This window comes from Drosophila miranda, assembly GCF_003369915.1.
Source record: "Drosophila miranda strain MSH22 chromosome Y unlocalized genomic scaffold, D.miranda_PacBio2.1 Contig_Y1_pilon, whole genome shotgun sequence".
Taxonomy (NCBI): domain Eukaryota; kingdom Metazoa; phylum Arthropoda; class Insecta; order Diptera; family Drosophilidae; genus Drosophila; species Drosophila miranda.
The window spans coordinates 42,652,664-42,795,432 of NW_022881603.1; the positions used below are offsets into that span (position 1 = coordinate 42,652,664).

Here is a 142,769-nt window from a genome sequence, read left to right on the forward strand (position 1 = left end):
GAACGAAAATCTGTTGCATCCACAATATTGCACATTCGAGAAAACTAAAAACGCAGAATCATAGATAATGACCATATCTATCAGATTTCTGAATCTGGATCAGATCAGATCATTTTTATAGCCAATAGGAACAAATCAATTTGCAGTGGCTACGCAGCGCCCGACGTCACGCTCAGACTGATTTTCTGTCTCTCTCGCACGCAGTCTTTGTCGTGTCGTTTAATATTAGCGGCGTCTGCCGGAGGAGAGCCATACTGACTTAGTATCGGGTATAACCGTAGAGTTGCGGTCTCCGCAGCAACTCACAACGTTCCCCCTCGTTATACCCGATACTCAAAATGAGTATTGGGGTATATTAGATTTGTGCTAAAAGTGGATGTGTGTAACGTCCAGAAGGAATCGTTTCCGACCCCATAATATATATATATTCTTGATCAGCATCAATAGCCGAGTCGATTGAGCCCTGTCTGTCTGTCCGTCCGTCCGTCTGTCCGTCTGTCCGTCCCCTTCAGCGCCTAGTGCTCAAAGACTATAAGACCTAGAGCAACGATGTTTTGGATCCAGACTTCTGTGATATGTCACTGCTACAAAAATATTTCAAAACTTCGCTCCGCCCACTTCCGCCCCACAAAGGACGAAAATCTGTGGCATCCACAATTTTAAAGATATGAGAAAACCAAAAACGTAGAATTGTAGAGAATGACCATATCTTTAAGACTGCGGAATCTGAATTGGATCGTATTATTATTATAGCCAGCATCAAGAAAACAATTTCATTTTTTCTCGCCCTGTCTCTCTCTAACACACACGTAGCATAGGCGGCTTTGCTTAGAGTAAAACATTAGCGCCTAGATCTCAAAGACTATAAAAGCTAGAGAAACCAAATTTGGTATCCACACTCCTAATATATCGGACCGAGACGAGTTTGTTTCAAAATTTCGCCACACCCCCTTCCGCCCCCGCAAAGGACGAAAATCTGGGGATATTCAAAAATCTCAGAGACTATTAAGGGTAGAGTAACCAAATTTGGTATCCGCACTCCTGTTAGATCTTACTATAAAACGTGTATCTCAAAATTTCGCCCCACCCCCTTCCGCCCACACAAAGGACGAAAATCTGTTGCATCCACAATATTGCACATTCGAGAAAACTAAAAACGCAGAATCATAGATAATGATCATATCTATCAGATTGCTGAATCTGAATCAGATCAGATAATTTTTATAGCCAATAGGAACAAATCAATTTGCAGTGGCTACGCAGCGCCCGACGTCACGCTCAGACTGATTTTCTGTCTCTCTCGCACGCACTCTTTGTCGTGTCGTTTAATATTAGCGGCGTCTGCCGGAGGAGAGCCATACTGACTTAGTATCGGGTATAACCGTAGAGTTGCGGTGTCCGCAGCAACTCACAACGTTCCCCCTCGTTATACCCGATACTCAAAATGAGTATTGGGGTATATTAGATTTGTGGTAAAAGTGGATGTGTGTAACGTCCAGAAGGAATCGTTTCCGACCCCATAAAGTATATATATTCTTGATCAGCATCAATAGCCGAGTCGATTGAGCCCTGTCTGTCTGTCCGTCTGTCCGTCCCCTTCAGCGCCTAGTGCTCAAAGACTATAAGAGCTAGAGCAACGATGTTTTGGACCCAGACTTCTGTGATACGTCACTGCTACAAAAATATTTCAGAACTTCTCCCCGCCCACTTCCGCCCCCACAAAGGACGAAAATCTGTGGCATCCGCAATTTTAAAGATATGAGAAAACCAAAAACGTAGAATTGTAGAGAACGACCATATCTTTAAGACTGCGGAATCTGAATTGGATCGTATTATTATTATAGCCAGCATCAAGAAAACAATTTCATTTTTTCTCGCCCTGTCTCTCTCTAACACACACGTAGCATAGGCGGCTTTGCTTAGAGTAAAACATTAGCGCCTAGATCTCAGAGACTTCAAAAGCTAGAGCAACAAAATTTGGTATCCACACTCCTAATATATCGGACCGAGACGAGTTTGTTTCAAAATTTCGCCACACCCCTTCCGCCCCCGCAAAGGACGAAAATCTGGGGATATTCAAAAATCTCAGAGACTATTGAGGCTAGAGTAACCAAATTTGGTATCCGCACTCCTGTTAGATCTTACTATAAAACGTGTATCTCAAAATTTCACCCCACCCCCTTCCGCCCACACAAAGAACGAAAATCTGTTGCATCCACAATTTTGTACATTCGAGAAAACTAAAAACGCAGAATCATAGATAATGACCATATCTATCAGATTGCTGAATCTGGATTAGATCAGATCATTTTTATAGCCAATAGGAACAAATCAATTTGCAGTGGCTACGCAGCGCCCGACGTCACGCTCAGACTGATATTCTGTCTCTCTCGCACGCACTCTTTGTCGTGTCGTTTAATATTAGCGGCGTCTGCCGGAGGAGAGCCATACTGACTTAGTATCGGGTATAACTGTAGAGTTGCGGTGTCCGCAGCAACTCACAACGTTCCCACTCGTTATACCCGATACTCAAAATGAGTATTGGGGTATATTAGATTTGTGGTAAAAGTGGATGTGTGTAACGTCCAAAAGGAATCGTTTCCGACCCCATAAAGTATGTATATTCTTGATCAGCATCAATAGCCAAGTCGATTGAGCCATGTCTGTCTGTCCGTCTGTCCGTCCGTCCGTCTGTCCGTCTGTCCGTCCCCTTCAGCGCCTAGTGCTCAAAGACTATAAGAGCTAGAGCAACGATGTTTTGGATCCAGACTTCTGTGATATGTCACTGCTACAAAAATATTTCAAAATTTCGCCACACCCCCTTCCGACCCGGCAAGGGACCAAAATCTGGGGATATTCAAAAATCTCAGAGACTATTGAGGCTAGAGTAACCAAATTTGGTATCCGCACTCCTGTTAGATCTTACTATAAAACGTGTATTTAAAAATTTCACCCCACCCCCTTCCGCCCACACAAAGAACGAAAATCTGTTGCATCCACAATATTGTACATTCGAAAAAACTAAAAACGCAGAATCATAGATAATGATCATATCTATCAGATTGCTGAATCTGAATCAGATCAGATCATTTTTATAGCCAATAGGAACAAATCAATTTGCAGTGGCTACGCAGCGCCCGACGTCACGCTCAGACTGATTTTCTGTCTCTCTCGCACGCACTCTTTGTCGTGTCGTTTAATATTAGCGGCGTCTGCCGGAGGAGAGCCATACTGACTTAGTATCGGGTATAACCGTAGAGTTGCGGTGTCCGCAGCAACTCACAACGTTCCCCCTCGTTTTTATACCCGATACTCAAAATGAGTATTGGGGTATATTAGATTTGTGGTAAAAGTGGATGTGTGTAACGTCCAGAAGGAATCGTTTCCGACCCCATAAAGTATATATATTCTTGATCAGCATCAATAGCCGAGTCGATTGAGCCCTGTCTGTCTGTCCGTCTGTCCGTTCCCTTCAGCGCCTAGTGCTCAAAGATTATAAAAGCTAGAGCAACGATGTTTTGGACCCAGACTTCTGTGATATGTCACTCCTACAAAAATATTTCAAAACTTCGCACCGCCCACTTCCGCCCCCACAAAGAACGAAAATCTGTGGCATCCACAATTTTAATGATATGAGAAAACCAAAAACGTAGAATTGTAGAGAATGACCATATCTTTAAGACTGCGGAATCTGAATTGGATCGTATTATTATTATAGCCAGCATCAAGAAAACAATTTCATTTTTTCTCGCCCTGTCTCTCTCTAACACACACGTAGCATAGGCGGCTTTGCTTAGAGTAAAACATTAAAGCCTAGATCTCAGAGACTATAAAAGCTAGAGCAACCAAATTTGGTATCCACACTCCTGTTAGAGCTTACTATAAAACGTGTATCTCAAAATTTCGCCCCACCCCCTTCCGCCCACACAAAGAACGAAAATCTGTTGCATCCACAATATTGCACATTCGGGAAAACTAAAAACGCAGAATCATAGATAATGACCATATCTATCAGATTGCTAAATCTGGATCAGATCAGATCATTTTTATAGCCAATAGGAACAAATCAATTTGCAGTGGCTACGCAGCGCCCGACGTCACGCTCAGACTGATTTTCTGTCTCTCTCGCACGCACTCTTTGTCGTGTCGTTTAATATTAGCGGCGTCTGCCGGAGGAGAGCCATACTGACTTAGTATCGGGTATAACCGTAGAGTTGCGGTGTCCGCAGCAACTCACAACGTTCCCCCTCGTTTTTATACCCGATACTCAAAATGAGTATTGGGGTATATTAGATTTGTGGTAAAAGTGGATGTGTGTAACGTCCAGAAGGAATCGTTTCCGACCCCATAAAGTATATATATTCTTGATCAGCATCAATAGCCGAGTCGATTGAGCACTGTCTGTCTGTCCGTCCGTCCGTCTGTCCGTCTGTCCGTCTCAGAGACTATTAAGGCTAGAGTAACCAAATTTGGTATCCGCACTCCTGTTAGATCTTACTATAAAACGTGTATCTCAAAATTTCGCCCCACCCCCTTCCGCCCACACAAAGAACGAAAATCTGTTGCATCCACAATATTGCACATTCGAGAAAACTAAAAACGCAGAATCATAGATAATGACCATATCTATCAGATTTCTGAATCTGGATCAGATCAGATTATTTTTATAGCCAATAGGAACAAATCAATTTGCAGTGGCTACGCAGCGCCCGACGTCACGCTCAGACTGATTTTCTGTCTCTCTCGCACGCAGTCTTTGTCGTGTCGCTTAATATTAGCGGCGTCTGCCGGAGGAGAGCCATACTGACTTAGTATCGGGTATAACTGTAGAGTTGCGGTGTCCGCAGCAACTCACAACGTTCCCCCTCGTTATACCCGATACTCAAAATGAGTATTGGGGTATATTAGATTTGTGCTAAAAGTGGATGTGTGTAACGTCCAGAAGGAATCGTTTCCGACCCCATAAAGTATATATATTCTTGATCAGCATCAATAGCCGAGTCGATTGAGCCCTGTCTGTCTGTCCGTCTGTCCGTTCCCTTCAGCGCCTAGTGCTCAAAAATTATAAGAGCTAGAGCAACGATGTTTTGGACCCAGACTTCTGTGATATGTCACTGCTACAAAAATATTTCAAAACTTCGCACCGCCCACTTTCGCCCCACAAAAAACGAAAATCTGTGGCATCCACAATTTTAAAGATATGAGAAAACCAAAAACGTAGAATTGTAGAGAATGACCATATCTTTAAGACTGCGGAATCTGAATTGGATCGTATTATTATTATAGCCAGCATCAAGAAAACAATTTCATTTTTTCTCGCCCTGTCTCTCTCTAACACACACGTAGCATAGGCGGCTTTGCTTAGAGTAAAATATTAGCGCCTAGATCTCAAAGACTATAAAAGCTAGAGAAACCAAATTTGGTATCCACACTCCTAATATATCGGACCGAGACGAGTTTGTTTCAAAATTTCGCCACACCCCCTTCCGCCCCCGCAAAGGACGAAAATCTGGGGATATTCAAAAATCTCAGAGACTATTAAGGGTAGAGTAACCAAATTTGGTATCCGCACTCCTGTTAGATCTTACTATAAAACGTGTATCTCAAAATTTCGCCCCACCCCCTTCCGCCCACAGAAATAACGAAAATCTGTTGCATCCACAATATTGCACATTCGAGAAAACTAAAAACGCAGAATCATAGATAATGACCATATCTATCAGATTGCTAAATCTGGATCAGATCAGATCATTTTTATAGCCATTAGGAACAAACCAATTTGCAGTGGCTACGCAGCGCCCGACGTCACGCTCAGACTGATTTTCTGTCTCTCTCGCACGCACTCTTTGTCGTGTCGTTTAATATTAGCGGCGTCTGCCGGAGGAGAGCCATACTGACTTAGTATCGGGTATAACCGTAGTGGACGGTTTTCTAAGGGTTAAACTATAAAGAGAGTGAGAGCGCTCTAACTGCGATTGCCCACTCGGAGAACGGCGTCGTTTCATGCTAGGGCGGCGTAACCTCGTTTCCGATCACCATGGAGAGTCTTCGTTAGCGTGTCGACGAAATCACAACGACAATTAGCAGTTGCAGCCGGCCGCGCTTAAACCCGTATTACCCATTACATAGATACATACTCTATACGCGATTAAGATTAAAGTTTAAGTTGATTGAAGTCCAAATGAATAAATCTCGAATTGTCTATATCGTGTAGTACATTATTAAACGCAAAGATTCCCCAGAGCATTTCTGCTCAACATTGAAATCTCGTATCGAGGATTTCACAACATTTTTGGTGGCCCATGGGGGGAACCGCGTTTAATTCGTACTATACGCATATGATTCTACCTCGTTCCGCGGTCAGTTAAATGTACAAATAAAATCATATTGTACCGGCTGCAACTGTAAACGGCAAACACAACGCAAACCAACGGTTTATCCAACAGCCGCTATCTCTCGCACGAAGCAGGGACAAAGAAGACCAGACGATAGCTCTGCGCCTGGACAGTAGCACACAACAACAACACAAGCCGACGGTTAGACAGCAGCCTCTCTCTCGTGCAAAGCAGAGACCAAGAGACCAACGAGCGTTCTGTTGCTTTGTTGTGCAGCAACAGAACGCTCGTTGGTCTCTTGGTCTCTGCTTTGCACGAGAGAGAGGCTGCTGTCTAACCGTCGGCTTGTGTTGTTGTTGTGTGCTACTGTCCAGGCGCAGAGCTATCGTCTGGTCTTCTTTGTCCCTGCTTCGTGCGAGAGATAGCGGCTGTTGGATAAACCGTTGGTTTGCGTTGTGTTTGCCGTTTACAGTTGCAGCCGGTACAATATGATTTTATTTGTACATTTAACTGACCGCGGAACGAGGTAGAATCATATGCGTATAGTACGAATTAAACGCGGTTCCCCCATGGGCCACCAAAAATGTTGTGAAATCCTCGATACGAGATTTCAATGTTGAGCAGAAATGCTCTGGGGAATCTTTGCGTTTAATAATGTACTACACGATATAGACAATTCGAGATTTATTCATTTGGACTTCAATCAACTTAAACTTTAATCTTAATCGCGTATAGAGTATGTATCTATGTAATGGGTAATACGGGTTTAAGCGCGGCCGGCTGCAACTGCTAATTGTCGTTGTGATTTCGTCGACACGCTAACGAAGACTCTCCATGGTGATCGGAAACGAGGTTACGCCGCCCTAGCATGAAACGACGCCGTTCTCCGAGTGGGCAATCGCAGTTAGAGCGCTCTCACTCTCTTTATAGTTTAACCCTTAGAAAACCGTCCACTACGGTTATACCCGATACTAAGTCAGTATGGCTCTCCTCCGGCAGACGCCGCTAATATTAAACGACACGACAAAGAGTGCGTGCGAGAGAGACAGAAAATCAGTCTGAGCGTGACGTCGGGCGCTGCGTAGCCACTGCAAATTGATTTGTTCCTAATGGCTATAAAAATGATCTGATCTGATCCAGATTTAGCAATCTGATAGATATGGTCATTATCTATGATTCTGCGTTTTTAGTTTTCTCGAATGTGCAATATTGTGGATGCAACAGATTTTCGTTATTTCTGTGGGCGGAAGGGGGTGGGGCGAAATTTTGAGATACACGTTTTATAGTAAGATCTAACAGGAGTGCGGATACCAAATTTGGTTACTCTACCCTTAATAGTCTCTGAGATTTTTGAATATCCCCAGATTTTCGTCCTTTGCGGGGGCGGAAGGGGGTGTGGCGAAATTTTGAAACAAACTCGTCTCGGTCCGATATATTAGGAGTGTGGATACCAAATTTGGTTTCTCTAGCTTTTATAGTCTGTGAGATCTAGGCGCTAATATTTTACTCTAAGCAAAGCCGCCTATGCTACGTGTGTGTTAGAGAGAGACAGGGCGAGAAAAAATGAAATTGTTTTCTTGATGCTGGCTATAATAATAATACGATCCTATTCAGATTCCGTAGTCTTAAAGATATGGTCATTCTCTACAATTCTACGTTTTTGGTTTTCTCATATCTTTAAAATTGTGGATGCCACAGATTTTCGTCCTTTGTGGGGGCGGAAGTGGGCGGGGAGAAGTTCTGAAATATTTTTGTAGCAGTGACGTATCACAGAAGTCTGGGTCCAAAACATCGTTACTCTAGCTCTTATAGTCTTTGAGCACTAGGGGCTGAAGGGGACGGACAGACGGACAGACAGACAGGGCTCAATCGACTCGGCTATTGATGCTGAATATATATACTTTATGGGGTCGGAAACGATTCCTTCTGGACGTTACACACATCCACTTTTACCACAAATCTAATATACCCCAATACTCATTTTGAGTATCGGGTATAAAAACGAGGGGGAACGTTTTGAGTTGCTGCAGACACCGCAACTCTACGGCTATACCCGATACTAAGTCAGTATGGCTCTCCTCCGGCAGACGCCGCTAATATTAAACGACACGACAAAGAGTGCGTGCGAGAGAGACAGAAAATCAGTCTGAGCGTGACGTCGGGCGCTGCGTAGCCACTGCAAATTGATTTGTTCCTATTGGCTATAAAAATGATCTGATCTGATTCAGATTCAGCAATCTGATAGATATGATCATTATCTATGATTCTGCGTTTTTAGTTTTTTCGAATGTACAATATTGTGGATGCAACAGATTTTCGTTCTTTGTGTGGGCGGAAGGGGGTGGGGCGAAATTTTGAGATACACGTTTTATAGTAAGATCTAACAGGAGTGCGGATACCAAATTTGGTTACTCTAGCCTTAATAGTCTCTGAGATTTTTGAATATCCCCAGATTTTCGTCCTTTGCGGGGGCGGAAGGGGGTGTGGCGAAATTTTGAAACAAACTTGTCTCGGTCCGATATATTAGGAGTGTGGATACCAAATTTGGTTTCTCTAGATTTTATATTCTTTGAGATCTAGGCGCTAATGTTTTACTCTAAGCAAAGCCGCCTATGCTACGTGTGTGTTAGAGAGAGACAGGGCGAGAAAAAATGAAATTGTTTTCTTGATGCTGGCTATAATAATAATACGATCCAATTCAGATTCCGCAGTCTTAAAGATATGGTCATTCTCTACAATTCTACGTTTTTGGTTTTCTCATATCTTTAAAATTGTGGATGCCACAGATTTTCGTTTTTTGTGGGGGCGAAAGTGGGCGGTGCGAAGTTTTGAAATATTTTTGTAGCAGTGACATATCACAGAAGTCTGGGTCCAAAACATCGTTGCTCTAGCTCTTATAATTTTTGAGCACTAGGCGCTGAAGGGAACGGACAGACGGACAGACAGACAGGGCTCAATCGACTCGGCTATTGATCCTGATCAAGAATATATATACTTTATGGGGTCGGAAACGATTCCTTCTGGACGTTACACACATCCACTTTTAGCACAAATCTAATATACCCCAATACTCATTTTGAGTATCGGGTATAACGAGGGGGAACGTTGTGAGTTGCTGCGGACACCGCAACTCTACAGTTATACCCGATACTAAGTCAGTATGGCTCTCCTCCGGCAGACGCCGCTAATATTAAGCGACACGACAAAGACTGCGTGCGAGAGAGACAGAAAATCAGTCTGAGCGTGACGTCGGGCGCTGCGTAGCCACTGCAAATTGATTTGTTCCTATTGGCTATAAAAATAATCTGATCTGATCCAGATTCAGAAATCTGATAGATATGGTCATTATCTATGATTCTGCGTTTTTAGTTTTCTCGAATGTGCAATATTGTGGATGCAACAGATTTTCGTTCTTTGTGTGGGCGGAAGGGGGTGGGGCGAAATTTTGAGATACACGTTTTATAGTAAGATCTAACAGGAGTGCGGATACCAAATTTGGTTACTCTAGCCTTAATAGTCTCTGAGACGGACAGACGGACAGACGGACGGACGGACAGACAGACAGGGCTCAATCGACTCGGCTATTGATGCTGATCAAGAATATATATACTTTATGGGGGCGGAAACGATTCCTTCTGGACGTTACACACATCCACTTTTACCACAAATCTAATATACCCCAATACTCATTTTGAGTATCGGGTATAAAAACGAGGGGGAACGTTGTGAGTTGCTGCGGACACCGCAACTCTACGGTTATACCCGATACTAAGTCAGTATGGCTCTCCTCCGGCAGACGCCGCTAATATTAAACGACACGACAAAGAGTGCGTGCGAGAGAGACAGAAAATCAGTCTGAGCGTGACGTCGGGCGCTGCGTAGCCACTGCAAATTGATTTGTTCCTATTGGCTATAAAAATGATCTGATCTGATCCAGATTTAGCAATCTGATAGATATGGCCATTATCTATGGTTCTGCGTTTTTAGTTTTCCCGAATGTGCAATATTGTGGATGCAACAGATTTTCGTTCTTTGTGTGGGCGGAAGGGGGTGGGGCGAAATTTTGAGATACACGTTTTATAGTAAGCTCTAACAGGAGTGTGGATACCAAATTTGGTTGCTCTAGCTTTTATAGTCTCTGAGATCTAGGCTTTAATGTTTTACTCTAAGCAAAGCCGCCTATGCTACGTGTGTGTTAGAGAGAGACAGGGCGAGAAAAAATGAAATTGTTTTCTTGATGCTGGCTATAATAATAATACGATCCAATTCAGATTCCGCAGTCTTAAAGATATGGTCATTCTCTACAATTCTACGTTTTTGGTTTTCTCATATCTTTAAAATTGTGGATGCCTCAGATTTTCGTTCTTTGTGGGGGAGGAAGTGGGCGGTGCGAAGTTTTGAAATATTTTTGTAGGAGTGACATATCACAGAAGTCTGGGTCCAAAACATCGTTGCTCTAGCTTTTATAATCTTTGAGCACTAGGCGCTGAAGGGAACGGACAGACGGACAGACAGACAGGGCTCAATCGACTCGGCTATTGATGCTGATCAAGAATATATATACTTTATGGGGTCGGAAACGATTCCTTCTGGACGTTACACCCATCCACTTTTACCACAAATCTAATATACCCCAATACTCATTTTGAGTATCGGGTATAAAAACGAGGGGGAACGTTGTGAGTTGCTGCGGACACCGCAACTCTACGGTTATACCCGATACTAAGTCAGTATGGCTCTCCTCCGGCAGACGCCGCTAATATTAAACGACACGACAAAGAGTGCGTGCGAGAGAGACAGAAAATCAGTCTGAGCGTGACGTCGGGCGCTGCGTAGCCACTGCAAATTGATTTGTTCCTATTGGCTATAAAAATGATCTGATCTGATTCAGATTCAGCAATCTGATAGATATGATCATTATCTATGATTCTGCGTTTTTAGTTTTTTCGAATGTACAATATTGTGGATGCAACAGATTTTCGTTCTTTGTGTGGGCGGAAGGGGGTGGGGTGAAATTTTTAAATACACGTTTTATAGTAAGATCTAACAGGAGTGCGGATACCAAATTTGGTTACTCTAGCCTCAATAGTCTCTGAGATTTTTGAATATCCCCAGATTTTGGTCCCTTGCCGGGTCGGAAGGGGGTGTGGCGAAATTTTGAAATATTTTTGTAGCAGTGACATATCACAGAAGTCTGGATCCAAAACATCGTTGCTCTAGCTCTTATAGTCTTTGAGCACTAGGCGCTGAAGGGGACGGACAGACGGACAGACGGACGGACGGACAGACGGACAGACAGACATGGCTCAATCGACTTGGCTATTGATGCTGATCAAGAATATACATACTTTATGGGGTCGGAAACGATTCCTTTTGGACGTTACACACATCCACTTTTACCACAAATCTAATATACCCCAATACTCATTTTGAGTATCGGGTATAACGAGTGGGAACGTTGTGAGTTGCTGCGGACACCGCAACTCTACAGTTATACCCGATACTAAGTCAGTATGGCTCTCCTCCGGCAGACGCCGCTAATATTAAACGACACGACAAAGAGTGCGTGCGAGAGAGACAGAATATCAGTCTGAGCGTGACGTCGGGCGCTGCGTAGCCACTGCAAATTGATTTGTTCCTATTGGCTATAAAAATGATCTGATCTAATCCAGATTCAGCAATCTGATATATATGGTCATTATCTATGATTCTGCGTTTTTAGTTTTCTCGAATGTACAATATTGTGGATGCAACAGATTTCCGTTCTTTGTGTGGGCGGAAGGGGGTGGCGCGAAATTTTGAGATACACGTTTTATAGTAAGATCTAACAGGAGTGCGGATACCAAATTTGGTTACTCTAGCCTCAATAGTCTCTGAGATTTTTGAATATCCCCAGATTTTCGTCCTTTGCGGGGGCGGAAGGGGGTGTGGCGAAATTTTGAAACAAACTCGTCTCGGTCCGATATATTAGGAGTGTGGATACCAAATTTTGTTGCTCTAGCTTTTGAAGTCTCTGAGATCTAGGCGCTAATGTTTTACTCTAAGCAAAGCCGCCTATGCTACGTGTGTGTTAGAGAGAGACAGGGCGAGAAAAAATGAAATTGTTTTCTTGATGCTGGCTATAATAATAATACGATCCAATTCAGATTCCGCAGTCTTAAAGATATGGTCGTTCTCTACAATTCTACGTTTTTGGTTTTCTCATATCTTTAAAATTGCGGATGCCACAGATTTTCGTCCTTTGTGGGGGCGGAAGTGGGCGGGGAGAAGTTCTGAAATATTTTTGTAGCAGTGACGTATCACAGAAGTCTGGGTCCAAAACATCGTTGCTCTAGCTCTTATAGTCTTTGAGCACTAGGCGCTGAAGGGGACAGACAGACGGACAGACACACAGGGCTCAATCGACTCGGCTATGGATGCTGATCAAGAATATATATACTTTATGGGGTCGGAAACGATTCCTTCTGGACGTTACACACATCCACTTTTACCACAAATCTAATATACCCCAATACTCATTTTGAGTATCGGTATAACGAGGGGGAACGTTGTGAGTTGCTGCGGACACCGCAACTCTACGGTTATACCCGATACTAAGTCAGTATGGCTCTCCTCCGGCAGACGCCGCTAATATTAAACGACACGACAAAGAGTGCGTGCGAGAGAGACAGAAAATCAGTCTGAGCGTGACGTCGGGCGCTGCGTAGCCACTGCAAATTGATTTGTTCCTATTGGCTATAAAAATTATCTGATCTGATTCAGATTCAGCAATCTGATATGATAATTGATCTATCTATCTATTGATTCTGTTCGTATTTTGAGTATAATTATCTGATGCTGAATTTTCAGATTCAGCAATCTGATAGATATGATTCATTATCTATGATTCTTGCGTTTTTAGTTTTTCTCGAATGTGCAATATTGTGGATGCAACAGATTTTTCGTCCTTTGTGTGGGCGGAAGGGGGTGGGGCGAAATTTTGAGATACACGTTTTATAGTAAGATCTAACAGGAGTGCGGATACCAAATTTGGTTACTCTACCCTTAATAGTCTCTGAGATTTTTGAATATCCCCAGATTTTCGTCCTTTGCGGGGGCGGAAGGGGGTGTGGCGAAATTTTGAAACAAACTCGTCTCGGTCCGATATATTAGGAGTGTGGATACCAAATTTGGTTTCTCTAGCTTTTATAGTCTTTGAGATCTAGGCGCTAATGTTTTACTCTAAGCAAAGCCGCCTATGCTACGTGTGTGTTAGAGAGAGACAGGGCGAGAAAAAATGAAATTGTTTTCTTGATGCTGGCTATAATAATAATACGATCCAATTCAGATTCCGCAGTCTTAAAGATATGGTCATTCTCTACAATTCTACGTTTTTGGTTTTCTCATATCTTTAAAATTGTGGATGCCACAGATTTTCGTCCTTTGTGGGGGCGGAAGTGGGCGGAGCGAAGTTTTGAAATATTTTTGTAGCAGTGACATATCACAGAAGTCTGGATCCAAAACATCGTTGCTCTAGGTCTTATAGTCTTTGAGCACTAGGCGCTGAAGGGGACGGACAGACGGACAGACGGACGGACGGACAGACAGACAGGGCTCAATCGACTCGGCTATTGATGCTGATCAAGAATATATATATATTATGGGGTCGGAAACGATTCCTTCTGGACGTTACACACATCCACTTTTAGCACAAATCTAATATACCCCAATACTCATTTTGAGTATCGGGTATAACGAGGGGGAACGTTGTGAGGTGCTGCGGACACCGCAACTCTACGGTTATACCCGATACTAAGTCAGTATGGCTCTCCTCCGGCAGACGCCGCTAATATTAAACGACACGACAAAGACTGCGTGCGAGAGAGACAGAAAATCAGTCTGAGCGTGACGTCGGGCGCTGCGTAGCCACTGCAAATTGATTTGTTCCTATTGGCTATAAAAATGATCTGATCTGATCCAGATTCAGAAATCTGATAGATATGGTCATTATCTATGATTCTGCGTTTTTAGTTTTCTCGAATGTGCAATATTGTGGATGCAACAGATTTTCGTTCTTTGTGTGGGCGGAAGGGGGTGGGGCGAAATTTTGAGATACACGTTTTATAGTAAGATCTAACAGGAGTGCGGATACCAAAATTTGGTTACTCTAGCCTTAATAGTCTCTGAGACGGACAGACGGACAGACGGACGGACGGACAGACAGACAGGGCTCAATCATCCTTTGCGTCCTTTGCGGTGGCGGAAGGGGGTGTGGCGAAATTTTGAAACAAACTCGTCTCGGTCCGATATATTAGGAGTGTGGATACCAAAGTGGGCGGGGCGAAGTTTTGAAATATTTTTGTAGCAGTGACATATCACAGAAGTCTGGGTCCAAAACATCGTTGCTCTAGCTCTTATAGTCTTTGAGCACTAGGCGCTGAAGGGGGACGGACAGACGGACAGACGGACAGACAGACAGGGCTCAATCGACTCGGCTATTGATGCTGATCAAGAATATATATACTTTATGGGGTCGGAAACGATTCCTTCTGGACGTTACACACATCCACTTTTACCACAAATCTAATATACCCCAATACTCATTTTGAGTATCGGGTATAAAAACGAGGGGGAACGTTGTGAGTTGCTGCGGACACCGCAACTCTACGGTTATACCCGATACTAAGTCAGTATGGCTCTCCTCCGGCAGACGCCGCTAATATTAAACGACACGACAAAGAGTGCGTGCGAGAGAGACAGAAAATCAGTCTGAGCGTGACGTCGGGCGCTGCGTAGCCACTGCAAATTGATTTGTTCCTATTGGCTATAAAAATGATCTGATCTGATCCAGATTCAGCAGTCTGATAGATATGGTCATTATCTATGATTCTGCGTTTTTAGTTTTCCCGAATGTGCAATATTGTGGATGCAACAGATTTTCGTTTTTTGTGTGGGCGGAAGAGGGTGGGGCGAAATTTTGAGATACATGTTTTATAGTAAGATCTAACAGGAGTGTGGATACCAAATTTGGTTGCTCTAGCTTTTATAGTCTCTGAGATCTAGGCTTTAATGTTTTACTCTAAGCAAAGCCCGCCTATGCTACGTGTGTGTTAGAGAGAGACAGGGCGAGAAAAAATGAAATTGTTTTCTTGATGCTGGCTATAATAATAATACGATCCAATTCAGATTCCGCAGTCTTAAAGATTTGGTCATTCTCTACAATTCTACGTTTTTGGTTTTCTCATATCTTTAAAATTGTGGATGCCACAGATTTTCGTTCTTTGTGGGGGCGGAAGTGGGCGGTGCGAAGTTTTGAAATATTTTTGTAGCAGTGACATATCACAGAAGTCTGGGTCCAAAACATCATTGCTCTAGCTTTTATAATCTTTGAGCACTAGGCGCTGAAGGGAACGGACAGACGGACAGACAGACAGGGCTCAATCGACTCGGCTATTGATGCTGATCAAGAATATATATACTTTATGGGGTCGGAAACGATTCCTTCTGGACGTTACACACATCCACTTTTACCAAAAATCTAATATACCCCAATACTCATTTTGAGTATCGGATATAAAAACGAGGGGGAACGTTGTGAGTTGCTGCGGACACCGCAACTCTACGGTTATACCCGATACTAAGTCAGTATGGCTCTCCTCCGGCAGACGCCGCTAATATTAAACGACACGACAAAGAGTGCGTGCGAGAGAGACAGAAAATCAGTCTGAGCGTGACGTCGGGCGCTGCGTAGCCACTGCAAATTGATTTGTTCCTATTGGCTATAAAAATGATCTGATCTGATTCAGATTCAGCAATCTGATAGATATGATCATTATCTATGATTCTGCGTTTTTAGTTTTTTCGAATCTACAATATTGTGAATGCAACAGATTTTCGTTCTTTGTGTGGGCGGAAGGGGGTGGGGTGAAATTTTTAAATACACGTTTTATAGTAAGATCTAACAGGAGTGCGGATACCAAATTTGGTTACTCTAGCCTCAATAGTCTCTGAGATTTTTGAATATCCTCAGATTTTGGTCCTTTGCGGGGGCGGAAGGGGGTGTGGCGAAATTTTGAAATATTTTTGTAGCAGTGACATATCACAGAAGTCTGGATCCAAAACATCGTTGCTCTAGCTCTTATAGTCTTTGAGCACTAGGCGCTGAAGGGACGACAGACGGACAGACGACGGACGGACAGACGGACAGACAGACATGGCTCAATCGACTTGGCTATTGATGCTGATCAAGAATATAATACTTTATGGGTCGGAAACGATTCCTTCTGACGTTACACACATCCACTTTTACCACAAATCTAATATACCCCAATACTCATTTTGAGTATCGGGTATAAAAACGAGGGGAACGTTGTGAGTTGCTGCGGACACCGCAACTCTACGTTATACCCGATACTAAGTCAGTATGGCTCTCCTCCGGCAGACGCCGCTAATATTAAACGACACGACAAAGAGTGCGTGCGAGAGAGACAGAAAATCAGTCTGAGCGTGACGTCGGGCGCTGCGTAGCCACTGCAAATTGATTTGTTCCTATTGGCTATAAAAATGATCTGATCTGATCCAGATTCAGCAATCTGATAGATATGGTCATTATCTATGATTCTGCGTTTTTAGTTTTCTCGAATGTGCAATATTGTGGATGCAACAGATTTTCGTTCTTTGTGTGGGCGGAAGGGGGTGGGGCGAAATTTTGAGATACACGTTTTATAGTAAGATCTAACAGGAGTGCGGATACCAAATTTGGTTACTCTAGCCTTAATAGTCTCTGAGATTTTTGAATATCCCCAGATTTTCGTCCTTTGCGGGGGCGGAAGGGGGTGTGGCGAAATTTTGAAACAAACTCGTCTCGGTCCGATATATTAGGAGTGTGGATACCAAATTTGGTTGCTCTAGCTTTTATAGTCTCTGAGATCTAGGCGCTAATGTTTTACTCTAAGCAAAGCCGCCTATGCTACGTGTGTGTTAGAGAGAGACAGGGCGAGAAAAAATGAAATTGTTTTCTTGATGCTGGCTATAATAATAATACGATCCAATTCAGATTCCGCAGTCTTAAAGATATGGTCGTTCTCTACAATTCTACGTTTTTGGTTTTCTCATATCTTTAAAATTGTGGATGCCACAGATTTTCGTCCTTTGTGGGGGCGGAAGTGGGCGGGCGAAGTTTTGAAATATTTTTGTAGCAGTGACATATCACAGAAGTCTGGGTCCAAAACATCGTTGCTCTAGCTCTTATAGTCTTTGAGCACTAGGCGCTGAAGGGGACGGACAGACGACAGACGGACAGACAGACAGGGCTCAATCGACTCGGCTATTGATGCTGATCAAGAATATATATACTTTATGGGGTCGGAAACGATTCCTTCTGGACGTTACACACATCCACTTTTACCACAAATCTAATATACCCCAATACTCATTTTGAGTATCGGGTATAAAAACGAGGGGGAACGTTGTGAGTTGCTGCGGACACCGCAACTCTACGGTTATACCCGATACTAAGTCAGTATGGCTCTCCTCCGGCAGACGCCGCTAATATTAAACGACACGACAAAGAGTGCGTGCGAGAGAGACAGAAAATCAGTCTGAGCGTGACGTCGGGCGCTGCGTAGCCACTGCAAATTGATTTGTTCCTATTGGCTATAGAAATGATCTGATCTGATCCAGATTCAGCAATCTTATAGATATGGTCATTATCTATGATTCTGCGTTTTTAGTTTTTTCGAATGTGCAATATTGTGGATGCAACAGATTTTCGTTCTTTGTGTGGGCGGAAGGGGGTGGGGCGAAATTTTGAGATACACGTTTTATAGTAAGATCTAACAGGAGTGCGGATACCAAATTTGGTTACTCTAGCCTTAATAGTCTCTGAGATTTTTGAATATCCCCAGATTTTCGTCCTTTGCGGGGCGGAAGGGGTGTGGCGAAATTTTGAAACAAACTCGTCTCGGTCCGATATATTAGGAGTGTGGATACCAAATTTGGTTGCTCTAGCTTTTATAGTCTTTGAGATCTAGGCGCTAATGTTTTACTCTAAGCAAAGCCGCCTATGCTACGTGTGTGTTAGAGAGAGACAGGCGAGAAAAAATGAAATTGTTTTCTTGATGCTGGCTATAATAATAATACGATCCAATTCAGATTCCGCAGTCTTAAAGATATGGTCATTCTCTACAATTCTACGTTTTTGGTTTTCTCATATCTTTACAATTGTGGATGCCACAGATTTTCGTTCTTTGTGGGGGCGGAAGTGGGCGGTGCGAAGTTTTGAAATATTTTTGTAGCAGTGACATATCACAGAAGTCTGGGTCCAAAACATCGTTGCTCTAGCTCTTATAGTCTTTGAGCACTAGGCGCTGAAGGGGACGGACAGACAGACAGACGGACAGACAGACAGGGCTCAATCGACTCGGCTATTGATGCTGATCAAGAATATATATACTTTATGGGGTCGGAAACGATTCCTTCTGGACGTTACACACATCCACTTTTACCACAAATCTAATATACCCCAATACTCATTTTGAGTATCGGGTATAAAAACGAGGGGGAACGTTGTGAGTTGCTGCGGACACCGCAACTCTACGGTTATACCCGATACTAAGTCAGTATGGCTCTCCTCCGGCAGACGCCGCTAATATTAAACGACACGACAAAGAGTGCGTGCGAGAGAGACAGAAAATCAGTCTGAGCGTGACGTCGGGCGCTGCGTAGCCACTGCAAATTGATTTGTTCCTATTGGCTATAAAAATGATCTGATCTGATCCAGATTCAGCAATCTGATAGATATGGTCATTATCTATGATTCTGCGTTTTTAGTTTTCTCGAATGTACAATATTGTGGATGCAACAGATTTTCGTTCTTTGTGTGGGCGGAAGGGGGCGGGGCGAAATTTTGAGATACACGTTTTATAGTAAGATCTAACAGGAGTGCGGATACCAAATTTGGTTACTCTAGCCTTAATAGTCTCTGAGATTTTTGAATATCCCAGATTTTCGTCCTTTGCGGGGCGGAAGGGGTGTGGCGAAATTTTGAAACAAACTCGTCTCGGTCCGATATATTAGGAGTGTGGATACCAAATTTGGTTGCTCTAGCTTTTATAGTCTTTGAGATCTAGGCGCTAATGTTTTACTCTAAGCAAAGCCGCCTATGCTACGTGTGTGTTAGAGAGAGACAGGGCGAGAAAAAATGAAATTGTTTTCTTGATGCTGGCTATAATAATAATACGATCCAATTCAGATTCCGCAGTCTTAAAGATATGGTCATTCTCTACAATTCTACGTTTTTGGTTTTCTCATATCTTTAAAATTGTGGATGCCACAGATTTTCGTTTTTGTGGGGGCGGAAGTGGGCGGTGCGAAGTTTTGAAATATTTTTGTAGCAGTGACATATCACAGAAGTCTGGGTCCAAAACATCGTTGTTCTAGCTCTTATAGTCTTTGAGCACTAGGCGCTGAAGGGGACGGACAGACGGACAGACGGACAGACAGACAGGGCTCAATCGACTCGGCTATTGATGCTGATCAAGAATATATATACTTTATGGGGTCGGAAACGATTCCTTCTGGACGTTACACACATCCACTTTTACCACAAATCTAATATACCCCAATACTCATTTTGAGTATCGGGTATAAAAACGAGGGGGAACGTTGTGAGTTGCTGCGGACACCGCAACTCTACGGTTATACCCGATACTAAGTCAGTATGGCTCTCCTCCGGCAGACGCCGCTAATATTAAACGACACGACAAAGAGTGCGTGCGAGAGAGACAGAAAATCAGTCTGAGCGTGACTTCGGGCGCTGCGTAGCCACTGCAAATTGAGTAGTTCCTATTGGCTATAAAAATGATCTGATCTGATCCAGATTCAGCAATCTGATAGATATGGTCATTATCTATGATTCTGCGTTTTTCGTTTTCTCGTATCCTCAATATTGTGGATGCAACAAATTTTCGTCCTTTGTGGGGGCGGCAGGGGGTAGGGCGAAATTTTGAGATAAATGTTTTAAAGTGAGATCTAACAGGAGTGCGGATACCAAATTTGGTTACTCTAGCCTTAATAGTCTCTGAGATTTTTGAATATCCCCAGATTTTCGTCCTTTGCGGGGGCGGAAGGGGGTGTGGCGAAAATTTGAAACGAACTCGTCTCGGTCCGATATATTAAGAGTGTGGATACCAAATTTGCTTACTCGAGTTTTTATAGTCTCTGAGATCTAGGCGCTAATGTTTTACTCTAAGCAAAGCCGGCTATGCGACGTGTGTGTTAGAGAGAGACAGGGCGAGAAAAAATGAAATTGTTTTCTTGGTTCTGGCTATAATAATTATACGATCTGGTTCATATTTTGAACTCTAGAAGATATAGTAATCTTCTACGATTCTGCGTTTTTAGTTTTCTCGTATCGTCGAAATTGTGGATGCCACAGATTTTCGCCATTTGTGGTGGCGGAAGTGGGCGGGGCAAAGTTTTGAATATTCTTGTAGCAGTGACATATCACAGAAGTCTGGATCCAAACATCGTTGCTCTCGCTCTTATAGTCTTTGAGCACTAGGCGCTGAAGGGGACGGACAGACGGACAGACGGACAGACAGACATGGCTCAATCGACTCGGCTATTGATGCTGATCAAGAATATATATACTTTATGGGGTCGGAAACGATTCCTTCTGGACGTTACACACATCCACTTTTACCACAAATCTAATATACCCCAATACTCATTTTGAGTATCGGTATAAAAACTATCTACTAAAACTTTATTTAACCAGGATCTAACTTGAATATAACTGCGAAAATTTATATACTAATAATAATAGTTAATAATAATAAAAACGAGGGGGAACGTTGTGAGTTGCTGCGGACACCGCAACTCTACGGTTATACCCGATACTAAGTCAGTATGGCTCTCCTCCGGCAGACGCCGCTAATATTAAACGACACGACAAAGAGTGCGTGCGAGAGAGACAGAAAATCAGTCTGAGCGTGACGGCGGGCGCTGCGTAGCCACTGCAAATTGATTTGTTCCTATTGGCTATAAAAATGATCTGATCTGATCCAGATTCAGCAATCTGATAGATATGGTCATTATCTATGATTCTGCGTTTTTAGTTTTCTCGAATGTGCAATATTGTGGATGCAACAGATTTTCGTCCTTTGTGTGGGCGGAAGGGGGTGGGGCGAAATTTTGAGATACACGTTTTATAGTAAGATCTAACAGGAGTGCGGATACCAAATTTGGTTACTCTAGCCTTAATAGTCTCTGAGATTTTTGAATATCCCCAGATTTTGTCCTTTGCGGGGCGGAAGGGGGTGTGGCGAAATTTTGAAACTAACTCGTCTCGGTCCGATATATTAGGAGTGTGGATACCAAATTTGGTTGCTCTAGCTTTTGTAGTCTCTGAGATCTAGGCGCTAATGTTTTACTCTAAGCAAAGCCGCTATGCTACGTGTGTGTTAGTGAGAGACAGGGCGAGAAAAAATGAAATTGTTTTCTTGATTCTGGCTATAATAATAATACGATCTATTCAGATTTCGCACGCTAGAAGATATGGTCATCTCTACAATTCTACGTTTTTAGTTTTCTCATATCTTCAAATTGTGGATGCCACAGGTTTTCGCCCTTTGTGGATGCGGAAATGGGCGGGGCAAAGTTTTAAAATATTCTTGTAGCAGTGACATATCACAGAAGTCTGGATCCAAAACATCGTTGCTCTAGCTCTTATAGTCTTTGAGCACTAGGCGCTGAAGGGGACGGACAGACGGACGACGGACGGACAGACGGACAGACAGACAGGGCTCAATCGACTCGGCTATTGATGCTGATCAAGAATATATATACTTTATGGGGTCGGAAACGATTCCTTCTGGACGTTACACACATCCACTTTTACCACAAATCTAATATACCCCAATACTCATTTTGAGTATCGGGTATAAAAACGAGGGGGAACGTTGTGAGTTGCTGCGGACACCGCAACTCTACGGTTATACCCGATACTAAGTCAGTATGGCTCTCCTCCGGCAGACGCCGCTAATATTAAACGACACGACAAAGAGTGCGTGCGAGAGAGACAGAAAATCAGTCTGAGCGTGACGTCGGGCGCTGCGTAGCCACTGCAAATTGATTTGTTCCTATTGGCTATAAAAATGATCTGATCTGATCCAGATTCAGCAATCTGATAGATATGGTCATTATCTATGATTCTGCGTTTTTAGTTTTCTCGAATGTGCAATATTGTGGATGCAACAGATTTTCGTTCTTTCTGTGGGGGGAAGGGGGTGGGGCGAAATTTTGAGATTCACGTTTTATAGTAAGATCTAACAGGAGTGCGGATAACAAATTTGGTTACTCTAGCCTTAATAGTCTCTGAGATTTTTGAATATCCCCAGATTTTCGTCCTTTGCGGGGGCGGAAGGGGGTGTGGCGAAATTTTGAAACAAACTCGTCTCGGTCCGATATATTAGGAGTGTGGATACCAAATTTGGTTGCTCTAGCTTTTATAGTCTCTGAGATCTAGGCGCTAATGTTTTACTCTAAGCAAAGCCGGCTATGCTACGTGTGTGTTAGAGAGAGACAGGGCGAGAAAAAATGAAATTGTTTTCTTGATGCTGGCTATAATAATAATACGATCCAATTCAGATTCCGCAGTCTTAAAGATATGGTCATTCTCTACAATTCTACGTTTTTGGTTTTCTCATATCTTTAAAATTGTGGATGCCACAGATTTTCGTCCTTTGTGGGGGCGGAAGTGGGCGGGGCGAAGTTTTGAAATATTTTTGTAGCAGTGACATATCACAGAAGTCTGGGTCCAAAACATCGTTGCTCTAGCTCTTATAGTCTTTGAGCACTAGGCGCTGAAGGGGACGGACAGACGGACAGACGGACAGACAGACAGGGCTCAATCGACTCGGCTATTGATGCTGATCAAGAATATATATACTTTATGGGGTCGGAAACGATTCCTTCTGGACGTTACACACATCCACTTTTACCACAAATCTAATATACCCCAATACTCATTTTGAGTATCGGGTATAAAAACGAGGGGAACGTTGTGAGTTGCTGCGGACACCGCAACTCTACGGTTATACCCGATACTAAGTCAGTATGGCTCTCCTCCAGCAGACGCCGCTAATATTAAACGACACGACAAAGAGTGCGTGCGAGAGAGACAGAAAATCAGTCTGAGCGTGACGTCGGGCGCTGCGTAGCCACTGCAAATTGATTTGTTCCTATTGGCTATAAAAATGATCTGATCTGATCCAGATTCAGCAATCTGATAGATATGGTCATTATCTATGATTCTGCGTTTTTAGTTTTCTCGAATGTGCAATATTGTGGATGCAACAGATTTTCGTTCTTTGTGTGGGCGGAAGGGGTGGGGCGAAATTTTGAGATACACGTTTTATAGTAAGATCTAACAGGAGTGCGGATACCAAATTTGGTTACTCTAGCCTTAATAGTCTCTGAGATTTTTGAATATCCCCAGATTTTCGTCCTTTGCGGGGGCGGAAGGGGTGTGGCGAAATTTTGAAACAAACTCGTCTCGGTCCGATATATTAGGAGTGTGGATACCAAATTTGGTTGCTCTAGCTTTTATAGTCTCTGAGATCTAGGCGCTAATGTTTTACTCTAAGCAAAGCCGCCTATGCTACGTGTGTGTTAGAGAGAGACAGGGCGAGAAAAAATGAAATTGTTTTCTTGATGCTGGCTATAATAATAATACGATCCAATTCAGATTCCGCAGTCTTAAAGATATGGTCATTCTCTACAATTCTACGTTTTTGGTTTTCTCATATCTTTAAAATTGTGGATGCCACAGATTTTCGTCCTTTGTGGGGGCGGAAGTGGGCGGGGCGAAGTTTTGAAATATTTTTGTAGCAGTGACATATCACAGAAGTCTGGGTCCAAAACATCGTTGCTCTAGCTCTTATAGTCTTTGAGCACTAGGCGCTGAAGGGGACGGACAGACGGACAGACGGACAGACAGACAGGGCTCAATCGACTCGGCTATTGATGCTGATCAAGAATATATATACTTTATGGGGTCGGAAACGATTCCTTCTGGACGTTACACACATCCACTTTTACCACAAATCTAATATACCCCAATACTCATTTTGAGTATCGGGTATAAAAACGAGGGGGAACGTTGTGAGTTGCTGCGGACACCGCAACTCTACGGTTATACCCGATACTAAGTCAGTATGGCTCTCCTCCGGCAGACGCCGCTAATATTAAACGACACGACAAAGAGTGCGTGCGAGAGAGACAGAAAATCAGTCTGAGCGTGACGTCGGGCGCTGCGTAGCCACTGCAAATTGATTTGTTCCTATTGGCTATAAAAATGATCTGATCTGATCCAGATTCAGAATCTGATAGATATGGTCATTATCTATGATTCTGCGTTTTTTTTTTCTCGATGTCAATATTGTGGATGCAACAGATTTTTTTTTTTTTTTTTTTTTTTTTTTTTTTTTTTTTTTTTTTTTTTTTTTTTTTTTTGCGGAAGGGGTGTGGCGAAATTTTGAAACAACTCGTCTCGGTCCGATATATTAGGAGTGTGGATACCAAATTTGGTTGCTCTAGCTTTTGTAGTCTCTGAGATCTAGGCGCTAATGTTTTACTCTAAGCAAAGCCGCTATGCTACGTGTGTGTTAGAGAGAGACAGGGCGAGAAAAAATGAAATTGTTTTCTTGATCTGGCTATAATAATAATACGATCCAATTCAGATTCCGCAGTCTTAAAGATATGGTCATTCTCTACAATTCTACGTTTTTGTTTTCTCATATCTTAAATTGTGGATGCCACAGATTTTCGTCTTTGTGGGGCGGAAGTGGGCGGGGCGAAGTTTGAAATATTTTTGTAGCAGTGACATATCACAGAAGTCTGGATCCAAAACATCGTTGCTCTAGCTCTTATAGTCTTTGAGCACTAGGCGCTGAAGGGGACGGACAGACGGACGGACAGACAGACAGGGCTCAATCGACTCGGCTATTGATGCTGATCAAGAATATATATACTTTATGGGGTCGGAAACGATTCCTTCTGGACGTTACACACATCCACTTTTACCACAAATCTAATATACCCCAATACTCATTTTGAGTATCGGGTATAAAAACGAGGGGGAACGTTGTGAGTTGCTGCGGACACCGCAACTCTACGGTTATACCCGATACTAAGTCAGTATGGCTCTCCTCCGGCAGACGCCGCTAATATTAAACGACACGACAAAGAGTGCGTGCGAGAGAGACAGAAAATCAGTCTGAGCGTGACGTCGGGCGCTGCGTAGCCACTGCAAATTGATTTGTTCCTATTGGCTATAAAAATGATCTGATCTGATCCAGATTCAGCAATCTGATAGATATGGTCATTATCTATGATTCTGCGTTTTTAGTTTTCTCGAATGTGCAATATTGTGGATGCAACAGATTTTCGTTCTTTGTGTGGGCGGAAGGGGGTGGGGCGAAATTTTGAGATACACGTTTTATAGTAAGATCTAACAGGAGTGCGGATACCAAATTTGGTTACTCTAGCCTTAATAGTCTCTGAGATTTTTGAATATCCCCAGATTTTCGTCCTTTGCGGGGGCGGAAGGGGGTGTGGCGAAATTTTGAAACAAACTCGTCTCGGTCCGATATATTAGGAGTGTGGATACCAAATTTGTTGCTCTAGCTTTTGTAGTCTCTGAGATCTAGGCGCTAATGTTTTACTCTAAGCAAAGCCGCCTATGCTACGTGTGTGTTAGAGAGAGACAGGGCGAGAAAAAATGAAATTGTTTTCTTGATGCTGGCTATAATAATAATACGATCCAATTCAGATTCCGCAGTCTTAAAGATATGGTCATTCTCTACAATTCTACGTTTTTGGTTTTCTCATATCTTTACAATTGTGGATGCCACAGATTTTCGTCCTTTGTGGGGCGGAAGTGGGCGGGGCGAAGTTTTGAAATATTTTTGTAGCAGTGACATATCACAGAAGTCTGGATCCAAAACATCGTTGCTCTAGCTCTTATAGTCTTTGAGCACTAGGCGCTGAAGGGGACGGACAGACGGACAGACGGACGGACGGACAGACGGACAGACGGACAGACAGACATGGATCAATCGACTTGGCTATTGATGCTGATCAAGAATATATATACTTTATGGGGTCGGAAACGATTCCTTTTGGACGTTACACACATCCACTTTTACCACAAATCTAATATACCCCAATACTCATTTTGAGTATCGGGTATAACGAGAGGGAACGTTGAGTTGCTGCGGACACCGCAACTCTACGTTATACCCGATACTAAGTCAGTATGGCTCTCCTCCGGCAGACGCCGCTAATATTAAACGACACGACAAAGAGTGCGTGCGAGAGAGACAGAAAATCAGTCTGAGCGTGACGTCGGGCGCTGCGTAGCCACTGCAAATTGATTTGTTCCTATTGGCTATAAAAATGATCTGATCTGATCCAGATTCAGCAATCTGATAGATATGGTCATTATCTATGATTCTGCGTTTTTAGTTTTCTCGAATGTACAATATTGTGGATGCAACAGATTTTCGTCTTTTGTGTGGGCGGAAGGGGGTGGGGTGAAATTTTGAGATACACGTTTTATAGTAAGATCTAACAGGAGTGCGGATACCAAATTTGGTTACTCTAGCCTTAATAGTCTCTGAGATTTTTGAATATCCCCAGATTTTGTCCTTTGCGGGGCGGAAGGGGTGTGGCGAAATTTTGAAACAAACTCGTCTCGGTCCGATATATTAGGAGTGTGAATACCAAATTTGGTTGCTCTAGCTTTTGTAGTCTCTGAGATCTAGGCGCTAATGTTTTACTCTAAGCAAAGCCGCCTATGCTACGTGTGTGTTAGAGAGAGACAGGGCGAGAAAAAATGAAATTGTTTTCTTGATGCTGGCTATAATAATAATACGATCCAATTCAGATTCCGCAGTCTTAAAGATATGGTCATTCTCTACAATTCTACGTTTTTGGTTTTCTCATATCTTAAAATTGTGGATGCCACAGGTTTTCGCCCTTTGTGGGGGCGGAAATGGGCGGGGCAAAGTTTTAAAATATTCTTGTAGCAGTGACATATCACAGAAGTCTGGATCCAAAACATCGTTGCTCTAGCTCTTATAGTCTTTGAGCACTAGGCGCTGAAGGGGACGGACAGACGGACGGACGGACAGACGGACAGACGGACAGACAGACATGGATCAATCGACTTGGCTATTGATGCTGATCAAGAATATATATACTTTATGGGGTCGGAAACGATTCCTTCTGGACGTTACACACATCCACTTTTACCACAAATCTAATATACCCCAATACTCATTTTGAGTATCGGGTATAAACGAGAGGGAACGTTGTGAGTTGCTGCGGACACCGCAACTCTACAGTTATACCCGATACTAAGTCAGTATGGCTCTCCTCCGGCAGACGCCGCTAATATTAAACGACACGACAAAGAGTGCGTGCGAGAGAGACAGAAAATCAGTCTGAGCGTGACGTCGGGCGCTGCGTAGCCACTGCAGATTGATTTGTTCCTATTGGCTATAAAAATTATCTGATCTGATCCAGATTCAGCAATCTGATAGATATGGTCATTATCTATGATTCTGCGTTTTTAGTTTTCTCGAATGTACAATATTGTGGATGCAACAGATTTTCGTCTTTTGTGTGGGCGGAAGGGAGTGGGGTGAAATTTTGAGATACACGTTTTATAGTAAGATCTAACAGGAGTGCGGATACCAAATTTGGTTACTCTAGCCTTAATAGTCTCTGAGATTTTTGAATATCCCCAGATTTTTGTCCTTTGCGGGGCGGAAGGGGGTGTGGCGAAATTTTGAAACAAACTCGTCTCGGTCCGATATATTAGGAGTGTGGATACCAAATTTGGTTGCTCTAGCTTTTGTAGTCTCTGAGATCTAGGCGCTAATGTTTTACTCTAAGCAAAGCCGCCTATGCTACGTGTGTGTTAGAGAGAGACAGGGCGAGAAAAAATGAAATTGTTTTCTTGATACTGGCTATAATAATAATACGATCCAATTCAGATTCCGCAGTCTTAAAGATATGGTCATTCTCTACAATTCTACGTTTTTGGTTTTCTCATATCTTTACAATTGTGGATGCCACAGATTTTCGTCTTTTGTGGGGGCGGAAGTGGGCGGGGCGAAGTTCTGAAATATTTTTGTAGCAGTGACATATCACAGAAGTCTTGGTCCAAAACATCGTTGCTCTAGCTCTTATAGTCTTTGAGCACTAGGCGCTGAAGGGGACGGACAGACGACGGACAGACAGACAGGGCTCAATCGACTCGGCTATTGATGCTGATCAAGAATATATATACTTTATGGGGTCGGAAACGATTCCTTCTGGACGTTACACACATCCACTTTTACCACAAATCTAATATACCCCAATACTCATTTTGAGTATCGGGTATAAAAACGAGGGGAACGTTGTGAGTTGCTGCGGACACCGCAACTCTACGGTTATACCCGATACTAAGTCAGTATGGCTCTCCTCCGGCAGACGCCGCTAATATTAAACGACACGACAAAGAGTGCGTGCGAGAGAGACAGAAAATCAGTCTGAGCGTGACGTCGGGCGCTGCGTAGCCACTGCAAATTGATTTGTTCCTATTGGCTATAAAAATGATCTGATCTGATCCAGATTCAGCAATCTGATAGATATGGTCATTATCTATGATTCTGCGTTTTTAGTTTTCTCGAATGTGCAATATTGTGGATGCAACAGATTTTCGTTCTTTGTGTGGGCGGAAGGGGGTGGGGCGAAATTTTGAGATACACGTTTTATAGTAAGATCTAACAGGAGTGCGGATACCAAATTTGGTTACTCTAGCCTTAATAGTCTCTGAGATTTTTGAATATCCCCAGATTTTCGTCCTTTGCGGGGCGGAAGGGGGTGTGGCGAAATTTTGAAACAAACTCGTCTCGGTCCGATATATTAGGAGTGTGGATACCAAATTTGTTGCTCTAGCTTTTGTAGTCTCTGAGATCTAGGCGCTAATGTTTTACTCTAAGCAAAGCCGCCTATGCTACGTGTGTGTTAGAGAGAGACAGGGCGAGAAAAAATGAAATTGTTTTCTTGATGCTGGCTATAATAATAATACGATCCAATTCAGATTCCGCAGTCTTAAAGATATGGTCATTCTTTACAATTCTACGTTTTTGGTTTTCTCATATCTTTACAATTGTGGATGCCACAGATTTTCGTCCTTTGTGGGGCGGAAGTGGGCGGGGCGAAGTTTTGAAATATTTTTGTAGCAGTGACATATCACAGAAGTCTGGTCACAAACATCGTTGCTCTAGCTCTTATAGTCTTTGAGCACTAGGCGCTGAAGGGACGGACAGACGGACGGACGGACAGACGGACAGACGGACAGACAGACATGGATCAATCGACTTGGCTATTGATGCTGATCAAGAATATATATACTTTATGGGGTCGGAAACGATTCCTTTTGGACGTTACACACATCCACTTTTACCACAAATCTAATATACCCCAATACTCATTTTGAGTATCGGGTATAACGAGAGGGAACGTTGAGTTGCTGCGGACACCGCAACTCTACAGTTATACCCGATACTAAGTCAGTATGGCTCTCCTCCGGCAGACGCCGCTAATATTAAACGACACGACAAAGAGTGCGTGCGAGAGAGACAGAAAATCAGTCTGAGCGTGACGTCGGGCGCTGCGTAGCCACTGCAAATTGATTTGTTCCTATTGGCTATAAAAATTATCTGATCTGATCCAGATTCAGCAATCTGATAGATATGGTCATTATCTATGATTCTGCGTTTTTAGTTTTCTCGAATGTACAATATTGTGGATGCAACAGATTTTCGTCTTTTGTGTGGGCGGAAGGGGGTGGGGTGAAATTTTGAGATACACGTTTTATAGTAAGATCTAACAGGAGTGCGGATACCAAATTTGGTTACTCTAGCCTTAATAGTCTCTGAGATTTTTGAATATCCCCAGATTTTCGTCCTTTGCGGGGGCGGAAGGGGTGTGGCGAAATTTTGAAACAAACTCGTCTCGGTCCGATATATTAGGAGTGTGAATACCAAATTTGGTTGCTCTAGCTTTTGTAGTCTCTGAGATCTAGGCGCTAATGTTTTACTCTAAGCAAAGCCGGCTATGCTACGTGTGTTTTAGAGAGAGACAGGGCGAGAAAAAATGAAATTGTTTTCTTGATGCTGGCTATAATAATAATACGATCCAATTCAGATTCCGCAGTCTTAAAGATATGGTCATTCTCTACAATTCTACGTTTTTAGTTTTCTCGTATCTTTAAATTGTGGATGCCACAGATTTTCGTCCTTTGTGGGGGCGGAAGTGGGCGGGGCGAAGTTTTGAAATATTTTTGTAGCAGTGACATATCACAGAAGTCTGGATCCAAAACATCGTTGCTCTAGCTCTTATAGTCTTTGAGCACTAGGCGCTGAAGGGGACGGACAGACGGACAGACGGACAGACAGACAGGGCTCAATCGACTCGGCTATTGATGCTGATCAAGAATATATATACTTTATGGGGTCGGAAACGATTCCTTCTGGACGTTACACACATCCACTTTTACCACAAATCTAATATACCCCAATACTCATTTTGAGTATCGGGTATAAAAACGAGGGGAACGTTGTGAGTTGCTGCGGACACCGCAACTCTACGGTTATACCCGATACTAAGTCAGTATGGCTCTCCTCCAGCAGACGCCGCTAATATTAAACGACACGACAAAGAGTGCGTGCGAGAGAGACAGAAAATCAGTCTGAGCGTGACGTCGGGCGCTGCGTAGCCACTGCAAATTGATTTGTTCCTATTGGCTATAAAAATGATCTGATCTGATCCAGATTCAGCAATCTGATAGATATGGTCATTATCTATGATTCTGCGTTTTTAGTTTTCTCGAATGTGCAATATTGTGGATGCAACAGACTTTCGTTCTTTGTGTGGGCGGAAGGGGGTGGGGCGAAATTTTGAGATACACGTTTTATAGTTAGATCTAACAGGAGTGCGGATACCAAATTTGGTTACTCTAGCCTTAATAGTCTCTGAGATTTTTGAATATCCCAGATTTTCGTCCTTTGCGGGGGCGGAAGGGGGTGTGGCGAAATTTTGAAACAAACTCGTCTCGGTCCGATATATTAGGAGTGTGGATACCAAATTTTGTTGCTCTAGCTTTTGTAGTCTCTGAGATCTAGGCGCTAATGTTTTACTCTAAGCAAAGCCGCCTATGCTACGTGTGTGTTAGAGAGAGACAGGGCGAGAAAAAATGAAATTGTTTTCTTGATGCTGGCTATAATAATAATACGATCCAATTCAGATTCCGCAGTCTTAAAGATATGGTCATTCTCTACAATTCTACGTTTTTGGTTTTCTCATATCTTTAAAATTGTGGATGCCACAGATTTTCGTCCTTTGTGGGGCGGAAGTGGGCGGGGCGAAGTTTTGAAATATTTTTGTAGCAGTGACATATCACAGAAGTCTGGGTCCAAAACATCGTTGCTCTAGCTCTTATAGGTTTTGAGCACTAGGCGCTGAAGGGGACGGACAGACGGACAGACAGACAGGGCTCAATCGACTCGGCTATTGATGCTGATCAAAAATATATATACTTTATGGGGTCGGAAACGATTCCTTCTGGACGTTACACACATCCACTTTTACCACAAATCTAATATACCCCAATACTCATTTTGAGTATCGGGTATAAAAACGAGGGGGAACGTTGTGAGTTGCTGCGGACACCGCAACTCTACGGTTATACCCGATACTAAGTCAGTATGGCTCTCCTCCGGCAGACGCCGCTAATATTAAACGACACGACAAAGAGTGCGTGCGAGAGAGACAGAAAATCAGTCTCAGCGTGACGTCGGGCGCTGCGTAGCCACTGCAAATTGATTTGTTCCTATTGGCTATAAAAATGATCTGATCTGATTCAGATTCAGCAATCTGATAGATATGATCATTATCTATGATTCTGCGTTTTTTAGTTTTCTCGAATGTGCTATATTGTGGATGCAACAGATTTTCGTTCTTTGTGTGGGCGGAAGGGGGTGGGGCGAAATTTTGAGATACACGTTTTATAGTAAGATCTAACAGGAGTGCGGATACCAAATTTGGTTACTCTAGCCTTAATAGTCTCTGAGATTTTTGAATATCCCCAGATTTTCGTCCTTTGCGGGGGCGGAAGGGGGTGTGGCGAAATTTTGAAACAAACTCGTCTCGGTCCGATATATTAGGAGTGTGGATACCAAATTTGGTTGCTCTAGCTTTTATAGTCTTTGAGATCTAGGCGCTAATGTTTTACTCTAAGCAAAGCCGCCTATGCTACGTGTGTGTTAGAGAGAGACAGGGCGAGAAAAAATGAAATTGTTTTCTTGATGCTGGCTATAATAATAATACGATCCAATTCAGATTCCGCAGTCTTAAAGATATGGTCATTCTCTACAATTCTACGTTTTTGGTTTTCTCATATCTTTAAAATTGTGGATGCCACAGATTTTCGTCCTTTGTGGGGGCGGAAGTGGGCGGAGCGAAGTTTTGAAATATTTTTGTAGCAGTGACATATCACAGAAGTCTGGGTCCAAAACATCGTTGCTCTAGCTCTTATAGTCTTTGAGCACTAGGCGCTGAAGGGGACGGACAGACGGACAGACGGACAGACAGACAGGGCTCAATCGACTCGGCTATTGATGCTGATCAAGAATATATATACTTTATGGGGTCGGAAACGATTCCTTCTGGACGTTACACACATCCACTTTTACCACAAATCTAATATACCCCAATACTCATTTTGAGTATCGGGTATAAAAACGAGGGGGAACGTTGTGAGTTGCAGCGGACACCGCAACTCTACAGTTATACCCGATACTAAGCCAGTATGGCTCTCCTCCGGCAGACGCCGCTAATATTAAACGACACGACAAAGAGTGCGTGCGAGAGAGACAGAAAATCAGTCTGAGCGTGACGTCGGGCGCTGCGTAGCCACTGCAAATTGATTTGTTCCTTTTGGCTATAAAAATGATCTGATCTGATCCAGATTCAGCAATCTGATAGATATGATCATTATCTATGATTCTGCAATTTTAGTTTTCTCGTATCCTCAATATTGTGGATGCAACAGATTTTCGTCCTTTGTGGTGGCGGAAGGGGGTAGGGCGAAATTTTGAGATAAACGTTTTAAAGTGAGTTCTAACAGGAGTGCGGATACCAAATTTGGTTACTCTAGCGTTAATTGTCTCTGAGATTTTTGAATATCCCCAGATTTTTGTCCTTTGCGGGGGCGGAAGGGGGTGTGGCGAAATTTTGAAACAAACTCGTCTCGGTCCGATATATTAGGAGTGTGGATACCAAATTTGGTTGCTCTAGCTTTTGTAGTCTCTGAGATCTAGGCGCTAATGTTTTACTCTAAGCAAAGCCGCCTATGCTACGTGTGTGTTAGAGAGAGACAGGGCGAGAAAAAATGAAATTGTTTTCTTGATACTGGCTATAATAATAATACGATCCAATTCAGATTCCGCAGTCTTAAAGATATGGTCATTCTTTACAATTCTACGTTTTTGGTTTTCTCATATCTTTAAAATTGTCGATGCCACAGATTTTCGTCTTTTGTGGGGGCGGAAGTGGGCGGGGCGAAGTTCTGAAATATTTTTGTAGCAGTGACATATCACAGAAGTCTTGGTCCAAAACATCGTTGCTCTAGCTCTTATAGTCTTTGAGCACTAGGCGCTGAAGGGGACGGACAGACGGACAGACAGACAGGGCTCAATCGACTCGGCTATTGATGCTGATCAAGAATATATATACCTTATGGGGTCGGAAACGATTCCTTCTGGACGTTACACACATCCACTTTTACCACAAATCTAATATACCCCAATACTCATTTTGAGTATCGGGTATAAAAACGAGGGGAACGTTGTGAGTTGCTGCGGACACCGCAACTCTACGGTTATACCCGATACTAAGTCAGTATGGCTCTCCTCCAGCAGGCGCCGCTAATATTAAACGACACGACAAAGAGTGCGTGCGAGAGAGACAGAAAATCAGTCTGAGCGTGACGTCGGGCGCTGCGTAGCCACTGCAAATTGATTTGTTCCTATTGGCTATAAAAATGATCTGATCTGATCCAGATTCAGCAATCTGATAGATATGGTCATTATCTATGATTCTGCGTTTTTAGTTTTCTCGAATGTGCAATATTGTGGATGCAACAGATTTTCGTTCTTTGTGTGGGCGGAAGGGGGTGGGGCGAAATTTTGAGATACACGTTTTATAGTTAGATCTAACAGGAGTGCGGATACCAAATTTGGTTACTCTAGCCTTAATAGTCTCTGAGATTTTTGAATATCCCCAGATTTTCGTCCTTTGCGGGGGCGGAAGGGGGTGTGGCGAAATTTTGAAACAAACTCGTCTCGGTCCGATATATAAGGAGTGTGGATACCAAATTTTGTTGCTCTAGCTTTTGTAGTCTCTGAGATCTAGGCGCTAATGTTTTACTCTAAGCAAAGCCGCCTATGCTACGTGTGTGTTAGAGAGAGACAGGGCGAGAAAAAATGAAATTGTTTTCTTGATACTGGCTATAATAATAATACGATCCAATTCAGATTCCGCAGTCTTAAAGATATGGTCATTCTTTACAATTCTACGTTTTTGGTTTTCTCATATCTTTAAAATTGTGGATGCCACAGATTTTCGTCTTTTGTGGGGGCGGAAGTGGGCGGGGCGAAGTTCTGAAATATTTTTGTAGCAGTGACATATCACAGAAGTCTTGGTCCAAAACATCGTTGCTCTAGCTCTTATAGTCTTTGAGCACTAGGCGCTGAAGGGGACGGACAGACGGACAGACAGACAGGGCTCAATCGACTCGGCTATTGATGCTGATCAAAAATATATATACTTTATGGGGTCGGAAACGATTCCTTCCGGACGTTACACACATCCACTTTTACCACAAATCTAATATACCCCAATACCCATTTTGAGTATCGGGTATAAAAACGAGGGGGAACGTTGTGAGTTGCTGCGGACACCGCAACTCTACGGTTATACCCGATACTAAGTCAGTATGGCTCTCCTCCGGCAGACGCCGCTAATATTAAACGACACGACAAAGAGTGCGTGCGAGAGAGACAGAAAATCAGTCTCAGCGAGACGTCGGGCGCTGCGTAGCCACTGCAAATTGATTTGTTCCTATTGGCTATAAAAATGATCTGATCTGATTCAGATTCAGCAATCTGATAGATATGATCATTATCTATGATTCTGCGTTTCTTAGTTTTCTCGAATGTGCTATATTGTGGATGCAACAGATTTTCGTTCTTTGTGTGGGCGGAAGGGGGTGGGGCGAAATTTTGAGATACACGTTTTATAGTAAGATCTAACAGGAGTGCGGATACCAAATTTGGTTACTCTAGCCTTAATAGTCTCTGAGATTTTTGAATATCCCCAGATTTTCGTCCTTTGCGGGGGCGGAAGGGGGTGTGGCGAAATTTTGAAACAAACTTGCCTCGGTCCGATATATTAGGAGTGTGGATACCAAATTTGGTTGCTCTAGCTTTTATAGTATTTGAGATCTAGGCGCTAATGTTTTACTCTAAGCAAAGCCGCCTATGCTACGTGTGTGTTAGAGAGAGACAGGGCGAGAAAAAATGAAATTGTTTTCTTGATGCTGGCTATAATAATAATACGATCCAATTCAGATTCCGCAGTCTTAAAGATATGGTCATTCTCTACAATTCTACGTTTTTGGTTTTCTCATATCTTTAAAATTGTGGATGCCACAGATTTTCGTCCTTTGTGGGGGCGGAAGTGGGCGGAGCGAAGTTTTGAAATATTTTTGTAGCAGTGACATATCACAGAAGTCTGGGTCCAAAACATCGTTGCTCTAGCTCTTATAGTCTTTGAGCACTAGGCGCTGAAGGGGACGGACAGACGGACAGACGGACAGACAGACATCGCTCAATCGACTCGGCTATTGATGCTGATCAAGAATATATATACTTTATGGGGTCGGAAACGATTCCTTCTGGACGTTACACACATCCACTTTTACCACAAATCTAATATACCCCAATACTCATTTTGAGTATCGGGTATAAAAACGAGGGGGAACGTTGTGAGTTGCTGCGGACACCGCAACTCTACGGTTATACCCGATACTAAGTCAGTATGGCTCTCCTCCGGCAGACGCCGCTAATATTAAACGACACGACAAAGACTGCGTGCGAGAGAGACAGAAAATCAGTCTGAGCGTGACGTCGGGCGCTGCGTAGCCACTGCAAATTGATTTGTTCCTATTGGCTATAAAAATGATCTGATCTGATCCAGATTCAGAAATCTGATAGATATGGTCATTATCTATGATTCTGCGTTTTTAGTTTTCTCGAATGTGCAATATTGTGGGTGCAACAGATTTTCGTTCTTTGTGTGGGCGGAAGGGGGTGGGGCGAAATTTTGAGATACACGTTTTATAGTAAGATCTAACAGGAGTGTGGATACCAAATTTGGTTACTCTAGCCTTAATAGTCTCTGAGACGGACAGACGGACAGACGGACGGACGGACAGACAGACAGGGCTCAATCGACTCGGCTATTGATGCTGATCAAGAATATATATACTTTATGGGGTCGGAAACGATTTCTTCTGGACGTTACACACATCCACTTTTACCACAAATCTAATATACCCCAATACTCATTTTGAGTATCGGGTATAAAAACGAGGGGGAACGTTGTGAGTTGCTGCGGACACCGCAACTCTACGGTTATACCCGATACTAAGTCAGTATGGCTCTCCTCCGGCAGACGCCGCTAATATTAAACGACACGACAAAGACTGCGTGCGAGAGAGACAGAAAATCAGTCTGAGCGTGACGTCGGGCGCTGCGTAGCCACTGCAAATTGATTTGTTCCTATTGGCTATAAAAATGATCTGATCTGATTCAGATTCAGCAATCTGATAGATATGGTCATTATCTATGATTTTGCGTTTTTAGTTTTCTCGAATGTGCAATATTGTGGATGCAACAGATTTTCGTTCTTTGTGTGAGCGGAAGGGGGTGGGGCGAAATTTTGAGATACACGTTTTATAGTAAGATCTAACAGGAGTGTGGATACCAAATTTGGTTGCTCTAGCTTTTATAGTCTCTGAGATCTAGGCGCTAATGTTTTACTCTAAGCAAAGCCGCCTATGCTACGTGTGTGTTAGAGAGAGACAGGGCGAGAAAAAATGAAATTGTTTTCTTGATGCTGGCTATAATAATAATACGATCCAATTCAGATTCCGCAGTCTTAAAGATATGGTCATTCTCTACAATTCTACGTTTTTGGTTTTCTCATATCTTTAAAATTGTGGATGCCACAGATTTTCGTCCTTTGTGGGGGCGGAAGTGGGCGGGGCGAAGTTTTGAAATATTTTTGTAGCAGTGACATATCACAGGAGTCTGGGTCCAAAACATCGTTGCTCTAGCTCTTATAGTCTTTGAGCACTAGGCGCTGAAGGGGACGGACAGACGGACAAACAGACAGGGCTCAATCGACTCGGCTATTGATGCTGATCAAGAATATATATACTTTATGGGGTCGGAAACGATTCCTTCTGGACGTTACACACATCCACTTTTACCACAAATCTAATATACCCCAATACTCATTTTGAGTATCGGGTATAAAAACGAGGCGGAACGTTGTGAGTTGCTGCGGACACCGCAACTCTTCGGTTATACCCGATACTAAGTCAGTATGGCTCTCCTCCGGCAGACGCCGCTAATATTAAACGACACGACAAAAAGTGCGTGCGAGAGAGACAGAAAATCAGTCTGAGCGTGACGTCGGGCGCTGCGTAGCCACTGCAAATTGATTTGTTCCTATTGGCTATAAAAATGATCTGATCTGATTCAGATTCAGCAATCTGATAGATATGGTCATTATCTATGATTCTGCGTTTTTAGTTTTCTCGAATGTGCAATATTGTGGATGCAACAGATTTTCGTTCTTTGTGTGGGCGGAAGGGGGTGGGGCGAAATTTTGAGATACACGTTTTATAGTAAGATCTAACAGGAGTGTGGATACCAAATTTGGTTGCTCTAGCTTTTATAGGCTCTGAGATCTAGGCGCTAATGTTTTACTCTAAGCAAAGCCGCCTATGCTACGTGTGTGTTAGAGAGAGACAGGGCGAGAAAAAATGAAATTGTTTTCTTGATGCTGGCTATAATAATAATACGATCCAATTCAGATTCCGCAGTCTTAAAGATATGGTCATTCTCTACAATTCTACGTTTTTGGTTTTCTCATATCTTTAAAATTGTGGATGCCACAGATTTTCGTCCTTTGTGGGGGCGGAAGTGGGCGGGGCGAAGTTTTGAAATATTTTTGTTGCAGTGACATATCACAGAAGTCTGGGTCCAAAACATCGTTGCTCTAGCTCTTATAGTCTTTGAGCACTAGGCGCTGAAGGGGACGGACAGACGGACAGACGGACAGACAGACAGGGCTCAATCGACTCGGCTATTGATGCTGATCAAGAATATATATACTTTATGGGGTCGGAAACGATTCCTTCTGGACGTTACACACATCCACTTTTACCACAAATCTAATATACCCCAATACTCATTTTGAGTATCGGGTATAAAAACGAGGGGGAACGTTGTGAGTTGCTGCGGACACCGCAACTCTACGGTTATACCCGATACTAAGTCAGTATGGCTCTCCTCCAGCAGGCGCCGCTAATATTAAACGACACGACAAAGAGTGCGTGCGAGAGAGACAGAAAATCAGTCTGAGCGTGACGTCGGGCGCTGCGTAGCCACTGCAAATTGATTTGTTCCTATTGGCTATAAAAATGATCTGATCTGATCCAGATTCAGCAATCTGATAGATATGATCATTATCTATGATTCTGCGTTTTTAGTTTTCTCGAATCTGCAATATTGTGGATGCAACAGATTTTCGTCCTTTGTGTGGGCGGAAGGAGGTGGGGCGAAATTTTGAGGTACACGTTTTATAGTAAGATCGAACAGGAGTGCGGTTACCAAATTTGGTTACTCTAGCCTTAATAGTCTCTGAGATTTTTGAATATTTCCAGATTTTCGTCCTTTGCGGGGGCGGAAAGGGGTGTGGCGAAATTTTGAAACAAACTCGTCTCGGTCCGATATATTAGGAGTGTGGATACCAAATTTGGTTGCTCTAGCTTTTGTAGTCTCTGAGATCTAGGCGCTAATGTTTTACTCTAAGCAAAGCGAGACAGGGCGAGAAAAAATGAAATTGTTTTCTTGATGCTGGCTATAATAATAATACGATCCAATTCAGATTCCGCAGTCTTAAAGATATGGTCATTCTCTACAATTCTACGTTTTTGGTTTTCTCATATCTTTGAAATTGTGGATGCCACAGATTTTCGTCCTTTGTGGGGGCGGAAGTGGGCGGGGCGAAGTTTTGAAATATTTTTGTAGAAGTGACATATCACAGAAGTCTGGATCCAAAACATCGTTGCTCTAGCTCTTATAGTCTTTGAGCACTAGGCGCTGAAGGGGACGGACAGACGGACGGACGGACGGACGGACAGACGGACAGACAGACATCGCTCAATCGACTCGGCTATTGATGCTGATCAAGAATATATATACTTTATGGGGTCGGAAACGATTCCTTCTGGACGTTACACACATCCACTTTTACCACAAATCTAATATACCCCAATACTCATTTTGAGTATCGGGAATAAAAACGAGGGGGAACGTTGTGAGTTGCAGCGGACACCGCAACTCTACAGTTATACCCGATACTAAGCCAGTATGGCTCTCCTCCGGCAGACGCCGCTAATATTAAACGACACGACAAAGAGTGCGTGCGAGAGAGACAGAAAATCAGTCTGAGCGTGACGTCGGGCGCTGCGTAGCCACTGCAAATTGATTTGTTCCTTTTGGCTATAAAAATGAGCTGATCTGATCCAGATTCAGCAATCTGATAGATATGATCATTATCTATGATTCTGCAATTTTAGTTTTCTCGTATCCTCAATATTGTGGATGCAACAGATTTTCGTCCTTTGTGGGGGCGGAAGGGGGTAGGGCGAAATTTTGAGATAAACGTTTTAAAGTGAGATCTAACAGGAGTGCGGATACCAAATTTGGTTACTCTAGCGTTAATTGTCTCTGAGATTTGTGAATATTCCCAGATTTTCGTCCATTGCGGCGGCGGAAGGGGGTGTGGCGAAATTTGGAAACAAACTCGTCTCGGTCCGATATATTAGGAGTATGGATACCAAATTTGGTTGCTCTACCTTTTATAGTCTTTGAGATCTAGGCGCTAATGTTTTACTCTAAGCAAAGCCGGCTATACTACGTGTGTGTTAGAGAGAGACAGGGCGAGAAAAAATGAAATTGTTTTCTTGATGCTGGCTCTAATAATAATACGATCCAATTCAGATTCTGTAGTCTAAAAGATATGGTCATTCTCTACAATTCTACGTTTTTGGTTTTCTCATATCTTTAAAATTGTGGATGCCACCGATTTTCGTCCTTTGTGGGGGCGGAAGTGGGCGGGGCGAAGTTTTGAAATATTTTTGTAGCAGTGACATATCACAGAAGTCTAGATCCAAAACATCGTTGCTCTAGCTCTTATGGTCTTTGAGCACTAGGCGCTGAAGGGGACGGACAGACGGTCAGACGGACGGACGGACAGACGGACAGACGGACGGACGGACAGACGGACAGACGGACGGACGGACAGACGGACGGACAGACATGGCTCAATCGACTCGGCTATTGATGCTGATCAAGAATATATATACTTTATGGGGTCGGAAACGATTCCTTCTGGACGTTACACACATCCACTTTTACCACAAATCTAATATACCCCAATACTCATTTTGAGTATCGGGTATAAAACGAGGGGGAACGTTGTGAGTTGCTGCGGACACCGCAACTCTACAGTTATACCCGATACTAAGTCAGTATGGCTCTCCTCCGGCAGACGCCGCTAATACTAAACGAGACGACAAGGAGTGCGTGCGAGAGAGACAGAAAATCAGTCTGAGCGTGACGTCGGGCGCTGCGTAGCCAGTGCAAATTGAATTGTTCCTTTTGGATATAAAAATGATCTGATCTAATCCAGATTCAGCAATCTGATAGATATGGTCATTATCTATGATTCTGCGTTTTTAGTTTTCTCAAATCTGCAATATTGTGGATGCAACAGATTTTCGTCCTTTGTGGTGGCGCAAGGGGGTGGGGCGAAATTCTGAGATATACGTTTTATAGTGAGATCTAACAGGAAAGCGGATACTAAATTTGGTTACTCTAGCGTTAATAGTCTCTGAGATTTGTGGATGCCCCAGATTTTCGTCCTTTGCGGGGGCGGAAGGGGGTGTGGCGAAATTTGGACACGAAACGGTCAAGGTCCGATATCACAGGAGTGTGGATAACAAATTTGGTTGCTCTGGCTCTTATAGGTTCTGAGATCCTTGAACTCATATTTTGCAATTGACAAAACCGACCATGAAACCTGTGTGTTAGAGAGAGACAGAGCGAGAAAGAATGAAATTGTTTTCTTGATTCTGGCTAAAATCATTATACGATCTGGTTCAGATTTTGCACTGTAGAAGATATGGTCATCCTCACCGATTCTGCGTTTTTGGTTTTATCGTATCTTTAAAAATGTGGATGCCACAGATTTTCGTCTTTTGTGGGGGCGGAAGTGGGCGCGGCGAAGTTTTGAAATATTTTTGTAGCAGTGACATATCACAGAAGTCTGGATCCAAAACATCGTTGCTCTAGCTCTTATAGTCTTTGAGCACTAGGCGCTGAAGGGGACGGACGGACGGACGGACAGACGGACAGACAGACAGGGCTGAATCGACTCGGCTATTGATGCTGATCAAGAATATATATACTTTATGGGGTCGGAAACGATTCCTTCTGGACGTTACACACATCCACTTTTACCACAAATCTAATATACCCCAATACTCATTTTGAGTATCGGGTATAAAAACATATATTTATGCTCCCGTTTCAAATTCAGCAAGATTTCTTCGTTTTCAAAACGAAAACATTTTCCTTGATGAAATGAAAAGTAAACGGTTTTTTATAAAACGAAGCGATTCTTAATTGTTTGCCTTCTGCCATGACCGAGGACGACCTCACATGCTCAAACTGCAGCGGAAAGCCTGCAGAATATGACAGATCCTCCAAAATCAAAATCACCAATCCGCCATTAACGTCTCTCCGCAAAACCTAGGTGCTAGAAAGGTGAGAAATGTCCCCTCGTTGGCCGTACAGCGTATCCTTCAACAGGCCGGCACTACTCGGCAGAGCCGGATTACAAGCCCACGGTTCTCCTACAGAAGCGCAGATGGATACGAACTCCATAGCTCAGGTTCTTATGGAACTGCAGAGGTTAGTAGCGGACCTCAAAACGGCAGCAACAGGTATCCTACAATCCCTCGACGAACTGCGTAACGCAGGTACACCCCTACCCTCACAATCTCTCTGAAAACCATAATGCTGTCGGGCCTGAGGATCGGATTCTGGAACGCCCGTAGCCTGGCTCACAACACTAATGGCTGGCTCTATTTGTTTAACTATACCCAGGGAAAAACTACACGCTCCACGGATACGAGTGTAACAGTGCTGACCACCCATCCAACAATTCCAGAGGAGGAGCAGCTGTATTCGTTCGGAAGGATATTTCCCACTACCAATTGTTCTGTGCAATTGGAGCACATTCAGCTTGCGGCGGTCATGGTTTCATTGCTGCAGCCTATTTGCCCCCATCGATTCCCTGATCAAGCACTGATTTCGACAATCTTCTGTCGTAACTGGGGTGGAGGAGACTTTAATGTGAAGCACAGGCTTTGGGGCAATCACAGATGGTTGGCGCTGCATGACGCTCTAACCAATGGCTCGACAAAAATTCTAGCGACAGGAAGTCCCACCTTCTAACCACCATTTCGGAGATCCATGCCCTCCTGCCAAGACTTCTCCATATATCGATCCATATATCTATTCCCAGCAACCAGCTAGCATCCGTGAAGAGCATGACCCCAGCTCCGACCACCTGCCTCTCGTTGCTACAAATTTTATGCGGAGATAATGTTTTTTATCCCCAATCGGCCGACTAATTATTTCGAATTAAATAAAACTCGGCGCAGAAATAAAATTACGATATGTTCTTTAATGCGTGACATCCAAATTGCAAGTGTGGCTTGCCTGCCCTTTACATTGCCGCTCCGATCGCTAAGCGCAGCTTCGCTCGGCCGACGTCGGTAGGCAGACGCAAAGCGGAGATAGCGAAGAGCGAGCTGGCAGAGAGCGTTTAGCAGGGCAAGCAAGCGCAAAGCTTTAACAAACAAATGAGTGACATAGACATAAGTAACAAACAAAATAAGCGGCTGAGGGCCAAGAATTAGGTGCTATTTGGCAAGCAGCTAATCGGCTGGGTTCTGCTCCGAACATTCACCCCCGTTGGAAGGCAAAGGCTTTCAACAGATCCATCCTGAAGGGGCAGAACCGCTATTTTTCCAACGGCCCTCTTGAAGATGCTTGCTTGGGCGCAGCTGGCGGCTACGCTGGGATGATCGTCGAACGATCATCGAATGTCTTGATCATCGGGAACCTCTGTAATTGCATAGAATGGCAGGAAATTTGGCAATGTAGAAACTGTTGAAAGTTGAATTTCATTTGGCGTGGATATGTAGGTTTTTAATATATGGAAAAGTTCGCGCTGCAGTTCCTGATTCTCCGATCGCAGTTTTTCCACTTGCACCTGGCACTCGAGCAGCTGCTTCCTGCATTGCTGCTCTAAGTTTTGGTACTCCAGCGTTGTGGGTCGAAAATCGTCAATAGAGATGCACGAGGAATTTTCAAAAGCGGTTAAAGCTGCACGCTTATTCTCCGAGCTATCAATGCTTCCTGATACTATCCAACCAAGTTTTGTCTCCTGCAATGTTGGCAATTGGGCTGATAGTCGAATCTGTCCGACGCACATTAAATCGAAGAACAAACCAGAACCTATCAACAGATCGATACGTTGGGGCTTGGAGAAATTAGGATCAGCTAGTTTTAGATTATTCGGCATTGGCCAATCCTTTTCGTCTACGCCGAAGTTAGGCTGCATTTCCGTAATTGAGTTGGTGACAATTGCAGCGAAGGAAGCTCGATAGCTTGCGTCCTGGGATTGTACAACTATATGTACAGACTTGCTGAAGGTAGAATGGAATCTCCGATTCCAGAGATGTGAACATAAGACGAGCGATGATCCAGCTGCAACTGATCAGCAAGTCTAGATGTTACAAAGTTTGCCTGTGATGCAGAATCCAAAATGGCACGACATGGGATAAGTGCTCCATAACGATCTGTTACATGGACGAGGGCAGTAGGTAGCAACACGTTCTGGCTAGGCTGAGATTTCTGGATCGAGGGGGGAGGGCTGGAACACCCGCTTGCTAGAAGCACAGTCGCGGCCTCTTGCTGGATCGATTCCTCGGCCGGTGAAGAGGAAGATGAAGCACCAGCTCCCGATGGAATGTGGAGTAGCGTGTGATGTTTGGCCTGGCAATGCCTGCAAAGTCCTGACCTGCACCGCTGCAATTCATGGCCTTTGTTGAGGCAGTTCAAACACAAGCGGCTCTTCTTTGCTTCTTTGTATCGTTCAAACGCAGAGAGATTCAGGAATGCCTGACATCTAGATATGTAATGCTCGGAGGAATTGCAATGGTTACATATGGGGTTAGGATGGTCGTTACTGGAGGTGATAAGGGTGACAGGTTTGTCTTCTCCCACCTGTTGACTAGGACTTGTTGCCATGGCTGATCCCGTATTCTCAAGCATCCGACATCTCGCTTCCAAAAATGAGGCAATGCTTGACCACCGAGGCAATCCTGACGTCGGCAAGTTCTCTTCCCATTTCTCCTTTGTTTTGTGGTCCAGTTTCGTGCCTATGATGAAGATCAGCAACCCATCCGAAATCTCCTGCGGGGTCTGAAGTGCACAAAGTGCACCAAGTGCGAATTGATTTTGTCGCTGAGCGCGCGCAAGCCGATAGCTGAGCCCTTCTCCACCCCTTGCAGCCCGAAAATAGCCTTGACGTGTGCCTGAAAATGTAACAGTTTATTATCGAATCGCAACATTAGCAAATTCAACGCCTTGTCGTAATTCTCCTCAGAAAGTTCCAAGGAACGAATCGTATCCAGCGCAGCACCATCTAGACATCCACGAAGATATTGGAATTTTTCGATGATTGGTATACGATGGTCTTTGTGCACCATTGTCGAGAACATCGAGTGGAATTCTGGCCAATCCATGTAGTTCCCCCCGAATCGCGGAAGCTGCAACTCGGGCATTCGAGAACGGCCTATACTATTATAGGCGAACAACGACGAATTCCCCTCGAGAGTATGCCGAGCCGTTGAATTGGCAACATTTACCGTGCGAGCAGCCATCAACTCCCGCGACAGCCTGGACCTAACCTTGACATAAACATTCGAAAAGTCCAGCCGGGCATCATGGGCTAACTGCAGGAAATCCAGCCTTTCAAGGCTCGTTTGAGCGGCATCGAAATCCGCATTCATTCGCTCGATCTGCTCTAAGCGAGCTTGAAGCTCTGCCTCATCTAACTCGGCAAGCTCTTCCTTGGACTCGGCCTTGTGCTTGTAGAAATCTACATCACTCGGCATTGCTGCGTTCGCGACATTGGTAGGCTCAGGTGCTGCCATGTTGAGGTTTTAAAAGAGTCACTCAGCACGACCGAAAAAGACACCCTGTATACGTATAAACGTGGGAACCGAAAGCAAAGGGATTACAGCTAATGCCTTTAGCTGTGCGGCTGTGCGAGCTGTCCGATTCCGCTTTGTACTCCGCTTGTGTGTATTAGTGAGTTCGCTGCACTGCCTACCGCACTGCACTGACCGAATTGTCGCGACAGAGAAATTAATAGCCAGCAATGCGTGTATGTATGTATGTATGTAAGTGTGTTTTAGCACCGAATTGTGCTTAACCGCCGAAAATTTGCTAGGGCTAACGAATGTCGATCGCGAATGATTATTAATTGACACTGCAACTCAGAGATCACGTCGGGGTCACCAAATTTTATGTGGAGATAATGTTTTTTATCCCCAATCGGCCGACTAATTATTTCGAATTAAATAAAACTCGGCGCAGAAATAAAATTACGATATGTTCTTTAATGCGTGACATCCAAATTGCAAGTGTGGCTTGCCTGCCCTTTACATTGCCGCTCCGATCGCTAAGCGCAGCTTCGCTCGGCCGACGTCGGTAGGCAGACGCAAAGCGGAGATAGCGAAGAGCGAGCTGGCAGAGAGCGTTTAGCAGGGCAAGCAAGCGCAAAGCTTTAACAAACAAATGAGTGACATAGACATGAGTGACAGTTTAACAAACAAAATAAGCGGCTGAGGGCCAAGAATTAGGTGCTATTTGGCAAGCAGCTAATCGGCTGGGTTCTGCTCCGAACAGACAACTTGTGCCCAAATAATCCTGTTGCCAAAGCCAGGAAAGCCACCGGGAGACCTAAACAGCCATAGACCTTGTCGATCTTTTACAAAATGTTTCAGGGCTGCATCCTACGAAGGATACTGAAGTCGCCGCAGATCCGAAGGCAACCAGGCAGACCCTCAAGGTGGCAACATTTGCTGTGGCTCTCGGGGGCTAGCTGTGTCTATGATGGCACAGACAATCTACAGCAATACTTCAAGCTGTTTAAAAACTGGGCCTGCCGATGGAATATCTCCATAAACCCTGATAACTTTTAGAATGGGCTCTAGCCCTGGTGTCTTACTGCTTGGGAAACTCGTGGAGCAGCGTAGGAATCACACATACCTCGGAGTTACACTGGATGCACGTTTTACTTTCGACAGTCACATCCGTAGCGTGAGGAGCAGAAATGGTCCAGAAAATGTTCTGGCTAGTGGTATATCCGTAACCGGGACATCGCCAAGGACCTTAACGAAGAGCCATATTTGTAAGCTTATAAGCAAACCTAATTTATTTGCGAGGCGTCTTGCGAAAACCAGATACCGGCGTAGGCTGGTCAGAATACACCCAGTCGACCTGCCCATCCTAGAAACCTGGACATATAATTGCACGCATTTTTTTTAATCATCGTAATTTTTCCTTTGCTTGCTGTATAAGTTGCTCTAACAGTAACTGCAAAAAACATAATTGTATCTGTGATAACATTTTATATTCAAATACAATATTCAAATTACCCAAAAAAACAACATAAACAACATAAATTTTACACCATAACTAGGGCAACTTAGCTTGTGCCTTCTTTACTTTTCGGACTCGTGCAAACAGCTGACGTAGTCCGATTCGGTTATTGGAAAGTTGACAAAAAATACATTTCTGTTCATAACAGCTCGGAACATACGCGGATGATCACGATATCTTTCACCTGAACTGCACTAGAATTTTTTCAGATTCATAATTTTCGTGGATTCAATAGACCAAGAATAGGTATCGGGATCGAGATATACTTACAACAAACTAATCATATGCATAAAATGAAATAGCTAGTCATATCAAATCGGATAACCAAATCGACGAATTTGACTTCCAAACTTGGACATTAAAATACTCTCCACGAGCATTATGAATCTTGGCGAATTTTAGCGCAATTCAGGTGAAAGATATAGTGGAGTTTTTTGTAAGTTAAAAAGATTGGATGGATCTACAAGAAGAATTCACAACCAGCACTATTTACCGCCTCAACTATTTCCCTCAAGGTGTTCACCTAATTAAATAAGGGGGGCTTAAGTGGGCTAAGCCGATTTGTCTTCAAGGTATATTGGTCAAAATAGGTGGATTTGCGTTTCAGAGCCGCTTTGCCTGTTGTCCATACCCTTTTTTATCTTCCATTATGTAGCAAATGTGTATTTCTGAGTGTCAGACGGGTGTATTTTATATTTTATCGACACTGACATCAAGCAAAGCAACCATTGTGAGGCTATCAAAATCTTCCAAGTGTTTTTGTGGACATCAAGGCAGCTGCTACGTTTTCGTAGGCAGTTTTTCCAACTGAACTGAACAGTGAATTTTTCCGTATCAAAACTTTAGTTTTATATCATTTCAATCGTTCTTTGTGCTTTAAGCTGCAACCATAAAGTGTAAAAATGCCATCAAGTATGAATAATAAACTGTAAGTAATGGTTCCAAGGTGCCATACAGAAGAAAGTGTGCAAAAATCGATTTTGTAGTGAAAAATGAAAGATAATGTAAAACAGTGCGCCACGACCCCTTTCCAATTAGTGGCATGTAGCTATGGTTGTAGTTGTTTGTTTTTACTATGTTTTGCGATATTTATTTTGTTTTCCAGTCATCTTTTCGTGGTCGCCTGCGTGGTTGCCACCCTGTTTACAGCGTCGGTCTTTGGGAGATCTATCTGATTTCCTGTTTATTTTTATACCCGATACTCAAAATGAGTATTGGGGTATATTAGATTTGTGGTAAAAGTGGATGTGTGTAACGTCCAGAAGGAATCGTTTCCGACCCCATAAAGTATATATATTCTTGATCAGCATCAATAGCCGAGTCGATTGAGCCATGTCTGTCTGTCCGTCCGTCCGTCTGTCCGTCCCTATTAGCGCCTAGTGATCAAAGACTATAAGAGCTAGAGCAACGATGTTTTGGATCCAGACTTCTGTGATATGTCACTGCTACAAGAATATTTCAAAACTTTGCCCCGCCCACTTCCGCCCCACAAAGGGCGAAAATCTGTGGCATCCACAATTTCGACGATACGAGAAAACTAAATCGCAGAAAACTAATCGCAGAATCATAGAAGATGACTATATCTTCTAGGGTGCAAAATCTGAACCAGATCGTATAATTATTATAGCCAGAATCAAGAAAACAATTTCATTCTTTCTCGCTCTGTCTCTCTCTAACACACAGGTTTCATGGTCGGTTTTGCCAATTGCAAAAGATGAGTTCAAGGATCTCAGAACCCATAAGAGCTAGAGCAACCAAATTTAGTATCCACACTCCTGTGATATCGGACCTTGACCGTTTTATGTCAAAATTTCGCCACACCCCCTTCCGCCCCCGTAAAGGACGAAAATCGGGGGCATCCACAAATCTCAGAGACTATTAACGCTAGAGTAACCAAATTTAGTATCCGCACTCCTGTTAGATCTCACTATAAAACGTATATCTCAAAATTTCGCCCCACCCCCTTCCGCCCCCACAAAGGACGAAAAACTGTTGCATCCATAATATTGAGAATACAAGAAAACTAAAAACGCAGAATCATAGATAATGATCATATCTATCAGATTGCTGAATCTGAATCAGATCACATCATTTTTATAGCCAAAAGGAACAAATCAATTTGCAGTGGCTACGCAGCGCCCGACGTCACGCTCAGACTGATTTTCTGTCTCTCTCGCACGCACTCTTTGTCGTGTCGTTTAATATTAGCGGCGTCTGCCGGAGGAGAGCCATACTGACTTAGTGTCGGGTATAACTGTAGAGTTGCGGTGTCCGCAGCAACTCACAACGTTCCCCCTCGTTTGGTTTATCTTGGTGTTCTGTTTTGGTTTTTTGTTTCAAAAAGCCGTTGGTTGTATTATTTATTGAGCCATCATTTTTAGCTTTTTTGACGCATTTTTTTTTCCTCCTCGTATAGCCCATATATAGATTTAAGTTCTTTTTTTAACTTTTTTATTTCTGCCAGAAGCCTGTTGCGTTTCTTTTTATAATAGTTATTTGACTTGGAATTTTTTTTACATTTTTCGCAATTAGATACTTCTTTTTCTGCATCAATTTCGGGCTCAATAAATTCAACAGAATTATTTTCCAGTTCAATTTCTAAGTTCAAAGTTGGAATAGCTTCGCTTTTCAACTTTTTTTTCCCTATATATGCGCTAGAAAAATGATCTTCGCATATAATCAATTTTTTTTCATAATTCTCCAGTGCAACACAACATTTTTAGCGCCAAATTTGACCAGAAAATTAAACATTTGTATACCAGGATTGGTACGCCTTGATTTTTGGCATGTCTTCACAATGCATTGCCGGCCGGACTTTGCATCACCTTTTCTTATTCCGCTCATATTTTTTTACAACTGATTGCAATGATTGCTAAACAAGAAGTGAAGAAGCGAGCCTGGCACGAACTCGAGCCAACCCAGAAATATGCTTGTAGCTGTGTACATGTGTGTATGTCCTAGGTCGGCACGGCCATAAACCGGTTTCGCCCGCAGCATATACGGCTTTTAGCTTCACACACAAGCGCACTGAAAGCATGTCAGTGTCTGCGTGCCGAAACCGTAGGGCAGCGTGGTCGCTGATGTCTTTGGCGCGGCACAGTGGGGACTCAGCCGAAATAGTCAAAAAATTGTATGAGTGCTTTAGATAAATTTAATGTACGCATCTAATAGAGGATTTTCCAATCGAATTTTCAAGATAGTTTTAGTTTAGGAGATATAAGCACTCAAAGTTTAACATTTTTTCAGTGTGCAAATATTTATTGAACTCCTATTCACTAACCAATTTAGCAAGCTGAGACGGCCAAAGGTCTCCGCTCCAAAGACATCGGCGACCACCGCTTCGACGGTGCTGAGGCTCGAGTCTCTGGTGAAGGCATTGCCGAACAGACGAAACTGACGGGCAGCGGGGTCGCGGTAGAGACGAAGTACAGGCGAAAAGGGAATTGAAACCCCGCGCGTCCCTCGTGCCTTTTGGGTGCTAATGTTAGGACCCGCCATAGAACAGCTTTTTGGTCGCTCATGCAACATCTTGGTATTGTATAATCTTTGATTATATGTACATAGTTAGTTCGATTTATTCTAATTCCGTTGTCTGCTTATCCGAGATTATATAACAATTAAGTACTTTAGTCGACAATCCATTCTGAACAATATGGCAACGCCTCCCACATGCTCCACACATATGCGCTGTTATTTTTTGTTTACTTGCGTCCCTTTCGCTTCTAATTGGAATTATGTGAACAGAAGCAAGCAATTGAAAGTCTCCTGACTTTACAGTTACAGACGGTAGAAGAAACAACAGCACTTAGGCTCCATCAGACTCGCGCTTTTATTATGTCACAAAATGCACGCACACACACGTACCCTTGCTGTATGTACAATAAACAAGGGAAAATTCCATTCGATTCGCCATTGCACTTGATGCTTTACTGCGCGTGCAAGCGAGACAGCGAGAACATGAACAGGCAAACAACCAACAAAGAGCTCTCCCGATTTTAGGTCACCGCTAGCCAGAGCCAGCCCAGCGTGTTCGCTTCTAGATGCTTCGTTAAGGGTGTCCGGGGGTGGTGTTTCGATTTCCCGCCACCATAAGCAACCTCTCAGCTTACACGTTTTAATCTAATCATAGGAGCAACAAGTAATCGTTCTTATCGCTCCTGTTGTTTTGGGCCCGCAATAAATATCGGGCTTCTTTGCTTTGTGACACTGCTTTTGTGTTAAATCTCCACGGTTTGTTTGCATATTTCGCCTCTTTTTATTGCGTCTTAAGCATGTTTGCACTCGGTGCTGAAATTCCCTATCTCGGAGCACAGCACTGCTCCTCCAATATTTGCGGACGCTGTCACGCTGTCATCTGTTTGACAATGTTACACATGCGATTTATCTAGAGATCTAATCTGCATCGGGTACTACAATGCTTTGTTTATTTAGTTGCTGCACGGGGCTCTGCAGGGACAAATAGCCCATTTCTACCTGCATATCATATTTGTGTGCCGTATTATATTACTTGGCGGTGCCATGTGATTGCCGCAATAGGTTAGTTTTAAAACATGCCTTTGCTGTATCTCGAACAATAAAACGGAAAATGGACAATGGTTTACCGTTTGCGTGTGTGCAATCTAGACATTGAGAGCCGTAATCGCGTTGAAACTTGTTTATGGTTGAGTTGGTTGTTAAATTTCGATTGAGTTGGCATTGTTTTTGTTATCGCAGATTATTTATATTGATTTGCGCGAAGCGTCGCACACGTGCTGCAGAAAAGCTCTCGCCCCAAATTTACCACAAATAAATCTTGAGCTTGGCAAAAACAAAGCTAATTTCTGTAATTATTTCTCCGATATTTATTGCTCGAGTTTTCAAGTGTTATTTACGTAGAAGGGCCTACATTTGACGGCGTTTAGCAATGCAAACGTACTTAGAATTATTTCCACATTTTGTATTTGTCATTTCGGGAGGGGACTCTGTTTGACCTTGGAACAGACAGAGGCCTCTATTAAACCTGAGGAAAGTTCTTCGTACCAGCTTCCACTTCAAATAGTATGTGTACCTATTGATCGGCAGCAGGCCATTTATCTCATGTATGTCGTCAGTTGCCAGCCAACGCTCAACGCTGCGCCACGGGAAACAATTCAGCTTCAGACAAGAGAACAAACGCAAACGGAGGGAGAAAACTGAATCCGGATAAGATCTTTCGATGTAAACCCCAAGCCTCAATAAGGAACACCAGCAACTAATCTGTGATAAGAAAACCGTTAAGTGGAAGCCAACTGAAGCTGTGATTGCTTTCCGTACAAATAGCTACGCCAATTGTGCCCAGCCCATCCATCTCCATGACATCGACCAACATGCAGCCAGAGCGCCTGATTCAGTGGTACGTCCAACCCCTTAATAGGTACATATATCATTCGATGGCATTACAGTGAAACCCCATCTGTTTCTATCTTTTTGATGTCCATGCTTCCGAGAATTGCATCCAGTGGGATATTACACTGTCACCTCTTCGCCCGCTCCTGTGGGGGTAAGACTCGGAGCTTTCGCTCTGACTGGCCATCATTCTCAATTTGAAATGCCTTGCCAAGTGCGTAGTTTGCCGATTTAATTGGTTGGCGGGCATGGATGAGAAAAACAAAATACTTTGCATATTTCCCCGTATGCCCGGTCAGCCGGCAAGCAATAATACATTCATACATATGTACATAGGTGGTGTGCTTTTTTGTGCTGTCCCGTTCCGTCCCGTCCCCCTTAATGTTCGACTAACAATCGAGAAGAACACAAAACACGAATGCGAATAGGTGAATAAAGAGAGCTGTCCGTCGACAGTCAACGTACCAATTTAATACTGTCATGGAATTCCTCTCTTTGTATAATATTCGACGTTGCGCAGAACTAACCAAATGTGTTCCAAAATCCACTAACAGTTGTATATCTGTCTGGGCTAATCTGTCTCTTGTCTGTCGTCCCCTTCCCTTTTCTGTATAATACTGAACGAATAGTGAAATAAAGAGAGCTATCCGTCGACAGTCAAGTTAATCAGATTGTAATACTGTCATGGAATTGCTCTCTTTGTATAATATTCGAAAAGCGCCGACACATGTGCATAGTTTCGTAACTTGTACTTCGTCCAAACGGTGGCTGGCTTAACTACTTTTCTTCCTGTTCTGCAGGCCACAATAATACAATAAGGCTGGTTTTTATATTCAAGGTTCTTTCTGTATTAATAGCAAAAGTTATCTTCTTGATTCACAAAATACATAGTTTACAATTGTGTTGCCTTTCAACAATTTCGCCCCGCCCGCTAATAATAGAACGCCCTCAACTTAAATAATAGTAATGCATAGTTTGAATCCTTGAGTTGCCTTACAAACCGCCGCGTCCACGTCCGCCGGTGGGTCCGCCTTGCCAAGCTCCACGTCCGCCACCGCCTGGAGCAACAGGAGGTCCGCCACTACCTCGTCCTCCGCCCGGAGGTCCGCCTCTGCCCCGACCTCGAGCTGGAAATCGACCAAACGTTAATATGCAAGCTGAAGTGACGCACCGCACGGCAAAACAAAAGCCGCCTACTCACCTTGTGCACGCAGAATGGCCGCCTTGCCGCGGCCGGCCGTTCCTCCCAGGCCCTTCCCCGTCTGTTTCTTGAACATCGGTGCGTTCTTTAACATGTCTGGAAGGATCAGAAAACGGTTTTTCGAGCCACGAATGTAGACATTCTCCAAATTGCCGGTGCGTCCATCGCGGTAGGTGACTGTAATCTGTGTCATTTGGCAATTCATGTTGTCTTCGGCTTCGATGAGTTTGCCGCGGTACACTTCGCCGGTAATCGTCTCGCAAGTGATTATGTGGCCCTCGGCCTCATGTAAAACCTTAATGGGCACACCGATTGACATTTTTGCGTTATTTTTATGTGTTTTCCGAACGTTTTTAGCTTTTAATTATTGATTTTTCTGCAGTTCGACGCTGATGAAATATTTTTACGAATTTTCTTTTCTCAAACGTTTACGAGACGAGTGTCTGTGTGTGTATGTGTCTGGCGCGGTTTTGACAGCTGCCAGCCGCCATGTTGTGCGCGTGAGCGCAGGGTGGTATTAGCCTCACGACATTCACGGCCCTATCGATATATTTTTATCGTTAGTCAGCCCTCGACTTAGATAAGGGCGCGAGCGTATCTAATCTTTGAAATATAAACACGTACTTGTTAATGCACATACATACGTTCTTTTGTCGTGAGTGGAGATTATTAAATAAATTGCTTTTATATTGCTGATAAGAGTACTGTCGTTGTGGCTATTACTTTGCCCTCAGCTATTGCGCCGTTAAGCAGTGTTTCTCGCCACCAATTAACTCCAAAATGATTTGGTAAATTTTGCCTCTACAAAATCGACGAAGGCACACTCCATTCAGTAGAGGGACTAAAACTAATTTTTGTATTTTTAATGTGCTCCTCTTCTCGTCCATAGCGACCCAATGTTTAGTAGTATTGTTAGAAGAGATTTTAATGATAGCGGAATTGCCGATGGCAAGTTCCGCACCATTTCGACTTCGTCTTGCGCCACGAACATGTCGAATGAGTCCTACCGCATCTCTCTCTTGGCGTAGGGCCTCTGTGGTGGTCCTGATGTCCCTGTCCACCACAGAACAGATCACGATAGGGCATCGCTCTTAACGGGTAAGCCCTGCAAATGGAGAAGGAGATTTGTGTTCCTCAGCTGAATTTTTTCATTTATTTCACAGGCTACAGCCGTGAGTCTTCGGTCGACTCGGCTGGTGGCAGCTTGTACGAGGTCAGTTCCCGGTCTTCGCCGCCCTCCTCCAGGAGGGTACTGCCAAGAGGTACTGCGCCAGATCTTGCAGCATGACCAACCGGTGCAGATTTCCATCAAGCTGCATGTGACCGAAGACCAGTATACGAATTGGATGTCGATTTTGAACCCAGTCAACAACATGCTTTATGTCGCCTTCCCCAAGGATTTACCACCAGCTGGCTCCAAGGAGACCTTCCTCTCCTTGCTGGAGTTTGCCGAGGATAAGCTTGAGGTGGACGGCATTGTAATGGCCATGCGCAAAGACCATCCGGAGCGCACACGTTTGATTGAGGCATTTTTGTTTATGGGTTTTAAGCCAATGTCTAGAAAGGCACCACAGGCCCCACCATCGGCCATAAATGACAAGGATAACTTCTATTTTCTCTACACCATCGAGGGGTAGTTCTACGGCGCGAGAAACGATTTCCGAAGCAAACCATAACGTTTACATTATAACAACTCTAATATGTATATCCACAAACTGCAATATACGTAGCAGCATCCCCAGATATCACGCCACCCAACATATACATACATATGACCACTGACGACATATTGTCCCCAATGTGTTCAACGAAAGCAAACATTTTATTCAAATCTTGGTGTATATGTACAGAGCGGCCCGAATTATTGTGGTAGTCGTTCTATAATTCCCACTACTAATCTATTTGCGCAAGCCACGTTAAGAGCAAGCTAAATTGTCGTAAACTATTACATCAAACTACAACCCAAAAATATTCAGCGAAAATGTAAAAAAAAATTAAAAACTAAAAAATGTAAAAAAAAAAAACAACAATGTATTAATCATAAGTTTATTTGTGAATTAACCAATATTTTTGGATTTATGTTTTCACTTTTTGTTTATATCCATGTTTTTTTTCAATCAGTTTATTTCATTTATTACTTATATTTAACCATTTGGGAATGAATCATACAAGTAGTCCCATGTTTTTTGTATACTATCAAATATTTAATTTATATTTTTATTAACATTTTGTACACCGTTTTGCGAAGAGAATGAGAAACAGCTGCAAAGGAGCACTCAAAGGGAAACACACATATTCATGTATAAGCTAGTGCACCTACGCCAGTAAATACATACTATATATGCAGATACAATATTAATAAAACTATAAAACAATAGATTCAACAAAAAAATCAATCAAATGGGAGTAATTGTTAGCTTCGCACTAACGTGCGTATGTTCGTATCGATAATAACGCAGGGGGCCAAATACGCAGTAAAATTCTCAAGTGGTTCACTTCTCATTACCTTCTGATTTTAATATTACAACCAATCCCGAGTCAGCGCTAACAGTGGAATGCAACGCGTGCCCATACCCGTAAAATAGTCCATTGAGATCGATGAGCCCAGTAGGATTGTCCTCTTCTAGATTGTCCTTAGTCCAGGCTGGGCTTGATTTTCCTTCAGAAGAATTTACTGCCTACGGATCTGATCGATCTGATCGCTGCACCTATGGAGACACCCCCTATTATCAAAAAATGGGGAGGGACAGTTTGTATCTTTTGCTTTGGATTGACCAATCCAAAGACAAAACCATAGCCCGCTGTGAACTAAGAATTACTCATAGGTCTCGCAGTTTGTGGAAGAGCATTCATTTGTATTGTATTTATATTCTTTCTTCCTGTTGAAGTGTCGTGATTTATTTGAAGAAAGGAAATCATATCCACATAAAATGGAGCTGGTCATATTAAACATTTTTATGTTTTTTTATAGCTTTTGAGCAATTTACCGTTTGGAACTGCAGTGATATCTTTTAAGCTTTTTCCGATTACCTTCAGATTTCGGCAAGTACAAATAATTTCTAAGCGTCCTAACAGATGAGATGGCCCGTGGGAAAATAACAATATTCTGCGTACATTCGTGCACGCATGTGTATACGAGTATATGTATGCACAAACGGTATACATATATATTTATTTATTTATGTGTCGCTTTAAAGTTTTTAAGCTCTAGAGCAAATTCCTCTGCTGTTGTACATTGGAAAATTCAACGACTCCATATTGTTATATACATAACATGTACATATTTATGTACTCCTCACAGCACATATATTGAGTTTATATGCGATAAAACTCTGACGAGCTCAACTAAAATATATGTACATATGAGGTTCCGAGCAGAGAGTCGTGTATACCGGGGTATATAACAGATAACTATATAACCTGGAATGAAAGAGTTTCCGAAAAACAGTCGAGTCTCGAACGTCAAATCGCTTGCACCACTCGACGCAGAAACCTTGTAAAGCTGACCGACAGCATACACAATATATAGCGATACAATGTTCAAGGAGGTAAGTGTTTGATGTGACCGGGAAAACGGAAAGAGATGGGACGGGCCCTTATCTTATCAACATAGATAAGCGTTTGCTTGACTTTCAATCCTTTTTTTCGATTTTTTTTATTTGAATCACTTTGATTGTATTCGATCGCTACTCCAGATTATTATATTGGCAACGCTTTTGGCGGCCGTGGCCCTGGCTATGCATCCGGTAGAGGAAAACCAACACCATCGTCAGCTGGCCCACCATACTCGCAACGGGCATCTGAAGACAGTTAAACATCATTCACACGATCAGGAGCACATCCAACATGGCAAGCTCGCAGTTCCTCCGTTCGCTTCACACGTCCACAAGCAGTACACCCAATCCGCGTCACACAAGAAGCCCGGACAGAGTAAGGCAACCAAGTCAGTGAAGGGCCAAAAGAAGCATCGACACCTGCATGCTCCCAGCAATCAACGCAACCCGTCGCATGATGGCAACCACCACCAGAAGCGCCACTCGGGATCGCGTCGCCATTTTTAGCCAGTAAATTCTTTGTACGTAAGATGTATCCATAGGCCACAATAAAGCTGTAGCAGCAGTAGTTGAATTCACGAAAATTTGTTATTTCGCACAACCTTTTTTGAATGCGCGAAGATTGGTTGCGTTGGCTGTGTGTGCCGTATAAGCATTGGCTGGGAAAAGTCCAAGCAAGTCCCCTGCTCCAGGTCGGGTCGGGGGTTTCAAATGTGTAATTACGCTTGGCCAACCCGGCTTTCTGTTTATGTTTCTTCGGAAGCGCTGGCAGTCTCGAAAGCCGGTTTTGGCGAGCTAAGTGTAGCAAAAATAATAAAGCATACATATATATAAGATGTTTTGCTTTTATTGCGATTATGCCGGGGCGGTGTTAATTGTTTCTGGGGTCAAAAACTTCATCCCAAATGCCAGTATTTTTGGTACGTTTACACAATTTCTTTGGTTACAATAGCGGTCAAGCCGCTATTGTTCATTTAAGGGTGTTCATAGAGTAGAGTGGGATTAGCCTTAGCCCCAGACTGGATAAATTGGTGGACGATAGTAAGTTCCGTAGGTGCGATATCTACCGTAGCCGCTGTATCCTCCGTACTCCCTCCGCGCTGGAATAGGAGCCGCATAGTAGCCATAGCCGATAGAGTCGGCAGTAGAGAGGTCCCCCTCGGACATGGAAATTTTCCTCTTGGAAGAAACAAATCGATCTACGTTGAATTGGTCCGCATAGTGTGGTATAAACTATAATTTTGCACTTACTCCCACAGGTCCGGCATATGTAGATGATGCTAAAAGAGCCAGCATTGAAAGCACAGCAAATGTCTGTAAGCAAAACGGAACATAGAATGTTTTACACCCATTTACGTATTTACAACCTTTTCTCTCGTCATCAGACCTTTGTCATTTTTAAAGATTTAACGACTTGTTCCCGGCAAAGCTCTGTTTTTCAACTGTGATTGCAACCAACAAGCTTACAATATTTATAGTGTTCACAACAGTCCGGAGATCGATTTTACACATGATCATTGATTTGGCAAAGACTGGGAGTTCTGGAATAGACGTTATCCCAATCAGGGTCATGAAGATACATATCTTGACAAGTTAATTATAATTAATAATTTTTTAGACATATGTATTCTCCGATGGGGCATTAACAAATTTGGCACAATGAATTTAGTACTTAAAAACCTGGTTGGTCTTGATTATTCTGATTTTATAACAACGATGGCCCGGTTGACAACATTTAAATGCTTGTCGTTCACATTCAAAAAATTTATATTTGGCGCGCACCACTCGAATCCAGTTGATAGTATCGATAACAGAACTTGAATCGGGTAAGGACCTCTTTTACCCGGTTGACGCAAACATGTTGCTAATTCCATGTTCACATAGCCTGGGGGAAATGGATGTTATAGAACTGAGAAAATATTTGTCATCCCAGGCTCTAATTAATGCAGAAACTAGTCAGTCTCTGTTTTTAAACGATATTTTGAAATTATTCTTCTTCTTACAGATACCAAGAACTGTTACTGGGATCAGGATTTATAAACAAGAATCTAATCAAATGCATGCAAAACAAAAAAAATGCAATCTAAGACCAGGTCTTTATTAATTACAAATGTTTATACCAGGACCTGTTCTATCAACCAGGACAACAAATAAGTCCAAATATTAGCAACATTGACGTCACAGCACTGCGACTGAAACCGTGTTTTTGTCAAAACAAAAAATATGCAAGTACTTAAAAGTAGTTAATCCTGATTAAAATTGATTCATCAATCATATAAAATGATCTGGGCAAAACTGAGAGATCTATATAGCTGGGAATATTCGACGGAAGATAATAAACGAGTATTTATTGGTGAATAACCGGTTGACAACATTGATAACCGGCAACATTAATTCTCATACCCTAGGGAAAAGGATGTCATAGAGTTGAGAAAATGTTTTTCATCCCAGGCTCCGTAGGTATCAGGATCGAGATAAATATATACAAGATACTAACAATATACATGAATATGTCTAAAGAATATAAATTTGAGAAAAGGTCTTTATAAATTACGATTCATCTTCATATGAAATTAACGAAATTGGGTGTACAAAGGCTATACACGCATCATTTCTTCAAATACCAGCAACACTGAGACTGTTTTTTTTTTTGTTGAACTATTTTGTTTATGCCTTTATTTTAGACAAAATACAATAAAAGTAAGTACTAAAAACTAACCAATTGTGTAGAAAATTTATTCATCAATGGGCTAAAATTATGTGGGCATGGCTGAATTTGCTATATAGCTAGTAATATTCTACGGTTGACAACATTGATTACCGGCAACATTAATTCTCATACCCTGGGGAAATGGATGTTATAGAATTGAGAAAATGTTTGTCATCTAATGTACCAATATAGGCCAAAACTATTCAGTCTCTGTTTTAAAGGTATTTCAACGATATTTTGAAGGTAGTGGTCCACTTACAGAAACCAAGAATGGGTATCGGGATCGAGATTTATTTACAAGACCCTAATCATATGCATTAATATGTCTAAAACATAACAATCTGTGATAATTTATATATTAATAGCGTTTTAAAACAGCTTGGAAAAACTGTTTCTTCATATATTTTAACGAAATAGGGTATAACTGAACACAAACTCCGGTTGGCGTGACATTTCATACGCACTTACGTTACATTCCATACTCACTTACGTTGCCACTGTTTTTTTGTTGACCTTTTTTGTTTAAACCTTGTTTTCTACACTATTCAATAAAAGAGAGTACTTAAAAGTAGTCAATCAGGTAGAAAATGTATTCATTAACGGCCTAAAATTATGTGGGCAGAACTAAGGGTTTTAGTTAGGCAGCATTATTCAACGGAATAAAGAAATTGAGCAATTGGAACGATTTTTCTCTTACGTTTCATTTGTTTGACCTTTTTCGCTAAAACCTTTTTTTACGCAAAATGCAATAAAAGCAAGTAATTAAAATAAGCCAGTTAAGTACAAAATTGATTAATTAATCGGATAAAATTATGTGGACATGCCTAAATGTTTTATATAGCTATTAATGTTCCACAGAAGATCAAAAATGAGGAATATGTATAATAGTACTTGAGCTCGTAATTATATTTACGGTATATTTTTAAAGTAAGACGGTATGTTTCGGTATTTTTCGAAGGGTCGGACCGTATAATTTTTAACGATAAATCCACGGTCGCACTAGAAATGGCTGCCGCATTGAAAAAATTTTGCAAAACCGGGAAAATTGTTAATTGTTAATTAATTGTTGGTGAAGCAGTAAATTGAAGGTGTAATCTGGGTAAGTGACGGTTTGGGAAGAGTGTCTCTTTTCATTTAAGACTAAAATTTGTGCTCACACCTTTGTGGCATTTCTGCGTGGTGAAAATCGCAAAAGCCGCTGGTGGCGGCGGCATCGACGTTTCGCTCTGAGAAAACGTGTACATAAGTACATGTGCATTTGTGTCATACTAAATGTTCTATCCTTTACCGAACGAACAGGTCTGGGCATTGCTTGCAACTAAAAGATGTCCATTCCGCCGTACATGATACCGCAAAATGCATGGGCCGCTCAATTGATGGCCCAGCAGGCATACGCGGCTGCACACGCACAGCAGGCACAATTGCAGGCGCAGCAGCAGATGGCCAACCAGATACAACAAATACCGCCACCAGGAGCACCCTCACCGCCAGCCAGCGGCCATTCTAGTGGCATACCAATTCCGGCCGGAGTCCAGGGGCAGTCTGGGCTGGGGCAAATTCCCACGCCAAAGCCGGACATACTTACGGAGGATAAACTGCAGGAGAAGGCGCTAAAGTGGCAGAATCTGCAGGCCAAGCGTTTCGCTGAGAAGCGAAAGTTCGGCTTCGTCGACACACAGAAGGAGGACATGCCGCCGGAGCATATAAGAAAAATTATACGCGATCATGGTGACATGACCTCGCGCAAGTATCGCCATGACAAGCGGGTTTATTTGGGCGCTCTGAAGTACATGCCACATGCAGTGCTGAAGCTGCTGGAAAATATGCCCATGCCATGGGAGCAGATCCGGGACGTACAGGTGCTGTACCATATCACTGGTGCCATAACCTTTGTTAACGAAATACCATGGGTTATTGAGCCGGCTTACATTGCTCAGTGGGGGTAAGACGTAGACGATTTCCTAAATGGGATTTATGCTCATGTCAAAAATGATTTTCTCACCAGAACAATAGGGATAATGATGCGTCGCGAGAAGCGTGATCGTCGCCACTTCAAGCGTATGCGATTTCCGCCGTTTGACGATGAAGAACCGCCGCTGGACTATGCGGACAACGTACTGGATGTGGAGCCATTGGAAGCCATTCAAATTGAGCTCGATAATGATGAAGACAATGCCGTGTTCAAATGGTTCTACGACCATCGTCCCCTCGTAGACACGCCGTGAGTTCTATCCTAAGTAAATTGATTCCGTATCGTGTAATACCGCTGCGCCATTCTGACCACCATTCCAGCTATGTGAATGGGTCCACCTACCGCAAGTGGAATCTGTCCCTGCCTCAATTGGCTACTCTTTATCGCCTGGCGAACCAGTTGCTCACGGACCTGGTCGACAACAACTTCTTTTACCTATTTGACCCGAAGAGTTTCTTTACCGCGAAGGCTCTGAACATGGCCATCCCGGGCGGGCCCAAATTCGAGCCACTCATCAAGGATAATAATGTTGGGTAACGACGGCATTTTCCAACGCCACATTTTGGTCCTTGCTTAAACCCGTTTTTCCTTCCAGCGATGAGGACTGGAACGAGTTCAACGACATAAATAAGGTGATCATCCGCCAACCGATTCGCACGGAGTATCGTATTGCTTTTCCCTACCTGTACAACAATATGCCGCACTTTGTGCATCTAAGCTGGTAAGTAAGTGGGAGAGAGGGAATGGGTATCTGTGCAACTACTGAATTTGCGCGTTGCTTGAGGCGTTGCCAGTTGAGAACTTCACTGGAAACGTTTCGCATCGCGGTAGATAAACGACACACTCCCAGCTTACCACTAATTTAGCGATTAAAGGGAGTTGCAATGAATATGTTCGTGACGATTGAACAGCATAAATCGTGGCTGCTGATACTTGCATACACTGGAACAGGGCGAGAATGCTTCTAGGATTCTCCGCCAAGATTTTACTATTTCGCATGTTTATGTTTTACTTTCAGGTATCACACACCCAACGTGGTCTACATCAAGACTGAAGATCCCGATTTGCCTGCGTTTTATTTTGATCCGCTCATCAATCCCATTTCGCATCGCAATGTAAATTCCAAGCTGCAGGAACCCCTGCCTGATGACGATGATGACTTTACGCTCCCGGATGAAGTGCAGCCGTTCCTGCAGGACACGCCGCTCTACACCGACAACACCGCCAATGGAATTGCTTTGCTATGGGCTCCGCGCCCTTTCAACATGCGTTCCGGTCGCTCCCGTCGAGCCATTGATGTGCCGTTGGTCAAGTGCTGGTACAAGGAGCACTGTCCACCTGGACATCCGGTCAAGGTGCGCGTCAGCTATCAGAAATTGCTGAAATATTATGTACTAAATGCTCTGAAGCACCGAAAGCCCAAGCCGCAAAAGAAACGGTAAGATATATATTTCAATTAAAATCGGTTCCTGAGGGTACAATGCATGAATCTCCTCAGCCGAGTCGATCGATCGATGTTCGTGTTTATCCTTCCGTAAAGGCACCGTTCTTGACAGACTCAAAAGCTGTTGCTAGTAGCTAGTCATAGTCATATTCTAATATATATTCTCATTTGTAGATACCTGTTCCGGTCCTTCAAGGCCACAAAGTTCTTCCAGACCACCACGTTGGATTGGGTTGAGGCTGGATTGCAGGTGTGCCGTCAGGGATACAACATGCTAAATCTCTTGATTCATCGCAAAAATCTTAACTATTTACATCTGGACTATAATTTCAACTTGAAGCCGGTCAAGACATTGACTACCAAAGAGCGCAAAAAGTCACGTTTCGGCAACGGTAAGTTGTTGGGATACTCGTAACTCTATAGGATTCTCTATAGGATATATCAGATTGATTGGAGTGTGTTTTCTGTATTTTAGCGTTTCATTTGTGCCGAGAGATCCTGCGTCTGACCAAGCTCATCATCGACTCCCACGTGCAGTATCGCTTGAATAATGTGGATGCTTTCCAGCTATCCGATGGCCTGCAGTACATATTCGCGCATGTCGGTCAGCTCACTGGCATGTATCGTTATAAGTACAAGCTGATGAGGCAGATAAGAATGTGCAAGGATCTGAAGCATTTGATCTACTACCGCTTCAACACGGGACCCGTGGGCAAGGGACCCGGTTGTGGTTTCTGGGCACCCGGATGGCGGGTGTGGCTATTCTTTATGCGCGGCATCACTCCCCTGCTGGAACGCTGGCTGGGAAATCTGCTGTCCCGTCAGTTCGAAGGACGCCACTCCAAGGGCGTAGCCAAAACCGTGACCAAGCAGCGCGTCGAGTCGCACTTCGATCTGGAGCTGCGAGCCTCTGTTATGCACGACATCGTGGACATGATGCCTGAGGGCATTAAGCAAAACAAGGCTCGCACCATTCTGCAGCATCTGTCGGAGGCTTGGCGCTGCTGGAAAGCCAACATTCCGTGGAAGGTGCCCGGCCTCCCCATACCCATCGAGAATATGATCCTTCGCTATGTGAAAATGAAGGCGGACTGGTGGACAAACACGGCCCACTACAACCGAGAGCGCATCCGACGAGGTGCTACCGTGGATAAGACCGTATGTAAGAAGAATCTGGGCCGCCTCACTCGTCTCTACCTGAAGGCGGAGCAGGAAAGACAACACAACTACCTCAAGGATGGTCCATACATATCGCCAGAGGAGGCGGTGGCCATCTACACCACCACAGTGCACTGGCTGGAGTCCCGTCGCTTTGCGCCCATCCCATTCCCTCCGCTGTCCTACAAGCACGACACAAAATTGCTGATCCTTGCACTCGAGCGACTAAAAGAGGCCTACAGCGTGAAGTCGCGCTTGAATCAAAGCCAGCGTGAGGAGCTTGGTCTCATCGAACAAGCCTACGATAATCCTCACGAGGCATTGTCTCGTATCAAGCGTCATCTGCTGACGCAGCGGGCTTTCAAAGAGGTTTGTCACAGCAATTTCTTGATCGATTGATCTTCGATCTATAGATTTTGACTTCGATTACAGGTGGGGATAGAGTTCATGGACCTGTACAGCCATCTGATACCCGTGTATGAGGTGGAACCGCTGGAGAAGATCACGGACGCATATCTCGACCAGTACCTCTGGTACGAGGCAGACAAGCGGAGGCTCTTTCCCCCCTGGATCAAGCCCAGCGACACAGAGCCCCCGCCGCTCCTGGCCTATAAGTGGTGTCAAGGTAGAAGCTAGATAAGAAAAAAAGTTTTTATTTCCCGGATACCTGGGTATCCAGGAATCCAGACCGTGGGCATTTTGGGTGTGTGATTTGTGGCGAAGTGATATGCATTTGATCATCCCCTTGTTGCAAACCTCACGCCAAAGTTGATACCCACAACTACACTCTCAGATAATGATCATGTGAACTAAAACAGAAACGAAGGTGAAGCTAGCCCTGGCCTAAAGCAAGAACGATTTTATTTTCCTTCATCTAGGCATCAACAATCTTCAGGAGGTCTGGGATGTGGGCGAGGGCGAGTGCAATGTGCTGCTGGAGTCGCGCTTTGAGAAGCTATACGAGAAGATTGACTTGACCCTGCTTAACCGCCTTCTGCGCCTGATCGTGGACCATAATATCGCCGATTATATGACGGCCAAGAACAATGTTGTGATCAACTACAAGGACATGAACCACACCAACAGTTATGGCATCATCCGTGGCCTGCAGTTCTCCTCGTTCATAACGCAATACTATGGCTTGGTTCTGGACCTCCTGGTGCTGGGCCTGCATCGATCCAGCGAGATGGCCGGACCTCCGCAAATGCCCAATGATTTTCTTACCTTTCATGACTCAGTCACGGAGACGGCACATCCTATTCGACTGTATTGTCGCTACGTCGATCACATACACTTGTTTTTCAGATTCTCGGCGGAGGAGGCGCGAGACCTCATCCAGCGGTATCTCACCGAGCATCCCGATCCCAACAATGAAAACATTGACGAATACCATAACAAGAAATGCTGGCCCCGCGATGCTCGTATGCGTTTAATGAAACACGACGTCAATCTGTTAGTTTTCCAAGTACAAAAATACTTTTAGACATGTGTCTTATGTAATTTCTTATGTATTTGCAGAGGCCGCGCCGTCTTCTGGGACATTAAGAACCGCTTGCCGCGCTCTGTTACCACCATTGGCTGGGAAAGCACCTTTGTTTCGGTCTATTCCAAGGACAATCCGAACTTGCTGTTCAACATGAGCGGCTTTGAGTGTCGAATCTTGCCAAAGGTTCCTATAGCTCCAATCCATAATCCAGGTTCGGCTAATAATTAACTTTTCTTCACGTAGTGTCGCACCCAAAACGAAGAGTTCACACATCGCGATGGCGTGTGGAATCTGCAGAACGAAATAACCAAGGAGCGCACAGCTCAATGCTTCCTGCGTGTGGACGATGAATCGCTGGGACGCTTCCACAATCGCGTGCGCCAGATCTTGATGGCTTCCGGTTCCACCACGTTTACAAAGGTAACTATTTTAGACTCGGAGTACTAGAACTGTACGGTTTGAACGGTTCTATTGCTCTTCAGATTGTTAACAAATGGAACACGGCCCTCATTGGCCTGATGACGTACTTCCGCGAGGCTGTTGTCAATACCCAGGAGTTGCTGGATTTACTGGTCAAGTGTGAGAACAAGATTCAGACGCGCATCAAGATTGGCCTTAACTCGAAAATGCCCTCGCGCTTTCCGCCCGTCGTTTTCTACACCCCAAAGGAGCTGGGAGGTCTCGGCATGTTGAGCATGGGCCACGTTCTCATTCCGCAATCCGATCTGCGCTGGTCCAAGCAGACGGATGTGGGAATAACCCACTTCCGATCGGGTAGGTTCAATTTGAATGTGTCCAAGTGATGATTTTTTCCTAATGCCTTTGGATTTTCATTTGAAGGCATGTCCCATGACGAGGATCAGCTTATTCCGAATCTGTATCGCTACATTCAGCCGTGGGAGAGTGAGTTCATCGATTCGCAGCGCGTCTGGGCGGAGTATGCGCTGAAGCGCCAGGAGGCAAATGCTCAGAACCGTCGCCTCACGCTGGAGGACCTCGAGGACAGCTGGGATCGGGGTATTCCTCGGATCAACACGCTTTTCCAGAAGGACCGCCACACTCTGGCCTATGACAAGGGCTGGCGCATACGCACCGAGTTCAAGCAGTATCAGGTGCTGAAGCAAAACCCCTTCTGGTGGACCCATCAACGCCACGACGGCAAGTTGTGGAACCTGAACAACTATCGCACGGATATGATCCAAGCGCTGGGCGGCGTGGAGGGAATTCTCGAGCACACTCTGTTCAAGGGCACCTATTTCCCCACCTGGGAGGGTCTGTTCTGGGAGAAGGCCTCTGGCTTCGAGGAGTCCATGAAGTACAAGAAACTGACCAATGCACAGCGCTCTGGTCTGAATCAGATCCCGAATCGTCGCTTCACACTCTGGTGGTCGCCGACGATCAACCGCGCCAATGTCTATGTGGGCTTCCAGGTGCAGTTGGATCTGACTGGCATATTCATGCATGGCAAAATTCCGACGCTCAAGATTTCGCTGATTCAAATTTTCCGTGCCCATTTGTGGCAGAAGATACACGAGTCCATTGTGATGGACTTGTGCCAGGTGTTTGATCAAGAGCTGGACGCTCTTGAAATCGAAACGGTGCAGAAGGAGACGATCCATCCGCGTAAGTCCTACAAGATGAACTCCTCCTGTGCCGACATTTTACTCTTCCCCGCCTATAAGTGGAACGTGTCGCGACCCTCTCTGTTGGCCGACACCAAGGACACCATGGACAACACGACCACTCAGAAGTATTGGCTAGACATTCAACTGCGCTGGGGAGACTATGATTCCCACGATGTGGAGCGTTACGCGAGGGCCAAGTTCCTTGATTACACCACAGACAACATGTCCATTTATCCCTCGCCCACGGGTATCCTGATTGCCATTGATCTGGCCTACAATCTGCAGTCAGCATATGGAAATTGGTTCCCTGGCTGCAAGACTCTCATCCAGCAGGCCATGGCCAAAATCATGAAGGCCAATCCGGCCCTCTATGTCCTGCGAGAGCGCATCCGCAAGGCTCTGCAGCTGTACTCCTCAGAGCCAACGGAACCCTACTTGAGCTCACAGAACTATGGCGAACTTTTCTCAAATCAGATCATCTGGTTTGTCGACGACACCAACGTGTACCGCGTCACCATCCATAAGACATTCGAGGGCAATTTGACAACGAAGCCGATAAACGGCGCAATCTTTATATTCAATCCCCGGACGGGCCAGCTTTTCCTAAAGATTATCCACACTTCGGTATGGGCGGGGCAGAAACGTTTGGGTCAGTTGGCCAAGTGGAAGACGGCTGAAGAGGTGGCTGCCCTGATTCGCTCGCTGCCCGTGGAGGAGCAGCCGAAACAGATCATTGTGACGCGCAAGGGTATGCTTGATCCTCTCGAGGTTCATTTGCTCGACTTTCCCAACATCGTCATCAAAGGCTCTGAGCTGCAGTTGCCCTTCCAGGTTAGTGCCTAGGATGCCCAGCTCTGACATACGGATCTAACTAATCAATTTTTTTATTTTATTTTTTCAGGCCTGCTTGAAAGTGGAGAAGTTTGGTGATCTGATTCTCAAGGCCACCGAGCCCCAAATGGTGCTCTTTAATCTTTACGACGACTGGCTGAAGACAATTTCCTCGTACACGGCGTTCAGCCGTCTCATTTTGATCCTACGAGCCCTGCATGTGAATACGGAGCGCACCAAGATCATCCTAAAGCCAGACAAGACCACTATTACCGTGGCCGATCATTTCTGGCCAACATTGACGGATGAGGAGTGGATCAAGGTGGAGGTGCAGCTCAAGGATCTCATTTTAGCCGACTACGGAAAGAAGAACAACGTGAACGTGGCCTCACTCACACAGTCGGAGATCCGCGACATTATTCTCGGCATGGAGATCAGTGCGCCATCGGCGCAACGTCAGCAGATAGCAGAGATCGAGAAGCAGACAAAGGAGCAGAATCAACTGACGGCGACCACCACGCGCACCACAAACAAACACGGCGACGAGATCATCACTTCCACCACATCCAATTACGAGACGCAGACTTTCAGCTCGAAGACTGAGTGGCGCGTGCGAGCCATCTCTGCCACGAATCTGCATTTGCGAACGAATCACATATATGTCAGCTCCGATGACATCAAGGAAACTGGCTATACTTACATTCTGTCCAAGAACATACTCAAGAAGTTCGTCACCATCTCCGATTTGAGAGCGCAGATTTCGGGATATCTTTACGGCGTAAGTCCGCCGGACAACCCGCAGGTGAAGGAGATTCGCTGCATTGTGATGCCTCCACAATGGGGCACGCACCAGACAATTAACCTTCCCAACACCCTGCCCACCCATCAGTACCTCACGGACATGGAACCGTTGGGCTGGATCCACACGCAGCCCAACGAGTTGCCCCAGCTATCGCCGCAGGACATCACGACCCATGCCAAGATCATGCAGGAGAACTCCAACTGGGACGGCGAAAAGACGATTGTAATTACCTGCTCCTTCACTCCCGGCTCTTGCTCGCTGACCGCTTACAAACTGACCCCGTCGGGCTTCGAGTGGGGCTCTAAGAACACGGACAAGGGAAACAACCCCAAGGGCTACCTGCCTTCTCACTACGAAAGAGTTCAGATGCTGCTGTCGAACAAGTTCCTTGGCTTCTTCATGGTGCCCGCGCAGAGCAGCTGGAACTACAATTTCATGGGAGTGCGGCACGATCCCAACATGAAGTACGAACTGCAGCTGGCCAACCCAAAGGAGTTCTACCACGAACTGCACCGCACGTCGCACTTCCTGCTTTTCTCGAACCTCGAGGATGGTGGCGATGGCGCCGGCGCGGATCGTGAGGATGTCTATGCGTAGGAGAATCGTTCAGGTGTTCGTGTTTTCGTTTTGTGCATACCAACAATTTATGATTTGTGTTTTCAAAATGTTGCCGACTAGGTACATTTCGTAATAAAATTAAATTCTTTTCTCACGAAGCAACATCGAAACGGAAGGAAGGGCTGGGGGTTGCCAAAGTTACCATGGAAATCAGACGTATTGGTCGGTTGGTTCCTTCTTCATCTGTCATCCGCCTTTGCTGCTACTTGTGCGTATTTGAGTCCATTAACTGTACGGTACGCCGTTTGTATATTGTATACGCTTATGTACAACTCAAGTTAATACAAAAATAAACTTCTCTTTGGGAGGTTTCTAGGTACGTTTGATTGATTGGTGACCCGCTCGCTCTCTAAGAGCACTTCCACAGCACAATGGCCAGATTGCCGGCGAAGAATAGGTACAGAATGTTCTCTGTTTCATAGGATACCTCAAAGCCGAATCCCTCGCCAACAACCACATGCCAATAGATGCCAAACTTCTTGTCCATGGTCTCCTTAATGATCTTGGCTGCTTGCTGAAACGAAACAAGCTAACTGTGAAGCTTACCCAATAGGCTTGCCCCCACCACATACCTCGTAGTTTGACGAATACTTCTCGCACGCGGTGATGCTCAGTTCAATGGCCTCCGTTCGCATTTCCTCATTCATGTCCGAGTGCTGCGAGGAAAATCGAATACTGAGGTTAATCTTGCGAACATGCTGTAAGGTTCATTAAGTTGCTCTGCAAACCTTTACTAGAGGATAGACGTGGAGGATTTTCTTTTCACCCTCCTTGCCGCCTTCACCCTCATCGGCCATGGCTTCGATTGACTGAAAATGTCGACTGAACGAACCACGCAAGACTCCTCACACAATCACAGGGCGAACTAATGTAATACAAATTGAGTTAAATTCCAATTTACATGTGACACTCGACCCAAGGTGAAAGGATGTATGTATATATATATATGTATGTATATGTGTCTACTTCTGTTGGGTGAATGTTTATGAATTCTTGTTTTCGTTACTTGTCACGCCAGCACCAGGCCACTAGGACGGGGCTACTTTTGCTACTATGGCAATTCGTTCTTAGATATTGTTCGGTTCGCTGGCCCCCTTGTCAGGAGCGAGGTTCACTTACAACTGACGATGACTCTCCGGCGCCAGCTCCATTAACAAAGCTCTGGGAAGGCAACCGCAGAGTTCCGTAGAGTTTCAGGGTGCCAGAGAGTGGAGTGTAGTGTATGCCGGGTGGATGCATTAATAGCGCAGGCAATTTCGGTATGCGCTGCGTTTGCGCCAAGTCTGCATGTTAAACTCTCCCCTGCTTTCCCCCCACCTTGCTGCATCCCTCTATTGTTGTTTCCGTGCGGGTGCCCCAGCTAGACAGACGACGCGGCGTCGGCGTCTTCATCATCTTGGCGGCAACCCCAATTTTCGCAACGTTTCGCAGTGATAGTGGTCAACTAGGAGAAAGGGCGGGTGAAGTTCCTCAACAGAAACTGAAATTGAAACTGTGCTTGGAAAAACCCACCCTGGACCCCGAAGAGATATGTAAAAGGGAACAGATTTGGTTCTAGATTTATTCAAAGTCCCAATATGGGAGTTCACCGGGATTTATAAAAAAATATTATTCGGGGCCCCAATCTTGGGAGCGGAGCTTAATTGACATCCCAAAACTCCTCGTCCTCGCCGGATAATTGGACCTCATTCAAGCTCTGCCCATCGGCATCACTATGGGTTGAAGTTACGGAATCGTCGTCCGAGTCCTCTATCAGAACGAATTCATTCTTGACCTGAACTGATTTCTTTTTTAGGATATCGTCAAGTATTTCTCTTGTAGCGCCAGTGCGATGGATGCGCGACAGTAGTGTCTCAATTGGCAGTTTATGTATATCCGAACAGTCGTCATCCTCGCTTTGGTATTTGCAGTATTGCTTTAAATTATTCAGCTCATATTGAACATCGTCCCAGATACGTTGCTCCTGACTCCTGGTATCCACATGAAAGGGATAGGTGACGCCATGTATGAGCTGGTAGGGACATTGCGAATCAGCGGATGCTCTAGCTCCAATTCGAGGATATCCTTGCGTACGAATATCGCTATCTGCGACTCATGACCGACGGACTCATAGCCCTTGGGAGGATCTTCCACTCCCATTAGGGCGAACATGTAATTGGGATATTTCTGATCAATAGACATGCTCCAGGACTTAAATTCTTCCCGCGTCCATTCAAACTTGTGATCTTCGTGACGAAATCCATTCGGCAGAAGGGGATTGAAGCGCGTAAAGATGACATTATAGTCCGAATTAGGCGTGCTGAATATGGCAATTTTCGGTTGCATGAATCCGAAAATATTCAATGGAATTTTGGTCAACACATCTTCATAAACGTGCTCAATGCTGTAAGTAAATAAATGCGTATATAAAATTATTATCTTCTGGAGCCGAATATTAAAAACGAGTAATATGATGATTGACTTTTATCACTTTATGTTTATTAATACAGGACTTTAAAACTTCTGCCTAAAAAAGCGCTGCTATTTATAGTGCTGCTCCTCAACAGCATTCTTAGGATAGGACACTTTCCTACCTGCTGGAAGATGGCGCTAATCTCCATGGTACCTAAGCCAGAAAAACAACACACAGAAGTCGATGGCTACAGACCAATTAGCCTGCTCTCAGCGCTAGGGAAGATGGCGGAAAGAATGATACTGTCATCCTACGCGGATGACACTGCAGTGCTGACCAGAAGTCCAAGCATAAATCTAGCTACGGAAGCTCTGCAACAATATGTGAGCAGCTTTGAGGTCTGGGCTCAGAAATGGAACATAGGCATCAACAGCAGCAAATGTGCTAATGTTACTTTTGCTACGAGAACACTTTCTTGCGGAGGCATTAATATGCTGGGCTCCACACTTACGCACAAGAGCTCGTACAAATACCTGGGTGTTGTACTCGACAGGTCACTAAATTTCAAAACCCATACTACCATGGTTCGACAGTCTGTGATGGCGAAAGCGGGAAAGATGGCGTGGCTACTTGCACCAAGAAATAAGCTATCGCTGTACAGCAAAGTCACGATATACAAGTCCATCCTCCGCCCCATATGGAAATACGCACTTCAAGTTTACGGCATCGCGTCAAAAACCAACTTAAATAAAATTAGAGTTGCTCAGTCAAAAATTCTACGACGAATATGCAATGCTCCATGGTACATACGAAACAGCGACATCGAGAGGGACCTAAAGGTTCCCAAAGTGGGCGATGTTATACAATTACATGCAGCAAGGTACTTGCAACGACTTGGTGGTCACCCTAATGCGCTAGCCAGACGTCTAATTAACCCGCCAAGGAAAAGAAGACTCAAAAGGAGTCATCCACTGGATCTCCCTACTAGATCCCTCCTATAACATCTCATTAACTTTTTGTAAATATTCTAAATAATGTATGTACCTACTCCATATATGTAACATTAAGTTTAAGTATGTATCTCCTGTGATCAATTGTTTTTCCCCTTAAATGTAAAACTAGATTAAGTTGCCACGAAAGGTAGCAGTAAACTTGTTTACAATAAAATACAAATTTTCCACATGAAAAAAAAAAAAAAAAAAAAAAAAAAAATTTTTATTAATTTGAGGTCGCTGATTCTAAAAATACACTCACTCTAAATTCGCTTTTTCATAGCCTTAATTTGCTGTTACTTATTGAAATTTGATATGGCATAGTCTAGAAGTGTTTGAATAGTCCGAAAGAATATTTAAAGAATATCGTTTAAATGTAACAGAGTTCGTAAAAGAAGCTTAAATGAATTACTTTGGTCAGCCGCTGGAAATTAAATATAAGCCTTGGGTTCCGCAAAAAGTATGCAAAACGTGCGTTGAGTTTCTGCGTTTGTGGACAAATGGAAAACGGAATAAATTTAGGTACAAAGCCGCTATTTATGTATATCTAGGACTTGATATGCAACGACTGCATCTGTCAAGTGGCGATGCAATTACTGCACCATCAAGTGGCCCGTGTGACACCAGCTGTTATATGGGACGTACAATACCTTTGACCACCTTTTTATAAACCCAAGCAGGCCCATGGCAATATTTACCATGGTAGATATGTATGTGTTCAGAAAACTTTAGTTTTACGTCTGTTATAACAGCAAGATCATCCACCAGGGTAATTCTCTTAAGAGAAATAACCTGTGAACCACAACGACGACTGTTATTTTAGTTTGGTGAACAAAAACTGAGCCCTAAGGAGAAGCACATGCATTTTAAGGTGAAAAATGACAGTAGTGACGACCAACCAAGATGATTTAAACGACTCTATCAGAGATCTAGGACTGTCAAAGACCGCTTCACAAATTTTAGCCTCTAGGCTAAAAGAAAGAAACTTAGCAACAAAAGAAACTAAGATTTCCTATTACCGCACAAGACAACAAAATCTCCTCTAGTTCTGACTATCCTCAACACGTCGAACAACTAATGGATAACTTTCAAAGGGTTGGATGTAGCATAAGAATTAAGTTATACTTTCTACATAACCACCTGGACTATTTTGACTTCAATCTTGAAGATCAGGATCTTCGTACGATGGAGGGACGCTATCAAGGCTACTGGAACTCACACATGATGGCTGATTATTGTTGGAGCATTCAGAACAGCCCTCCTTCAGCCTTCAGCTGCAAAAAGAAACTTTTGTTCAACTAAAGATCTAAATAAAATAATCCTCTGAAATCATGTAACATAACCCAATCATCAGATATGCTGTTGTGCAGTGTTATTTATGAAGAATAGAAAATATTATGTCTCAATATCACTGCTGTAGTACTAAGTACATCTAATAAGATTATGATGTAAAATGTAAAATGTTGCTACAACAATTCCAGTAGAAAATTTGTACAAATTTGTACTTGTCATGGAGCTGTCGAACCATCGATAGTGGCGCCACTCGATAGTTTTGAATGGAATGATTTAAAAAATCAGGTAAATAACGCAGCCAAATGGCTTATATCAAACCATTTTATCGTTCGTATGAAATGTGTCGGATTACGCTGGAGCCCTGTCGTATTTTATTCAACACAACATTTTGCAACGAAATGCACAAACAGTGTTTGTGCGCGCGGCATTAAATTCATTAAAACTATACGGACTAGCTAAAATATTGTAGTAAATAGTAGTGTAAATATGCAGTGTATTTTTTACAGTTCCAAAGCGATAACAGCATCTGTGTCCCGCAATTCATCCGAGGAATTGGCGACGTTTCCTTGCAGAACCTGCACTTGCAGGAGACTCTGGCGTTTCTTAATATGGTCGGAGAGCAATGGGTCTATTCGATTCATGTTCTTCCTCAGCATTGCTTCGTCAATGTCCACCTACGAAAACAGATAGAAGCGATTTCATGTTAAAAGAATTCGCAAATATAAATTGCGGGAATATAAATTTTCTTCTAACTTTTTTGAGTTAAGATTTAAATCAGCAACACTCCACATAATGAAAAGGATATTATATAATTGGGGAAATGTTTGTTATCCTAGGCTCCAATGAATGAAGATATTACAAGCTATCACAACAAAATTTTGCAGTTTATTGTCTTTTTCCAGAGACCAAGAATAGGTATCTGGATCGAGATATATTTACAAGAAAATATTAATACAAGGTCTAAAACATCTCCATCTCAGAAAATACCGTTACTAATAACGTTTTAAAGCAGCTTGGAAAACAGAATTTGAGTATTAATTAAAATAAATAACAACAACAACAAAAACAACTCACTCCGCAGCCTGCAAGTTGAGCCGCACAGATGCCGTAGTCGACACAGATACGGATCTGGAGAGCGTGCTCTCTATGAGCAGGACGGAGGAAGAGAGCCTTCTCCGCTCACCGGAACCAGGCACCAGCTCCCTGCGTAGGGAAGGGCCGAAGCGTTCCAAGAAGGGGATGAAGGCCAAAGCACAATACAAAGCGGCCCTCAATATCAAAAGCCGGCTGCAAGGTAAAGTAAACATCTCCCAGGAGGAGAAGGTCAAGCTAGCCTGGGCCGAGCAGCGAGTAGAGGAGGGCCGACTACATTACGCCCAGATGCCACAGATGAGGGCGTCGAATGGCGAATATGCCAATAAGGTGGAGGAGATGATGGCCACCAAGAGGCAACGCTCGACTGAGAGTGCCATTAAAGACACTCCGGCGAGCAAGCGGCAACGCGGGCCCAAGAGAGCAGCCCCTCCACCGAAAGTGGCCAAGAAGCCATCGAAATCGAACGCGAAGGTCAGCGATGTGACCAAACGACATTTGATCGTGGCACTCATCGACCGGAGCGAGGAAAACGGCAAGATGTCAGCGGCACAGTGGAAGCTTGTGCACGCGCGTCTCGTCGACGCACTGTTTGCACACATGGAAGAGGACCCCGCGGCCCCTATGCCCACGTTCGATGGTGCTGGGTGGCTAAATGGGGTTAAGATCCTAAAGTGCAACGACGATCCAACCCTAAGGTGGCTGACGCGTACGGTCTGCCAACTGGAGGCGATGTGGGAGGGGGCCAAGCTGGAGGTTGTGGACCGGGAGCTTATCCCGTCCAAGCCTAATGCGAAGGTACTCTTCCCCATCACAATCCAGGGAGACCGAGCGCTGAAGCTCCTTCAGCGGCAAAACGCGGACGTGCCAACGACCGATTGGAGGATCCTACACATTGGTAGCCCACTACCCAACGAGGGGGCCAATGTGTGATCCTCCAAATAAACAAGGAGGCAGAGGATCTGCTGTATCCCAAGTTCGGGAAGATGGCGTGGGGCATGGGTAGCGTCTACCTGCGCCTCAAAAAGCGCCACCCTGAGGACAAGGACGCGCATACCCTGCAGGTAGGCGAGGTGGAAAAGGACTTAGGTCTCGAGTCCATCGTGGAGGCCGCCCAGGGTCTTGCGCTTGAGGACAAAGACGAGGAGACGGTGACCTGACGTTAGTAGTCAACCCGTCGGATGCAAGTGAGCCAGCCACCCATGCTGAGTGTGCTGCAGCTAAACTTGCATAAAAGCAAGGTAGCGTCGGCGGAGCTCCTCATCGCCATGGAGCAAGGGCTCGCCGACATAGCTCTAGTCCAGGAGCCCTGGATTGCGACAGGCAATTCAGTGGCCGGACTAAAGTCCTCAAATCACAAACTGTTCTACGCATCATCGGTAAGCAGGAACAGAACCGTCGTACTCGTACGAAAGGGAATCCATGCTTACCTTATGTCTCATTACAGCACGGATGACCTGACGGTTGTGATGCTGGAAAGCGAGGAAAAGCGCCTTCTGGTGGCTTCCTGCTACATGGCTCACGACAGACCCGCACCACCCGACGAACTCAGGAGCCTGGTGACAGAAGCCGGCACCAAAAACTATCAACTCGTCATCGGGACGGATGCCAATGCCCACCACAATGTGTGGGGAAGCACCGACATCAATGATAGAGGTGAGTCACTCTTAGACTTTATACTTTATACTAATCTATATATAGCAAACGTCGGGGAGGAGCACACCTTCGTGGGTCCGACTTCATCCAACGTGCTAGACCTAACACTAGCAACGGGAAACAGTACTACGGTATCTAGCTGGAGGGTCCTTGAAAGACCCTCCTTCTCAGATCACAAGTACATTCAGTTTAAGTGCGACTTCAAACATTCTTCGAAGGTAATAGTCTATAGAAACCCCCGGAATACAAACTGGGAAAAGTTTAAAAAGACAGTTACTTCGAAGCTCGCGAGTCCGGGCACAGTGAAATCCGCGGAGGACATAGAGAAGTCTCTAGAGACCCTATCCAACGCGTTGCTGGACGCCTACCACACATCGTGCAAACCCTCGAGGACGAAGAAGAGGTCCAAGCCACTCTGGTGGAGCCGGGATCTCTCTCTTCAAAGGGACAACCTCAAGGAATTCTTTAAGATCGCCAAACAAGCGAACGAAGGGATCGTCTATGAGGAATACAGACTCCTACTCAGGAGCTACAAGAAGGAAATACGTAAAGCACAACGGAACTCGTGGAGGACCTTCTGCTCCAACATCGAGAAAGTACCAGAAACCGCACGGCTACGGAAGCTGCTCTCTAAGCAGCCTACCATACAAAGCCAATTAAAGCTAGATGACGGACAGTGGACAGAGGGCAGTGACGAAGCCCTAACAGCACTAATGGAGGAACCTTTCCCTGGTTGCACCGAGGTCGCTGATGCCAAAGAGCACCAGGACCTAGCAACCGAGGAACAACACCCCACAACAGATTTGTTAACCACCAAGCGAATCCACTGGGCAATAGACTCCTTTGCGGGCACAAAAGCACCAGGACTTGACGGGATATTCCCAGCCATGATGCAGGTGACCAAAGAGGCGATTACCCCATGGCTCTCCGCAATATTCACAGCTTGTATAAGTACTGGCTATATCCCTATCCAATGGAGAACCTCGAGAGTTGTCTTCCTCCCAAAGGCAGGAAAGTGCAGCCATGCGAGTCCCAAGGACTATAGACCGATAAGCCTTACCTCCTTTATATTAAAAACGCTAGAAAAGCTGCTGGGCTTACACATCAGAAATGAGGTAGGGGGACTGATGTCAACCAACCAGCATGCCTATACTAAAGGGAAATCGGTGGAGACCGCACTACATTCGGTAGTAGCTACCATTGAGAAAGCCCTTCACAATAAAAAGTATGCACTGGGAGTATTCGTGGACATCTCCGGAGCATTCAACAACGTGGCTACGGAAGCAATAACAAATTGCCTGGTAGCAACTAATACACACCCAGCAATCAACCTGTGGATAAGGAACCTCCTAGGTTGCAGACGGGTGCAATCAGAGTGGGGCACCGCTTCCATGGTGAAAGAGGCACACAGAGGCACACCCCAGGGTGGAGTCCTGTCGCCCCTCCTGTGGAATCTGGTGGTCGACGACCTCATCAAGAGATACGAAAGGAAGGCCCCAATAATAACAGCTTATGCGGACGACATAAGCATACTTATTACGGGTGTTTGCCCATCGACCCTCAGCTCACTAATGCAACGAACACTCAGGGAGATACGCGAGTGGGCGGAAGAAGTAGGACTCAGTATCAACGCGGACAAGACGGACCTCATCCTCTTTACCAAGAGGTACAAGGTACCGATATGGACCCCCCCGAAGATCAATCAAACTAGGCTAACCCCAAAAACACAAGTCAAATACCTGGGCACAGTACTGGATAGTAAACTGGCATGGAAACCCAATGTATTGGAAAGGGTGAAGAAGGCCCACCAACTCTGCTGTATGGAGTCTTAGTTTGGTGGCAAGCTACTGGAAAGAAAACGTATCATAAGCTTATGGAAAGGACTCAGCGACAGGCTTTGCTCTGTATTACAGGGGCGCTGAGGTCAACCCCAACAAAAGCACTCGAAACCCTACTTGGAATCGAACCCCTAGACATCCACGCCCGTCTGACTGCAGGAAAGGCAGCACAACGCCTCATCGCTTCAGGAAATATGTCGCCACAAGAATACGGGCATAGTTCAATTGGAAGGGAAATGAACAGATCAACTGATTACATGACCCCCCAAACATGCCTCGACGTAAAAACAACTACATCCTTGGGACCTGAAGACTGTAAAATCGGAAGAGACCAAACGGAGCACCTCAATATATATACGGACGGCTCCAAGATGGACGGAGGAGTAGGAGCGGGCCTATACTGTACAGACCCTGAGATAAGGCTGTCATATAAGCTACCGGACCATTGTAGCATATTCCAGGCAGAGGTTTTTGCCATCAGGAAAGCAGCAGAAGTCGCTCTTCTCACTGAAAGAGCACACGATGCGGTCAACCTATTCGTCGACAGCCAAGCGGCGATAAGATCCATGCAGTCGTCCGCAGTCAGTTCCAGAAATGTCTTGGCGAGCAGGGAGGCACTAGATACCCTAAGCACGACAAAGTCAGTGCGGATCTACTGGATTCCCAGCCCCCAGGGCATCGAAGGGAACGAGACGGCGGACGTACTAGCTAAGGAAGGCGTCGGGCTGGCGAATACGAGAACCGAGAACGTGCCTGTCTCCCTCAGAACGCTGCAAAGCGATCTAGAAAAGCAGGCCGGATCACAAGCCGAATGTAGGTGGAGGAGTACCACCGCCTGCAGAACCTCGAAAATCATGTGCAAGGAACGCAATGACAAACTCAGCCACTACCTGCTGCACCTACCACGGAAGGACTGCAGATTATTAGTGGGAATATTAACGGGACACTGCCTGGCTGCGGCGCAGGCGACAAAGCTAGGAATCACAAACAGAGACAGTTGTAGGAAATGTGACGAACCTGGGGCAACCGAAACCCTAGAACATCTCATCTGCAACTGTCCTGCTCTCTTAAGGGCAAGGAGGAGATACCTGGGCGCCCCAGTGCTGGCATCACTGGAAGATGCCTCCAAGAGGACGCCACAGCAACTACTGGCCTATGCGACGGTTCATTCCCCCCCCCACTATCCGGACAACTAAGGGCCATACTGGCCTATGTGGGGCCCCCTCTGAGGGCCGTCCGGGTCAACCTAACCTAACCTAACCTAAATAAATAGGGTATAAAGAGGATAACATTCAAAACACATTTTCGTTTTATGCTTTGAGATTTTTTTAACCTTATTTAGACACAACTAAATAAAAGAGAGTATTTAATATAAGCCAATCTTGTAGAAAATGTATCTATCACTTTGATACAATAATGTCTTCAGAACTGAGTTTCCTGGCTAGCTAGCAATATTAAACCAAATATCAAAATCGACTAATATGATTTTTGAATATGGACAAATGTCCGTCCTCCACGAAAATTATGAATCATGAAGAATTCTAGCTCCAGTTTAAATAAAGGGGGTTTTAGTGGTTTAAGATCGTTTTTTCATCGGTAAATTTGCGTTATTTCTGAGGGTAGGACGGTCACACTGCTGCTCTCCCCGCAACAGCAACATATAAATAAGGGTATGGACAATAGCCCAAAACAGCCAAGGCAAACTTCAAGGTTCGTACGAATCTCAACTCGCGTGTGAGAACAATATATCTTGAAGAAAAAATCGTTTTTTTCTCTTCAAGGTATATTGGGCAATTGGGGTAGATTTTACCTTGCATGCGTTGCTTTTCTGGGCCGGTTTGTCTCTTGTCCATACCCTCTTTTTCCTTCCATTATGTAGCAAATGTGTAGAAAATGTGTATTTCTGAGCTTGATAAATTTTATCGATATGTTGAAAAAATGTGTAATTACTAAAATAAGCTAAACGATAAAGTGAATAAAGCGATGAACTATATGTGAAAATTAAACTTGTAAGACGCCGGGCCAACTAAAAATTGTAAGCATTTATTTACGGCTATGCGCGGTACAAACCTACAAGAAATGGTCTTGTAGAGGACAGAGAAAGAAAAGCTACAAAAAAAGAAGAAGAGAGCTAGCAATACGTGAGAAAAATAGCTACTGGAAAATCAATTCAATCGAGTTTGTGCTGAGGAAATCGAGTGGCAGCTATAATATATCTATAACCAATACTCAAGTGAAAAGAAAGAATAACAATATGCTTTAATGCTATGTGCTGTAATGCCGGGCAGAAAAATCAATTTTGTTCTCATTTGTCTGTCCGTCCGTCTGTCCTGTTATTTTTTCCCCATGTTTACAGACATTGAATACAGAATATAAATCTGCAGACTTGCACGCATTTACACATACTATTCGAATAATGAATAAAGCAACATTTCGGACATTTCCGAAAGATATTAAATTATTTGTTTTGTTTGTGTGTACATAATTATTACACACTAATACAAACGAACACGATGTCGCTGTCTATTTGACATACCACTCTACGCTTTACTCAAATCTCAAGTGAAAAGGCATAGACAACAAGCTATAAAACGGAACTGGAAGAAAACAATAAAATTTTTACGCGTAAATCTAATCAACGTTCCTTAATACGCCTCGCGTAAATCTGCAACGAGACTGAGCTACAGCGTAGTCCGTTTGCAACCAAATCCAAGGAGGGGGCATCGGCATCACGATGGGCAAACGGCTCCCGTTGGAACGCCCACCGATAGACCGCAACATACGCAATCGAAAGCGAGCGCCGGCTAAAACCAGCGGCAGTGTGACGGAGAAATGCCTGCGCCTCAGCGCGGAGACAAATGGCAATGGATATGAGTTCCACGAGAACGACGACGAGAATTCCTCATCGTCGGGGTCTGCTGGCGGTGGTGAAGTGGAGGAAGATACATCTGTGTTGAAGACCCCGCAAGCTCAAAGCCTCCTGTTGGCTGGAGCTAGTTTTGCCAGTGACCACAACCACTCAAACTCAACCGAGTCGCCGCGTCCGGTATATACGTTGCGCCCATCTGTCGTCAATGGAACCATACTGAGGGACGTGCTCTCCAAGGCATGGCGTTTGGGGCGACCCATAGGTAAGTGGTGATCGACGGATTGGGTATAATGCAAATGGAAAGTGCGCATTTTAACTACCATATTTTTCTATAGGCAAGGGAAACTTTGGCGAGATCTTCCTAGCCTCAGAAGACACTGTCTGCCCCGTTAGCTCTGAAAGAGCCAAATTCGTCGTCAAAATTGAACCCCACTCAAATGGACCACTTTTCGTCGAGATTCACTGTCTGATCAACACATCTCAGACTAAGAGTAAGCATTATACACCGTAGGTTTACTGCTTGATGCTATGATCATGCTTTTGTTGTAGAAATAACTGATGATCACGAGGATGCTGCCAACATTTCGGCTCGTAGGCATATTATTAGCAACGGCCCCCCGTCCGGAATACCCAGCTACATTGCCTCGGGCACACACTACTTTGGAGATGCTCGGTATCGGTTCTTGGTCCTGCCCCGCTTCGATCGCGACCTGCACTCGCTCATTAAAAACTCACGGGTGGAGCAGAAATGCTTGCTGGTCCTCGCTATCCACATAATTAATGTGCTAGAGCATCTTCACGACAAGGGCTATTGTCACAACGATATCAAGGCACAGAACCTAATGATATCCAAGTGCAAGTACCTCAAGCAGCAGGCAGTGCCTGCCGGAAAAGGCAAGGGGGCAAAGAGCGATGGCTACGACGAGCACTACGATGAGAAACAGCAGACGACAGACAGCGGGAATAGCTCGGAGCAGGAGACAACCGATGATGTAGTCAAGTTCAGTGATGGCGACGATGACTACTTCATGAAGAACAAAAAGTTGGCTTTAAAGCAAATTGTGGATGCCGCCCAGGAAGATGAGGAAGATGAGGACTTTGATGATGGCGCCACTTCGAACAGTAACAACAGCAACAGCCTGGACATGTACCACACGCCAGTGAACAAGAACAAGGGAAGCGTGCGCAAGACTAACATCGAGTTCAGCGGCTCCAATCCGGTGCGTTCGTGCCGTCGAGAAAAGCGCAACTCCATGTACGAGGAAATGGTCAAGTCGCACTATCTGCGACCCACCAAACGCGTTAGCTACCGCGAAGACTTTAACGAGGATGGCTATCCCATAAAAAATAATGAGGATAAAGACGATCAGTCGCCAGTAACGTCCGATAACGATTTAGAGGAGTTTCTTCCACCCTCGGCGCGACGCGCGACAGCAGCCGTGGGTAAACGGGCAAGGCACGCACAAGCACATGCACATCCATCTACGCCCTCCAAGTGCTCCATAACTACACGAGCAACGAGACATCAATCGAAACCTAAAAGTGAAATGAGCGAAGGTAGCAAACGGAGTGGAAGGCGAAAGCAGGACGACACCCAATCCCACGCAGAGTATCAGCTTCTCCCCGCTGAGGAAGAGCACGTGTTCCTTATCGACTTTGGCCTGGCTTCAAAATATCAAGACCGCGGTGTTCACCGTCTGTTTATTATGGACCAACGACGTGCGCACGACGGTACCCTAGAGTTCACATCGCGTGACGCCCACCTGGGCGCGCATTCGCGACGCAGCGATCTGGAGTGCTTGGGCTACAATTTGGTGTACTGGTCCGAGGGTTATCTGCCCTGGAAGGATGTGGCCCAGCAGCAACAGCAGGAGAAAGTGCACCGTGCTAAGGAGCTCTTTATGACGGACGTCTCGGAAATGTTGCGTCAATTCTACGGCAAACAAGTTCCTAAGTATTTGGGCGAGTTTCTGAAACAGATTGGCCAGTTAGCATACCAGGAGCGTCCCAATTATGAGCGTTATCGCAACATCTTTAAGCGAGAGTTTCAGCGTCTGGGCCATGACCCCAGCCAGATGCGCTTAAACAGCGAAGAGATTTTGCTCACCCGCGTGGCTGTTAAAGACGAAATGTATGGCAACAAGTGCGATATATTTGAACTGAATAATAAGATTTCCACCAACGTGATCCGTAACTCAACGCTTAGCACTCCGTTCCAGGAGCACTCGATAACAAATCGTGTATCGCCTAAGAACCTGCGATCCAAGTCGAGCAAGAAGAATGTGAAAAAGAAGTTCTCATGGGCGGAGGTTATCTCTCAAGACCCCGATCAAATAGCCCGCGAACGGGCGGCCAAGGAGTTTGAACGGGAGGAGACCATATGCCCCTTGCAAATGCGTCTTTCTAAGCGCTATGAGGGCAGGCCAACCTATGCGATACTGACGGTTGAGCAGAGTCGACGCGATAAGGGACTGGTCGTGCAGGAACACAACGAAGGCGAATGCCATGATGAAGTCGATGCATTGACTCGCGAGCAGGACCAGGAGGAGGAGGATAATGATGCAGCAGAAAGCACTGATGGAGAGGTAAATTCTGGTGGCATATAAAAACATTTATTTTTATGTTTTATCATTTTTATCTTTATAGCAGTATGCAGAGCAAGGCACGTCTGAGGAGAGCGATTACCGGAAAAGAACCAGCAAGCAAACCCAAACACAGCAGCTGAAACCCAACCGAGGTGTAGCACGTAGTAACAAAAATATAGCCTCGGCTAAATTTGCCGGCGGTGCTGTTAGCAAATCTCGGTCTACGCCGTTGTCAGCAGTGGCCAGTAACAAACGTGGCTGCGCCACACGCAAAGAAAATGCCACTGTGGCCTCTGCCACCGATGAGGTGGAGCGCAAACTGAAGTCAAGGCGGTCGCCAGAGGATCGACCCAAGCAGCGTCGCACGCGCCGTTGCCTATATAAGACTGAGTCAAAAATTGGCGAGCACGATGTAGAGAACAACTCGAGCTTGTTGGAAGTGCAGAATCTGTACAGCGAATACGATGATGAAAACAAGTACATCAAGGGGCGTAATGTCAACCCGTCCAGGCATTCTCGCAAATTATAGAGCTATAAATAGGGACCGACCGACCGACTAGGCTAGGGGGACTTCAAACAAAGAATTAGAAAACTAGCAACCTAAATTCGTTTTCAAGTATTTTTAGTGGTTAACAAGGCACTACGATGCCTGATGAGGTGTTCAGAGGAACAGAACAAAACCTAATCATGCTAATACACGTGGACACTACTCGTCATGATTTCTAATTTTGGTTTTTAATAAATTAATTTGTTATCTTTAAGCATTCAGATTGGTACGCTCAGGCAGTCGGAGCAGAGCTATGAGAGCATAGACTCAGCACAGTTCGGCTCCATGCACAAGACGTTGTTGAATTTCCCATTATACGATGTTGTAAGAAATATATATACGGACAAAAGGTGTGCAGAAACAGTGCACCGTTTGGCTCCACATGCCCTTGATAGCAAATCTTTCATGTATTGAATTTTTATTTGCCACTTTTCCGTTATTGTTAGGTTTAATTTCCCATTTTCCCTATTACATTTAAAAGGTATACTCTACTCAATAAAGTATTTAATATATATACATATATAGATAAAGGTTATTTCGTGATTATTACGATAGCAGTCTAAGATAGGATACAGATACAACCGAAGTAAATAAAATATAATCGTGTTTCCTTAACAATTTCCCTAAAAAAAGCCACGCTTTTTTCACGCTGAGTTTCAATGCTTACCAGAACTATATTTTCAATCGTCTCAATTCGTCGTAGGGGGAAGAACCGGATTTCAGCACAGTCAAATTCGACCACCTTCGCGATTTGATCCTGCCATCCCATTAAAATTTGAATTGCCGCGCAGTACCTCTGCTCGTAAACTGGCGGGACGAAGCTTATATTTTTCTCCGTCATTGTGGTGGCCGTTTGGAAGTCCCCGCAAGGCAGCTTATATGAAAACATTGTGCGTCTTCTATTGGGGATTTGTGTTTGGCGACTTCGATTGATTCACGTGCTAATCTTCGTTGCAATTATATTATGTGAAATGTTTTGAGGTATTCTTTCTTTGTCCTGCTAATCACTTGGTCGCGAACGCGTTGAGACGATTGATTGTTACACTTTCAATTACAGGTCCAATTCTGCTCATCTATTGGTCGTATCTACTGTAAATATCGGTATAGTATGAAAGCAAAAACACAACTATTAATTTGCGTTGGCGTTGGTGGTTTGGTGGTTCAGCTTGACACACCGGACGATTCATATATCGTATGTGATAATTTCACAGTATGAATTTATCTGCTGCTGCGGTGCCGCCAGTTCGATGACATATGCATATACATACCTCTCACTCTTACTGCTCTTCCCGTAATGTTTTTATTGCTGGTCTCACACTTTTCAAGTGTTGTCATAGGTGTGTTTAATCGGTCCGGTTAGAGTAGTGGAATACGACCATTAGCAAAGAGTAATGTCATACGGCCAGGAAGAACATCAGCTATCGAAATTGGCTATCGAAATTGGCTAAATAAAAATAAACTTGATTTCGCAAGATGCGGTATAATTTGTTTTCAAGTTCTTTAAAATTGCTGAATAGGACTAAAAGCAATCGATGTTTGCTTACAAATGGACGCAGCTTGTCCAACGCCACCCAATCCGACGACACATCGTCCAACCCTGCGCAACTTCCTCCGCAGGAGAGTACGAAGAATATCAACAAGTCAGTGGATCAGCAGATGTCCCTGCACATTGCTGTGATTGGAGTCCCCAATGTGGGCAAGAGCACGTTCATCAACAACATAATTAACCACAGGGATTGTCCCACATCCGCTAAAGTACATACCACCCGCAAGTCGAACACGGCCATTTGCACAACCGGACAAACTCAGCTCGTGTTCTACGATACGCCCGGCTTGGTGACCCAGCGGGAAATACGGAAGCACCACTTGGAGCAGAGCTTTAAGAGCTTCTACCGGCATGCCATTCAGCATGCGGACGTCATCGCCGTCATGCAGGATGTCTCAAACAGCTGGACGAGAAAGGAACTGCACCCTACTGTCTTGGACACCTTGAAGGCCTACGCCAACCTACACAGTTTCCTCGTGCTGAACAAGATAGATGCCCTTAAATCGAAGCGCTTGCTCTTGGACCTGATCAAGACTCTAACCAATGACACGCTCTCCGGTCAGCGAACTGCCAAAGGTGCGACGCGAGGTCTGGCAGCCGCTGCCACGGGTCAGATGGCAGAGGGAATTCCGCTAAACAAGCGACAGACCACTTGGGATCACTTTGATAATGTGTTCCTTGTCTCAGCCATGACAGGCAATGGCCTGAATGAGCTTCAGAACTATTTGATTTAACAGGCATTGCCAAGACAATGGAGATTCGCTTCAGACATTCACACAGATGCCAGCCCGAGGCGCTCATTGTAGAAAGTGTTCGTGCCCGTTTGCTAGACTACTTGCCGCAGGAGATACCCTATAACCTGAAGTGCGAGCTAGAGTATTACAGCTTGGAGAAACGTATGTATACGATACAGGAGTAGTTCCATATAAAGTACGATTCTCATTGCAGATGTTGTCTACACGTCCGTTCAATTACAATGTCCCACTGAACGCATTGAGCGGCTGATATGTGGCGAGTCCAATGGGAAATTGCGACAGATAACTGAACGTGTGACCTCCGATTTGGTGGAGATGTTCGGTCAGCCGGTTTCCCTGACCATTTCCACGGCCTCCAAGGGCAAGTAGACCGGCCGAAGCTAAAGAATACCTGTTGTTAAATTTTACTTTAATTGTAACGAATATATAAAACTTAGAGCTCATAATAGTTTCAAGTGTGCAACCAATTTATCCAGTTCAGCAGCTGGCGCTGGTCCCAAGCCCAGAACCGTCGCCGTTCCCGGTTCCAGCTGTGTTCGGCCAGCATCTCTCGCCAGAGCAGCAACGACGTTCGCCTCCTGCTCTTGTCGCTCCAGTCCATTAAGTTGCTCGAAGTTTTCGACCCGTAACACTATCTTCGGTTGGCCCATACGACACCAACGCTGCAGAACAGCACTCTGTTCGGCTGTTCCGTTAGCCGCGTTCTGGTAGCACATGACGGCAGCGTGTGCACATTGGGCCGCTGTTTTGCCTTTGGTCATCTTAAGATCGCTGCGCACGACGAGCGCCAGCTTGGTTGGTTTGATGAACTTCTGCAGGATGCTACTTGACGTTGGCATACCTTTTACTCTGCTGGTCGACGTATTTCTGCATACAGGCCCTGAATTCTTTAACTTTGTCCTGGCACGCACGCCAGTCACCGGTCTCGGCCATACACTCCTGCACCTTGTAATGTAGCTCAATGCAGCCTGTTTTCTTGAGCATCAACTCCACGGGATCCTTTTCTTCAGCGGCGGACATGGCGAGTGTTACATCTCTCCCTCAAAAATATAAAAATATATACTGACAAATTCGAGTTCTATTATACATATTCTTCGATTTTGATCTTCCCTCGAATATTACTAGCTATATAGAACATTTAGCCATGCCCACATAATTTTATACGATTGATGAACCTATTTTCTAATTGATTGCTTTATTTTAAACACTTGCTTTTATTGGATTTCTTTATAACGTTGAAAATTAAATTTAATAGATTGATGAAATTGAGTAAACAACCATTATATACCGATATACAGTAAATATACCGTCTCATTTTAAAAATTATATTGTACATATTCCTCGCTTTTGATCTTCTGTCAAATATTCCCAGCTATATAGAACATTTAGCCCTGCCCACATAATTTTATCCGATTAATCAATAAATTTTCTGCTTGACTGGCTTATTTTAAATACTTGACTTTGATTGTTCCTCAACAACAAAATAGCGTCTCGTATGATGAAAAACCGAACTTAGCCCACTTAAGACCCCTCTATTTAAGTAGTTCAACTACTTAAGGTAAATGGCGGAAAATATTAACGATTGTACTTTTTATACCCGATACTCAAAATGAGTATTGGGGTATATTAGATTTGTGGTAATAATGGTTGTGTGTAACGTCCAGAAGGAATCGTTTCCGACCCCATAAAGTATATATATTCTTGATCAGCATCAATAGCCGAGTCGATTGGGCCCTGTCTGTCTGTCTGTCTGTCCGTCTGTCCGTCTGTCCGTCCGTCCGTCTGTCCGTCCCCTTCAGCGCCTAGTGCTCAAAGACTATAAGAGCTAGAGCAACGATGTTTTGGATCCAGACTTCTGTGATATGTCACTGCTACAAAAATATTTCAAAACTTCGCCCCGCCCACTTCCGCCCCCACAAAGGACGAAAATCTGTGGCATTCACAATTTTAAAGATATGAGAAAACCAAAAACGTAGAATTGTAGAGAATGACCATATCTTTAAGGCTGCGGAATCTGAATTGCATCGTATTGTTATTATAGCCAGCATCAAAGAAACAATTTCATTTTTTCTCGCCCTGTCTCTCTCTAACACACACGTAGCATAGGCGGCTTTGCTTAGAGTAAAACATTAGCGCCTAGATCTCAGAGACTATAAAAGCGAGAGCAACCAAATTTGGTATCCACACTCCTAATATATCGGACCGAGACGAGTTTGTTTCAAAATTTCGCCACACCCCCTTCCGCCCCCGCAAAGGACGAAAATCTGGGGATATTCAAAAATCTCAGAGACTATTAAGGCTAGAGTAACCAAATTTGGTATCCGCACTCCTGTTAGATCTTACTATAAAACGTGTATCTCAAAATTTCGCCCCACCCCCTTCCGCCCACACAAAGAACGAAAATGTGTTGCATCCACAATATTGGACATTCAAGAAAACTAAAAACGCAGAATCATAGATAATGACCATATCTATCAGATTGCTGAATCTGGATTAGATCAGATCATTTTTATAGCCAATAGGAACAAATCAATTTGCAGTGGCTACGCAGCGCCCGACGTCACGCTCAGACTGATATTCTGTCTCTCTCGCACGCACTCTTTGTCGTGTCGTTAAATATTAGCGGCGTCTGCCGGAGGAGAGCCATACTGACTTAGTATCGGGTAAAACCGTAGAGTTGCGTTGTCCGCAGCAACTCACAACGTTCCCCCTCGTTTATTTAGGGATTCATGCCATCTTTCCTGTGAACTTGAAAAAACAACGATATCTTTCACCTGAACTGTGCTAAAATGATTCAATTTTCATTATTTTCGGTGGAATATTTAAATAGCCCCTTGCCTTGCAATAAGTTAATCGTTCTCCGTCACGATTGGAACCCATATTCTCCCATTTTTATATCCCGTCGAATATTACTATTTAGATAGAACATTTAGCCATGCCCACATAGTTTTATCCGATTGATAAATCAATTTTCTACTTGACTGGTTATTAGACTTTAAAATTTAACTAAGAACAAAAAGACCAATGAATCAAAAAGAAGGTAAAAAAAATTAAAAAGTATGGAAGTATGAAATGCGTATGGAAGTTGATATAACTTCTTCTTAAATATACCTTGTAAAGAAGTTCTCAGGCCGAGGTACAGCTTCTCAGTCTGTCCAGGGCCCGGTCCTTCCACACAGCAAAATTTGTTGTGTGAGGACCTAAGGGGAGAGCCGCTCGGGGGGACGGTCGGGCCTGGCCCGGCCACGAGGCGTGGGTGAAGCCGTGCTTGGGAGCTGCAGAGACGTGCGTTGGGGGTCATGTGTGGCGGGAGACGGGGTTTGGGTCAGGGATCGGAAAGGTGTGGGAGAGGGGAGCCCAGCCTAGCAGATGCCGCATGATCCACGACTCACATCTGCGTCGCCGGGTCCCCCGGGCGAGGGTGTAGGAGAGGGAACCCAGCTTTGCGAATGCCGCGTGAATCCACGACTCACATCCAGCATCGCCGGGTCCCCAGGGGAGAAAGGTATAGGAGAGGGAAAACCCAGTTTGGTGAATGCCGCATGAATCCACGACTCACATCCACTTCGCCGGGCCTCCCGGGAAAAGGGAAGAGAGGGGGAGGGGGGTGAGTGACTCCTACGGGCGAATGTTCTGAGACAGAGATTGGGTTGAGGTTGGTGTCTTTATTGTTTTCGGATCATTTCCCTACTTAAAATCCCGCGCCTGCAGCGGGGAAATAAACGCCAAAAAAAATATCATAAACAACATGTGGGCATAGATATGTAAAGAAACTGCGGGAATGTTCTGCTTATACCTGCCTACTGCACCGATCTATCCCCCCCAGAGCTCACATACGTGAGGTGGCTCACCCTTGTGTCCCTTCTTTGGGTCCTGTTCTCCCACGGCGGGTCCTCGTCACTTCGGTGGCTTCCTTTGCACACCGCGTGGGTGCGGTCACAGCTGGTTTTATTCACCGCGTGCGGGCGAACACGGCTTATTGCGTACACGGCGCGGTCACGGCTAGTTTTTCACATATATTTTGGCTTCCGCCGCACAACCGGTCTGGCTCAGCCCTCCGAGATCACTCCCGAGCTTGGCTCGCGCTGGACCGTGCCAGGCCTCGGCTTTTCTTTTTCGCAGCTTCTCTGCCGCTTCGCTGCTGCGCCGCCTTCGGCTGCCGGCCTCGGCGGCGTGGGTGTATGGCTGCGTGTGTGTATTGCCTGCTTCGCCGTCGGCTCTTTTCCTCGGCTGCGTGGGCGTAAAACCGATCGGCGGCTTCTCTGCCGCTTCGCTCTCTTTCATGTTCTCTTTTCGTCTGCCTATAGCCGTTCTCTTCCTTGCGTTGGCTGCGTGGGCGTAAGAGCGTATCTCTTTCGTGTTGGTTCTCTTTTCCTTCGTATAGCCGTGGTGTGCGTCTCTCTTCGCTGCGTGGCCGTAGTGTGCGTCTCTCTTACGTTGTGAGTTGCTGCGGACACCGCAACTCTACAGTTATACCCGATACTAAGTCAGTATGGCTCTCCTCCGGCAGACGCTGCTAATATTAAACGACACGACAAAGAGTGCGTGCGAGAGACACAGAAAATCAGTCTGAGCGTGACGTCGGGCGCTGCGTAGCCAGTGCAAATTGATTTGTTCCTTTTGGCTATACAAATTATCTGATCTGGTCCAGATTCAGCAATCTGATAGATATGGTCGTTATCTATGATTCTGCGTTTTTAGTTTTCTCGAATGTGCAATATTGTGGATGCAACAGATTTTCGTCTTTTGTTTGGGCGGAAGGGGGTGGGGCGAAACTTTGAGATATACGTTTTATAGCGAGATCTGACAGGAGTGCGGATACCAAATTTGGTTACTCTAGCCTTAATAGTCTCTGAGATTTTTGAATATCCCCAGATTTTCGTCCTTTGCGGGGGCGGAAGGGGGTGTGGCGAAATTTTGAAACAAACTCGTCTCGGTCCGATATATTAGGAGTGTGGATACCAGATTTGGTTGCTCTAGCTTTTATAGTCTCTGAGATCTAGGCGCTAATGTTTTACTCTAAGCAAAGCCGCCTATGCTACGTGTGTGTTAGAGAGAGACAGGGCGAGAAAAAATGAAATTGTTTTCGTGATTCTGGCTATAATAATTATACGATCTGGTTCAGATTTTGCATTCTAAAAGATATAGTCATCTTCTACGATTCTGCGTTTGTAGTTTTCTCGTATCGTCGAAATTGTGGATGCCACAGATTTTCGCTCTTTGTGGGGGCGGAAGTGGGCGGGGCAAAGTTTTAAAATATTCTTGTAGCAGTGACATATCACAGAAGTCTGGACACAAAACATCGTTGCTCTAGCTCTTATAGTCTTTGAGCACTAGGCGCTGAAGGGGACGGACAGACGGACAGACGGACGGACGGACAGACGGACAGACGGACAGACAGACATGGCTCAATCGACTCGGCTATTGATGCTGATCAAGAATATATATACTTTATGGGGTCGGAAACGATTCCTTTTGGACGTTACACACATCCACTTTTACCACAAATCTAATATACCCCAATACTCATTTTGAGTATCGGGTATAACGAGGGGGAACGTTGTGAGTTGCTGCGGACACCGCAACTCTACAGTTATACCCGATACTTAGTCAGTATGGCTCTCCTCCGGCAGACGCCGCTAATATTGAACGACACGACAAAGAGTGCGTGCGAGAGAGACAGAAAATCAGTCTGAGCGTGACGTCGGGCGCTGCGTAGCCAGTGCAAATTGATTTGTTCCTTTTGGCTATACAAATTATCTGATCTGGTCCAGATTTAGCAATCTGATAGATATGGTCGTTATCTATGATTCTGCGTTTTTAGTTTTCTCGAATGTGCAATATTGTGGATGCAACAGATTTTCGTCCTTTGTGGGGGCAGAAGGGGGTGGGGCGAAATTCTGAGATATACGTTTTATAGTGAGATCTAACAGAAGTGCGGATACCAAATTTGGTTACTCTAGCCTTAATAGTCTCTGAGATTTGTGGATGCCCCAGATTTTCGTCCTTTGCGGGGGCGGAAGGGGGTGTGGCGAAATTTGGACACGAAACGGTCAAGGTCCGATATCACAGGAGTGTGGATACCAAATTTGGTTGCTCTGGCTCTTATAGGTTCTGAGATCCTTGAACTCATATTTTGCAATTGGCAAAACCGACCATGAAAACTGTGTGTTAGAGAGAGACAGAGCGAGAAAGAATGAAATTGTTTTCTTGATTTTGGCTATATTAATTATACGATCTGGTTGAGATCTTACATTCTAAAACATATAGTCATCCTCTACGATTCTGCGTTTTTGGTTTTATCGTATCTTTAAAAATGTGGATGCCACAGATTTTCGTCTTTTGTGGGGGCGGAAGTGGGCGGGGCGAAGTTTTGAAATATTTTTGTAGCAGTGACATATCACAGAAGTCTGGACACAAAACATCGTTGCTCTAGCTCTTATAGTCTTTGAGCACTAGGCGCTGAAGGGGACGGACAGACGGACAGACGGACGGACGGACAGACGGACAGACGGACAGACAGACATGGCTATTGATGCTGATCAAGAATATATACTTTATGGGGTCGGAAACGATTCCTTCTGGACGTTACACACATCCACTTTTACCACAAATCTAATATACCCCAATACTCATATTGAGTATCGGGTATAAAAAGGCCTACTGTTTTGGGGTTTCTTAGCCTATTTCTTACTTTAAAGGGTGAAAATAAGGATTCATTGTTGTTTGTCTTGGTAATACTAATAATAATAGAAGTAATAAAATCGGATAATAGTGAATAATAATGAAATTAGATAACAAGCCGTCGGGGCGGTCCCTTCAGGGGATGGTGTCGTGGTCAGTGTTGTGGAGGCTTATGCCTTCACACTCCCTTCCTACTTCGGGGTGGGGCGCGGTGAAATGCGCACCAAATTTCCGCTGATGCATACGCGGAAGCGTTGGCCGTCGTGGTGTTCTAGGCTGCGGATCCGGCTGCGCCCGTGACGCGCCGCGTTTGCCTGAGCGCTGGCGCCTTCCAGCAGGCTTTGCGGGATGCGGCGGTCAGGCGTTCTTACCCGCCAGGCGACTGGGGCGATTGGCCATTCCTGCTCCTCCTGCAGCGCGTTTAGCTCGGGCATCTCCTCGAACGCTGTGAGCAGTCCGCCCGCCTCTGCCTCTTCCAAGCCCAATGACAGGTCGCTGTCCTCCTTTGGTTGGCTCGGGTTTCCTGGTTCGGCCTCTCGGGCCGTGCAGCTCGTCGGTTCCGGGTTCGGGGCGTTGTGGTCGGTGGGAACTGGCGATAGCCACTTCATTGGTGCGTGGTCCAGCGGCTGCCAATCGGGATTCTCCCCTCTTTCCGGGGCTGCCGCCTCCTCCTGCGCGTCCCACTCCTGCAGTCTGGCGTGCCACCCGTCGTCCCAGCTGGTGTCCGGGATCGGGCCGTTTGGGTTCTCCTGCCCTCCCAGGATCCAGGCTACCTCCTCGTCTCCGTCATCCCTGGGTATCGGGGACACGGGTCCGTCCCGCAGGCCGAGTTCCTGGAGCAGTTGGGGCAGCTCATTGCCGGTTACGTGTCTGGGTGGCTCGTGTTCATCCTGAAGGCCGAGGTTCCGGAGCCGTCGGGGCAGCGCATCGCCCAGACTGCCGTCGCTGATCCGTAGCGGAGTGGTGTCGTCCTCTCCTAGGAGCTGTACCTCGTCGTCGCTTGTTGTGTCGTTGTCCGACGCGGGGATGATCTACCTCTCGGGCCTGGGAGGGATGACGGGCCGTGGATGGGCGAGCAGCAGTTGCAGGGTCCTGTCGGCGTCCTTCCAGGTGGTCCAAGGTGCTACGTCAACCGCAATGTTGGCTGGAGTGTTCTTCTGGCAGTTGGCCGGCCCATCTTCGTCCTCGCTCACGTCCGAGTATGGGCCCGTCGTGGCCCGCTCGGCCTCCAGTTGGCGGTTTAGCTCCTGGACGGAGTGCTTGACCCATGGGCGGCCACCCGCTTTTCCGAAGCGTCGGTCGTGCAAGAACTCTTCATCGGTGCTTTCCTGGCAGGTCGGCTCCCAGTGCTTGTCGGCCTCCATCGTCGGGCTGGTGAACCCTTCGTCGGAGCTGCTGTCGTAGTTCGGCCGTGGGGTCAGCGGTTCTCCCATGCGGTACAGGTAATAGGGCGGTGGTGGTGGGGACCGCAGCCGCAGTTTGTGCGCGACTGGGGATCTGCTCTGCCCCCCGGAGTTGGGGTCCAGGTTGACGTGTCCTGGCTCGACGCGTCTTCGAGTCGCGCGTGGGGTGACGGCGGTGCCTGTTCCTTGGCCTGGATGCTTGCGGCGGCGTGGGCGTCTTGGTGGCTCCTGCTGGGCCCGGCCTGCTCGGACCTCCTCGTCTGAGTCCGATGGCCGCATCGCCTCCACTGTGATGATCCCAGACAGGTTGTTTCGTGACGTGTTCGGATGGACGACGTCGTTGAGCCATGCCCAGGCCATGGTTGTTGCCCGACGGGGCGACGGTGGGCCTTCGGGGCGGGCCCGACGTCGGGATGGCCTAGGTGGCCTGGGTGGTCGTGGTACGGCTCCTGTTGATGGTCCATGCTGCGTGGTGTTGCCCGGTTCTGCTTGCGGGGTCGGAGAGTGGTGTCTTGCTTGTGGTTGGCTGGTCGTGGACCGTGGTTGCCTTGAGCTGGGCGGCGACGCACCCCTAGGATGCCCCTCCGTGCCATCCTCTGCCTCTAGAGGCTGTGCGTCGCTCGTCCTTGGGTTGTCCATGTCGGATCTGGTGGGGGGAAGAAACCTTGTTTGGTTAGAACCTGACCTGTGCCACTGATGTGCCCTGTGCCCTGGGTTTCCCTGATCGGTTGCCCCTTGTGGGGCGAGGACATTACGGCAGCGCACTACCATAAGTGGCCCTCATGAACTCGCGGTTTTCCTGGTGCTGGAGTCGTCCTCATCGTTGTCTTCTTCGTTTTCGCTGGTGAGGGTGTGCTCGACGTCGTCGCTGGTGAGGGTGTGCTCGTGGTCGTGGTAGGCCTTGAGGTCGGCTAGTCCGGCCGTTCGTCGTTGTCTTCCCGGATGCTTCTGGAGTCGTGCTATGGTAGGGGAAATAACTTTTACTACTTTGTAAGGCCCCTCATATATGGGAGCCAGTTTGGCAGCGAAGTTGTCCGCCGCTTTGGACAGGTGATTTTGGCGTAGCATCACGAGCGTCCCGATCGTGGGTCTCCATTCGCGTCGAAGTAGGTTGTAGTTCCTGCTCTGCGTCTGTGATGCCTGCTGGGTATTTTCCTGTACGATGGCAAAGATTCTCTTGAGTCGCTTGGCCTTGTCGGTTGGGATCTCTGTCACTTCGCCTAGTCCTGGGGTCGCCTCTTCGTACAAGGCTCCAGGCAACCGAGGTTCCCGGCCGTGTACGATGAATGCTGGGCTGAAGCCTGTGGTGTCCGATGTGCTGCTGTTGATGGCTAGGCTGAGTTCGGGCAGCAGCTCGTCCCATGTCCGCTGGCCTCCATCGATGTACTGGGCGATCATGGTTTTGATCGTCCTGTTGGCTCGTTCCGTGGGGTTTTGTTGTGGGGTATAGGGCTTGCTGCCACGGCGATAGGTCCTCCAGTTCCAGGGCGGTAATGGTGGCCAAGATCTCGTTCTAGTAGTCATCCGAGTCGGCTGGGCGAAACGGGTTGCGTTCCCGTCTATCTTGGCGTCGGCTAATGGCTCCAGTTAGTAGTCCGTCGTCGGGTTTCTGTGGTATCGGGGTTTGTGGCTTGCGTGATGTCTGTCGTGTTGGGTGACTACGTGGTGACTCCCGGTTCGATGAGCTGGCCCTGGATTGATCCCGCGGGGTCGCAGCTATCTCTGCCGAAGTCTTCTGCTCTCTGCGGTGTCCTGTTGGTGACTCCTGGTTCGACGAGCTGGCCCTGGATAGATCCAGTGGAGCCGTAGCTGTCTCTGCCAAAGTCCCTTGCTTCCTGCTGTGTCCTGTTGGTGACTCCTGGTTCGACGAGCTGGCCCTGGATTGATCCAGTGGAGCCGTAGCTGTCTCTGCCAAAGTCCCTTGCTTCCTGCTGGGTCCTGTTGGTGACTCCTGGTTCGACGAGCTGGCCCTGGATTGATCCAGTGGAGCCGTAGCTGTCTCTGCCAAAGTCCCTTGCTTCCTGCTGTGTCCTGTTGGTGACTCCTGGTTCGACGAGCTGGCCCTGGATTGATCCAGTGGAGCCGTAGCTGTCTCTGCCAAAGTCCCTTGTTTCCTGCTGGGTCCTGTTGGTGACTCCTGGTTCGACGAGCTGGCCCTGGATTGATCCAGTGGAGCCGTAGCTGTCTCTGCCAAAGTCCCTTGCTTCCTGCTGTGTCCTGTTGGTGACTCCTGGTTCGACGAGCTGGCCCTGGATTGATCCAGTGGAGCCGTAGCTGTCTCTGCCAAAGTCCTTGTTGTGTTGCGTTGTCCTGTTGGTGTCGGGATTCGTGCCGGGGAACTGGCCATGGTTGGATCCATCGGTGTCGCAGTTCTTTCCGTCGTAGCTTTCTTCGTGTCCTGTTGTGGTGGCGTAGTCCTGGGGTTGTTGCTTGATCTTGTCGGGTAAGGTCTTGTTGTCGCGGCGGTTGGATGGTTCGTGGTTGGCTGTGGGGTGTTGGTCTGGGGCTGGTCTCGGATGGCATTTGAGTCCGCAACCGTGACGGCCCGTGGGCGTGGCTGGGCGGTGCATGATGGTATCGTCCCGGCGGGTTTCTGCTGCAACTTCAGCTGGAGATATGCCCGTCCACAGTGGATTCTTGCGCGGATGCCACAGAGGAAGTCGAGTCCCAAGATGAAGTCGTCTAATACCATGGGGAGTATAAGAAGAGACACCTGTGTTTCTTGTTGATCCAGGCGCACGGTGACTGCTATCGCTTGGTTGATCTCCTTCCTGGTTCCATCTGCCAGGCGGATCCTGGTCCTCACCTCTCGCCTGTTCTTGGTCGTCCCTATCTCCTTCGCCAGCCGCTCACTGATGAAGGATCGTGTGGCTCCAGTGTCAAAGGTGGCAGCAAATGCTCTCCCATTGATGTCCACCAGGGCAGCGATCCTTCCTCCGGTCATGCTTAATGGTCTCCTGTTCCTGGGTGCGCGCCTCCGTCCATGTCCCAGTTGGGCGGAGACCCGACCCGTTTCACGACGCTGGTTTCCGGCAGCAGTTGATGGTCCGGACCCCTCGGTGGCCACATTCCCAACAGAACAGCTTCTGTCGGTTTGTGCACGCACCACTGAAATGGCCGTTTTCCCCGCAGTTCCGGCAGGCTCGTTGTACATCGATCGCCTGCTCTTGCTCCTGGCCGATTCCCCGGTTGGCGATCTCGGTTTTCCCGGGTGTCTCGTGTGTGTTGCCTCGTTGTGGGTTGGTTCCATTGCCGGTATAGGCGGCACGGGGTCGATGGTTCTGCGTGGTCCCGACGCTGCGGAGTGCGTCTCGGTCCCGCGCGGTTTCGTAGGCCGAGACGAGCTGGGTCAATTCTGTGAGTGATCGGAAATCTTGTCTGCGCGTGTACATTTGATACTCCGGACGGAGATTTTCGTAGATCCGCTCGAGTTCCTGTTCCCGAGTATACTGGGCTCGTTGCATCATCAGACGCAACTCGATAAGGTAATCCCGGAAGGATTCCTTGGGCTTCTGTTCCCGACTTCGTATGGTGTCTTCCAGCCGCTGGAAGTATCTGGGGGGCAGGAAGAATTCTAGGAATTCTTTCCTAAAGTCTGTCCAATTCTGTCCCTGCATCTGAAAAGTTCGGAACCGTCCTTCGGCCTTACCTGTAAGGAGACCGGAGATGGCCCGCGGCAACTGCTCTGGGCTCCCGCCGTATGATTCCACTCGCTCCTCGAGCCTTTCGATGAACGCTAGTGGGTCCGCGTGGCCGTCGAAAGTAAATCCCCATTTCCGGAGTTTGTCCGCCAGTAACGAGTACGAGATCTCACCCCCTCCGGGGCGTGAGACCCGATGTCCCTGAGGAAGACGTGGATGTTCTCCTTCCGTGGTTGTCTGGTGGCTAGGCGTGGCCAGGGGTCCAGCGGTAGTGGGTACTGGCGCGTGGTTCTTGCTGGACGCCTCTGGTCTGGTTCCTTGGAGTGGTCCTTGGGCAGCTCGTTGTGGTTGCTCGTCCTGGGCGGCCGGTGTCTCGGTTGCTGACTCGCGGTATCCGTGGGTGGATCCTTGGCTCGTGCTGGGCAGCTCGGGTACAATTAATCGCAGTTTTGGTCCCTCCTTGCTGTCTTCCATCTTCGTCCGGCTCTCTGGCCCGGGTGACGTGGCTGGACTCCGGGGGTCCCTGGGGCTCGGTATGGGGCCAAAGTGCGTAGCCAATTCGTCCAGCCTTGCCTGCACGGCTTCGGGGTGCCCAGGGCGTGCGATGAATGCGGTGATCCGGCTCCGTAGGTCCTCTACAGTCCCAGATTCTCCTAGTCCAAACTCCTTAGCTAGGCTCTGCAGCTCGTCCTTCCTGCGGGACGCTATCCAGCGGATGTTCATCCTGATCCTGGTACACTAATCGGGGCACCGGTACGAGTCCTTATCAGAACGGTACTGGGTCTGGGGCTTCTGTACTAGGATACGCGGCACTGGGTGGAGAGTCCTGTTCGAAGGACACGCGGCACGGTACTGGATCGGTGATCCTATACTAGGATACACAGCACTGGGTTGGATGATCCTGTCGAAGGATACGTGGCGCGGTACAGGGAAAGGTTCTGTATGACTGCTCGGTGGTAACTGTGTGACTGCTCGGTAACAACTACCTGACTGCTCGGTAATGACTGTCTGACTGCTCGGTAACAACTGTCCTGACCGGTGTTCCTGCTTCGCCTTATATTGGCCGTGGCCATGGCTTTGTGGCCGAGGGCTCCTCTGCCATGTAGCTGCTCCTCTGCGATCGCCGGCTGTCCCTCGCTGCTCCGTTGTTCTACCGCTGCTTCGCTGCTTGGCTGCTCTGTCACTGCTTGGCTGCTCTGTCACTGTCTCGCTGCTCTGTCTCTGCCTCGCTGCTCTGTCACTGCTTGGCTGCTCTGTCACTGTCTCGCTGCTCTGTCACTCCTCGCTGCTCTGTCACTGCCTCGCTGCTCTGTCGCTGCGCCTTCTCCTCTCTGCCGCTGCCACGTTGCTCTGTCGTTGCTGCTTTGCTGCTCTGCCGCTGTCTCGTTGCTCTGTCGCTGCTGCTTTGCTGCTCTGCCGCTGCGCCGCTGCTGCTGCTTTGCTAATCTGTCGCGTGTGCCGCTTTGTCGCCGTCGCGTACCAAAGTTTTAGGCGCCGTCCGCGGCCATTTTCTCCCGGCACGCGGTGCTGTGTCTTCGGCGTCTCTCCCAGTCTCTTTCTGTCGCGTAGGTGGCTGGCCGCGTGGTTTTTCGCGTCTCTCCCCGTCTCTTTCTGCCTCGTAGGTGGCTGGCTGCGTGGTTTTTATACCCGATACTCAAAATGAGTATTGGGGTATATTAGATTTGTGGTAAAAGTGGATGTGTGTAACGTCCAGAAGGAATCGTTTCCGACCCCATAAAGTATATATATTCTTGATCAGCATCAATAGCCGAGTCGATTGAGCCATGTCTGTCTGTCCGTCTGTCCGTCCGTCCGTCTGTCCGTCTGTCCGTCCCCTTCAGCGCCTAGGGCTCAAAGACTATAAGAGCTAGAGCAACGATGTTTTGTATCCAGACTTCTGTGATATGTCACTGCTACAAAAATATTTCAAAACTTCGCCCCGCCCCCTTCCGCCCCCGCAAAGGACGAAAATCTGGGGCATCCACAAATCTCAGAGACTATTAAAGCTAGAGTAACCAAATTTGGTATCCGCACTTCTGTTAGATCTCACTATAAAACGTTTATCTCAGAATTTCGCCCCACCCCCTTCCGCCCACACAAAGGACGAAAATCTGTTGCATCCACAATATTGCACATTCGAGAAAACTAAAAACGCAGAATCATAGATAACGACCATAACTATCAGATTGCTGAATCTGGACTAGATCAGATAATTTTTATAGCCAAACGGAACAAATCAATTTGCACTGGCTACGCAGCGACCGACGTCACGCTCAGACTGATTTTCTGTCTCTCTCGCACGCACTCTTTGTCGTGTCGTTTAATATTAGCGGCGTCTGCCGGAGGAGAGCATACTGACTAAGTATCGGGTATAACTGTGGAGTTGCGGTGTCCGCAGCAACTCACAACGTTCCCCATCGTTTTTTTTTTCCGCGTGGTTTTTGCCGGCGCGTCTGCGACACGTGCCGGCGGCTGTTGCTTGGGGGGTATTAGAGAAACCAGCCTCAGCTGTACATATGTAAGTCGAGGGATCAAAGATTGGTGCTGGCTATTCGCCGGGACTCTGATTTTTGGCTGCTAATCACTGATTTTAAGTTTTCCTTCCTTTTCTCCTGCTGCTTTTCCTGATCCGTGGCTCCTAAGCATCGTTTGCTGTTTTGCTTTTGTGGGTCTTGCCTTTTAACTGTTGGCTGCTGCTTGGTTCCCTTTTCACTTTTAACTGCTTTTCACTTATTCCCTATGCTCACCGACTCTCCCCTCGTGAGTCCCTGCGCCATCTGTAAGGAAGTTCTCAGGCCGAGGTACAGCTTCTCAGTCTGTCCAGGACCTGTGTGAGGACCTAAGGGGAGAGCCGCTCGTGGCGAAAGCGCGCCCGTGGGGTGGATCGTGGGACGGTCGGGCCTGGCCCGGCCACGAGGCGTGGGTGAAGCCGTGCTTGGGAGCTGCAGAGACGTGCGTTGGGGGTCATGTGTGGCGGGAGACAGGGTTTGGGTCAGGGATCGGAAAGGTGTGGGAGAGGGTAGCCCAGCCTAGCAGATGCCGCATGATCCACGACTCACATCTGCGTCGCCGGGTCCCCCGGGCGAGGGTGTAGGAGAGGGAACGCAGCTTTGCGAATGCCGCGTGAATCCACGACTCACATCCAGCATCGCCGGGTCCCCAGGGGAGAAAGGTATAGGAGAGGGAAAACCCAGTTTGGTGAATGCCGCATGAATCCACGACTCACATCCACTTCGCCGGGCCTCCCGGGAAAAGGGAAGAGAGGGGGAGGGGGGTGAGTGACTCCTACGGGCGAATGTTCTGAGACAGAGATTGGGTTGAGGTTGGTGTCTTTATTGTTTTCGGATCATTTCCCTACTTAAAATACCGCGCCTGCAGCGGGGAAATAAACGCCAAAAAAAATATCATAAACAACATGTGGGCATAGATATGTAAAGAAACTGCGGGAATGTTCTGCTTATACCTGCCTACTGCACCGATCTATCCCCCCAGAGCTCACATACGTGAGGTGGCTCACCCTTGTGTCCCTTCTTTGGGTCCTGTTCTCCCACGGCGGGGCCTCGTCACTTCGGGGGCTTCCTTTGCACACCGCGTGGGTGCGGTCACAGCTGGTTTTATTCACCGCGTGCGGGCGAACACGGCTTATTGCGTACACGGCGCGGTCACGGCTAGTTTTTCACATCTATTTTGGCTTCCGCCGCACAACCGGTCTGGCTCAGACCTCCGAGATCACTCCCGAGCTTGTCTCGCGCTGGACCGTGCCAGGCCTCGGCTTTTCTTTTTCGCAGCTTCTCTGCCGCTTCGCTGCTGCGTCGCCTTCGGCTGCCGGCCTCGGCGGCGTGGGTGTATGGCTGCGTGTGTGTATTGCCTGCTTCGCCGTCGGCTCTTTTCCTCGGCTGCGTGGGCGTAAAACCGATCGGTGGCTTCTCTGCCGCTTCGCTCTCTTTCATGTTGTCTCTTTTCGTCTGCGTATAGCCGTTCTCTTCCTTGCGTTGGCTGCGTGGGCGTAAGAGCGTATCTCTTTCGTGTTGGTTCTCTTTTCCTTCGTATAGCCGTGGTGTGCGTCTCTCTTCGCTGCGTGGCCGTGGTGTGCGTCTCTCTTACGTGTTGGTTCTCTTAGTTCTAATAAGTACAAGGGCCTACTGTTTTGGGGTTTCTTAGCCTATTTCTTACTTTAATGGGTGAAAATAAGGATTCATTGTTGTTTGTCTTGGTAATACTAATAATAATAGAAGTAATAAAATCGGATAATAGTGAATAAAAATGAAATTAGATAACAAGCCGTCGGGGCGGTCCCTTCAGGGGATGGTGTCGTGGTCAGTGTTGTGGAGGCTTATGCCTTCACAACCTTTAAAAATGAAATTAAATAGGTTGATCCTAGGTTGCGAATTATAAAAGATTAAATAAAATTATTCTTAGCTAAAAATCTATCGAATGTCCTATCGCATGTATTTTGTGTTATCGATACTAATTAAAACTAAATTATAAATGTTCGAATCTTTGATACCCTGCAGTAAAAGACCACAATTATAATAAATTGTTTTTTGCATTGATCTTATTTAATTGGTTATTTTTGCTATTAGAGAATAGATGTACTAACTGTGAGAATGCCTGATCGCTCACACTGCCTGATTTGCTCTTATAGCCGCAGAGTTAGTTCGAGTAAAGACTAGTGGACTTGATGAAATAAACGACTTGATATTTGTCTGTTTTTGTCCTATTAGTTTCGAGTATCTTCGGATACAGTTGTATCCCAGATTTATGGATAATTCTCATGGGAGGCGGCCTGTCCATTGGCCTCGAAGTGGATTGAGTAAATGTTTACCCTCACAGCGAATCAGGTCAAAGACATTTGACCAGACGGAACACAGCCACAGCTGGACAAATATGTGGAGGGCTGAGCAACTGTAAGATCTGGGTGCTTATAAATACGGCCTGATCGATTAGTAAGATAGTATCAGAGCTTAAATAAAGGCTTCTTTCGTTCGCAATCATGGACATGTCGGTGTTGTGGCTGTATCTGCTCCTGGTGTCCGTCCTGATGTTGTTCCTGGTGCCCACAGCCGAGTCAACATTCCTTCTCTGGGCCTGCATTTTACGGCTAAATATCTGTCCATTCCGCACCACCACCCCAGCCACGGCTTCGTCTTAATTGACTATGATGGAGACATGATGGAGACAGGACCCGTCAATTTGATAATCGATTATCTTTCTATAGATGCTAGCTATAAATAAATGCCAAAATCTATCGAAATTCGTTAAACCGAGCATACTTCAAATAACTGTTAATAGACTAAAACTTGATAACTTTATTCTAAGCAGTCTTCTTCGCAGTGTCCTTCAAAACTTCGAGCTTATATCACCCAGGACAGCTCCTTTGATATTAATAGTCCCCAAAGTGTAGTTGAAGTACATAGGACTTGCCCTGGGATCATCAGGTGGGTTGGACGGCGGCTCCGCCATCAATAAATCGAGTACCTTGGGATATCTGAAAGAATGAAGGTATTGAGGAACAACCGAAGAAGTACAGCAGATAGTTTCCAACTCACTGTTCCGCCAGATTTAATTGTTCGCACGGATCGTCGCGCACATGGAACAAACATGGGGCTGAAAATGCGTTCGCCACACAACTGGTGCCCTGAGTTGATTGCCCTTGGCAGGTGACTGTGGCAGCCTCTCGCAGTCTCTGCTGATCCGTCCGACTTGGAAGAATTTTCAGGCCAGTCATTGCTTTGCCACTCCTACTCTTGAGCACAAGGTTCCAGTCGTAGAGATGGTGATCTCGCTCCCCACCAGGTCCGTACCAGCCATCCCATCTTCCATTGTAATTAGTGCCCTGGATCATCTTCCAGTCGCCGACCGTCAAGGCGGCGCTGCCCCAGATGTCGTCGATGTTGTGGAGCACAGTCTAGCGAGGTGATGGGTAGGCATGGACCAGCGTCTGCCAAATGCTCATCCCATCCAAACTCTGACTGAGATTGGCATTGGCCAGAGCCGGTATGCCTCCAGCCGCCTCAATCAGCGTCGGTAGCCAGTCGCTGATGTGCATGGTCTCGTCGACAACGCGTTGCCTCTTCTCGAGAAGCGGTGACCAAACGAGACCTGCGGCTCTAACGCCTCCCTCCCACAAGGTGTTCTTTACGCCCCGCAACGGATAGTTCGAGGCAAAGTTCAGGTTGAATCCCTGGGCCGGGCCACCGTTGTCCGAGGAGAAGATAATGATCGATTTTCCAACATATTCGACTTTCGCAGCTGGTCCACAATCAGGCCAACACTCTCATCCATTTTGGCGACCATGGCTAGAAACCAAAACAACGTCGCAGCATCAGGACTAGAGGTAGTTGCGATCGAAGCACGAGACTCACCGGCGTATCTACGACGCTTGTAGTGGAGAATGTCCAGCTTCATCACATCGTCGTCTGGCACCGGCAGTGGATTGTACGGATTGCCCGAATGACCTGCCGCATGCGCCACGTACAGGTAAAGTGGACCTTTCGCTGCGTCATGGTTGGCTATCACCGAGACGGAGTGCTTTGTTATCACATCTGTCGTGTACTGTCCGTCCAGATTGTAGGCTACATCCGTTCCGTTGCGCATGTCCAGGTTTTTCTCGACGGCCGTATGATCGTTGTAGTCATGATGGCCGGACCAAAATCCTACATGGCTGCTGAAGCCCCGAAACAGTGGCGTATACTCGAGTTTCCAATGTCCCAGATGCCATTTTTCAGATATGTAAGACGTGTAACTGGGGACCAGAGGGATCGAGATAAGGACAAGAACGTTCCGGGGATAAATTGCAAAGGACCTACCGCAAATCATTTAAATATTGTGGTAGAATCTTTTCCTTAAGTGGCAGTCCACGTGGCTCAGCCGCATAGAGCACCGTATGCTTCATACCTATCCAGGACGAAGGGATGGATTGGATTGAATAGTAATATGAAAGGACTTGGTCCACATACCCGTATTTATGGGATATTTTCCCGTCATTAGTGCGGACCTCGAGGGTGTACAGATCGGAGCGAGATAATAACGATTCAGAATGATGCCCGAGTAAGCTAAGGCATCGATATTGGGAGTGGGAATCTTTGCTGAACCATTGAAGCCCACGTCGTTGAATCCCTAAAAGTAGAGATAACCAACAGATAATTATTCGATTAATTATTCGGTTAGGATCAAGGGAACTTACTAAATCATCGGCCAGAATAAAGATTATATGCGGCTTGGGCGGATCATTGGCCGCCGCGGAGGTAATCAGCATGGGCAGCACCAACCATAACAGCACCAGAAACAGCATTGTTTGCGTCTCTGAACTGGAAGATCGGGTAAGATGTGCCGGCATTAGATGTCATTTGCCCACTAATTGATGTATTGCAGAGATTCGCTGTGTTCGAGGGTTCCCTTCCCCATCAATTATAATCACGAGTACGGTACGCGACGATCTCAATTGATCGCCCCAGTCTACATTTTCGACTACGTATCGTATTGAGTGTGGCATTGATCGTCGTCCGGCGAACTTACCGTCACAGTTCGGGGAACGGGAATGCAACTGAATCAGCAATTGGACTGGGCTCGATGTCCAGTCTGGTCTGTGCTAGTTACTCAAAATTCCACACTTCAGCTGAAGCGACGCCTAATTGATTCGGTGACAGATTTCATGGCTGTACGAATGGGAATACGATTGTCTCTGCCAGTTGGAACAGGAATGGCTGGTTATATACCTGCCGCAGAAATTTACATATCTGCACAGCAGACATTTGCAGTCCAAATAACGAAGCATTTACATATATTTCAGCTGACATATGAACGAACGGTCATAAAAAATTCGTTGTCAAACGAACAGTCGAACTTCAAGGGTATATAAAATTCGGAGCTTGGAAATGAGCTTCCTTACAGGCTTTACTTAAGAACTTTTTGCTGATCACTTAAATTTATGAATAAGAAGTCACTTTCGTTTCACATTAAAATTGGTGTACACCTTTCCAATAAAGCTTCACGTTTGCATTTAATTTCCTATTAGACTGACTAGAAATTTTATACCGTTGTTCCTTCCACTTTGTAGATCGAATTATTCCTTGCATGAACCGTTTAGGGTCTTATGCTCGGATTATAATTCCCTCTACCATATTATATCCACCACTAATTCTCTTCCTCTTATTAAATTATTAATCCTTATACACCTTTCTATTAATTAGTAACTGTAGTGGTATTTGTACTTTGATTGCATGCTTAGTTTCTTAGTAAGTTTAGTACTAATTTTCCTCGAATGTTAGTCTAATAGCTATCTTTCTTGCATGTTCGCGTTTGGTTCGGCTACGCACCGCGCGTCATGCGGCAGCGCCCCTCGGTCGGTTGGGCGGGAGGAGGGCTGCGTTTTGCCTGGGATCCGCGCGTAACAGCCTTCTGCTGGTGTCACACGGGCCACTTGACGGTGCAGTAACTGCATCGCCTCTTGAAAGATGCAGTCATTGCATGTCAACGTCCACACAAAAGAGTTGGATCTGGTTCATGCGTGAATCCAAATGAGCTATGTTAACTTAACAGCAAACCTTACAGTATGTATGTGCAAAGACGCTCCCAGTTCATACAACGAAAAATTATCCCAGACATCCCATAGGCCTTCGGCTCTGGGAGCTTTCAGCTCTCTCATGGAGCGTTCTCTCTTTGCATGAGTGCATTTGAATGATTGCGTGCGGAAGGAAGAAGCGAATTCTATTTTGTTTTCGTTTTCTGGGCGTAAGCTTTAAAGAAACAATAACTATAACTGTTATTTTGAAAATTCCTTAAAGGCTAATTTAATATAGATATTCTTTCATAATTGTCTGCATATTAGAATATTTGGAGCAACGGATAAGTAATCTGAAATTTGATGCGCAAATATGACACGAAAATTTGTATAAGCGCATGTATCACCCGTAGCTGAGCCGAGAACTCCCAACAATTCGAACTTTAAAACGAGGGGAACGTTGTGAGTTGCTGCGGACACCGCAACTCTACGGTTATACCCGATACTAAGTCAGTATAACTCTCCTCCGGCAGACGCCGCTAATATTAAACGACACGACAAAGAGTGCGTGCGAGAGAGACAGAAAATCAGTCTGAGCGTCACGTCGGGCGCTGCGTAGCCACTGCAAATCGACTTGTTCCTATTGGCTATAAAAATGATCTGATCTGATCCAGATTCAGCAATCTGATAGATATGGTCATTATCTATGATTCTGCGTTTTTAGTTTTCTCGAATGTGCAATATTGTGGATGCAACAGATTTTCGTCCTTTGTGTGGGCGGAAGGGGTGGGGCGAAATTTTGAGATACACGTTTTATAGTAAGATCTAACTGGAGTGCGAATACCAAATTTGGTTACTATAGCTTTAATAGTCTCTGAGATTTGTGGATGCCCCAGATTCTCGTCCTTTGCGGGGGCGGAAGGGGGTGTGGCGAAATTTGGACACGAAACGGTCAAGGTCCGATATCACAGGAGTGTGGATACCAAATTTGGTTGCTCTGGCTCTTATAGGTTCTGAGATCCTTGAACTCATATTTTGCAATTGGCAAAGCCGACCATGAAACCTGTGTGTTAGAGAGAGACAGAGCGAGAAAGAATGAAATTGTTTTCTTGATTCTGGCTATAATAATTATACGATCTGGTTGAGATTTTACACTCTAAAACATATTGTCATCCTCTACGATTCTGCGTTTTTGGCTTTATCGTATCTTTAAAAATGTGGATGCCACAGATTTTCCTCCTTTGTGGGGGCGGAAGTGGGCGGGTCGGAGTTTTGAAATATTTTTGTAGCAGTGACATATCACAGAAGTCTGGATACAAAACATCGTTGCTCTAGCTCTTATAGTCTTTGAGCACTAGGCGCTGAAGGGGACGGACAGACGGACAGACGGACAGACAGACATGGCTCAATCGACTCGGCTATTGATGCTGATCAAGAATATATATACTTTATGGGGTCGGAAACGATTCCTTCTGGACGTTACACACATCCACTTTTACCACAAATCTAATATACCCCAATACTCATTTTGAGTATCGGGTATAATTATCATCCCTACAGCACTGTTATCTATTATGATCATACACGGGGTTCGTATGCATGATGCAAGCGCAATCAATATGTTTTGTATCTCCTTATAAATTAATAAGATGACTACTTGGTATAAAAATACTGAGTTATAATATTCAATCGACTTTCATTCGATTGCCTTAATGCGGTACAAATTTGTCTTCATTTTTTCAACCGGCTGAAACTTTTACGCTCCAAGAGAGGGAGGCCAGCTGTTGTCTCCTAAAAAAAACCATTTCATTCGTCGACCATCGATTTGGACCTTTAATTCGTACAAACACACATTATAGTTAATTGCATTTATATTTATATTATTATAGTACATAGCTCTCACTGGTTTCAACGGGGCATGGGATTAAAAAAGCACACTTAATTCAACTACAAACTCATAGCCGGGTATCCTTCACTTCAGCCAGACGACCTTAGAAATATCCAGGCCCAACACATTTAATGTTAATGATACTAGATAGATTCAGTAGACAATGGAAAATAAATATAAACTAAACAGGACATCATTTCTTATGGAAAGCACCCAATCACCTAATGCTTTTTGTTTGTATTCAACAGTCCCACAGGGTAGGGAACCTGTCCTAGAGTATTTCAAGGTCCACGTGTCGAATTTCCGGAAATTGCGTCTGCCAGGGGAAGAGAAGTGGATAGCTGTTGATCAATTTAAAAAGGCTTTTCAGTGTAACTTACCCGCAGATTCATTTCAATGCGATCGATCTCACCGCCCATCAGGTCCACAATGTTTTCGCCATGGGCGAGCAGGAAGGTCTCCAGATCGTCCACCTTTTGGAACCCACGAACAGTCTGAAAACAGAGAAGAAAACTTTACAAGAAATGATTAAAAATAGGTCAGGACAACGCACCGTTAGTAGCTTGGCGAGATCCTGCTTGTCCAGATACGAGCGCGTCAACTCGCGACCATCAAAGTCAAGCTCAGCCTGAGGGCAGATCCATGGAATTCAATAAAATGTCAGCGAAAATGAAGGTCAGGGTCTCACCTTATAGCGCACACGAGCATTACCAATGTCAATGCCCTTGACATCATAGATGGCTCGGATCATTACATCAGCCTCCAACGCAGTGTTGATCTTCTCAAGACGGTCGGTTGAAATGGAGACACCCACCAGAGCATTGGCATTGGTGTATATAATGAAAGAGGCCACAGCGCCCAGCAGACCGCCAATGACAAGCGATCCTGCGGCGTCAAAAATAGGTGACCCCGTAAAGCTGCTCAGTCCCAAGCAGGTGCCGGCTACTATGACAACAGTCCCGGCAGCAGCATCCTCGCAGAGCACCACATTCACGCAGCGATCCTTGCCAGAACTAACTGATCAGTGAAAAGATATACATATGTATGAGAAACTAGCCTCCAGATGATTAAGGAAAATGCACACCGTATTCCTTGAAGCTCACGTTATTTACACGGGCCGCAAGCTTCGATGTGGTGGGGGGAGTAAAGTACATTAGTAGTAGGAATTCAGATAAAGAGAAACAATGTGTTGAGGATACAGTAGAGAGGGACAAGTTAGAGTTTCAGGAGGAAAGATTACTAAAATCATTGTTAGTTGTGGTAGTGGGTGCAACGCCAGAAGATGTTGATTTGATATTGCAAACAGAACAGATGCGAGACAAGGAAGTAGTTAGGATTCGAAAAATGCTAGAGGATGGAATTGAAGTAGATTTTGAAATGATAGATGGTGTTGAGACAACGAGCTTTTTCGCTGACTATGATTGTTCAATAATTTCACGAATTAATAATTTCCGAAACGTTATAAATTTTATTATAGGTATTTTGTGTGTTGAGGGTGGCCGAAGATGCCAGAGCCCTTTACAATAGTATTAGAGTGATACACTTGGATGAGGCAAGCGAGCCGATCTTGAGCCAAAGTAATAGATTGGGGACAAAAAAGGTCTGCTCTCCAACTATATCAAGCGGTAACTGCTAGAGCAGGCGCAGCTGCTGACGGCTTAGCGACGGCATAGGAAGGAAAATAGGAAAAGATAACAAGAGCGAGCATAGATAAAGACTAGATGAATAAATAAGAGCATGTTGCTGAGCGAACATAGATAAAGCTACGTTTACGTTACGTTAGTTTAGTATAATGACAAAAATGGAAAGGAAAGTGAATTGATAGGCAATAGAACGATGGTACAAAATTTACACTCGGGCTTCGCCCGAACATACTCCCCCCGTCGAAAGATCCATGCCTTTCACCTCATCTCGTAGAGGCAATAGACATAGTTTTGCAAGTGCTCTTCGGCTAACACCTGTAGCCATCCTGATCAAGGCGACTCGGGATACGCCATCAGCTCCTGGGATGAGCTCGAGTATTCTCGCTAGAGGCCACTTCAGCGGAGGGAAGTTCTCGTCCTTAACAAGAACGACATCATTGACGTGAAGCTCAGGGTTCCGGGTGCGCCACTTCGTTCTTTCTTGAAGACTGGTTAAATACGATTGGCGCCAGCGAGACCAAAAGATTTGCTGAAGCTGTGTGACCTTCTGCCAACGGTCCAAGCGATCGACGTTTAAATGAACCAAGTCAGGCTCCAAGAAGGTTGTGATGGGGGCGCCAACCAGAAAATGGCTGGGCGTGAGTACATCGAGATCTGCAGGGTTCTCTGAAAGAGAAAACAATGGCCTTGAATTAATGATTGCACAGATATTGCACGCGAGAGTGCGCAGCTCATCAAATCCAATAAGCGAGGATCCAAGGGCATGTCGAAGATGATATTTAGCAATCTTGACTGACGCCTCCAACAATCCTCCAAAATGTGGCGATCTAGGAGGAATGAAACGCCAATAGATGCAATCGGTGAGACAAGCTTGATGCACGGCTTCGTTCGTTCCGCGCTCCAACAAAATTTGTGGCATTATCTGACCAAATACGAATCGGTCTTCCACGGGTGCAAATGAAACGGCGAAGAGCAGAGAGGAACGCAGACGTTGTAAGATCCTTCACAAGCTCGATGTGAACCGCCTTGGTGGGGGCCGGTTTCGAACTTCTGGTTTATACAGGAACGGACCGCAATAGTCCACGCCGGTAACTAAAAATGCACGAGATTCGCTGACTCTGTCCACCGGAATATCTGCCATTATTTGCTCGAGAGTTCGAGGCATCACTCTAAAGCATCTGACACACTTTTGGATTACGTGTGCTACGGTCTTTCGGCCACCGATTGGCCAGTACGTTTGACGAATGATGGCTAATAGCGACTGGGGTCCAGCGTGAAGGTGTTTTTCGTGTAAGTGCCGTATCAGAGCAGAAGTGATGGAATGATTCTGGGGCAATATTATGGGATGCCGTGCTTCGAAGTCCAAGGTAGAGTTTTTAAGACGCCCTCCAACTCGAAGCAAACCGCAATCATCTAAAAATGGCGAAAGCGAGACGATCGAGCTTGAAGCCTTGATGTCCTTTCGCGTTTCCAGGGCTCTTATTTCAGTAGATAGACGTGATTGCTGAGTAAGACGAAGAAGCAGTTCGGTTCCCAAACGCAAGTCCTCCACAGTTATTCCAGACTTTCGTCGATGAATGAATTTGCATACATACGCAAAAATTCGTTGCATTTTGGGGAAGGAAATTTACAAACTTTGATTCTTCAACCAAATATCTTGACGCGCAGTTTGTAATTAGTATGGTTTTTCGTGCCTCCAAAACCGGCTCTGGAAGAGCAGGCGTACTTGGCCATTGATCCTTACTGGCTGTCAAGTATGTAGGTTCATACTTCCAAAGATGAGAATTGATGAGCTCAGCTGGTAATGATCCTCGAGAAAGCATATCGGCAGGGTTTAGATCAGTTGGCACGTGCAGCCAAGACATTCCAGATGTGAGTTCCTGAATAACAGAAAGTCTATTAGCGACAAATACATTAAAGTTGGATCCAAGCCAAAACGACTGTGGAGTCACACCAGCAATAATAAGAGCAATTGAAGTTCATCAAAGACACTTCATGCATAAGCTGAGCGAGTAGCGCTGCACCACATAATTTCAACTTGGGTATTGTCTTGGGATAGTCTTCAGTGGCGCTACACGAGATCTGGAAGATAGAAGATTTGCCTTGACTCCATTGTCGCCTTGCGAAACAGCGTAGATGCAAGCTGCATAAGCACTCATGCTGGCATCACAAAATCCATGCATTTCAAGGTGGCTGCTTCGAAGGAACGATAGGCGCGGGAAAGAAATTTGTTGCATAGAGTCAAACTGCTGAATAAAGTTGATCCAAGTTGTGCGTAAGGAGACTGGCAGACTTTCATCCCAATGAAGCTTTTCTTTCCACAGCTGCTGTAGAAATAGTTTTGCTTTAGTAATTACTGGCCCTATAAGTCCGAGTGGATCATAAAATCGTGCAATAGTTGACAATACAACTTGCTTAGTTGGTTTCGAAGGGACTTGATTGGGACAGAATGAAAATAATAGCTCATCCGAAGTGGGATTCCATGCTAAACCTAGCGTCTTGGTTACATCGCTGCCATCAGTAAATTTAACAAATGTTTCCCTATCTTCATAGTGTGTTTGATCGAGTACAGATGTATCGTTGGAACACCATTTCCTGATCTTGAAATTTCCTTTGGCTAAGAGTCCTGACACCTGGCGAATTATTTTCAGCACCTCATTTGTAGTATCTCCCCCCGTTAGCAAATCATCCACGTAAAAGTTCCGCAGCACAACTTCAGAGCCAATTGGATATGACGAACTCTTGTCTGCCGCTAGTTGGTGCATAGAACGGACGGCCAGAAATGCTGCTGGTTTCGTTCCATAGGTCACGGTATCCAGCTTGAATGTTCTTAGCTCCTCGAGGGGTGAGTCACGCCACAGTATGCACTGCAGAAAACTATCTTGGGGAGAGACATTTTACAAATGTCACCAGTCAATGCTATACGAACGGTACGAAATCGAAGAAAAGTCGTAACTAACTTTGGCTGAATTGTTGGGACTGACATCAATATATCGTTGAGGGAATATCCAGTAGATGTACAAGCGGATCCGTCGAAAACTACTCGGAGTTTTGTGGTGGTTTTGTCTTCTCTTAAGACGCAGTGATGAGGAAGAAAAAATTTGAATTGTCTAAGTGCGTCACCTTTGACAGGGGACATGTGATTCAAATCGACGTATTCCTTTATAAATGCGGCGTATTGGACCTTGAAAAAAGTGGAAGAAGTGGTTTGCGAACCAACTTGCGCTCTAGATTGAGGAATCTGCGATAGGCTTGTTGATAAGAATCTCCAAGAAGACTGTCACTCAGCTTTAAAGGCAACTGAACGCAGTACTCGGCACTTGGAAGCCGATCGCAATGTTTTTTGAAATGTTCCTCGCAAGCAATTTCCTCCTTTGTTGCTTCTGTAGCGGGACCGTGGCAGTTTTCCACTTCCCAGAACCTTCGCACTAGCTCATCCAAACCAACGGTAGGCGTTTGACTCAATTCCGTCGAACTAGGGGCAGCTAGGAGCGCTGAGCTGTGGGAGTAATGACCTCAACCTGTGACAATCGAGCCGAGACGGGTTTTTAGTATTATAGGAAGTCCACTCTCTAATTTGATCTGTCCAACGCATAAAATGTCGTAAAATAAGCTGGCTCCAATAAGTACATCGATGCGCTGAGATTTGTTGAAGTGTGGGTCAGCAAGGCTGATATTGGATGGCATTTCCCATTTGGATACATCAAATGAAGAAGCAGGCTGGTTTCCTGTAATACGTGGAGCAACGAGAGCTGTGAGACTCGTGAAGTAATCGGAAGTCCTGGATGGAATGACCAAATTAACTGAACCTTCCGTGTGAAATGCAGAATCAGCGCCGATACCGGATACTGATACCGACCCTTTGGCTCGTTTCAGCTGAAGCTTCTGAGCAAAGCGAGAGGTTATTAAATTAATCTGAGAGCCTGAATCCAGAAGAGCCCGGCAAGGAAGAAGATCACCACAACGACTCTTTATCATAATGACTGTCGTGGCTAGAAGCACTACGTCTGAGCTAAGATTCTGAGCAGGAGGCGAGCATGGTGATGAAGCGGCAACAAGAGAACTTGAAAGATTGGGGCCTGAGCATGAGTCTGTCTGAATAGGAGAAGTAGTAGCGTTTGCAGGTTCCGTGTTAACTGACGTAGGCAGCGGATTGTTGATATGTAAAAGGGTATGATGCTTTTCACCGCATGTGCGACAAGAGCCTGAACTGCAGGTATTCGGAGGTATTCCGATGTCCCTTCTTCAAACAGTTGAAGCAAACTCTAAGCTTCCTTGCCTCTCTAAGACGCAAAGATGGCGAAAGGTTTCCAAAGCGAGTGCAGCTGTAAATGTGTAAGAGGCTTGTAGCTGAGCTAAGGGCGAAAACTAAATGGGCCGCCAACGGCGTTGTATGGGCAGCCATAGTCTTGCTGCTACAGGGGGTTTTGGAGTCAGGGGCTCTAAAACGGTGCTCTGAAAGGTTGGCTCCCTCTGGGGGTGAGTTAGCGCTGATGGCAGTTGAAGAGAAAGAGGAGAAAGCGATGACATTCGAACGTCATCCAGCGGATCCGACCGGTCTCATAGTGGATGGGAGCGTGTCCATCTGCCTTTTGGAATTTGGATGTCGAGCGACCAACATCGCCCCGAACAGGCTCAGCAAAAATCATTAAGGAAAAAGTTCCAAAGTCAAGAAAAGAATATTGTCAAAGCGCGAGTGGTATCCAGCAGCAGCAAAGCAAAAGTCGCGGGACTAGGAAAACTGAAGCTAGGTCGGCCACTGGGGCCAAGATTGACGGATTTGGCGCCTAGCAATTTGGGCTGGCGAAGCAGCGGCCCCAAGCAGCTGATCCGTCGCAGCACAGAGCGAGGGAGCAGAGACGCAGAAAAAAATTCTGAGAGGCTCGACCTTCGCGGGCAGCCGGATCGACGTCGGTGAGGCGGCGGCCACAAAGCGGGACGGTCGATAATCCGCGATAGCGAAAAGTTTAGCAACCGGCGAAATACGAACGGGGAAAAAGGAGGAAAATCGCTCAAATCCTACCTAAACGTGCCGTATGCCAAATTAAGTTAACAAGGCCCAATTAAGATCCGCAGTTTACATAGGGAAGGGAAGTGTTAGTGTGTTGTTGGAATTCAATACTCAGAGCTGCAAGGGTAATGCCCCAAAAAAATAAAGAGGGCGAGCGGAGCCAAAGGTGATGCGCGCATAGGCAGAGAGTGAAAGCGGGGGAGAGAGAGAACACGCAAGCAGCAAAGGCAGAGCCCAATAGGAGAGCGACCATTGTCATTGGTCATTGTCTACAATTCTACGTTTTTGGTTTTCTCATATCTTTAAAATTGTGGATGCCACAGATTTTCGTCCTTTGTGGGGGCGGAAGTGGGCGGGGCGAAGTTTTGAAATATTTTTGTAGCAGTGACATATCACAGAAGTCTGGATCCAAAACATCGTTGCTCTAGCTCTTATAGTCTTTGAGCACTAGGCGCTGAAGGGACGGACAGACGGACAGACGGACGGACGGACAGACAGACAGGCTCAATCGACTCGGCTATTGATGCTGATCAAGAATATATATACTTTATGGGTCGGAAACGATTCCTTCTGGACGTTACACACATCCACTTTTACCACAAGTCTAATATACACCAATACTCATTTTGAGTATCGGGTATAACGAGGGGGAACGTTGTGAGTTGCTGCGGACACCGCAACTCTACGGTTATACCCGATACTAAGTCAGTATGGCTCTCCTCCGGCAGACGCCGCTAATATTAAACGTCACGACAAAGAGTGCGTGCGAGAGATACAGAAAATCAGTCTGAGCGTGACGTCGGGCGCTGCGTAGCCACTGCAAATTGATTTCTTGCTTTTGGCTACAAAATTGATCCGATCTGATCCAGATTCAGCAACCGGATAGATATGGTCATTATCTATGATTCTGCGTTTTTAGTTTTCTCGAATGTGCAATATTGTGGATGCAACAGATTTTCGTCCTTTGTGTGGGCGGAAGGGGGTGGGCGAAATTTTGAGATACACGTTTTAGAGTAAGATCGAACAGGAGTGCGGATACCAAATTTGATTACTCTAGCCTTAATAGTCTCTGAGATTTTTGAATATCCCCAGATTTTCGTCCTTTGCGGGGGCGGAAGGGGGTGTGGCGAAATTTTGAAACAAACTCGTCTCGGTCCGATATATTAGGAGTGTGGATACCAAATTTGGTTGCTCTAGCTTTTATAGTCTCTGAGATCTAGGCGCTAATGTTTTACTCTAAGCAAAGCCGGCTATGCTACGTGTGTGTTAGAGAGAGACAGGGCGAGAAAAAATGAAATTGTTTTCTTGATGCTCGCTATAATAATGATACGATTCAATTCAGATTCCGCAGTCTAAAAGATATGGTCATTCTCTACGACTCTGCGTTTTTGGTTTTCTCATATCTTTAAAATTGTGGATGCCACAGATTTTCGTCTTTTGTGGGGGCGGAAGTGGGCGGGGCGAAGTTTTGAAATATTTTTGTAGCAGTGACATATCACAGAAGTCTGGATCCAAAACATCGTTGCTCTAGCTCTTATAGTCTTTGAGCACTAGGCGCTGAAGGGGACGGACAGACGGACAGACGGAGAGACGGACGGACGGACAGACGGACAGACAGACATGGCTCAATCGACTCGGCTATTGATGCTGATCAAGAATATATATACTTTATGGGGTCGGAAACGATTCCTTCTGGACGTTACACACATCCACTTTTACCACAAATCTAATATACCCCAATACTCATTTTGAGTATCGGGTATAATAAAAACCTCCACATGGCTAAAATCCGATACCAACGAAATTCTAATAATTTCCAACATTCCCAAAGACATTACAAAAGTACCAATCTATAAAATCGTTCCGTATCCAGACGAATTAAATAATATGTTAACAGATATGACATACGACAAGTACTACATAAAAAACGAGGGGGAACGCTGTGAGTTGCTACGGACACCGCAACTCTACAGTTATACCCGATACTAAGTCAGTATGGCTCTCCTCCGGCAGACGCCGCTAATATTAAACGACACGACAAAGAGTGCGTGCGAGAGAGACAGAAAATCAGTCTGAGCGTGACGTCGGGCGCTGCGTAGCCAGTGCAAATTTATTTGTTCCTTTTGGCTATAAAAATGATCTGATCTGATCCAGATTCAGAAATCTGATAGATATGGTCATTATCTATGATTCTGCGTTTTTAGTTTTCTCGAATGTGCAATATTGTGGATGCAACAGATTTTCGTTCTTTGTGTGGGCGGAAGGGGGTGGGGCGAAATTTTGAGATACACGTTTTATAGTAAGATCTAACAGGAGTGCGGATACCAAATTTGGTTACTCTAGCCTTAATAGTCTCTGAGATTTTTGAATATCACCAGATTTTCGTCCTTTGTGGGGGCGGAAGGGGGTGTGGCGAAATTTTGAAACAAACTCGTCTCGGTCCGATATATCAGGAGTCTGGATACCAAATTTAGTTGCTCTAGCTTTTATAGTCTCTGAGATCTAGGCGGTTAGAGAGAGACAGGGCGAGAAAAAATGAAATTGTTTTCTTGATGCTGGCTATAATAATAATACGATCCAATTCAGATTCTGCAGTCTAAAAGATATGGTCATTCTCTACGATTCTGCGTTTTTGGTTTTCTCATATCTTTAAAATTGTGGATGCCACAGATTTTCGTCCTTTGTGGGGGCGGAAGTGGGCGGGGCGAAGTTTTGAAATATTTTTGTAGCAGTGACATATCACAGAAGTCTGGATCCAAAACATCGTTGCTCTAGCTCTTATAGTCTTTGAGCACTAGGCGCTGAAGGGGACGGACAGACGGACAGACGGACGGACGGACAGACGGACAGACAGACATGGCTCAATCGACTCGGCTATTGATGCTGATCAAGAATATATATACTTTATGGGGTCGGAAACGATTCCTTCTGGACGTTACACACATCCATTTTCACCACAAATCTAATATACCCCAATACTCATTTTGAGTATCGGGTATAATGAAGAAGTATTTGTTAAAGAAACTAGATTAAAAACCAATGACAATTTTATAAAAGGAATTTTAATGCAAATTCCACTAAATGTCCATATTCCAAAACTTTCAAAACTTTCAAATAAACTTTATTGAACCCAATATACTAATCACATGGAATCTTCCAAAAACAACGCTAAACCAGAATTGTGTAAACCAAGAAATCATAGCGGAAGGAAATACCATTATAAAAATCTACAACTGTTCAATCCAATTAAATGAATTTACAATATCAAACACAATGTTAGATTTTGCCCAGAATGTTTATGTCAACAACAACATAACTAAAATACGAGGGGAACGTTGTGAGTTGCTGCGGACACCGCAACTCTACGGTTATACCCGATACTAAGTCAGTATGGCTCTCCTCCGGCAGACGCCGCTAATATTAAACGACACGACAAAGAGTGCGTGCGAGAGAGACAGAAAATCAGTCTGAGCGTGACGTCGGGCGCTGCGTAGCCACTGCAAATTGATTTGTTCCTATTGGCTATAAAAATGATCTGATCTGATCCAGATTCAGCAATCAGATAGATATGGTCGTTATCTATGATTCTGCGTTTTTAGTTTTCTCGAATGTGCAATATTGTGGATGCAACAGATTTTCGTCCTTTGTGGGGCGGAAGAGGGTGGGGCGAAATTCTGAGATATACGTTTTATAGTGAGATCTAACAGAAGTGCGGATACCAAATTTGGTTACTCTAGCCTTAATAGTCTCTGAGATTTGTGGATGCCCCAGATTCTCGTCCTTTGCGGGGGCGGAAGGGGGTGTGACGAAATTTGACACGAAACGGTCAAGGTCCGATATCACAGGAGTGTGGATACCAAATTTTGTTGCTCTGGCTTTTATAGGTTCTGAGATCCTTGAACTCATATTTTTGCAATTGCAAGGCCGACCATGAAACTGTGTGTTAGAGAGAGACAGAGCGAGAAAGAATGAAATTGTTTTCTTGATTCTGGCTATAATAATTATACGATCTGGTTGAGATTTTAGACTCTAAAACATATTGTCATTCTCTACGATTCTGCGTTTTTGGCTTTATCGTATCTTTAAAAATGTGGATGCCACAGATTTTCGTCTTTGTGGGGGCGGAAGTGGGCGGGCGAAGTTTTGAAATATTTTTGTAGCAGTGACATATCACAGAAGTCTGGATCCAAAACATCGTTGCTCTAGCTCTTATAGTCTTTGAGCACTAGGCGCTGAAGGGGACGGACAGACGGACAGACAGACGGACGACGGACAGACAGACAGGCTCAATCGACTCGGCTATTGATGCTGATCAAGAATATATATATTTATGGGGTCGGAAACGATTCCTTCTGGACGTTACACAGATCCACTTTTACCACAAATCTAATATACACCAATACTCATTTCGAGTATCGGGTATAAAAACGAGGGGAACGATGTGAGTTGCTGCGGAGACCGCAACTCTACAGTTATACCCGATACAAAGTCAGTATGGCTCTCCTCCGGCAGATGCCACTAATATTAAACGACACGACAAGGAGTGCGTGCGAGAGAGACAGAAAATCAGTCTGAGCGTGACGTCGGGCGCTGCATAGCCACTGCAAATTGATTTGTTCCTTTTGGCTATAAAATGATCTGATCTGATCCAGATTCAGCAGTCTGATATATATGATCATTATCTATGATTCTGCGTTTTTAGTTTTCTCGTATCCTCAATATTGTGGATGCAACAGATTTTCGTCTTTTGTGGGGCGGAAGGGGGTGGGGCGAAATTTTGAGATATACGTTTTAAAGTGAGATCTAGCAGGAGTGCGGATACCAAATTTGGTTACTCTAGCCTTAATAGTCTCTGAGATTTGTGAATATCCCCAGATTTTCATCCTTTGCGGGGGCGGAAGGGGGTGTGGCGAAATTTTGAAACAAACTCGTCTCGGTCCGATATATTAGGAGTGTGGATACCAAATTTGGTTGCTCTAGCTTTTATAGTCTCTGAGATCTAGGCGCTAATGTTTTACTCTAAGCAAAGCCGGCTATGCTACGTGTGTGTTAGAGAGAGACAGGGCGAGAAAAAATGAAATTGTTTTCTTGATGCTGGCTATAATAATAATACGATCCAATTCAGATTCCGCAGTCTTAAAGATATGGTCATTCTCTACAATTCTACGTTTTTGGTTTTCTCATATCTTTAAAATTGTGGATGCCACAGATTTTCGTCTTTTGTGGGGGCGGAAGTGGGCGGGGCGAAGTTTTGAAATATTTTTGTAGCAGTGACATATCACAGAAGTCTGGATCCAAAACATCGTTGCTCTAGCTCTTATAGTCTTTGAGCACTAGGCGCTGAAGGGGACGGACAGACGGACAGACGGACGGACGGACGACGGACAGACAGACAGGGCTCAATCGACTCGGCTATTGATGCTGATCAAGAATATATATACTTTATGGGGTCGGAAACGATTCCTTCTGGACGTTACACACATCCACTTTTACCACAAATCTAATATACACCAATACTCATTTCGAGTATCGGGTATAAAAACGAGGGGGAACGATGTGAGTTGCTGCGGAGACCGCAACTCTACAGTTATACCCGATACTAAGTCAGTATGGCTCTCCTCCGGCAGATGCCGCTAATATTAAACGACACGACAAGGAGTGCGTGCGAGAGAGACAGAAAATCAGTCTGAGCGTGACGTCGGGCGCTGCATAGCCACTGCAAATTGATTTGTTCCTATTGGCTATAAAATTGATCTGATCTGATCCAGATTCAGCAGTCTGATATATATGATCATTATCTATGATTCTGCGTTTTTAGTTTTCTCGTATCTGCAATATTGTGGATGCAACAGATTTTCGTCTTTTGTGGGCGGAAGGGGTGGGGCGAAATTTTGAGATATACGTTTTAAAGTGAGATCTAACAGGAGTGCGGATACCAAATTTGGTTACTCTAGCCTTAATAGTCTCTGAGATTTGTGAATATCCCCAGATTTTCATCCTTTGCGGTGGCGGAAGGGGGTGTGGCGAAATTTTGAAACAAACTCGTCTCGGTCCGATATATTAGGAGTGTGGATACCAAATTTGGTTGCTCTAGCTTTTATAGTCTCTGAGATCTAGGCGCTAATGTTTTACTCTAAGCAAAGCCGCTATGCTACGTGTGTGTTAGAGAGAGACAGGGCGAGAAAAAATGAAATTGTTTTCTTGATGCTGGCTATAATAATAATACGATCCAATTCAGATTCCGCAGTCTTAAAGATATGGTCATTCTCTACAATTCTACGTTTTTGGTTTTCTCATATCTTTAAAATTGTGGATGCCACAGATTTTCGTCTTTGTGGGGGCGGAAGTGGGCGGGGCGAAGTTTTGAAATATTTTTGTAGCAGTGACATATCACAGAAGTCTGGATCCAAAACATCGTTGCTCTAGCTCTTATAGTCTTTGAGCACTAGGCGCTGAAGGGACGGACAGACGGACAGACGACAGACGGACAGACGGACGACGGACAGACAGACAGGGCTCAATCGACTCGGCTATTGATGCTGATCAAGAATATATATACTTTATGGGGTCGGAAACGATTCCTTCTGGACGTTACACACATCCACTTTTACCACAAATCTAATATACACCAATACTCATTTTGAGTATCGGGTATAAAAACGAGGGGGAACGATGTGAGTTGCTGCGGACACCGCAACTCTACAGTTATACCCGATACTAAGTCAGTATGGCTCTCCTCCGGCAGACGCCGCTAATATTAAACGACACGACAAAGAGTGCGTGCGAGAGAGACAGAAAATCAGTCTGAGCGTGACGTCGGGCGCTGCGTAGCCACTGCAAATTGATTTGTTCCTTTTGGCTATAAAAATGATCTGATCTGATCCAGATTCAGCAATCTGATATATATGATCATTATCTATGATTCTGCGTTTTTAGTTTTCTCGTATCTCAATATTGTGGATGCAACAGATTTTCGTCTTTTGTGGGGCGGAAGGGGGTGGGGCGAAATTTTGAGATATACGTTTTAAAGTGAGATCTAACAGGAGTGCGGATACCAAATTTGGTTACTCTAGCCTTAATAGTCTCTGAGATTTGTGAATATCCCCAGATTTTCATCCTTTGCGGGGCGGAAGGGGGTGTGGCGAAATTTTGAAACAAACTCGTCTCGGTCCGATATATTAGGAGTGTGGATACCAAATTTGGTTGCTCTAGCTTTTATAGTCTCTGAGATCTAGGCGCTAATGTTTTACTCTAAGCAAAGCCGCTATGCTACGTGTGTGTTAGAGAGAGACAGGGCGAGAAAAAATGAAATTGTTTTCTTGATGCTGGCTATAATAATAATACGATCCAATTCAGATTCCGCAGTCTTAAAGATATGGTCATTCTCTACAACTCTACGTTTTTGGTTTTCTCATATCTTTAAAATTGTGGATGCCACAGATTTTCGTCCTTTGTGGGGGCGGAAGTGGGCGGGGCGAAGTTTTGAAATATTTTTGTAGCAGTGACATATCACAGAAGTCTGGATCCAAAACATCGTTGCTCTAGCTCTTATAGTCTTTGAGCACTAGGCGCTGAAGGGGACGGACAGACGGACAGACAGACGGACGACGGACAGACGGACAGACAGACAGGGCTCAATCGACTCGGCTATTGATGCTGATCAAGAATATATATACTTTATGGGGTCGGAAACGATTCCTTCTGGACGTTACACACATCCACTTTTACCACAAATCTAATATACCCCAATACTCATTTTGAGTATCGGGTATAAAAACGAGGGGGAACGTTGTGAGTTGCTGCGGACACCGCAACTCTACAGTTATACCCGATACTAAGTCAGTATGGCTCTCCTCCGGCAGACGCCGCTAATATTAAACGACACGACAAGGAGTGCGTGCGAGAGAGACAGAAAATCAGTCTGAGCGTGACGTCAGGCGCTGCATAGCCACTGCAAATTGATTTGTTCCTATTGGCTATAAAAATGATCTGATCTGATCCAGATTCAGCAATCAGATAGATATGGTCGTTATCTATGATTCTGCGTTTTTAGTTTTCTCGAATCTGCAATATTGTGGATGCAACAGATTTTCGTCTTTGTGTGGGCGGAAGGGGGTGGGGCGAAATTTTGAGATATACGTTTTATAGTGAGATCTAACAGGAGTGCGGATACCAAATTTGGTTACTCTAGCCTTAATAGTCTCTGAGATTTGTGAATATCCCCAGATTTTCGTCCTTTGCGGGGCGGAAGGGGTGTGGCGAAATTTTGAAACAAACTCGTCTCGGTCCGATATATTAGGAGTGTGGATACCAAATTTGTTGCTCTAGCTTTTATAGTCTCTGAGATCTAGGCGCTAATGTTTTACTCTAAGCAAAGCCGCCTATGCTACGTGTGTGTTAGAGAGAGACAGGGCGAGAAAAAATGAAATTGTTTTCTTGATGCTGGCTATAATAATAATACGATCCAATTCAGATTCCGCAGTCTTAAAGATATGGTCATTCTCTACAATTCTACGTTTTTGGTTTTCTCATATCTTTAAAATTGTGGATGCCACAGATTTTCGTCCTTTGTGGGGGCGGAAGTGGGCGGGGCGAAGTTTTAAATATTTTGTAGCAGTGACATATCACAGAAGTCTGGATCCAAAACATCGTTGCTCTAGCTCTTATAGTCTTGAGCACTAGGCGCTGAAGGGACGGACAGACGGACAGACAGACGGACGGACAGACAGACAGGGCTCAATCGACTCGGCTATTGATGCTGATCAAGAATATATATACTTTATGGGTCGGAAACGATTCCTTCTGGACGTTACACACATCCACTTTTACCACAAATCTAATATACCCAATACTCATTTTGAGTATCGGTATAACGAGGGGAACGTTGTGAGTTGCTGCGGACACCGCAACTCTACGGTTATACCCGATACTAAGTCAGTATGGCTCTCCTCCGGCAGACGCCGCTAATATTAAACGACACGACAAAGAGTGCGTGCGAGAGAGACAGAAAATCAGTCTGAGCGTGACGTCGGGCGCTGCGTAGCCACTGCAAATTGATTTGTTCCTATTGGCTATAAAAATGATCTGATCTGATCCAGATTCAGCAATCTGATATATATGGTCATTATCTATGATTCTGCGTTTTTAGTTTTCTCGAATGTGCAATATTGTGGATGCAACAGATTTTCGTCTTTTGTGGGCGGAAGGGGTGGGGCGAAATTTTGAGATACACGTTTTATAGTAAGATCTAACAGGAGTGCGGATACCAAATTTGGTTACTCTAGCCTTAATAGTCTCTGAGATTTGTGAATATCCCCAGATTTTCGTCCTTTGCGGGGGCGGAAGGGGGTGTGGCGAAATTTTGAAACAAACTCGTCTCGGTCCGATATATTAGGAGTGTGGATACCAAATTTGGTTGCTCTAGCTTTTATAGTCTCTGAGATCTAGGCGCTAATGTTTTACTCTAAGCAAAGCCGCCTATGCTACGTGTGTGTTAGAGAGAGACAGGGCGAGAAAAAATGAAATTGTTTTCTTGATGCTGGCTATAATAATAATACGATCCAATTCAGATTCCGCAGTCTTAAAGATATGGTCATTCTCTACAATTCTACGTTTTTGGTTTTCTCATATCTTTAAAATTGTGGATGCCACAGATTTTCGTCCTTTGTGGGGGCGGAAGTGGGCGGGGCGAGTTTTGAAATATTTTTGTAGCAGTGACATATCACAGAAGTCTGGGTCCAAAACATCGTTGCTCTAGCTCTTATAGTCTTTGAGCACTAGGCGCCGAAGGGGACGGACAGACGGACAGACGGACAGACGGACAGACGGACAGACAGACAGGGCTCAATCGACTCGGCTATTGATGCTGATCAAGAATATATATACTTTATGGGGTCGGAAACGATTCCTTCTGGACGTTACACACATCCACTTTTACCACAAATCTAATATACCCCAATACTCATTTTGAGTATCGGGTATAAAACGAGGGGGAACGTTGTGAGTTGCTGCGGACACCGCAACTCTACAGTTATACCCGATACTAAGTCAGTATGGCTCTCCTCCGGCAGACGCCGCTAATATTAAACGACACGACAAAGAGTGCGTGCGAGAGAGACAGAAAATCAGTCTGAGCGTGACGTCGGGCGCTGCGTAGCCACTGCAAATTGATTTGTTCCTATTGGCTATAAAAATGATCTGATCTGATCCAGACTCAGCAATCAGATAGATATGGTCGTTATCTATGATTCTGCGTTTTTAGTTTTCTCGAATGTGCAATATTGTGGATGCAACAGATTTTCGTCCTTTGTGTGGGCGAAAGGGGGTGGCGCGAAATTTTGAGATACACGTTTTATATTGAGATCTAACAGGAGTGCGGATACTAAATTTGGTTACTCTAGCCTTAATAGTCTCTGAGATTTTTGAATATCCCCAGATTTTCGTCCTTTGCGGGGCGGAAGGGGTGTGGCGAAATTTTGAAACAAACTCGTCTCGGTCCGATATATTAGGAGTGTGAATACCAAATTTGGTTGCTCTAGCTTTTGTAGTCTCTGAGATCTAGGCGCTAATGTTTTACTCTAAGCAAAGCCGCCTATGCTACGTGTGTGTTAGAGAGAGACAGGGCGAGAAAAAATTAAATTGTTTTCTTGATGCTGGCTATAATAATAATACGATCCAATTCAGATTCCGCAGTCTTAAAGATATGGTCATTCTCTACAATTCTACGTTTTTGGTTTTCTCATATCTTTAAAATTGTGGATGCCACAGATTTTCGTCTTTTGTGGGGCGGAAGTGGGCGGGGCGAAGTTTTGAAAAATTTTTGTAGCAGTGACATATCACAGAAGGCTGGATCCAAAACATCGTTGCTCTAGCTCTTATAGTCCTTGAGCACTAGGCGCTGAAGGGGACGGACAGACGGACAGACGGACGGACGGACAGACAGACAGGGCTCAATCGACTCGGCTATTGATGCTGATCAAGAATATATATACTTTATGGGGTCGGAAACGATTCCTTCTGGATGTTACACACATCCACTTTTACCACAAATCTAATATACCCCAATACTCATTTTGAGTATCGGGTATAAAAACGAGGGGAACGTTGTGAGTTGCTGCGGACACCGCAACTCTACAGTTATACCCGATACTAAGTCAGTATGGCTCTCCTCCGGCAGACGCCGCTAATATTAAACGACACGACAAGGAGTGCGTGCGAGAGAGACAGAAAATCAGTCTGAGCGTGACGTCGGGCGCTGCATAGCCACTGCAAATTGATTTGTTCCTTTTGGCTATAAAATTGATCTGATCTGATCCAGATTCAGCAATCTGATATATATGATCATTATCTATGATTCTGCGTTTTTAGTTTTCTCGAATGTGCAATATTGTGGATGCAACAAATTTTCGTATTTTGTGTGGGCGGAAGGGGGTGGGGCGAAATTTTGAGACATACGTTTTATAGTGAGATTTAACAGGAGTGCGGATACCAAATTTGGTTACTCTAGCCTTAATAGTCTCTGAGATTTGTGAATATCCCCAGATTTTCATCCTTTGCGGGGGCGGAAGGGGGTGTGGCGAAATTTTGAAACTAACTCGTCTCGGTCCGATATATTAGGAGTGTGGATACCAAATTTGGTTGCTCTAGCTTTTGTAGTCTCTGAGATCTAGGCGCTAATGTTTTACTCTAAGCAAAGCCGCCTATGCTACGTGTGTGTTAGAGAGAGACAGGGCGAGAAAAAATGAAATTGTTTTCGTGATGCTGGCTATAATAATAATACGATCCAATTCATATTCCGCAGTCTTAAAGATATGGTCATTCTCTACAATTCTACGTTTTTGGTTTTCTCATATCTTTAAAATTGTGGATGCCACAGATTTTCGTCCTTTGTGGGGGCGGAAGTGGGCGGGGCGAAGTTTTGAAATATTTTTGTAGCAGTGACATTGCACAGAAGTCTGGATCCAAGACATCGTTGCTCTAGCTTTTATAGTCTTTGAGCACTAGGCGCTGAAGGGGACGGACAGACGGACAGACGGAGAGACGGACGGACGGACAGACGGACAGACAGACATGGCTCAATGAACTCGGCTATTGATGCTGATCAAGAATATATATACTTTATGGGGTCGGAAACGATTCCTTTTGGACGTTACACACATCCACTTTTACCACAAATCTAATATACCCCAATACTCATTTTGAGTATCGGGTATAATAAAAACCTCCACATGGCTAAAATCCGATACCAACGAAATTCTAATAATTTCCAACATTCCCAAAGACATTACAAAAGTACCAATCTATAAAATCGTTCCGTATCCAGACGAATTAAATAACATGTTAACAGATATGACATACGACAAGTACTACATAAAAAACGAGGGGGAACGTTGTGAGTTGCTACGGACACCGCAACTCTACAGTTATACCCGATACTAAGTCAGTATGGCTTTCCTCCGGCAGACGCCGCTAATATTAAACGACACGACAAAGAGTGCGTGCGAGAGAGACAGAAAATCAGTCTGAGCGTGACGTCACGCGCTGCGTAGCCACTGCAAATTGATTTGTTTCCTTTGGCTATAAAAATGATCTGATCTGATCCAGATTCAGCAATCAGATAGATATGGTCGTTATCTATGATTCTGCGTTTTTAGTTTTCTCGAATCTGCAATATTGTGCATGCAACAGATTTTCGTTCTTTGTGTAGGCGGTAGGGGGTGGGGCGAAATTTTGAGAAATACGTTTTATAGTGAGATCTAACAGGAGTGCGGATACTAAATTTGGTTACTCTAGCGTTAATAGTCTTTGAGATTTGTGAATATCCCCAGATTTTCGTCCTTTGCGGGGGCGGAAGGGGGTGTGGCGAAATTTTGAAACAAACTCGTCTCGGTACGATATATTAGGAGTCTGGATACCAAATTTAGTTGCTCTAGCTTTTATAGTCTCTGAGATCTAGGCGCTAATGTTTTACTCTAAGCAAAGCCGCCTATGCTACGTGTGTGTTAGAGAGAGACAGGGCAAGAAAAAATGAAATTGTTTTCGTGATGCTGGCTATAATAATAATACGATCCAATTCATATTCCGCAGTCTTAAAGATATGGTCATTCTCTACAATTCTACGTTTTTGGTTTTCTCATATCTTTAAAATTGTGGATGCCACAGATTTTCGTCCTTTGTGGGGCGGAAGTGGGCGGGGCGAAGTTTTGAAATATTTTTGTAGCAGTGACATTGCACAGAAGTCTGGATCCAAGACATCGTTGCTCTAGCTTTTATAGTGTTTGAGCACTAGGCGCTGAAGGGGACGGACAGACGGACAGACAGACATGGCTCAATGGACTCGGCTATTGATGCTGATCAAGAATATATATACTTTATGGGGTCGGAAACGATTCCTTCTGGACGTTACACACATCCACTTTTACCACAAATCTAATATACCCAATACTCATTTTGAGTATCGGTATAATAAAAACCTCCACATGGCTAAAATCCGATACCAACGAAATTCTAATAATTTCCAACATTCCAAAGACATTACAAAAGTACCAATCTATAAAATCGTTCCGTATCCAGACGAATTAAATAACATGTTAACAGATATGACATACGACAAGTACTACATAAAAAACGAGGGGAACGTTGTGAGTTGCTACGGACACCGCAACTCTACAGTTATACCCGATACTAAGTCAGTATGGCTCTCCTCCGGCAGACGCCGCTAATATTAAACGACACGACAAAGAGTGCGTGCGAGAGAGACAGAAAATCAGTCTGAGCGTGACGTCACGCGCTGCGTAGCCACTGCAAATTGATTTGTTTCCTTTGGCTATAAAAATGATCTGATCTGATCCAGATTCAGCAATCAGATAGATAAGGTCGTTATCTATGATTCTGCGTCTTTAGTTTTCTCGAATCTGCAATATTGTGCATGCAACAGATTTTCGTTCTTTGTGTAGGCGGTAGGGGGTGGGGCGAAATTTTGAGAAATACGTTTTATAGTGAGATCTAACAGGAGTGCGGATACTAAATTTGGTTACTCTAGCGTTAATAGTCTTTGAGATTTGTGAATATCCCCAGATTTTCGTCCTTTGCGGGGGCGGAAGGGGGTGTGGCGAAATTTTGAAACAAACTCGTCTCGGTACGATATATTAGGAGTCTGGATACCAAATTAAGTTGCTCTAGCTTTTATAGTCTCTGAGATCTAGGCGGTAATGTTTTAATCTAAGCAAAGCCGCCTATGCTACGTGTGTGTTAGAGAGAGACAGGGCGAGAAAAAATGAAATTGTTTTCTTGATGCTGGCTATAATAATAATACGATCCAATTCAGATTCCGCAGTCTTAAAGATATGGTCATTCTCTACAATTCTACGTTTTTGGTTTTCTCATATCTTTAAAATTGTGGATGCCACAGATTTTCGTCCTTTGTGGGGGCGGAAGTGGGCGGGGCGAAGTTTTGAAATATTTTTGTAGCAGTGACATATCACAGAAGTCTGGATCCAAAACATCGTTGCTCTAGCTCTTATAGTCTTTGAGCACTAGGCGCTGAAGGGGACGGACAGACGGACAGACGGACGGACGGACAGACGGACAGACAGACATGGCTCAATCGACTCGGCTATCGATGCTGATCAAGAATATATATACTTTATGGGGTCGGAAACGATTCCTTCTGGACGTTACACACATCCACTTTTACCACAAATCTAATATACCCCAATACTCATTTTGAGTATCGGTATAACGAGGGGAACGTTGTGAGTTGCTGCGGACACCGCAACTCTACGGTTATACCCGATACTAAGTCAGTATGGCTCTCCTCCGGCAGACGCCGCTCATATTAAACGACACGACAAAGAGTGCGTGCGAGAGAGACAGAAAATCAGTCTGAGCGTGACGTCGGGCTATAAAAATGATCTGATCTGATCCAGATTCAGAAATCTGATAGATATGGTCATTATCTATGATTCTGCGTTTTTAGTTTTCTCGAATGTGCAATATTGTGGATGCAACAGATTTTCGTCTTTTGTTTGGGCGGAAGGGGGTGGGGCGAAACTTTGAGATAAACGTTTTATAGTGAGATCTGACAGGAGTGCGGATACCAAATTTGGTTACTCTAGCCTTAATAGTCTCTGAGATTTTTGAATATCCCCAGATTTTCGTCCTTTGCAGGGGCGGAAGGGGGTGTGGCGAAATTTTTGAAACAAACTCGTCTCGGTCCGATATATTAGGAGTGTGGATACCAAATTTGGTTGCTCTAGCTTTTATAGTCTCTGAGATCTAGGCGCTAATGTTTTACTCTAAGCAAAGCCGCTTATGCGCCTTGATGCTGGCTATAATAATAATACGATCCAATTCAGATTCCGCAGTCTTAAAGGTATGGTCATTCTCTACAATTCTACGTTTTTGGTTTTTTCATATCTTTAAAATTGTGGATGCCACAGATTTTCGTCCTTTGTGGGGGCGGAAGTGGGCGGGGCGAAGTTTTGAAATATTTTTGTAGCAGTGACATATCACAGAAGTCTGGATCCAAAACATCGTTGCTCTAGCTCTTATAGTCTTTGAGCACTAGGCGCTGAAGGGGACGGACAGACGGACGGACGGACAGACGGACAGACGGACAGACAGACAGACAGACAGGGCCCAATCGACTCGGCTATTGATGCTGATCAAGAATATATATACTTTATGGGGTCGGAAACGATTCCTTCTGGACGTTACACACATCCACTTTTACCACAAATCGAATATACCCCAATACTCATTTTGAGTATCGGGTATAAAAACGAGGGGGAACGTTGTGAGTTGCTGCGGACACCGCAACTCTACAGTTATACCCGATACTAAGTCAGTATGGCTCTCCTCCGGCAGACGCCAAATTTGGTTGCTCTAGCTTTTGTAGTCTCTGAGATCTAGGCGCTAATGTTTTACTCTAAGCAAAGCCGCCTATGCTACGTGTGTGTTAGAGAGAGACAGGGCGAGAAAAAATGAAATTGTTTTCGTGATGCTGGCTATAATAATAATACGATCCAATTCAGATTCCGCAGTCTTAAAGGTATGGTCATTCTCTACAATTCTACGTTTTTGGTTTTTTCATATCTTTAAAATTGTGGATGCCACAGATTTTCGTCCTTTGTGGGGGCGGAAGTGGGCGGGGCGAAGTTTTGAAATATTTTTGTAGCAGTGACATATCACAGAAGTCTGGATCCAAAACATCGTTGCTCTAGCTCTTATAGTCTTTGAGCACTAGGCGCTGAAGGGGACGGACAGACGGACGGACGGACAGACGGACAGACGGACAGACAGACAGACAGACAGGGCCCAATCGACTCGGCTATCGATGCTGATCAAGAATATATATACTTTATGGGGTCGGAAACGATTCCTTCTGGACGTTACACACATCCATTTTCACCACAAATCTAATATACCCCAATACTCATTTTGAGTATCGGGTATAACGAGGGGGAACGTTGTGAGTTGCTGCGGACACCGCAACTCTACGGTTATACCCGATACTAAGTCAGTATGGCTCTCCTCAGGCAGACGCCGCTCATATTAAACGACACGACAAAGAGTGCGTGCGAGAGAGACAGAAAATCAGTCTGAGCGTGACGTCGGGCTATAAAAATGATCTGATCTGATCCAGATTCAGAAATCTGATAGATATGGTCATTATCTATGATTCTGCGTTTTTAGTTTTCTCGAATGTGCAATATTGTGGATGCAACAGATTTTCGTCTTTTGTTTGGGCGGAAGGGGGTGGGGCGAAACTTTGAGATATACGTTTTATAGTGAGATCTGACAGGAGTGCGGATACCAAATTTGGTTACTCTAGCCTTAATAGTCTCTGAGATTTTTGAATATCCCCAGATTTTCGTCCTTTGCAGGGGCGGAAGGGGTGTGGCGAAATTTTTGAAACAAACTCGTCTCGGTCCGATATATTAGGAGTGTGGATACCAAATTTGGTTGCTCTAGCTTTTATAGTCTCTGAGATCTAGGCGCTAATGTTTTACTCTAAGCAAAGCCGCTTATGCGCCTTGATGCTGGCTATAATAATAATACGATCCAATTCATATTCCGCAGTCTTAAAGATATGGTCATTCTCTACAATTCTACGTTTTTGGTTTTCTCATATCTTTAAAATTGTGGATGCCACAGATTTTCGTCCTTTGTGGGGGCGGAAGTGGGCGGGGCGAAGTTTTGAAATATTCTTGTAGCAGTGACATTGCACAGAAGTCTGGATCCAAGACATCGTTGCTCTAGCTTTTATAGTCTTTGAGCACTAGGCGCTGAAGGGGACGGACAGACGGACAGACGGAGAGACGGACGGACGGACAGACGGACAGACAGACATGGCTCAATCGACTCGGCTATTGATGCTGATCAAGAATATATATACTTTATGGGGTCGGAAACGATTCCTTCTGGACGTTACACACATCCACTTTTACCACAAATCTAATATACCCCAATACTCATTTTGAGTATCGGGTATAATAAAAACCTCCACATGGCTAAAATCCGATACCAACGAAATTCTAATAATTTCCAACATTCCCAAAGACATTACAAAAGTACCAATCTATAAAATCGTTCCGTATCCAGACGAATTAAATAACATGTTAACAGATATGACATACGACAAGTACTACATAAAAAACGAGGGGGAACGTTGTGAGTTGCTACGGACACCGCAACTCTACAGTTATACCCGATACTAAGTCAGTATGGCTCTCCTCCGGCAGACGCCGCTAATATTAAACGACACGACAAAGAGTGCGTGCGAGAGAGACAGAAAATCAGTCTGAGCGTGACGTCACGCGCTGCGTAGCCACTGCAAATTGATTTGTTTCCTTTGGCTATAAAAATGATCTGATCTGATCCAGATTCAGCAATCAGATAGATAAGGTCGTTATCTATGATTCTGCGTTTTTAGTTTTCTCGAATCTGCAATATTGTGCATGCAACAGATTTTCGTTCTTTGTGTAGGCGGTAAGGGGTGGGGCGAAATTTTGAGAAATACGTTTTATAGTGAGATCTAACAGGAGTGCGGATACTAAATTTTGTTACTCTAGCGTTAATAGTCTTTGAGATTTGTGAATATCCCCAGATTTTCGTCCTTTGCGGGGGCGGAAGGGGGTGTGGCGAAATTTTGAAACAAACTCGTCTCGGTACGATATATTAGGAGTCTGGATACCAAATTTAGTTGCTCTAGCTTTTATAGTCTCTGAGATCTAGGCGGTAATGTTTTAATCTAAGCAAAGCCGCCTATGCTACGTGTGTGTTAGAGAGAGACAGGGCGAGAAAAAATGAAATTGTTTTCTTGATGCTGGCTATAATAATAATACGATCCAATTCAGATTCCGCAGTCTTAAAGATATGGTCATTCTCTACAACTCTACGTTTTTGGTTTTCTCATATCTTTAAAATTGTGGATGCCACAGATTTTCGTCCTTTGTGGGGGCGGACGTGGGCGGGGCGAAGTTTTGAAATATTTTTGTAGCAGTGACATATCACAGAAGTCTGGATCCAAAACATCGTTGCTCTAGCTCTTATAGTCTTTGAGCACTAGGCGCTGAAGGGGACGGACAGACGGACAGACGGACGGACGGACAGACGGACAGACGGACAGACGGACAGACAGACAGACAGACAGGGCCCAATCGACTCGGCTATTGATGCTGATCAAGAATATATATACTTTATGGGGTCGGAAACGATTCCTTCTGGACGTTACACACATCCACTTTTACCACAAATCTAATATACCCCAATACTCATTTTGAGTATCGGGTATAGGTTAGGTTAGGTTAAGGCGGTAGCCGGGAGGGGGGGGATAAGAGCCTCCCGCCCCCAAGCTCACTTGGACCTATAAAAGGTCCGTTGTGTTGCCGCATGGGCATGTGCCCCTTCGCGTTGCCCGAACCGTGAGAGCATACTACTGCAGGTTAAGGGCAGTCCCATCCGGTGGCTTGGATGTATTTGGACAAGGTCCCTGGTTTGATTACGGACAGGTCCGAAATGTCCGTGAGGAAAGCGGCCCCGAGAATACAAAGACGACGATTTCCAAGGGCTGGGCAGTGGCAGGAGAAGTGGGGGACCGATTCCTCCTCCTCCTCGTCGCGACAACTCCTGCAGAAGTCGTTATGAGGGATTGACAGTCTAGAGGCGTGAGTGCCGATCTGCCAGTGTCCCGTAATGGCTCTAGTAACTGCAGAGCACTGTGCTCTGCTGAGTTTATACAGCTCTGCTGAGCGCTTCTTCGATCGATATGGCCATATCAATCTTGAGACTTTACAGGAAACGGTTTGCTGCCATCTCCTATTGGCATTTTGCTCGAACAATTCGTGCGTTAGGAGCCTGCACGTAGCCAAGGGCATCGCTACTTGCTCCCTCTCCGGTAGGAGAGGAATCGTAGTACCCTGTTTGGCTAGCTCGTCGGCGGCGTCATTCCCCTCGATGTCCCTGTGGCCGGGGACCCATATAAGGAAGAGATCTAACAGCTCTGCGATCTCGTGCAGAGACCTGCGGCAGTCATTTACAGTCGCTGAGTTCGACGATATTGAGCCTAGAGCTTTGATAGCTGCTTGGCTGTCCGAGAAGACGCACACTAAGTGCGTATCTAGAAGTAATTTGGAGACGATCGAAATGGCCTCCTTGATGGCTTCAACCTCCGCTTGGAACACACTACAGTGATCCGGGAGCCTGAAGCAATGACTGATGTTCAGCTCGCTGCAGTAGACTCCGCCTCCCACGCGGCCGTCTAGCTTTGAGCCATCAGTGTAGAAGTGGACCGCATTTGCAGGTCCTGGTTCGCCCATCTCCCAGTCCTCCCTAGATGGGATTGATACCTGGAAGGGCGTCGAGAGGTGATCACTGGGGATACAGTAATCTGTCCTCTCTGGTAATTGCGGGAGTCTCATCAGGATTCCCGAGTGCCCAACCGCGGATGCTTTCCACAGTCTGGCTTCTCTCATTCTGAGGGCGGAAAGTGTTGCCACCTTCTTTCCCATGAGATCCACAGGGAGGAGGTCCAGCACAGTATCCAGGGCTTCCCCTGGAGTAGTGCGTAGCCCGCCAGTTATGCATAGCTCTGCCATGCGTTGAACTCTGCTGAGTTTATTGAGGCATGTCCTTCTGTCCAAGGCTGGCCACCATACCACCACTCCATAGAGCATGATTGGTCGTATGATGGCGGTGTAGAGCCACCGAACTATATAGGGGGTCATTCCCCATTTTAGTCCGATGGCTTTCCTGCAAGTATAGAGGGCCACTGTGGCCTTCTTTACTCTATCCTCTATGCTCAATTTCCAATCGAGCTTTCTATCGAGGATTAGGCCAAGATACTTGGCGTTGTTGCTGAAGACTAGCGTTTCCCCACATAGTCTTGGGGGAATCAGTACCGGAACTTTGTACTTCCTAGTGAAAAGCACCAGTTCCGTTTTAGACGGGTTGACGCCTAACCCGCATTTGTCCGCCCATTTCGACATTTTCGTGTGAGTACTTGTCATGCACTCACACAATGTCTGCGGAAATTTTCCGGAGAATGCTATGGCAACATCGTCCGCGTACGCCACCACACGGCAGCCACCCCCCTCTATCTCCCGCAGCAGTGTGTTCACTGCCACGTTCCATAGGAGGGGCGAGAGGACTCCGCCCTGCGGTGTGCCTCTGCTGACAAATCTGGTACACGTTGACGTCCCCAGTGATGCCTCAACCGTCCTGCATTGTAGCATCTGATCGATCAGGCTCACCGTCCTGGAGTCAACGCCCAGATCCGTCAGTGCGCCCGTGATGGCGGTCGGAAGGATGTTGTTAAAGGCGCCTTCTATGTCGAGGAAGGCTACTAGGGTGTACTCCTTAAAATTAAGGGATGCTTCGATGATCGATGTGATCGAGTGTAGGGCCGTTTCGGTGGATCTTCCCTTCCGATAGGCATGCTGGGAGTCTGAGATCAGACTGGACGGAATGCACGCCGTTAGATGCAGCCCCAGGAGCCGCTCCATCGCCTTTAGAAGAAAAGACGATAGACTTATGGGTCTGAAATCTTTTGGGGCAGTGTGCGAGGGCTTGCCTGCCTTGGGTATGAATACGACTTTGGTCTGAAGCCAGGTGTCAGGAATGCACCCGTGGGAGAAGATTCCCTCGTAAATTATTTTGAGCCAGTTAATGGCTTTATGTCCCGCGTGAATCAGTTGGGCAGGGAAAATGCCGTCTGGCCCCGCGGACTTGTAGGGTTTAAAGCTTCTGATCGCCCAGGAAATGTTCTCCTGGCTTAGCAGTCCCAAGATGGCATTTGAGGCGACAGAAGGAGGCGCGAGGTAGTTGGGTCTGTTTTCATCGCAGCCAGGGAAGTGGGTATTTAGGAGAAGATTTAGCGACTCCTCGCTGGACGTAGTCCACGACTGGTCGGTGTTCTTCAAGTAGCCCAGGGTGGGTGTTGTCTTCGAGAGAACTCTGTGCAAGCGTGAGGCTTCTGAGTTACTCTCGATTTCGCTGCAGAACTTACGCGTTTGGCTTTTCTAAGTTCTTTGTTGTAGGTTGACAGACTGGCCTTGTATTCGGCCCAGTTTTGCTCAACGTTTTCAGCCTTAGCTTTATTGAAGAGTCTCCGGGAGGCTTTCCGGAGTTCACCCAGTTTCGGATTCCACCATTCAGGTTTCTTCCGGCCTCTGTTCTTGCCAGAGGGGCATGCTTTGTCGAGCGCCTTATTGCAGGCGTCGGTAAAGATCTTAAGAAGACGAGTCGTGGCCTCAGTGGAGAACTCCTCCTCAGATGGGGGCTCAGGGAGAACACGACAGAGGTAATCAGAGTACCGAGTCCAGTTTGTCCGCCTGATGTTTCGGAATCGGACTGGCTTCGGTACTGAGAAGGAGAAGACAGTTTCCACGTACCTGTGGTCCGAGAAGGAGTGCTCTTCCAGGACCCTCCAGGATACAATGTTACGCTGTATCTCATGAGAGGCAAGCGTGAGGTCCAGGACCTCCTTGCGGTTTTTAATGATAAAGGTGGGATCACTACCCCGGTATAGTAAGACCATCTGAGTGGTCAGTAAGTAACTGAAAAGGTACTCACCCCTTTCGTTTGTGTCAGTGCTTCCCCACTGACAGTGATGTGCATTGGCATCGCACCCCACAATTAGGCCGATGTCCTTGGCCGAGCAGTCTGCGATTAGAGCCCGGAGAGGCGCGTGTGGAGGGGGTCTGGTTGTTCATGCCCCATGTATGCGGAGCAGATCCTCAGTGAGCGCTCCTGGCCTTCGAGGCTCACTGCGGTGTGGTCTTCATTGCTGAAATTTGGGAGCAAAAATAAGTGCAACTCTCTTTTTGCAAGAATGCAGGTACGAATTTTACCTGCGGTTTCAGCTACATATAGCTTGTAGTCAGAAGTCCTCAGACCGGAGACCCTGTTTCCGAGGATCCAGGGCTCCTGAATGAGGACTATGTCGGCTCCACCCTTGGCCAGGTGGAGCAGTAGAGCAGCGCATGCTGCCTTACAATGGTGGAGGTTTATCTGCAGGAGCGTCAACGACATTCCTGAGGCTCGCCTCCACCATTGTTGCTTCTAGATCGCTGTCAGGGGACTCCGGCTCCTCCCCGACAACGATGTGGCTGAGACCTCTGGCTAGGTCGCTCTCGTCGAACGCGTAGTCGTCCAAGATATCGTCCGACATCATGGACGCCGCATCCGACGCCGGGTTGTCTTCCTCGCACGAGGCCCCCTCTTTCGGGATCTCCGGCAGCTCCGGGTCTGGCTCGACCTCCGCTTGCCTGCCCTTGCGATCGGACTTGTAAGTGGATATGGTGACCTTCTTGTAGCCATAATCCACTACACCGTCCGACTTTGCGAGGAGATCAATGGATTCCTCATTTAGGACGAGGATAATCTGGCGCCTCTGCCCTTGGATATCCTCCACCTTTGCCACCTTCCAATCGGCTGTAGGAAGGTGGGGGTTGCAGACCTGCAGTAACCTGAGGATCTTCTCAGGCTCTGCAGGCTTAGCCGAGACCCACGCTCTGGCTCTCGGGCGACTAGGGACATCTTCCCACTTCACGGCCTCCAGTTTCGCCCCTGGATAGACCTCTTTTAGGGCCGCCACCGCCTTCATGTAGAGGGCCGCAGAGCGAGCGTCTTGGCAGGCGATGGCTTTCACCTTGCCTTGACGCCACCCTGCGTCCTCACACTTTGGCGGTGGTCCGCCGTTCTCCTCCAGTTCCAGTAGGAACCGGTCCTGGAGCTCGTTCTCCACCAGGTGCCACTTATCGCGAGGGACATGGCCGTCCTCGGCGCCCATGTCCAGGACACCGATCAGGGTCCTGCCCCTCGCCCCCTCAGCGAACGACCGGTTCGTGAGGTGGGTCTTCACCCGCTTGGCTTGCTGGGCTTGGCCTGGCTGATTTGCGGGGTCCTCCGCTGAGCGTTGCCGCTTGTTGGCGGCCTTGGCTGCGCCCTTTCCGGCTTTGGCTGGCTGGAACAGTGGAAGGATTGAGCAGGCCCACAGCCTCTGCTCCTTTCCTTCGGCTGACGCCTTGAAGTTCGGGTCTTCGTTGGACAGGATGAAAGCCGCTCGTCTCATGTCCTGGTACGACGGCTTTCCACCCCGTGGTGCAGAGACGCTGCCCGCCGGGGCTCCCATGGGTTCTTCGGTCCCGGTGCGCTTACCAGCCGCGATTACGCTCCGCTTGGCAGCCACCCCGGTATCCGCTTCCCCCTTGGAGCCACCCGACTTGGAAGGACCCGATTGGCTTTTCGGGCCCCCCCTCGCTGCGGCTGCTGCCTGAAGACGGTGGACCGACTCAGTCTCCTTCCCCGTCTTCTTTGGACCCGGTTTCCCAGGCGCTGGTGCAGAGGGATTGGCTTGTCCCTCCGGTACTTTAAGAGGAGTACCGAGCTCCTTTGCGGCTTTGTTGGTTTTTATATGTTTATTATTTGGCATAGTAGTTCCCACGAGTAGGCGGGAAGGGGATGGTCACCCGAGGCATAGCCCGCTTGCCCCGGGAAGCCTGATTTAAACTGGAGGTCGGCAGGTATCCAGAGTCCGCATATTAGCGACCGGGCACCCCCCCGGCCATGCATCCCTCGGAATATAACAGTGTCAACTTGGATTGGGGTAATTTCACTGAGAGTTTTCTTCTCTCCGCCCGACTACCATTCGCCAGCATCCTAGCAGAGACATGACCGTGCTAGGACCTGTTTCCAGCCGCCCTCACGGGGAGAGTATAGTCGCACTTCCACCGGTGTGCACAGTTACGGCGGGTGACGGTTCGCTCGCAACCCTCTGTGTCCTAGGGGGGGGGGGGTGTGAGACGCAGACCGCACCGGGTATTACTAACCGTAGCGGCTGCGCCTCAGCTCCGAGTTCACAGTTGTGCGAGCCGACCCGTCATCCGTTTGTCCCCCTGTAGCACCCGATGGCTGACGGCCAGTATCGGGTATAACGAGGGGGAACGTTGTGAGTTGCTGCGGACACCGCAACTCTACGGTTATACCCGATACTAAGTCAGTATGGCTCTCCTCCGGCAGACGCCGCTAATATTAAACGACACGACAAAGAGTGCGTGCGAGAGAGACAGAAAATCAGTCTGAGCGTGACGTCGGGCGCTGCGTAGCCACTGCAAATTGATTTTTTCCTATTGGCTATAAAAATGATCTGATCTGATCCAGATTCAGCAATCTGATAGATATGGTCATTATCTATGATTCTGCGTTTTTAGTTTTCTCGAATGTGCAATATTGTGGATGCAACAGATTTTCGTCCTTTGTGGGGGCGGAAAAGGGTGGGGCGAAATTCTGTGATATACGTTTTATAGTGAGATCTAACAGAAGTGCGGATACCAAATTTGGTTACTCCAGCCTTAATAGTCTCTGAGATTTGTGGATGCCCCAGATTTTCGTCCTTTGCGGGGGCGGAAGGGGGTGTGGCGAAATTTTGAAACAAAGGTGTCTCGGTCCGATACATTAGGAGTGTGGATACCAAATTTGGTTGCTCTAGCTTTTATAGTCTCTGAGATCTAGGCGCTAATGTTTTACTCTAAGCAAAGCCGCCTATGCGCCTTGATGCTGGCTATAATAATAATACGATCCAATTCAGATTCCGCAGTCTTAAAGATATGGTCATTCTCTACAATTCTACGTTTTTGGTTTTCTCATATCTTTAAAATTGTGGATGCCACAGATTTTTGTCCTTTGTGGGGGCGGAAGTGGGCGGGGCGAAGTTTTGAAATATTTCTGTAGCAGTGACATATCACAGAAGTCTGGATCCAAAACATCGTTGCTCTCGCTCTTATAGTCTTTGAGCACTAGGCGCTGAAGGGGACGGACAGACGGACGGACGGACAGACGGACAGACGGACAGACGGACAGACAGACAGACAGACAGGGCCCAATCGACTCGGCTATTGATGCTGATCAAGAATATATATACTTTATGGGGTCGGAAACGATTCCTTCTGGACGTTACACACATCCACTTTTACCACAAATCTAATATACCCCAATACTCATTTTGGGTATCGGGTATAACGAGGGGGAACGTTGTGAGTTGCTGCGGACACCGCAACTCTACGGTTATACCCGATACTATGTCAGTATGGCTCTCCTCCGGCAGACGCCGCTAATATTAAACGACACGACAAAGAGTGCGTGCGAGAGAGACAGAAAATCAGTCTGAGCGTGACGTCGGGCGCTGCGTAGCCACTGCAAATTGATTTGTTCCTATTGGCTATAAAAATGATCTGATCTGATCCAGATTCAGCAATCTGATAGACATGGTCATTATCTATGATTCTGCGTTTTTAGTTTTCTCGAATGTGCAATATTGTGGATGCAACAGATTTTCGTCTTTTGTGTGGGCGGAAGGGGGTGGGGCGAAACTTTGAGATACACGTTTTATAGTAAAATCTAACAGGAGTGCGGATACCAAATTTGGTTACTCTAGCCTTAATAGTCTCTGAGATTTTTGAATATCCCCAGATTTTCGTCCTTTGCGGGGGCGGAAGGGGGTGTGGCGAAATTTTGAAACAAACTCGTCTCGGTCCGATATATTAGGAGTGTGGATACCAAATTTGGTTG

The 142,769-nt window shown here is 45.5% G+C and overlaps 12 protein-coding genes, 1 non-coding gene and 2 pseudogenes across 15 annotated transcripts; 7 read left to right on the plus strand and 8 right to left on the minus strand.

Annotated features, from left to right (window-relative positions):
• Nucleotides 1-52,686: 52,686 nt before the first annotated feature.
• On the plus strand, nt 52,687-56,536 carry LOC108159880 (ornithine decarboxylase antizyme). Its single transcript, XM_017293493.2, is given in 6 exon segments — nt 52,687-52,967; nt 55,051-55,174; nt 55,177-55,206; nt 55,208-55,259; nt 55,325-55,412; nt 55,414-56,536. Coding segments are annotated over 6 exon segments (720 nt in total). The 5' UTR covers nt 52,687-52,926; the 3' UTR covers nt 55,799-56,536.
• Nucleotides 53,782-54,645, minus strand: LOC108159881 (small nuclear ribonucleoprotein Sm D3). Its single transcript, XM_017293494.2, has 2 exons — nt 54,162-54,645; nt 53,782-54,087 (listed from the first exon to the last, which is right to left on the minus strand). Exons 1-2 carry the CDS (start codon nt 54,478-54,480, stop codon nt 53,954-53,956), a joined length of 453 nt encoding a protein of 150 aa, XP_017148983.2. The 5' UTR covers nt 54,481-54,645; the 3' UTR covers nt 53,782-53,953.
• Nucleotides 56,537-57,597: 1,061 nt separating the features above from the next.
• On the plus strand, nt 57,598-58,299 carry LOC108159882 (histidine-rich glycoprotein). Its single transcript, XM_017293496.2, has 2 exons — nt 57,598-57,709; nt 57,857-58,299. Exons 1-2 carry the CDS (start codon nt 57,698-57,700, stop codon nt 58,220-58,222), a joined length of 378 nt encoding a protein of 125 aa, XP_017148985.2. The 5' UTR covers nt 57,598-57,697; the 3' UTR covers nt 58,223-58,299.
• Nucleotides 58,300-58,549: 250 nt separating this feature from the next.
• On the minus strand, nt 58,550-59,143 carry LOC108159883. Its single transcript, XM_017293497.2, has 3 exons — nt 59,103-59,143; nt 58,967-59,029; nt 58,550-58,894 (listed from the first exon to the last, which is right to left on the minus strand). The coding sequence occupies exons 1-3, from the start codon at nt 59,109-59,111 to the stop codon at nt 58,724-58,726; spliced, it is 243 nt and encodes an 80-aa protein (XP_017148986.2). The 5' UTR covers nt 59,112-59,143; the 3' UTR covers nt 58,550-58,723.
• A 2,269-nt stretch (nt 59,144-61,412) lies between these two features.
• LOC117191931 (pre-mRNA-processing-splicing factor 8-like) lies at nt 61,413-70,590 on the plus strand. Its single transcript, XM_033396678.1, has 15 exons — nt 61,413-61,524; nt 61,725-62,367; nt 62,431-62,646; nt 62,718-62,930; nt 62,993-63,118; nt 63,416-63,835; nt 64,016-64,233; nt 64,317-65,368; nt 65,432-65,624; nt 65,878-66,451; nt 66,518-66,668; nt 66,729-66,905; nt 66,968-67,259; nt 67,326-68,941; nt 69,012-70,590. The coding sequence occupies exons 2-15, from the start codon at nt 61,751-61,753 to the stop codon at nt 70,338-70,340; spliced, it is 7,194 nt and encodes a 2,397-aa protein (XP_033252569.1). The 5' UTR covers nt 61,413-61,524; nt 61,725-61,750; the 3' UTR covers nt 70,341-70,590.
• LOC117192120 lies at nt 63,165-63,342 on the plus strand. Its single transcript, XR_004474216.1, has one exon.
• On the minus strand, nt 70,438-71,450 carry LOC117191930 (dynein light chain 4, axonemal-like). 2 transcript variants are annotated; one of them, XM_033396676.1, is made up of 4 exons: nt 71,368-71,450; nt 71,090-71,226; nt 70,934-71,017; nt 70,438-70,875 (listed from the first exon to the last, which is right to left on the minus strand). In XM_033396676.1, exons 2-4 carry the CDS (start codon nt 71,156-71,158, stop codon nt 70,711-70,713), a joined length of 318 nt encoding a protein of 105 aa, XP_033252567.1. In that variant the 5' UTR covers nt 71,159-71,226; nt 71,368-71,450; the 3' UTR covers nt 70,438-70,710. The 2 variants fall into 2 exon arrangements, with proteins under 2 accessions (XP_033252567.1, XP_033252568.1); XM_033396677.1 differs by lacking the exon at nt 71,368-71,450 and having other exon boundaries at nt 70,438-70,622; nt 70,682-70,875; nt 71,090-71,323.
• Nucleotides 71,451-71,894: 444 nt separating this feature from the next.
• On the minus strand, nt 71,895-87,046 carry LOC117185926 (annotated as a pseudogene).
• Nucleotides 81,539-86,139, plus strand: LOC117191928. Of its 2 annotated transcripts, XM_033396673.1 has the most exons (5): nt 81,540-81,659; nt 82,188-82,755; nt 82,829-82,984; nt 83,043-85,078; nt 85,140-86,139. In XM_033396673.1, the coding sequence occupies exons 2-5, from the start codon at nt 82,359-82,361 to the stop codon at nt 85,605-85,607; spliced, it is 3,057 nt and encodes a 1,018-aa protein (XP_033252564.1). In that variant the 5' UTR covers nt 81,540-81,659; nt 82,188-82,358; the 3' UTR covers nt 85,608-86,139. The 2 variants fall into 2 exon arrangements, with proteins under 2 accessions (XP_033252565.1, XP_033252564.1); XM_033396674.1 differs by having other exon boundaries at nt 81,539-82,755; nt 85,143-86,139.
• A 17-nt stretch (nt 87,047-87,063) lies between the features above and the next one.
• LOC108159529 (GTPase Era, mitochondrial) lies at nt 87,064-88,372 on the plus strand. Its single transcript, XM_017292901.2, is given in 3 exon segments — nt 87,064-87,954; nt 87,957-88,067; nt 88,120-88,372. Coding segments are annotated over 3 exon segments (1,143 nt in total). The 5' UTR covers nt 87,064-87,098; the 3' UTR covers nt 88,296-88,372.
• LOC117191929 (peptidyl-tRNA hydrolase 2, mitochondrial-like) lies at nt 88,319-88,866 on the minus strand. The gene has a single exon (XM_033396675.1). The coding sequence runs from the start codon at nt 88,763-88,765 to the stop codon at nt 88,367-88,369; it is 399 nt and encodes a 132-aa protein (XP_033252566.1). The 5' UTR covers nt 88,766-88,866; the 3' UTR covers nt 88,319-88,366.
• Nucleotides 88,867-98,733: 9,867 nt separating this feature from the next.
• Nucleotides 98,734-100,175, minus strand: LOC117191004. The gene is made up of 2 exons (XM_033395983.1): nt 99,663-100,175; nt 98,734-99,596 (listed from the first exon to the last, which is right to left on the minus strand). Exons 1-2 carry the CDS (start codon nt 100,126-100,128, stop codon nt 99,028-99,030), a joined length of 1,035 nt encoding a protein of 344 aa, XP_033251874.1. The 5' UTR covers nt 100,129-100,175; the 3' UTR covers nt 98,734-99,027.
• Nucleotides 100,176-104,633: 4,458 nt separating this feature from the next.
• LOC108160909 lies at nt 104,634-104,836 on the plus strand. The gene has a single exon (XM_033394536.1). The coding sequence runs from the start codon at nt 104,648-104,650 to the stop codon at nt 104,804-104,806; it is 159 nt and encodes a 52-aa protein (XP_033250427.1). The 5' UTR covers nt 104,634-104,647; the 3' UTR covers nt 104,807-104,836.
• A 107-nt stretch (nt 104,837-104,943) lies between these two features.
• On the minus strand, nt 104,944-107,642 carry LOC117185726 (annotated as a pseudogene).
• A 2,324-nt stretch (nt 107,643-109,966) lies between these two features.
• On the minus strand, nt 109,967-111,199 carry LOC117191686 (zinc transporter 9-like). The gene is made up of 6 exons (XM_033396486.1): nt 111,130-111,199; nt 110,734-111,062; nt 110,599-110,673; nt 110,426-110,539; nt 110,267-110,361; nt 109,967-110,188 (listed from the first exon to the last, which is right to left on the minus strand). Exons 1-5 carry the CDS (start codon nt 111,197-111,199, stop codon nt 110,317-110,319), a joined length of 633 nt encoding a protein of 210 aa, XP_033252377.1. The 3' UTR covers nt 109,967-110,188; nt 110,267-110,316.
• Nucleotides 111,200-142,769: the final 31,570 nt, after the last annotated feature.

Bases quoted from the DNA above. Each gene is read 5' to 3' on its own strand.
- LOC108159881 (XM_017293494.2), bottom strand. From the start codon at position 54,480: ATGTCAATCGGTGTGCCCATTAAGGTTTTACATGAGGCCGAGGGCCAC. The intron at 54,088-54,161 runs GTGAGTAGGCGG...GTCGATTTCCAG, and splicing joins GGCCATTCTGCGTGCACAAG to CTCGAGGTCGGGGCAGAGGC.
- LOC108159883 (XM_017293497.2), bottom strand. The intron at 58,895-58,966 runs GTAAGTGCAAAA...GTTTCTTCCAAG, and splicing joins CATATGCCGGACCTGTGGGA to AGGAAAATTTCCATGTCCGA.
- LOC117191931 (XM_033396678.1), top strand. From the start codon at position 61,751: ATGTCCATTCCGCCGTACATGATACCGCAAAATGCATGGGCCGCTCAA. The intron at 62,368-62,430 runs GTAAGACGTAGA...TTTTCTCACCAG, and splicing joins GCTTACATTGCTCAGTGGGG to AACAATAGGGATAATGATGC. The intron at 63,836-64,015 runs GTAAGATATATA...TCTCATTTGTAG, and splicing joins CCCAAGCCGCAAAAGAAACG to ATACCTGTTCCGGTCCTTCA.
- LOC117191930 (XM_033396676.1), bottom strand. From the start codon at position 71,158: ATGGCCGATGAGGGTGAAGGCGGCAAGGAGGGTGAAAAGAAAATCCTC. The intron at 71,018-71,089 runs GTTTGCAGAGCA...TTTTCCTCGCAG, and splicing joins ACGTCTATCCTCTAGTAAAG to CACTCGGACATGAATGAGGA. The intron at 70,876-70,933 runs GTATGTGGTGGG...GTTTCGTTTCAG, and splicing joins AGTATTCGTCAAACTACGAG to CAAGCAGCCAAGATCATTAA.
- LOC117191928 (XM_033396673.1), top strand. From the start codon at position 82,359: ATGGGCAAACGGCTCCCGTTGGAACGCCCACCGATAGACCGCAACATA. The intron at 82,985-83,042 runs GTAAGCATTATA...CTTTTGTTGTAG, and splicing joins CAACACATCTCAGACTAAGA to AAATAACTGATGATCACGAG. The intron at 85,079-85,139 runs GTAAATTCTGGT...TTATCTTTATAG, and splicing joins CAGAAAGCACTGATGGAGAG to CAGTATGCAGAGCAAGGCAC.
- LOC117191929 (XM_033396675.1), bottom strand. From the start codon at position 88,765: ATGCCAACGTCAAGTAGCATCCTGCAGAAGTTCATCAAACCAACCAAG.
- LOC117191004 (XM_033395983.1), bottom strand. From the start codon at position 100,128: ATGGAAGACAGCAAGGAGGGACCAAAACTGCGATTAATTGTACCCGAG. The intron at 99,597-99,662 runs GTAAGGCCGAAG...ACTTTAGGAAAG, and splicing joins CATCTCCGGTCTCCTTACAG to AATTCCTAGAATTCTTCCTG.
- LOC108160909 (XM_033394536.1), top strand. From the start codon at position 104,648: ATGGACATGTCGGTGTTGTGGCTGTATCTGCTCCTGGTGTCCGTCCTG.
- LOC117191686 (XM_033396486.1), bottom strand. From the start codon at position 111,199: ATGTACTTTACTCCCCCCACCACATCGAAGCTTGCGGCCCGTGTAAAT. The intron at 111,063-111,129 runs GTGTGCATTTTC...TTCACTGATCAG, and splicing joins CGTGAGCTTCAAGGAATACG to TTAGTTCTGGCAAGGATCGC. The intron at 110,674-110,733 runs GTGAGACCCTGA...ATCTGCCCTCAG, and splicing joins ATGCTCGTGTGCGCTATAAG to GCTGAGCTTGACTTTGATGG.